Source organism: Lytechinus variegatus, chromosome 4 (genome assembly GCF_018143015.1).
Source record: "Lytechinus variegatus isolate NC3 chromosome 4, Lvar_3.0, whole genome shotgun sequence".
Lineage (NCBI taxonomy): Eukaryota > Metazoa > Echinodermata > Echinoidea > Temnopleuroida > Toxopneustidae > Lytechinus > Lytechinus variegatus.
In genome coordinates, this window is record NC_054743.1 from 23,989,771 (window position 1) to 24,117,433 (window position 127,663).

The window sequence follows — 127,663 nt, forward strand, 5'->3', positions numbered from 1 at the left end:
ATTAAGACCTTTAAAAGTTCATCGAAAGACCGATGAAAGACTGCTGAAAGACCAACCGTTGTAAGACTGCTTTGAAACCGTTTCAAAAAATTTTGGAGCCCATGAAGACCACAAAGACCACTGAAAGATTGGTCAGGACTCATGTAAGACCTCAAAGACCATTGTAGGTTCATTGAGAGACCTCTGAAAGATCAACCAAAATTCATGGTCTTTCAAAGGTATTTCAGCAGTCTGATCTCTGTAGAATGGGGGTTTAATAAAAAGAAAAAAACTGATAATCTATTCAATAAAACCATGACTACAATTATAACATCACAAAGTCTTTGATATTGCAAAATGTTATACATTGAGTTTCAAACCAATTTTTAACAAGAAAAGGTTTAAACATTTTTAAAATCAGTTCAATAATTTGCAGAACTTTGCACTACAAGAATTTTTTGTTTAAAATTATATTTATTAAAGTGATACTGGGCAGTGTATTTTCTTTATTCTGATCAATTTGATCTGAAAGATTTCAATTTTGTTTTTATATTTTCAAAGTTATATTAAGATTGTTGAGTGATGGAAATGTGCATGTTGATGTAAAGATCACATGCTTCACTGCAACCTCCATTAATTTGCATACCCGGTTTGCATACTCAGACCTGCCAACCTCTTGAAATGAAATATGGTATTCTGTGATGAAAAACTGTATTTTCCCCCAAAAAAAAAGTGTATTTCATAATGAAATGCGTTGTGCACTCGCTCATTGCGGCGTTCAAGCTGGATGCAAGCTAAAATGCGCATTGCTCTTGCAGATATTAACAAAATCATTGAAACATGTGTATATCTCACCCAGTTTTAAACAAAATGATTGAAAAAAAATTGAATACCTGAAATTACATTGATCTAGTAACCATATTTGTGTAAGTTTTGTGAAATAGAGACAAATAGAGATGATTTTTCTCAATATTCTATTTTATTTATTTTTTACAAAAACATATTTTTTAAAGAAAAAAACGTACTGCCGTATTTTGGTTGCAAAAATGTACTAACTACGCCGAAAACGTACTCGTTGGCAAGTCTGATACATGTATGATGAAGTATATAATGTGAATTTTTGAAACCTTTATTCTATGTAAACAGAAATTCCCAGCACCTGATGATTTTGAAATAATGATAACCATACGTGTACAAGGAAATATACAGGTCTTGAACACAATAAAGAAAATATTTTGAAGGATGGAGGAAGGAAGATACTTATAAAAACAAAGCCTCCAAAAATAACTGTGTCTCTATAACCATATCTACAAAATGAAAATGAAAGAATTTGAATGCCAGTTGGTTTAAAGTCTTGTGGTTCAATTGGGAAACCGAACACTAGATCTGATGAAACAAGAATAACACCAAGGTTCATACAATGGCGATTGTTTTGTTAGTGTTTTCTTCTTCTTCTTTTGTTTAGAAAATGATCATTCTGATACCTGAAAAAGTATAAACATAAAAGTATTATCATGTAGTCGTACTGTTATGTTCCTCTTGTCAGGAGAGTGAATTTGATTTTGAAAATCTATGTTTACAAACTACAGGTACATGTAGTAAGTACACTGTTTGCTTTTTTCAATTTAAAAGATCAATGAAATGTCATTTTCTCAGATAAATTTAAAATAGTTTTTACTTTACATTAAGTACCAATACACAAATCATTTCACACGTGCTCCCAAAAAGAAAAAGATACATCGTAAGTCATCACAAACCATTAAGATTTTAAATGCATTTTATATTACATAACACGGGACAGCTACTCGTTTATGAAATAACAAATCCCAACTTCAAATTCTAATAACTTTCTTAATATCTAATTAAATTTTCCTCAAACCTTCACCAATATTTTTATTATTTTTTCTGCTACATGTATATTTACAACAAACTTGTCTTCAAGGTGAACGTCCCCTTTAATGCTCACTACAGTACATCTACCAATTTATAATTTTCTGTTAGAAAGTTTGGGTTTAATTTTTTTTCATCCATTCTTCTCTCAATTTCATATTTGTATAGAACCTATAAAACCAACAATTTTCAAGGTTCTTTTAAGTCTTCAGCAACTTTGGGATGTTAAAAGCCAAATATAGACCCCCAAAAGGAATTGATAAGGAAATTGTACTACTTCTGGATGCTCTCTATGATAAAAAAAAATCACTTATTTTTTTACAAGCAGTGTACAGTGTACCATGGACCTATGAAAGCTGGACATTCATCGGTTAGTTAATGAATTCACTAACATCTGACTGTTATTGTCATGTGAATAACATTCTCTTCATATTTTATCTCCTGTGATACCATCATGGTCGCCATCAATTAAACCATGAGTTACAGAAGCTTTCGGTGATTAGACAATTAATATTAGACAAATTGTATGCGCAGAAGGTAATAGATTACCTATTTAATTCTCTGAAATTAATGTGCAGTTCTGGTTTAGAAATACATACATGTACATGTATCTTAGTTCCATGGTTTTTATTTGGGAAAATGTATGAATATTTCGAGATAGAGGCTGAAATGAAATTGATTGATTGTAATTTATAATCATATTTTAAAGATTTCCTCATGACATTCCAGAGAAACATGGTGGGTTTCTTGTAGGGGTCGTCCCCCTCTCATTGTTAGTAAGGTCATTATGAGTGTGCAGAAGTGTGCAAATTGATAATAATATATTTGATATCACAAAAATCGTCTGCTTCTCGATTTGCTGTTCCAAAACTGAACCATCTTATACCCTTTTCATAAACCTATCCTCCAATTAGCCGCCTAAGAGTAATGCGGATAATTCAATAAAAATTGCGTTCATAAACTCCGAAAATAAGCCGCATTATTTTTACGAGCGCCCGTCCTGAAAAAGGGGGATAATCGCCATGACAACTGGACACGCCCCCTCCGATGCGGTTGTGTTGGAAAAGGGTGACCTTGTGACCGCACCATGGCAATTATCCGCATAATTTGGAAATGCGTTCATAAACTCAAAATCTTGTCCCGATGCTGCTATTATGCGGATAATAGCAGCATCAGAGTAATGCGGATAACTCTTGTCCTCCTCCAATTTTACGACCAAATTATGCTGCTATTAGCCGCCTAATTCATTTTAATGGGGTTTATGAAAGGGGTATTAATTGAAAGGTATACATGTAATCTGTTACAGGACTTCAGCCAACAAGCGCCAAGAAGAGGAAAAAGATTCCTTTGTAAAGATCAGATTCGCCTCGGTAGCCACTATTGTTAAAACACCTGTATGTTCTCATTAATATGCACATAATCAGGATACGGCGACTATGATTGCATCAAATGAATGCTTGTGTTAATCGTCCATTTCTTTTAGGTCCATGATTTTTGTACACACATCCTGGTCATGATGAAGGAGATGATGTCACAGGTGCTCTCTATTTTGCAACTTATAATAAATAAACTATTTGCATGGAAGATTTTTGTCACAAAATAAAGAATGCTCTCATCCGAGCATGACTCAACCTCACAATTGATGGAAAACGTTACCAATTTCAAAAGAAACACTAAGTTGTTTTTTTCTTCTTGATAAGTGGTTAGATGGGCCTAGAAAACATGTATGCACCAAGGACAAAAAAATACACAAAAGCTGTATTATGAAGACCAGTGCCCAGTCATGTGAAATGGTGTAGTTCAGCCCCATGCCATGCAAATATATTGGCGAGGCAGAAATAGAAGGGGTATTCGGAAGGGGGGTGTTTCATACAGCTGTCCGTAAAGTTATACATGTCTAGGATATGAGGTGCTAACGTAACAGATCAATGATCAAGGCTTATTAGCAAAATTCATATAATTTTCATTCAGTTTAAGGAAAAAGACCTACCGTTTGCCTTCAAAATGTATTACATAAGTTTTTTGTAAAAAATATATATATTTTTTTTAAAGAGCTCTAGAGAGAGAAAAAAAACATTTGTGGATATTACATTACATGTACATGTAGATGAATTTGTACAAAAATATATGTACAAATACTAAAAGCAGTCATTCTACATGTATCTTGGCATCTGTTAGATCTTGAAGCTATTAATAGCTCCATGGTTTAGACTTAGATTTTTTGATATTATGAATTTAATATGAAAACTGATAAAAAATGAATAAATCAGCTTCTTCCAAATGATTGTGCATATAATTTCAAAGATTTTTAAGTCTACTCAAAGTAGAATTTAACTTTATAAATATCAAATTTGTTTGCCTCTGGGATATAACTCAAGAAAGGCTTGTTTTCTCTCTTTTTAGTGTTATTAAATTGGTACATAAGCATAGTCTCTTGGTCACTAATTCTAGATCTGCTCAGGACTTACAAAGATGATTACAATATGATCTTTATAAAAAAAATACACTCTGTGCCAAAATTGTATTTCATTGTAGATATAAAAAAACCTGTGTTATGGTAACTTTAATTGAGGAAGAAAAGAACATAGCTTCTACATTTGTTCTATTTGTTGTGAGTTTGGGATTTCAACTAATGGGACAAACTATGAAAATACAAAACAGGAAGTTACCATTGCCAAATTCAATAGTTTAAATTCCATTCAAAAGAATTAGGTTAATCATGTTTTCTAGGCTATCTAATCACAGAACGTGTCATAGTTGAAAAGAATATCACAGAAGTTTAGTCAACAATGTACTTTACAAATACAGTCAACTACCCCCCTCCCCCCCCAAAAAAAAAAACGAGGAAAGAAGAGAGACTGTGAAGAGAATTATAATTACTGTATTAAAGATCAATCCAATCCTCACAGATCATTAAATGACATACTGTCTCAATCAAATAAGCAATATCACATCAAATGGTACGATCCCGTTCATACATAAAATATACATTTTACAGGCGTTAATTTGCATTGGAGGTTTAGGGCAAGGTCTCTTGTTACTAAAAGGCACTTTTTTATATATAAGTACAGCAGAAATGGGAAAAATAGAAAGGGCACTAAAAATATCCACCACCAATAAGAGAAACCTTGAGTCTAATTAATGAGTCATATTGGGCTGTGACATGGGTGGGCAATAAAAGGCCTAAGAGGGTGTTTTCAAGAAAGAATTTATGATCAATTGTAAATTTCTGATGCAAATTTACAATGACATTATCCTGAAGAACTTCCCTTGCATTTGTTTCTTTATAATGCAATTTTTTAATTGTGATATACATGTACACGTATGTACTGTTTTATTATAAATATTTATAATGTGAGCAAAACAAATTTCCATGTGGACAATAAAATGAAATTGAATTGAATTGATAAATACAAAAAAAAAATTATAATTTATCTATAGAGCAAGTTACAATCATGTACAAATTTAAAATTAATTGCCAGGCTTACATGAATGATTGGTCTTGTGACCAAAAATTCACTTGCAAATTGACTGCAATTTCCTTGACACACCCATTAAGGCTCTGCAAGATTTAAAGCTTGCCCTACCTACCGACCTGTAGGTGATGAAGTGATGTTCCTGCGCACATGATACATACATACATGTAATGTTACTAATATTATACAATATACTACAGTCAAACATTCAGTCTTGATCGTGGTACAAAAAAGTCCTGATTGATACACTCTTGACTTAGATTCCTTTGAAGATAAAAATCTGTAGGCCTACATGAGACAGACTGGATGCTAAGTTACTGGATGCAGATTTTTTTTCATGAACTTGGAATCAAGAATTCATAGATCATACTTTGAAGATGATGAGGACCTTACAAGTCAATGTAAGTCCAAAATTGACATTTTTAAGTGAAAAATGATCATGGACAGGTCAGTACTGTGGGTCTTTGCCATAATTTTGATCTTGAGATCATTGATCTCCTTGGGTCGGGGGCATGTCATTGTGATGCCCATATCCATTACTACGGGTCGACTCGCAGAACGGTTTTGAGAGTTGAGGGGGCCAAGTGAAAAGTGGGGTACAACGTGCTGGCCATGCAAGAAAATCAGATGGTCATTTTTTACATTTTGTACACAGTTTATATTCAAAAATTGGTCCACGGTGTTGCAGCCCCAGTATACTATCCTTGGCTTTTGACTATACTACAGTCATAGTCTAGGGGGGGGCTATGAAATTGTGGTCTTGGGAACAACTCGTCTATTATTACATTCACGAAATGAGTTCATGGTAGGAGGCAGGCCTACACATAAAGTGTAACTGAATTACTAAACTTATTATTAAAGTGAACTATAGCTCCCAATTTCACAGTAACACATTGCTCGGATCCAGGGGTGGGGGAAGGAAGGTACGGGTGCACATCACCAATCAAAATGAAGATCCATTCATCTTGCATCTTGGGAGTGATTAGGCCTACTTTTTTTTAAGTTGTCAATTGCTTCTGAGGATCAAATCCCGGGGGCGGGGCACTCAGTGTGTGCCGCAGAGGGTACCGCTATTTTTACACTCAAATTTCCGTTCCAAGGCATAGCATTTTTGTCTTACTGAGAAAAGGAACAAAGAAAGCCGCTCCAAAGCTTCGTATATTTTCTGTTACGCTGTTCCGGCCGCATTGCATTGGCTACAATGAGCCGTAATTTTGGTGAAAAGCGGCCGCAGAGGGCTGTCCGACTATATCGCCTCTGCGCTAGCGCACCCAGCGCCCGTGCTGCCGGGCTAGCTGCATGCACGTATGCCCTTTCATTAGTGATGCATATACACTCTTACGCAGGCGACCCGTTCCAAGGACCCCCGTTTTCACAAACATTTGTAGTTCCACCCCCCCCCCTGATCAAATGCTCTTCATTTTTTTATTTTGAGCAACATTCTCATTTCAAAGCAGCCCTGGCCTGGTCCCTGCAGATGACAATCCAGCTAAGTTACTCCAACAATCCAGGCCATAACCTTTTTTGCTTTGTTTTTTACCAGAGCTCAACATACATAAAAAAAATTCTGTCTCGGGGGTGGGGCGAAAAGCTAACTAGCTAGAGAGGATTACCACATTGCCTATACATCGAGTCAACACCACACTGTATACAAACGCATTGCACAGGCACAGCTCAGCTCAGTCACTGCGCTCAATTGAATTGAAATCTCATCATATGAGTTGCGAGTATACTGAGCCTGCATAAATCTTCCAATACTCACCGTCGTACATGGATGAACATGTTGAACTTGGAAAAACTGTCGTATAACCTCCTCCACCAAGGCTTCCATGCCTGGCCATTGTCCCGCAAGTCCAAGCAAATGTAAATCAGAAATAAAATAGCATTACTGGATCCTTTCTCATCTGAAATCATCCGCAGTAGTTACTGCTTTGTTAAAAGGTCCATGTCCGTTTCCTTATTTTCGTCGCAAACCACACAACTTTGTATTCGCGCTGTCGCTGTATGGTCTGATTACTTCCGGGTATATAAAAAAAGTAGATTATATATGTTCCGTGCATTATTCACGATCGCATGTGTACAAAATATCAGATACACACGTGCCGTGATTTGTTTACCCACAACAATATAACCCAGTTATTGTATTGATAAATTTATATTGCCGTCAAACTTTGTAAATAGAGGCGGATCCAGAATTTTAATTTTAATAGGGGGCACTTTGGCTCAGAAAAAAGCTGACAAAGAAGAAGAAAGATATTATGTGAACATATTTGTAACGGGATTTGTAATGAGCCCGTATCCATCATAAAAGATGTTCATATGGCGCGATATAGAAAAGAAAAGGAAACCTAAGAAGATTGAGGTCTTCACTTGCTTGGGAGTGCCCTATAAAAATAAATTAACAATGGGCGCAAGGTCGGGTGTGCCCCCCCCCCTCCACTCTGTCCGCCAAGTCACTATTTGTGATTTTGTTAGTAAAAATTAAAGCAATCAATTTACGATTATATTGCAAAAATTATGCTCTAGGTCAGGGATTCTCAAATGGTGGCGCGCGCGCCACTTGTGGCGCACCGAGCCTTGCAGAGTGGCGCTTGGGAGCCGGTATAAAAAGTAAAAAATAAATAAGGAAAAATTGGGGAGAAAAGATGTATCTAGCTACCAGTAACATAGAAATAAGGATTTGGTGATCATTTTAGTACAAAGAGAAAACAAAAACTCTTTATCTGACACTTTCTTTGTCATTAATGGAGGATCGATGGTGTTCTCCTTTTTATTTATTCTATGCTGTACAAGGTTTTTATGCCACACAAGTGATTTGAAAACCCCGTTTGTAGGATTTCTATTTCAACGGCAAGAAATTTTGCATTTCCAGAGTATACGTTTTGGTTAAGAGTTTAACATCAAATAATATGATATTAAAGAACATCCTGATCATAAAATATTACGAATTTGGGACATAACAAGCAGAAACTTTGTTTCTGGAGCCGATTAAAATCCGAAGTTGTAAAAGTGAAATACATGTAGGTCTATGCTCAGATGTATTGCTTGTCGTGATTGCCTGCATGCACTCTTGCTTAAAGGTCAAATCCACCCCAGAAAATTGTTGATTTAAATCGATATAGAAAGAACAAACAAACATAACGCTGCAAATTTCATGGAAATCGGATATAAATTAGTAAAGTTATAACATTTTTAAGTTTCGCTTATTTTTCACAAAACAGTGATATGCACAACTCGGCGATATGCAAATGAGAGGGTTGATGATGTCCATCACTCACTATTTCTTTGTTTTTAATTGTTTGAATAATACAATATTTCAATTTTTACAAATATGACAATAAGGATCAACTTCACTTAACCTTAAACTGTTAAAATAATGGTAATTCCACATGTTCAGGGAGAAATAAAACTTTGTTTCAATTAACAAGGAGGAGAAAATTAGTATATTTCATATTTCATATAATAAAACACAAAAGAAATAGTGAGTGGGTGACGTCATCAGTCTGTCAATTTGCATACCGACCAGGATGTGCTTTGTGAAATCAAGCGAAACTTTAAAGTGCCATAACTTTCTTATTTTACATCCGATTTTGATGAAATTTTCAGTGATTTGCTTGTTGGAGTTTTCTGGATAATTTTTTTTGGGGGGTGGACTTGTCCTTTAACACGAACTGAATAAATGATACCGCACGTGAGTTGTAGAGACTGAGGGGGGCTGTTTGGGACGTTAGTGCAGTGCAACGCCTAATTTTCAGCCCTTGCAAAATCGGGGAACGTATAACTTCAGCCACTGGCGTAGAGATGGGGGTGGGGATTAATGCCCCCCAAGTGTTTCACGGCCAAGAAAAAAAAAGGAGAAAAGAAAAGGGAAAGAGTGAAACATTGTGTTATTTTCTTAATATTATGTCAAAATATAGATTTTTGTATTGAAAAGTTAAATATTTTTGCTTCAGCTGCCATATTTAGCCCCCTCATTTTTTGTACTCATTACGTCACTTGCTTCAGCCAATAGATCTGGTGCAGAACAGTCTGAACTAGTGGTATCATTGGTATGTTGTGAAAAAGTCACTGGTCACTTTTCTATTAATATTTAATATTAATATTGTGTAGTTTGTTAGAGCCCCTCTGGGCAATTTAAAAGGCCTCATATTCCAAAACTTCTGGAGACTCTGCCCCCTCAATCCCCACCAGGAGCCTCTGGACCCCTCCGCTGATATATTGCTGATTTGCGTAATGGATAGTGGAGCATTAGAGATTCTCAACAAGAAATGTGGCGCTTCAAAAAAAGTAATTGAGAATGGCTGCTCTAGGTTGAAAGGGGTGTCACGACTGCATTGGACTCTGGAACCGAGCTCGAGAAGCGTATAAGATCGGAATTTGTTGGAATCCTCCACTATGATTCAGGTACGGGTCTAGGATTTTTCTGAAGCGGTGCACTTTGTTTTCAAAATTTGACACCCCCCCCCAAGAAAAAAAGGTCACAATTGTTTGTTAACACATTCACTGTGTTAATTTCTGTATTTGTTATGTAAATCATGTATGTACACTTTGACAGGGCTCCCTTGTAAAGCAGGCCTTTTGGCTTGAATGGGACTACCCTGTCTTTTAAAGAAAACGTGAATAAATAAATAAATAAATAAAGGCCTATGCTCCCACTTTCCACCCCCCCCCCCTGGATCTGGTTTCTGTATAATTGGGGGACCTTCATGGAATTGTTACTTTCGTTTTTAGACTTCGTTCATTACTTCATTACCAACATTCTCAGACACAGCTCGTCTTCTTCGATCTTCTTTTTCTTCTTCGATCTTCTTCTTCTTAGATACTTCTTCACTCTTCTTCTAGCTTCTTCTTCTTAATTACTTCTTCATCTTCTTCTTCCTCTTATCATTCTCACTCTCAGATTCTTCTAGCTTCTTCATCTTCGTCGACGTCTTCTTCTTCTTTTTCTTCTTCCACTTTACCTTCTGCCATGTCTGCTGACGGTGTTAGTGATGTTGAGGTTTGCCTGTGACTGGCATTTCTTCGGTTCAGTCATCATGAAGTCCACGGTCCCTATACATGTATATTTCCAAAATATCAATGATTTTGATGTCAATTTACTGGTATGCCTTATAAATATGCTTTTTCATAATCTGCCGCATGCTGACATGGTCTAACCTGCATGAGATGTTAAAGTAAGCAGGAGCCCAGAAAGCTTAGCAATGATCGTACAATATTTTTCTACGATTGATTGCATTGACTACAATGTAAAATCAATCGTGAAAATCACGATTGGTCGCTTACCTTTGTGCTACAGGACCTAGATTTTGCCCAATTTTTCTTGCAAACCATTATGATACAGGGGCAGCGGAACGGTTTTCAAAGTGAGGGGGGCTGAGCCAAAAGTGGGGGCTAACCATACTAAAAATCACAATCACTATGGTAATTTTTACGTTTTTGTACACGGTTTTGGAAAGTGAGTGGGGGCTGAAGCCCCCCCCCCCCCCCCGTTCCGCAGCTCCCGGTGGTAATAGATGATTAAATTAGTTATTATGTATCAGTGGATTTTCCCTTGATCTGCATTTCAATGGCATATCATAATCATAATTATGAAACGTATATATTAGCTGAAAATAATCCATGGAACCATTTTTTGATAGCTCTATACAATTTCTTAATATTTTACTCTGCATTGGGATTATTGCAAAGAATGACGAATATCATCGGTAGATGCGAAACATTTTATTGGCGCAACATAAGTGTTGATAGTTTAAAAACAATATAGCTTAATGGTTACACCTCGTAAGTATACTTCCTCTACAACTTTGCAAATTTTGGTAAAAAAAATACATGCCGGGGGTTTGAAAAAATGCAGCATTTATTGCATGTACTTCGCAAATTTGTTACAGAAATTTCAAATTGTGAGATAGCTATTGTGGATTGAAGGTGCTGCTAGCATTAAAAGGGCAATCAAATAGCAATGTGAATGGGTTATCCATCTTAAGTATACAATTTGAATTAATTGTACTGTGAAATTTGATAAAATTTACAGGGATTTTGACTGAGTTATTAATGTTTAAACTCAACGTAGTAATATCCCATGAAGTCTGAAAATGTCCAAACCCTTAATGCGAACTTCAAATTGGGTGAACTGATAGCAAAAAGACACATGCATGAACCCATTTTATTATTATGTTTTTGTTTTTTTTTGCATATTTGGAATAATTAGGTGATGAATACTCTGCGCAAAACTTGGTGAAAATGACATGGTTTTCATTTCAGAGGTCAAGTCCGATCCAGAAAAAGGGTTGATTTTAATAAATAGGCCTAGACAAAAATCAAACATAAAACGCCGAAAACTTCATCAAAATCGGATGTAAAATAAGAAAGTTGTGACATTTTAAAATTTGGCTTATTTTTCACAAAACAGTTCTTTGCTCAACTCTGACATGTCTGATATGCAAATGAGAGAGTCGATGATGTCACTCACTATTTCTTTTGATTTTTATTGTTTGAATTATACAATATTTCAATTTTCACGAATTTGACAATTAGGATCCCCTTGCTTGAACCACAAAATGTTAAAATAATGGAATTCCACGTGTTCAGGGAAGAATGAAATTTTGTTTCACATGGCAATGACGAGAAAATAAAAATATTTCATAGATCATATAATAGAATACAAAAGAAATAGTGAGTGGGTGATGTCATCGGTCCACTCATTTGCATACCGAACAGGTTGTGCATTTCAGAAATAAGGCTAAGCTTTAAAATTTATAACTTTCTTATTTTACATCCGATTTTGATGAAATTTTCAGTGTTATACTTGTTTGATTTTTCTCTTTCTATTCAAATCAGCTTTTTGGTTGAGTGGACTTGTCCTTTAACTGTGGAATGTCCTTAAGGACTATTTTTAGAAAAGGAATTCATGAAGAGCATACATATCGATATCTCGCCATCGTCATTTAATTTGAGCGTCAAGCGCTCACTTCTATTTTTTCAGAATCACACCTATAAACTCATAAGGACTTTTTGTAGTCATCAAGCGCGTATCCAGTATTAGATCCTGTATCATGGACCCAATTATTGTCTAGGACAATAGTGCACTCTACCATGCTTTTGCACGGGCCCATATATTCCTTTGTCGTAGGTGATTCTGGATACGTAATCATGAAGATCATACGTATTTAACTAATCAAATATTGTGAGCGCGAAGCGCGTGGGCGTGCTGATACCTGAACCCCAGGGCATTTTAAGACTTGTTTGTAGGAATTCACTATACGTATTGCACTAACAAAAATAATGAGAGGAAATATATTTGGTGAATATTTACTTGAAAACGAGCCCGCCCCCCTCCTTATGGCGGAGCAAAAAAAAGGAAAAAAGGGTGAAAGAAAGAAAGAAAGAAAAAAGAGGAAAAAAGAAGGTGAAACGTAAGAGGAAGAAGACGAATAAATAAAAAAAAGATGAGGGGAAGACTTGGAAAATCCTACACAATTTTCACTTTTTGGTGATTTACATATCTTGCTCAATATGGAGCGCTCGGAAATCGAACTTTCATTACTTTGATTGATTGACAAATTGCTTTTAAAAAGTGTAATGTTTAATGGTCTGAATGTTAACATTTTATGCTCGCGCTGCGCGCTCTCAAAATTTGATTTGTCAGGTACCTTTTATTTTCCTGTATTCCATAAAGTTCTTAAATATCCATGTTAAGGTCAGATTGTCAAAACGTAACAGCTAGCGCAGCAAGTTCAGATTTTGATTGGAGAGTTATAATTATGTATATCTCAATATTAATTCAATAGCAAACTATTAAAAATCCCCATTCATGACAGTTTAAGTAAAATGCGGCTCGCGATTTGCGCTCGCATCGATTATTTTAAATATATCATGCATCTTATTCATAATTACAAAAGTGCTTTAAATGTCCAATTTTCAGGTCATAATATTAACAGATTTCGCTCTCTTGTAATAAATATGATATTAATCTACAAATCAATTGTCCCTTTTTCAGAAAGTAATATCGACAGGTTTCATCTCGCTCTTAGGAAGAGAAATAGGAAGACAGTCATCATTTTCATATGATGACATAATGTTCTTAGAATGGCCCGGGTCCTATGTAAAAATTTAAAATAAAAATGATGAAACATATCAGCTCTATCAGCTCGGCAATGCGACAAGGATTCGTGATGTCACATGTGAACAGCTTTCCCTTTGATGGTCTATAAAATACCCTCAAAATGTTTCTTTCTGTTTTTTCTTATTGTGATACAAACTCTTTAGCCATGGTGTATTCTTTAAAAATCTGTATTACATGCCCTCCTCTAGAAAGAATGATGATCTACTGCGACAGATGTGATAAAAGAGGTAATTTAAGTGAAATATATACTAATGTATTTGGGGAGAGTAAGTTGTTCACAAGTGACATCACACATCTTTGTCGCATTGCCAATTTGAGGATCTCCATAGCATTAGTGATTGCAATATTCAAATGCTCATAATTTTCTCATGATTTGTCCGATTTTTCTCAAACTGTCGTTGATCTGTTTTTTTATTTTTCTGTTTTCACACAAGCTATCTTGTTCCAAAGGTTTCATTCTCCTTTAAAAACCCTATCGACCCTCTCTAGTTTAAAAAAAAAGGAACTCAAATCAAATATTATGTCAAGTAAATGTTAAAATGCCGATAGTTTCGGTGTTACAAATATTTCAATGACTCCGACTTTGCATGCCTTTCTGTATTCTAATATGTATGATTCATATAATGTTTTTACTTTTTATATTTTTATCACTTGTATATACGTGTTTTGTTTTTAAGGCTTTTAGAGCCCCTTATGATACCAGCTTTTACTGAAAGGGCACCCTATGTAAATATTATTCAAATAAATAAATAATTAGGTGAATGGATAATTGATTTTCATGATAAAAAGGGTATTTAGAATGTCCAGATTCTATAGGCCAAAATCTGAAACACGTGCGCGTATATGTATGTTCGGATACGCAGCTTGTTCTCTATTTAAATTATTATGTAGTTTCAGATCACAATACAAAAAATAATTATGCTCATGCCTTGCCCTCGCATTATTAATGCAGGAAGATTTCCAATTACTCATCCTTTTCAAGATATACAAAACATAAGTAGAGTAGTGTCCCATTTTAAGGTGTAAATCTCGAATTTTCATTTATAATTGTTTAGTTATATACTTATCCTTTTCACGATTACAAAAAAAGTGCTTAGAATGTCAATTCTTCAGGTAGAAATGTCAATTTTTTTTAGCTCGAGCTTCGCACTCGCATTATTTTATTGTTGAAGCAACATCTTCATGGCTAAATGCAAGCAGCCGTTAAAAGATTCTTTTTTGATCAGATCAAAACGTATATTAAAAATTACGCTGCTCGCGCTTGCAGTAATTATTTAGTTGGATACACACCTCGTTTAGATTTTGAAATTGAAATTGAAACTTTATTTACCACAATCTTCATAAAAAACATACAAATCAAGAAGTATAAATATTTCAATAAAATACATTATAACAAAAGTGAGTATATTTAAGAATAGTGGAAGGATCACTGAGAAGTTAAAAGGAACTTATAGTGATCCTGAAATTAACACAAAACAACACAATAAAAAAAAAAATGCAATCAGGAAATACAGAACAACAAACATAACAAAAGTATACAATTTTATCTTTATCAGTATTACTATTAGACTTTCTGCATTTTAAATGTCTTTTAAAGCTTTGAAGGGTTTTGCACTGCTTGATATTTTGAGGGATCTTATTCCAAATAATGGGTCCCCTACATAAAAATATGCTGTTTGAGAAAGAATAATGGCCATATATTGCACTAGTATCAGCTGAGTTTCTAGTATTATATGTATGCATATCTCTATTGGTTTGAAAAATGTTGTCAAAATCATTAGGCAAAAGGTTATTATAATAGGAATACATAAAAACAGATAACTGAAAATCATGTAGTAAAGAAATTGGGAGTACTTAATTTCACGAAAAGAGGTATGCTATGACTTAGAAAGGGTTTATGGCATATAATACGAACTGCTCTCTTTTGAAGAAGAAAGATGCGGTTCAGTAAGTATTGCTTGCAGGATCCCCAAACAATATTGCAATAAGATATGTAAGGTAAAATCAATGAATTATACAATAAGAAGATTATTTTGTGGTAAAATGTCTTTAAGTTTACTCATTATTCCTATTGTTTTGGAAACTTTCCTTAAAACCTCATAAACATGAGTCTTCCATTTTAAATCCTTATCTATACTAATTCCTAAAATTGTGTAGTATTTACATGTTGAATTAAGTTGCCATTAATATATATATTTACTTCTTTTGCACTATTTTTTGGAGCATTGAACAGCATTACATGGGTCTTTTCATAATTAAGTTGTAATTTATTTGCTTCAACCCATTTGCTAACCTTTGAAAGTTCAGAGTTAAAGTTTTGAGTAAGACATTCCACATCACTATGTTTATAAAATATATTGGTGTCGTCTGCAAATAACAAACAATTTAATAGTGGAGATACTGAATTTAAATCATTAATGTAAATCAAAAAAAGTATGGGACCGAGGATTGATCCTTGTGGAATTCCGCAAGAAACAGTTTGATAATTAGAGTTTATAGAATTGAATACTGTAAATTGTTTACGGTTACGGTTAAATAACTGTGAAATAAATTTAAAGTAACACCACGGATTCCATAATGAGAAAGTTTTTTTAAAAGTATTTTGTGATTAATGGAGTCAAATGCTTTTTTAAAGTCTAAGAACAGTCCAATAATAATATCTTTGTTTTCAATTGCTTTAGACACACTCATTAAAAAATCTAAGATAGCATGATGAGTGGAATGTCCAGCTCTGAAACCAAACTGTTTATTACAAAGAATTTTGTTTTTATCAAGAAATTTTTGAAGTCGTGTATAGATGCATCTTTCAAAAATTTTCGAAAATAGTGGTAGTAAGGAAATAGGTCTATAATTTTTAAATAAATCTTTTGGTCCTTTTTTATGTATAGGAATAACATTAGCAACTTTCAGACCTTGAGGTACAATACCCTTTTCAATACATAAATTAAAAATACTGCAAAGTGGTTTAGAAATAATATGTATAACTCTTTTGACAACAGTGCAATCAATAGAGTCAAAACCAGGAGCTTTTCCATTTTTGAAAGATAAAACAATATTAACTATTTCTTTTTCTGTAATAGGTAAAAAATAAGCTGTATAGGGACCACTTTTACCCAAGAATGATTCAAAGTTGTTGCAAGTGTTACTATTATTCATTCCAGCTATTTCATGACCAATATTCTTAAAATAATCATTGAAACCTTCAGCAATATTCTTAGATTCACTAATAAGTGAACCGTTACATTGGAATACAGAGGTGTTTTTATGGAGTCTTTTCCTTTGTAACAGATCATTAATTGTTTTCCATGTTTTATTAATGTTTCCTTTAAACATATATGAAACTTAGAAAAGTAGTAATCTCTTTTTGCATCACGTATTTGTTTTGTATAAGAATTTCGAAATTTAGTATAACATTCTTTTCTGTGTGACGTAGGATTTTTAATATACCTTTTATATAAATTATTTTTTTTAGAACATATCTGTTTAAGGTTTTTGTTAAACCATGGTTTATGATTTTTCTTTATTTTTAATCTTCTGAGAGGAAAACATTTATTATAAGTCTCAGAAAAAACTCCATAAATATTGTTTATACATGTAATTTGGCTCTTCCTGATATCTGCAAAGCAGATTATCAAAATCAGTTGAATATAATACATTCAGAAAACAGTAAATATTGATATCATTAATTTGATGTTTATATGTAACAGGTTCATCTTCATATATACCTTTAAAATCAAACATGGCAAATATTGGCAAATGATCAGATATGTCACAGGTTAGTATTCCTGTGGAAATATTGCACATACTATTTGTAAATAAATTGTCAATCAATGAAGCTTTGGTGTTAGTTACAAACAATGCCCAGAATGTTTAAACAAGTTAAATTTTAGGACAAAATGCATGAAATAAATAAATACAAAAATAGCTCATACTTCGCGCTTTCACTATTAGAATAATTAAGGTATTATGATATAAGCTTTATAAGTGACTAGTACCCCTAGCTTCAAAGACACAAACAAATATGAACTTCGAGCAGCCGATTGGGGAAAACGTGGCTGAAAAAAAATCCGGCCTCCTCCCCCCTTGGCGAAGGCTGGATCCGCCCCTGATCAGAAATAATTTTTTCATCAGGGCATTTCAAGTTCGAACTCTGGTTCCACTCTTAGCAGACGATTTTTCCGGAATAGCTTAGCGCGCGCTTCAAAAATTTCACGTGTTCGCGTTCTTTTTTTTTTTTTTTTTTTGTAATAGTATTTATTAATCATTCAGTTCAATACAAATGATCGTACAAATACTCATGGTATTAACATAATCATATACAATGGATAAATTCAGTAACAAAAATTAACCACTTATAACCAATATAAATTCACAAAATCATACAATAGTTATGTAGAAAATTTATTACTCAACATTGATTAAACTGAATGAAATTTACAATAAAAAAAAAAAATAAAAAAATGGAAAAAAGGTTTGAGTGAACCCCCCCCCCCCCCACAGACACACACAGAAGAGACATTAAACAATTAGACAGTACAATAACAAAAAATACAAAAACAAATTAAGAAAAGCAGAAGGAAGGAAAATAAAGAGAGATCGCCGCGTTAGCGATCGATCGATCACCACCGATATCAATTTAACGACAAGTTCGTGTGGCCGGCCGTGGTGATTGCGTGCATTGCCAAACGGCGATATAATTTGTTTTGTCACTTTTATGTGATTTACAAGTCAAGATTTCAACGTGTCATTCAATCAAAGATGGACCAGTTCCTTATATCAGTCAAGCTCATACAGTCTCCAAGGCCAAGGTTGGGTAAATTTTCCGAAAATGTAGGCCTAGCAGAAATGAGGATGCCTGTTCACGCGACGCAAAGTGGGGCCGAGATACGAGACGAGGTTGCTCGCATATCGGGACAGTCCCCCGCAGACATTCGTCTGATATTCGCTGGAAAGTTGATCACTGATGTGCAAACAATGGAGGTAGGCATGGTACTTGGTAGGCCTTAAACGTTAGCCCTATTACGTTGCGCCTGAATGAATGGATGAATGAATGAATGAACTTGACAAACGCATGATGATGCCATGTCGACGCAAATCCGCACAACTGCTTGCAGGGGCGTCGATCCATTTTTCAGATTGGGGGGGGCAAAATCATGAATCAATTTTCCAAAGGTGCTTGATCACATAAACACACACATATGCCTAATACACACACACACACATATATATATATATATATCTCACCAGCAGATTAATGCGAGCGCGAAGCGCGAGCTGAAAATTTTGATATTTCGATCTGAAAAAAAAAATTGAGTTTAATGGACGTTTTAATAAAGAACAACAAAAGATTATTGCAAATCGAAGTGGGAGTTATTTTGAGGTTTAGAACTAACAACGGGACCATATTCACCTATTTAATCATGGAAAGTATGGGTTTTTGTTACAAAAATGATGCGAGCGCGAAGCGCGAGCTGAAATTTTTTTGATATTCCAATCTGAAAAGTGGACATTTTGAGCACGATTTTAGACGAAGGACGAGTTGTGTATCTCAATCTCGCTTGCTGATTTCTGTGTAACATTACAATCTTATTTTATTTTTAGCACATGCGGAATTATTGGGGGGGCAAAATGATATGTTTGCCCCCCAATATTTTCATTGGTGGGGCGATCGCCCCCCCTGCCCCCCCATAATCGACGCCTCTGACTGCTTGCCTCGAAAAGGGGGCTCTGCCTCTGATCTGGTCAGGGACAGGCCACTGCACTGGCACAGGGTGACCAGATTTCACAAACTTCCACAAACTAAGTGAAAAACGGCATAATCGACAAAGCATGCTGCACAGTAGAGGCGCACGGCCAATATTGGAGACTCTCTCCAATACTAGAGACAATCTCCCACATTGGAGACTTGCTTTGCAAAAGGACAAAAGAAACAACACCAACAAAAGCATGATTTTTTCTACCCAAAATTTTGTCTCACTGAGGTCAGAAGCCCATTTTGTTTTGTGTGTGATTGACAACAAAAATGCTTATCAAAACAAAAGTAGACGGTGAATTTGTAAAGTAGACGGTGAAAAGAGGTAATTCGTCATGAGGAATCTGCTTATCACATTTTTATTTGCCGCCAAGGTAATCCTTTTGCCGCAAATGTAAACAAAGGAAATTAGTCTCCAAAACTGAAGACTGTCTCTGAAATTGGAAACCCAAATTCTTTACAAAAGTCGCTGATATTGGAGATAATTTCCCACATTGGAGACAGTCTCCAATATTGGCCATGCGCCTCTACTGCTGCACAAGCAGATTGACGGAGCCAGGTCATATAAAAATATCTTATCAACAAAGAAGGCTACACAGTGTTTTTACTGATTAGACCTAGACCCTAGTTAAGTTAGGCATAGACTGGTAAAAAAAATTGTAATTGGGAGGATGAACGAAAGAATGAAGGAAAGAAAAGAGATGAATTGTGGAGAAAGAATGAAGAAATAAAAATGAAGGGGAAAGTGAAGGATAAAAGGAAAAAAATAAAACAAAGAAGAAAAGCAGTATGAAAGAAAGAATAATCAATAAAAGAGATTGAGAAAAAAGGTTTCCGTCATTCTTTGAAAGAAGGGAAGATGAACACAGGGCTGCCAACCTTTGAGAAGAGTTTGGAGTGAGACATTGCGAGGGAGCGGAGCGCCCGAGGGGGGATGGTGTGGAAGGGGGGTGTCCCCCCTTGCACGGTAGGGAGCTTTTACAATTTTGCAATTTAAATGGTGCAATCTGGCCACAACGAACAATTGTCCATAGACTGTGTACAACGGATAGATCGTCTCCGCACAGCGATTCGAAGACCGCTGATTGGTCAATCGCGCAGATCACGTCATGACCACGTGGTCCCAAAAATAATTCCTTTGGACTGCAGGTGGAAGTATTGATAGCGATAACGATATCCGGTCACGTTGTGTACGTGGTAAATGGTCTTGGTTCGTGATCGGATTGCTCCGGTATCGATCGAAAATTATCGAAACTCTGCAATTTCATGCATATTCACGCGACGCTCCGAAACCCGGAAGCCAATTGACTTTGTGCACGTTGCGATAGACTCTACAAATTCCAAGGAACACGATGACATATAGACGCTAATTCGTAAGATTTTGACGGAAAAGCAAGAAGTATTCGAAATTCGCTTACCTGTGCGGTATCGGTGAGAAAATAGATCCTCCGAGAATACCTTTCATAATTCATATAAAATATAGGAAAAGTGAAATTCTAGGTCGATTTTGGTACGAGGTGATAGGGAATTGCACACTTGTTTTGGTGGAATTCTGTGTGGGGAAACAAAAGGCTTGCACTGCGCATGCTTACTATATTTTCATTCATAAATTGGTTCTCGGCAGTGGCTGGATGACGTCATGTAATAAGCAAAAATGTACACGACCGCTACGTTCACGCTCCGCTATCCGTTGTACACAATTGTTCACTGTGCTGGCACATACTTTTAACTCTGATTCCATAAATACATAAGGCAGGATTCAAATAGGTTAATTGATTATTTTTAATGAAGAATTAGGCAAAATAGGCAACAATCAGGAGCGATAACCTTTTTTTTGGCTTGTCAATTTTTTCTCTGTGCCCCCCCCCAAAAAAAATCAGGTGGACTACCCCCCCCCTAAATCTCAGATGGACCACCCCCTAAAATTTTGTTTGATAACCTTTTTTTTTCTGCTTGTAATTTTTTTTGCTGCATCCCTCCCTAAATTTCAAGACCCTCTAAACATTTTGTTAGATGACACAAATATATGGAACAATCGGTACAATGACCTTTTAATTGTTTCCTGCACCCCCCCTAAATTTTGTTGCTTCCGCTGCCACTACTATTCATCATCTGGTCATTATTATTATTGTCAATTATTCACTAGAATTGAGTTTAAGATACCAATTTACGAAAATATAGGTTCTTGAATTATACAGAATACACCCAACATGCACAGTCACACAGACTAAATAAAAATTAAAATACTTTAACATCTAACGCAGATCGTCAGCCACACCGTCGATCTAAGTTAGGTCGGCGCTCGTGTAGTGGTACAGAGACAGTCAGTGTCACCCTCAATTACACTCGTTTTAGAGAAAAATTTAATCAAAATTTCGTTCTCAATAGAATACACACAACATAGTTCATAGCACTATATCAATTTATACAAGCATCCTTCCAAAGTCATTCTTACTATCATAATAATGGCATATAAAGGATCCGATCAAAACATATTTTCAAGACAAGACAAGTAACAACTTACCTACCGGCTGAAATCTGAAGTAGAAGTATAATGAGTTGCGCGGGCGCCGGCACGGCATCTCAGCGCGGTGCCGGCTGGGCCGGCGGGCTATCGCATGGCATGGCTGCTGGCATTGCATTGACACTCGATCGCTCGTTGTGCCTCGTGCGCACAAAACCCCCGCTTCATAGTAAAATTTTAGTATGAGTAAGTGTACCAGATATCTCTTAAAAATTTGAAAGAAATATAGGATTTTCTTGGAAAATCCTTGGGCAGTCATTTTCAGATTGCAAAAAAAATAACTGCAATCAATAACAAACTAGATGTTGATCAATTAGACCTAATTCATCAATTCAACAGGCATTTATTATTCCACACAAATAAAAAGAGCAAAATATTATTGTGTATATTTTGAGGAATTGTCTATTGTTAAGGCTCACACTTGCTCACTTCTTTTTCCATACAAGAGGGTGGTAATTATTTGAGTAATCGCATAGGATTTTCTATACAGATCTAGAATCTGCAGAGCTGAATGTGGAGATCTGCAACTTTGGCCCCATCATATGCAGAGATGCCAATTGCCAACCAGTACGATTTTATCGTATTTAGTACGATAAAACAAGTAAAATACGACAGTACGATTTTGGCCATCAAAAATACGATTTCCCGACTTTCTGTCATAGTCCTGTTTTTGTCCCATATATGTGTGTTGTGTATGTATGCGCCCGCCCGTGAGTGAGCAGTGAAGCCATATCATACATGTAATTTAAATATCTGAAAAGCCAAAATCAAGTAACTTTCAATTTACGATAAGCACAGTTTCAAATTGCCAAGTGCGTGTTTTTTTCAGTACCATAAAAAGTGAGCTACGTCCGTCTTTTTTTCCCTGTAATACATGTACGCGCGTGCTTCCAATAGCGGTAACAGTTTTTCCCTACTTCACCATGTGCAATTTCTAATGCACACATTTCCAGTCAGGATATCACAATTCTGTGATATAGTAATTTGAATTGCACAGGAGATAAATCCCTGTTCTTAACACAGGATATGCTGTTATATATATGAATAATTGTAAAAGAATTTTAAAAGCAATTACATTCATCTATTAGTTATTTCCCTTTAAGGATAGCCAAGAATTGTAAAGAACATTCAGGAATGTCTTTTTATTATGCAGGCCTTGCCTATTTAAAAGGCCAAGGAGTTGTATTGTTATTTCTGAATAGAGATTAGGAACAATAGGCTTAGCTATGTTATTGACACACTGTTGATTTCAATGAGGTCATTCAAGAGTGTTCTGGATTTTGACTGCTCCTGAAAGGAGTTTTTTTAAAGAAAATGCTAGAACCTTCCTTAATAGTGAGTTCTAGAAGAATAGCTGCAAACTATATAAAGCTGGTGGATTCTTCAAGATTATCATCACATCATATTAGATCACACCATCACATCATATGAGATCACTTCACCAGATCAGATCAGAGCAGTTTATGCATCAAAGAACTGTTTGCAGTTATTTTGAGAGAGAAATTATCAGTTCTCATCGAGATCATCAACATCATCAACCTGTTCAATGAACACGCTTCAACCCATGGATTGCTGAAATTGACTGTTAATCATCATCAACATCGTCTTCACGGACATTTCAACTCGTTGCAGTGACTCTTATTATTCATCGGACTTCAACATCAGTTTCATCATCGCCATCATTGTGAATTTTCGCCAGTCAACTGGGATTTTATCATTTGGATTATTACTTGGATATAGCATCATCACTTCGGGATTTTACATCGGACACTTCAAGAGATTTATGTAAGATCATTATTTGTTTTATTTATGTATAATTATTTCCTGTAATAAAAAAGAGGAAATAAAAAAAAAATCAAATTTACTTGTTATTTGTTGCAGTATCGTAACAATGCGAGTCTGGTATCCTCACAGTCGCCGACTTTGCTTGTCAAAACGGAGCCTTATTAATCCAAAGTCAATAGTTGTGAATTATAGCTTTTTAATTTCTTTCTTGGTGAGGGGTAAATATCAGACAATAAATCATCAAACAAGGCTCCATCTAAAAAAAAAATAGGACGCCGTGCACGTGAGTGTGGTACTTGTATGCTGTTAGCTAGCCAGTTTGAGCTCACGTTCTCTGCCAGAGCTCTGGGTGAGAATTCTATCAGTAATGGCCTAAGTGATGGTGATTTTCTGTTTCAGATAGAGTTTAGATTTCATGTTAATTTTTGAAAACTGTAAAAAAAACTTCATGATTTCTTCATTGTGATGAATATTTAAGTTATTAATGAATACATTTTTACAGAATTTAGACTCTCCCAGAATGAAAGGCATTTTCTGTGAAGATCTGCGTTTTCAAATAACTTGTGAAAAACTTAAGGTACATGAACCTACAATACATGTACATTTAAAAATTTACATGTAGCCTGTGGCTATGTGCTGGAATTTGAATAGACTGAGTTAGATATTGATTTAATTTCTTCATTTCTTTAACATAATTTATACAGTATGCAATCCAAGTGCACCTCACAGTCACAATCATACACAAACACTCACCCACACCCGTGATTCTACATGTAACCATGAAAAAAACCTTAAAATTTTTTTTTGTAAATTTATTATTTGATTTGAATTCTCTCTTTTTTATATGTTTATTTTATTCATTTATTTAGATTTTTTTGGGGGGGTTCATTGTTTGTGGTTCATTGAAGATGAAAAGTTAATAAGCCCATGTAAAGGGGATGTGGAGTGAGGGTGTCAAAACACACTTACAGTACATGTAAACATTTAAATCTGATTTCTTAGTTGTTTGAATAAGCCTACAATGTATTACTTAGCATGCTATTTCTGTACTAATTGAAAATTGCAGGAGCTGCGCTTACTATAAACAAATTTGGAGTGTGGTTCAGTTATGTATTTTTTTTTTAATTGCCCCTTGTTCCAGAAAATTGCCCCCCGGTTCCTGTAAAAACCTCGCGAGCCGGGGCAATTAAAAAAATAAAAATTGCCCCCGGCCTGCAGCTGCTTAATTCAAGGCTTGCACTGGTCATATTGAGTTTTTGTGAAAATCTGATTTTTCACTAAAAAATATGATTTTTGAGGATATTCAGTCTGATTTTTTGTGTCAAGAGGTTGGCATCTCTGCATATGAGACTTGACTAGAGTTACCTGTATCTGTACAAATGTATATTATGGAAAATTGAGACATGAAATTGTCATGTAGATTTGAGAATAATGTAATATGGTAATTTTGCTATTTTGTTTATTTCCTTTATTCTTCAGCTGTTGTACATTTCTGTTCTGTCTAGACTTAGTTCATTTGCATTTCTTTTCAGCAATGCCCTTGCAGTCTGAACTTAGGTTATTTGAGTTTAATGATATTCAGTTGTCATTCATTCTACTCTGAATGCCTTTCCCTGATTCTCTTTTGTCATTTTCATTCCTTCTCTATTCTCTCTTCAGGTGTTCCACTCATTCCATCCCTCACCTGACTCCTTAGTTTCTACTTCCGTTATTACATAATCACCAGACATCTTTGTCATCTCATCTCATTCCTTATTGGTTTATCTTATGAATTGGGTTCTTACATTTTAGTTCGATCCTTCCATTTTATTGTCTCACCTGCGAAGCAGAGTGAGACTATAGGCGCCGCTTTTCCGGCGGCGGCGTCAATATCAACATCAAATCTTAACCTGAGGTTAAGTTTTTGAAATGACGTCATAACTTAGAACGTATATGGACCTAGTTAATAAAACTTGGCCATAAGGTTAATCAAGTATTACTGAACATCCTATTAGAGTTTCATGTCACATGACCAAGGTCAAAGGTCATTTAGGGTCAATGAACTTAGACCATGTTGGAGGGATCAACATCGAAATCTTAACCTGAGGTTAAGTTTTTGAAATGTCATCATAACTTAGAAAATATATGGACCTAGTTATTGAAACTTGGACATAAGGTTAATCAAGTATCACTGAACATCCTGCACGAGTTTCACGTCACATGACCAAGGTCAAAGGTCATTTAGGGTCAATGAACTTTGGCCGAATTGGGGATATCTGTTGAATTCCCATCATAACTTTGAAAGTTTATGGATCTGATTCATGAAATTTGGACATAATAGTAATCAAGCATCACTGAACATTTTGTGCAAGTTTCAGGTCTCATGATTAAGGTCAAAGGTCATTTAGGGTCAATGAACTTTGGCCGAATCGGGGGTATCTGTTGAATTACCATCATAACTTTGAAAGTTTATTGGTCTAGTACATTAAACTTGGACATTAGAGTAATCAAGTATCTCTGAACATCCTGTGCGCGTTTCAGGTCACATGACCAAGGTCAAAGGTCAATGAACTTTGGTCGAATTGGGTGTATCTGTTGAATTACCATCATAACTTTGAAAGTTTATGGATCTGATTCATGAAACTTGTACATAAGAGTAATCAAGTATCACTGAACATCCTGTGCGAGTTTCAGGTCACATGATCAAGGTCAAAGGTCATGTAAGGTCAATGAACTTTGGCCATGTTGGGGTTTTTTTGTTGAATAACCATCATATCTCTGTAAGTTTATTGGTCTAGTTCATAAAAAGTGGACATAAGAGTAACCATGTATCACTGAACATCTTGTGCGAGTTAGAGTAGTATTCAAAGTCAGCACTGCTGCTATATTGAACCGCGTGATGCAGGTGAGACGGCCAGAGGCATTCCACTTGTTTAGTTTAATTGGTTGTTATTTCTAATTTAAATATTTATGTAAATTATAGAATGATTTGATTTTAGCTGAGGCAAAGCAGCCCAGATATTAAACAGTGCACTACCAGACTTCTTCGGTTTAAGTTCTCTTTATTTTGCGTCTGTTTCACTTTTCATCTGTTTCTGTTTCCCTCTTCAGTTTGATAATTGAGTTTGCTGACTTCGAACTTTATTTTCTACCTCCAAACATATAATTTTCTCAACCTTACAATAACATTCCCAGTCCTTCTTTTTTTGTGTAGGATCTTAGGATATGTGAGAACACTGTGATCCATGCTGTACCTTCTCAGAGAATTCAACATTGCGAGACCATTCATGACACTGACGTGGAACAACCACCGGTGCTTGGTCTCTTAGAATCAAGAATTGTGGACAAAGGTCTGTTTATACTAATTTTTGTTTTTAGGTTTATGATAAAATGCTGCATGGTTTTAAACGATGATTGCCCTGAAGTTTTATGTTTGTCAAAATAGTGACCCGATTTAGTTGAATTAAGCTAATTTGAAGTTATATTTTGACACGGTTTTGAGGTATAATTTCTTTCTTCTTTTGCAAAGTAGTGGTATGTTATGTTTTTGAATTCTGAAAAATGAAGATCATGCTGAAAAATGAAGATCATGAATATATATCAATTTTTTTAGGTCATTGTTGAATTGTTTGGGATTAAAGACGAAATGAGTTCAGTAGGGATGTTCTTTACATTTACCCGGTATGTCTTTTTTTAATAGAGGGAATACATCTCTCTTTTTTGGTAGTAGGAGTAGAAGTATGTGAGAAAAGACAGAATGAGAGGGAGTTTACAAAAAAATAGTGAAATACTTGATAAATAGCATAAAATTCTAGTATGCATACTTTAACATAAAATAATTGATATAAATTCATGTACATCAGTCCTTCACGTTTATAATTTCGTGGAGCTCAATAAATCGCTCTCCTTATTTTTTTGAGGAGCTCAATTGAGCTCCTCAGAATCGCTCTCCGTGAGGAGCTCAAATCAATTCATTACAATACATGTATGATAAATAGTAGATTTTTCTTAACATTGTATATATGCAATAGCTGTGTTAGCTATTAATTAATCTGTGGTGAAACTAGGCCTGGGTCACGTCAATACGTTTACAAGATGTCGTACGCGCTCCTAAAAAAAAAAATTGAAAAAAAAATTGCTAAAATAAATTGCTAAAATTTCACATTTCACATCTTTAAATCCATGAAATGGCCTTTTTTCCATAATTCTTGAAATTACTTTGATTTAGTTGAAAAATATCAGAAAAATGAAGAATATTTACCTCTTTCCCGACTCTGATTTGAACTTACCTCGGTAAATATTGTAGTCCCACATGTAGACTTCCATGGTGTTGCCATGAAAATCTACATATGGGACTACATGGGACTGCAATATTTACTGAGTTTAAATTAAAATCAGAGTCGGGAAAGAGATGAATATTCTTCATTTTTCTGATAGTTTTCAACTATTAAATCAAAGTAATTTCAAGGAATTATGGAAAAAAGAAGGCCATTTCATGGATTTAAAGATGTGAAATGTGACATTTTAGCAATTTTTTTTTCCATTTTTTTTTTGAGCGCGATTTTTTGCTCTCCTTATTTTTTTTTAGGATCGCTCCTCAAAAATGAAGGTCTGGTACTTGTACCTTTGTTCTTGTAGATGTCTAACAGATAATATGCATACTTTTGTTATTGTAGAAGTATAACAATGATATGCATGCATTTACCTTTTGTTCTAGTAGAAGTCAACAGATAATTTGCATACCTTTTTACTTGTAGAAGGAAGTCTAACATATTTCTTTTACACACCTTTGTTCTTGTAGATGGCAATATACCTGATCTTGACCCTGGGTCATCTCTTCGACCTGGCTTCTATGTTTATTGCAAGAGTCATTGTGTCTCAATACAACCTGGCAAGCTGAGGGTGTGCTGTCAAACCTGTAAGGATCCTGCTTTCATTGTCAGAGAGGTATGTATATTTATAAATAATATACGTGGAAATGCTCCAAAGGGAGTGGAGAAAGGGGGGAAATGCTTGAAATGGTTAGATACAGTGTTCAAGTATATTAGGCATTACATTAAAAGCAGAATGATATCATTACTTCAGGAAGGTTGTTTCTTACCCCTCCAAAATGAATTGAGCTATGAAAGTTAACAGTATATGTTGTGATCTTTTATGTTTTGATGGTACTTGACGAGGATAATGCTGGCTATTATGATGTTGATGATGATGATCTTGGTGATGATGATGATGATGGTGATGATGAGGATGATGATGGTGATGATGATGATGATGATGGTGAGGGGGATAATGATAAGGATGAGAGTGATGATGATGATGATGAGGGTGATAATGATTAGGATGAGAGTGATGATGATTAGGGTAGTGTGATGATGATGATGAGGGTGATCATGATTAGGATGAAAATGTCGCTGCTGCTGATGGTGATATTAACCTGTTCATTATGTCATATTTATGTAGGATCCTGTATGCTGGGATGATGTCATTCTGTCCGATAGGATATCAGGAAGTTGCCTTACTCCAGGTTGCCAAGGTGATAAAGCTGTAAGTTCAGATTTCAATTTAGTTTGAAATAGGAGTATCGCTTTTCTCAGAGCAGTTTGTGGAAAATTGTGAATGTCATTTTCATATTTCGGATATATATATTGGCATCTATCAAAGATGCCTCTAACCCCATTAATGTAGCAATTTTACTTTTGTTCTCCCTGGCAAGTGCCCTCCTATTCATAGTCATCTTTATATTGGATCATATATTAATATTTGAGTGCCCCCACCCCCATCATTTAACATATCTTTGGATTTGATGAAATATGATTAATGCATTAACAGAAATACTTTTCTTTAATTGGATATCTCATAATATTTTTCATTTATTTCATCATCATCATCATCGTTAGTTCATAACGATGATGACAATTGGAAACTTGTCTGAAAAAATATCTGATCAGAAAATTTATATGAATTAGCACCCATCTGATGGTAAAATTGTAAATATAAATAAATGTACTTAAGTAAAAATGCAAACAAGAAAAAAAAATGTTCAGTGAAATTGTAATTATCATGTGAGTTGAATGGCTCAGTGAGGGATAATTTACCTTGAGGAAAAAAAACGGGCAGTAGCTAATTTGCCTATTATTAGTAGTATTAAGTGAAGATTTCTAATAATAATAATAATAATAATGGGTATTTAGAGGCGCTAAAAACAAAAAGTACCATAGCGCGTACAAAAGTAGGAAACATTTAATATTTGCAATGATTACTATACAATATTCAAGATAAAAAGGAAAATATTAATTATTGAGGAAAAAGGTATGTCTTAAGGGATGATTTGAAGCCAAGAACACTGGAAACATTTCTTATTGAAAGAGGGATAGCATTCCAAGTCTTGGCAGCTGCTACGGCAAACCGTTTTTCGGCAGAGGAGAGTTTTGACAAGGGAATGCAAAGTCTGCATGTGTCAGTGATTGAACGAAGATTACGAGTGGGTGTGTATACCGTAAGTAACGGTGTATTAACCGCACCCGTGTATTAACCGCACCCCCAACTTTGGACTAAAAAAAAAAAAAAAAAAAAAAAAATCTTACATTTACATGCATATTTGAGGTACGAAGAAACAAAATCTAAGATTTTAAGATTTCAAAGTATCCAAAGAGATTACCGGTATGCGGAAATCTGCTGTTCTTTATCAATTCATCTACAAATGTTAGAAAGAAAGAACAATCCCGACAATATTGGCAACTTACACACTCACCTCACAGTCACAGTGTACACGCACACACACAGCACTGCTATTACATTGCAAACTACGATACAGTACCAGTCATGCCAGTACATCAAATTATGATGTGTCTTTCCCAGCGTAGGAGGAAGAAACATTCACATTTCTTGCATCACAACCTCACTACCATTTTCAGAAATTTAATGTCTTAGCATGAATTTTGGATATGGGAATACAGGAAGGTTCAAGAAACAAAGAAATTGACATTTTTTCCAGTTGTTTTTTACGGCTTCATGCCGTCTCCCTCGTGCGTGGTTTACATGGTATCTTATGAAAAGCAAACAGGAAGGAAAAAAAAAAGCTGGCGCGAAACGGGACTTTGAATAGCGCCAGCTTAAGTCGCACTATAACCACATTACAACGCAATCTCTAAGCTCATTCAACTCTCGCTCATCGGTGACAAAATATTACCGAGTATGCTTGGCGTCTCTTTTAAATTAGCCAGGGAACTTCACTACTTTGAATCGAGAATAAAGTCAAAATTAGTGTCATGAAGGTGGGTGCGTTTGTTATGGACAACATTTAATTAAGATCGTAATAGTCGCTTCCCATTACCCGCGGCTCATACCCCTCTAAACGACATTGCCTGGGCGGCTACGCCCGGCCACTCGATGTGTTGTGAACTGGCAGACATCGTACATGTACGGGAAGGGTTACGGCGGGCCGGCTCAGACCCGTCACCGTGTATAAACCGCACCCCCGACTTTTGCTTCTATCCCGCCGAGAAAAAGGTGCGGTTAATACACCGTTACTTACGGTAATTTGATGGTATTATTAAGATATTCAGGTGCTAATTGATTTAGAGTTTTGTATACGTATAAACAGACTTTAAACTGAATGCGTTGGAATAGAGGTAACCAGTGGAGTTCCTTAAGTAGGGGTGTAGTATGAGTTCGGGATCCAAAGCCAAAATTAAACGAGCGGCACGATTCTGTATAACTTCAAGTTTTCTTCTATCTCTAGCTGACAAAACAGTATATAAACTATTACAGTAATCTAACCGAGAAAGGGTAAGTGCTCGCACAGCATGGTGACATGTCTTAAGATCAATAAATCTACAAATCCTCCACAAATTGCTGAGATGATAATTACAATTACGGACAACCTGATTTACTTGAGCAGACAGTGTGAACATGTTATCAATGCATACTCCAAGAACAGTAGTTTTAGTGGAGATGGGGATGCATTGACCATTAACATTAAGCTGAATATGTGATATTGATTGCAGATGGCGGGTAGAAGAACAAAGAGCTATGAATTCAGTTTTGCTATTATTCAGCTGGAGATGATTAGATGACATCCACCTACTAATTTCTGAAATACAAAGAGAGGTTTTCGCAAGTGTTTCATTTATATTTTCAAAAGAGCGCGGGTCAAAGGAACATTACCTTTAAACAAATTTCTGGTATTTTTTATGTCAATATCCATGATAACGAAATGTATTTTAGGTGGTTATTCATTAAAACTTTACATTTACGATTATTATAAATACTTCTTCATCCAGTGAGATACAAATTATTATGTTTACTTATCCTTTTGTTTGTATGATTCTATTGTGAAAAGGAATTTTTCTTCAAGTGTTCATCACACATAGCATCAGGGAATGATCAACTCACAGTACTTCCTCTCATACGGACCAACACCAGAAGGGTTATGTGCATCACATGTGCAGATGTCTTGTAAGTGTGATAAAGAATAAAAATTTCTTCACAAAACAAAAGTTTTGTGACGTAAACGTTCATATATCAAGCAGGCATTAGGAGGCTGCTTCACAAAGAGAAGAGAATGACTGCAAATTGAACTTATGTCCACCCTGGTAACAACTTTTCATGTTTTAATGAAGCAGCAAGCTGAGAAAAACCTAATTTGGAATTTTTGTTCTTCAATCCATAAAGAAATAAAAGTTGTGGATTTTAAAGTTTTAATTTTGAGATGTCACATGTGAGCAGAGGTTCCATGACATTTGCTCCGGTGACAATTGCTCCGATGGAAGTTCTGCACGCTAAGCCAAATGTAAATCCTAACCTCCAAAACTAAAAATTCTAATCCTATCACTTACATCATTCTGAACCATAAATTCTATTACAATCTTAATTCTAACCAGGCTATATCTTTTCAGATATTAAGACTGGAGCAAATGTTGTAGGAGCATACACCCTTACATGGACATCTAGGCCTTCTGAGATGAAATCCATAAGATGGCATATTTTACATGATTTATATATAGAGTAATGTGCCTTATCAATTACGATTTTTTGCCTCAGCCATGCTATTACTTTGACCATTCTTTTATGTTTTTTTATTTTACAGAATATCTGTTTTGGTCTTTCCATGTTCAGCTGCTCATGTGATGTGTTTGGATTGTTTTAGCCAATACTGTAGGTTGTGTTTAAATGAGAGGAGATTTATTCAGAGTCCTCAGCTAGGATACACATTACCATGCCCAGGTGAGTCAACTCTCTCTGACACCCGCTACACTGGATTTCCTACCCCAGTCTCAGGGTGCCCTGAGACAGCTTTCTGTGCGTATACACAGGATTACCAAAGTTGTCTGACTTCAAGCGAACCTGTCTTGGACCACTCTTGGGCAGGTGTGCGTTAAACTGAATCCAAAGCAGTCTTGGGGCACTCCGAGACCAGTCTTGGAACACATCGCGAGGTGGTCCGAGATAGGTAGGTGTGTGCATTTACACTGGATTAGAAACCTGCCCAAGACTGGTGTAGAGGTGCCCCAAGACTACTTAGGAAATGTGGTATAAGAGGGGTCTATATTTCATGGTGGCATTTTACTCCAGATGCATCATTTCCAATTACACAAAATGTGTGTTCCGTGCCTGTACTATGAAATATCTTTTAGAAGTTACTGTGAATCCCATCAGATGTAATGGTGGGAAATCTCATGAAAGAATGCACAAAATTGCACGATGTTGACCTCTGAATTGAAAAAGTGACAAGTTCACACTGTGTAAGGGGATTTCCCCACTAAAATATAAATTATTCATAAATTTATTGGCAGCTTTATGAAATGCCCATCTGGTTTAACGTCCCCTTTATAGTTTCAAACTTTTAATTCCATCATAGAATGTAAAGATGTTTTCTTTCCCTTGATTGTTTCTTCCTTTTCAGCTGGATGTGAGGATTCTCTCATCAAGGACTCACATCATTTCTTGGTGCTGGGAAAGGAACAGGTACAGGTTACATTGATTTGAGTTTTGCAGATATGAAACTGGAGAAATATTTTATTGAAACCAGTGCCCTTTTCATGCTGCAGTTCTAGTTTAGGGTGCCCCTAGATGATCTTTTAAGAGATTTACATGTCTGTATGCCAATAAATCAAGACTGGTCTCTATTTGAAGGCATCAACGAAAGTAAGGGCTATGTAGTTGGTGTTTATCGAAAAACTTTTTGTAAGTTGCACATAATTTTACCCGCAACTCTTAACCATTACCGGGGACCTGCTCTCCATTGCGAATTCAACAAAGCAGATTCTCATTCGTTTTATTTGCATCAGCTAAAGTTGAAATCATTCTTTATTCCTGTCGTTAATCGCATCCAAATGCAGAGTTTCGTATTTGTTAGAATTTGCCAAAGATTTTGATAAATCCCCCCCCCCCCTTTGTGAAAAAAAAGAAAATTGGGGGTAACAAGAATGGATAATTAATTGTACATGAAAACGCATATAAATCACAAACAACTTTATGAAGCACCTATCAGGACTGGTTCCCTGCATTATATGTTGCTTAACAATAATAATAATTGCTGGACTTATAATTTATATAGCACTTTTTCCGTGAGGATACAAAGCACTGCTGTGTACATGTATATTTGCCTCTGGCTTGTATACCTGATACAAGAGATTTGGTACCGAGGAGTATCTTCTAAGTGAAGGCAGGGTCTTGTGCTCCTCCCCAGGGTGTGGTGCTGATAATCAGAGGAGTTGAGAGTGGAGAAAGTGTGCCATGTTTTCATGCTCTGCTCACCAAGTTTTATTCACATGATTCATATTCATTCCTTCGTTATATTTCATAGCATATGATGGTGAAATTTATTATTACTCATGCAAGCCGATAATATTTGTTTCTTATGATAGTATGCCCGATACAAGAGATTTGGTACCGAGGAGTATCTTCTAAGTGAGGGCGGGGTCCTGTGCCCCTCCCCAGGGTGTGGTGCTGGTATACTACTAGAATCAGGAGAGGAGAGGAGAGTGGAATGCCTGCAGGAGGAAGGCTTTGGATGTGGGGTAAGGATATCGTAATTCACACAATCTGTTTTAACAAACTTTGATACTGTTAATTGTTATTATCAGCTGATTATTGCCAAATATGATGTGCAAATGTCAGATTATTAGGAGAATAATTTTCACAGCATGCCTTACATTTACATGTGGGCTTAAGAGCTATTACAGTGAGTGCATTGTCCATGGTAATTGTTTGCATTTTGATCATCTTGTGTTTTATCTTTTAATTTTTGTCTCACCTGCGAAGCAAAGTGAGACTATAGGCGCCGCTTTTCCGACGGCGGCGGCGGCGTCAACATCAAATCTTAACCTGAGGTTAAGTTTTTGAAATGACGTCATAACTTAGAAAGTATATGGACCTAGTTAATAAAACTTGGCCATAAGGTTAATCAAGTATTACTGAACATCCTGCATGAGTTTCACGTCACATGACCAAGGTCAAAGGTCATTTAGGGTCAATGAACTTTGGCCGAATTGGGGATATCTGTTGAATTCCCATCATAACTTTGAAAGTTTATGGATCTGATTCATGAAACTTGGACATAATAGTAATCAAGCATCACTGGAAATTTTGTGCAAGTTTCAGGTCTCATGATTAAGGTCAAAGGTCATTTAGGGTCAATGAACTTAGACCATGTTGGAGGAATCAACATCGAAATCTTAACCTGAGGTTAAGTTTTTGAAATGTCATCATAACTTAGAAAATATATGGACCTAGTTCATGAAACTTGGACATAAGGTTAATCAAGTATCACTGAACATCCTGCATGAGTTTCACGTCACATGACCAAGGTCAAAGGTCATTTAGGGTCAATGAACTTTGGCCGAATTGGGGATATCTGTTGAATTCCCATCATAACTTTGAAAGTTTATGGATCTGATTCATGAAACTTAGACATAATAGTAATCAAGCATCACTGAAAATTTTGTGCAAGTTTCAGGTCTCATGATTAAGGTCAAAGGTCATTTAGGGTCAATGAACTTTGGCCGAATCGGGGGTATCTGTTGAATTACCATCATAACTTTGAAAGTTTATTGGTCTAGTTCATTAAACTTGGACATTAGAGTAATCAAGTATCACTGAACATCCTGTGCGCGTTTCAGGTCACATGACCAAGGTCAAAGGTCAATGAACTTTGGCCGAATTGGGTGTATCTGTTGAATTACCATCATAACTTTGAAAGTTTATGGATCTGATTCATGAAACTTGTACATAAGAGTAATCAAGTATCACTGAACATCTTTTTCGAGTTTCAGGTCACATGATCAAGGTCAAAGGTCATGTAAGGTCAATGAACTTTGGCCATGTTGGGTTTTTTTGTTGAATAACCATCATACATGTATCTCTGTAAGTTTATTGGTCTAGTTCATAAAAAAGGGAAATAGAGTAACCATGTATCACTGAACATCTTGTGCGAGTTAGAGTAGTATTCAAAGTGAGCACTGCTGCTATATTGAACCGCGTGATGCAGGTGAGACGGCCAGAGGCATTCCACTTGTTAGGTTTACACAATAAAGTAATAAAAAACAATTTACCTCAGACTGTTGTCTCACTACTAGATTGGCCGAGATATGAGATTTACAGCACTTGGACTGTTAGTCTCCTACTGCCAGAAGGGTGGGCAATTTATGTGACAGATTGTGCATTCTTCAGATTCAAACTATGAAGAACAAACATATGTAAGGATTATAATCATCCTTTTCATTTCATAGTTTGTCTTCTGCCGGAACTGCCATGAAGCCTACCACGATGGGGAGTGTGGACAGAGGATAGAAGAGCCTCAGAGTCCGACAGCATTGGGGTCAGAGGTCAACAGTGAGAGGGAGCGACAAGCAAGACGGGAGAATGAAGAGAGTAGAAGAATCATAGCAGAGACCAGTAAACCTTGCCCTAACTGCAAAGTGCCTGTAGAAAGAAATGGTGAGTGTGTTTTAAGTAGACATGCTCTTGTTGAATCTTCCTTTTGTTATGCCACAGTCACAATGGCGCATTGGACTCTAGACCAACCAGAGCTATTGGCCCGATTTCACAAACGTGGTTTTTAAAGCCATCGGTTGAACCCATGGTTTATGCAGATTTACTGTATATATTATGCTTATTAACCGCATATATTTAAAAATGTCCAGTGCTGATACATACTTTTGTCACAGTTCAACGCATTGGTGCCTGTTGCCGTGGTTAAGTATGCTATTTTATTCATGAGTCCAGTTTGAAAAATGGACTCATTAATTAAGAATAGTGGATTCATTAATAAAACTATGGCAACAGGCGTCACTTTGGTTCATTGTGACAAAAGCGCGCATCAGCATTGGAATTCTTTACTATACGCGGTAAATAAGCATAATTTATACAGGAAATCTGCATAAACCATGGGTTCAACTGATGATTTAAAAACCACCTTCGTGAATTTGGGCCATTATGTTATCTCCATTGGCAAACCATTAGTCGGTTTGGAGTCGGTTACGTTGCTGTGACTGTAGCATCATTGGTTGGCGGCAAAACGATGCATACAAGATTTCAATCTCCAGTAATTTCACACAGCCTACCTCAGATACACTCAATCAAATGAAGTGCATTAGATTATAGGTGTCTCTCGAGGAATAATTTTCCCGGTATCGCATTGCAATTTGCTCCACATTTTTTAAAGACTGCTACAGAAAAAGTCTTGTATAGTAGTTTTGTTTTATATAGGACTGTTCAGAACATAATTCAGAGCTTTTCACTTATGACCAATTATACTAATCAATTTGGTAAGTACATTTATTCTCTGTTCTTGTGTAAAAATTGTATAATGTAATATTTATATTTTGCCCTACACTATGAATCCAGTATTTGGACAACTACTGAACCAGTGGTCACAAGGATTTGTACTCTTGTTCAATAAGATATAAACTTACAATTAAATGATGCAAATTTACAGTTAGAGTTTCTATATAAGTTTGCCTGTCAATTTTGTAAATGCAAATTTGACTGGGCCAGTTATTTTGTATATTTCTTGATTCAATAGTTAAATACAAGTAGTGCTTTGCAAAGCATCTGTTGTTATTTGCTTGTAACATTATGTATTTGATGCTGGTTGATACTGACACATTTTATTGCTGTTTATCAGACTATAATTTTCTGAACTCGATATTTTACCTGAGGGTATTAACTTGTTTGGTCTTTGTTTTTCTTGTCCCCCCCTCCCTCCCCTCCCAGGTGGATGCATGCACATGGTCTGCAGTCAAGCCCAATGCAAGTATGAGTGGTGTTGGATATGCGGAATTGGCTGGAACATGGACTGCCTAGAAGATCATTGGTTTGGTACAGGGTTTCTTTTGTGACATCACAATATGAAAGCAAATCCCTAAAACTTGTTTCGACATATGTTGTGATAAAGAAGATGATAACTCTAAGACTCGTTTGTGAGTGTTTGACTTTTCGACTTTTTCTCTTCATGAGCTGATTTAAGAAATCAGAATAAATTATATATATAAGGTGAACTGATTATATCTACTGATGGCAATGTGACAGCATTTTTGTCTCACCTGCTTCGCAAGTGAGACTATAGGCGCCGCTTTTCCGACGGCGGCGGCGGCGGCGGCGGCGGCGTCAACATCAAATCTTAACCTGAGGTTAAGTTTTTGAAATGACGTCATAACTTAGAAAGTATATGGACCTAGTTAATAAAACTTGGCCATAAGGTTAATCAAGTATTACTGAACATCCTATTAGAGTTTCATGTCACATGACCACGGTCAAAGGTCATGTAGGGTCAATGAACTTAGACCATGTTGGAGGAATCAACATCGAAATCTTAACCTGAGCTTAAGTTTTTGAAATTTCATCATAACTTAGAAAATATATGGACCTAGTTCATGAAACTTGGACATAAGGTTAATAAAGTATCACTGAACATCCTGCATGAGTTTCACGTCACATGACCAAGGTCAAAGGTCATTTAGGGTCAATGAACTTTGGCCGAATTGGGGATATCTGTTGAATTCCCATCATAACTTTGAAAGTTTATGGATCTGATTTATGAAACTTGGACATAATAGTAATCAAGCATCACTGAACATTTTGTGCAAGTTTCAGGTCTCATGATTAAGGTCAAAGGTCATTTTGGGTCAATGAACTTTGGCCGAATCGGGGGTATCTGTTGAATTACCATCATAACTTTGAAAGTTTATTGGTCTAGTTCATTAAACTTGGACATTAGAGTAATTAAGTATCACTGAACATCCTGTGCGCGTTTCAGGTCACATGACCAAGGTCAAAGGTCAATGAACTTTGGCCGAATTGGGTGTATCTGTTGAATTACCATCATAACTTTGAAAGTTTATGGATCTGATTCATGAAACTTGTACATAAGAGTAATCAAGTATCACTGAACATCCTGTGCGAGTTTCAGGTCACATGATCAAGGTCAAAGGTCATGTAAGGTCAATGAACTTTGACCATGTTGGGTTTTTTGTTGAATAACCATCATATCTCTGTAAGTTTATTGGTCTAGTTCATAAAAAGTGGACATAAGAGTAACTATGTATCACTGAACATCTTGTGCAAGTTAGAGTAGTATTCAAAGTCAGCACTGCTGCTATATTGAACCGCGTGATGCAGGTGAGACGGCCAGAGGCATTCCACTTGTTGATTCTTTGTGGATGCAATAATAGTGTATATTTTTTATCATAGTATATATTCCATAACTGAAATATGGACATTTGTCCGTGTACATGTATATATGTATCAGCCTCCCTTAAAAAACAAAAATTATCACAATATTCCACTATTTTGATAATACTTAAAACATACATCATAATAAGATCTCTAAGCACTTTTCAGTGCTTGTTGAATAAATGTTGGCATGTCATTGTATTAGTAATCAAGACCATTCTCAGTCTTACAGTATGTATCAGCCATGTTGTATATCTCTTTGCACATCCGTCTTCAACTATGATTTTCACAACTCCTTTATTTTATGCTGGTGGTGAGTGGATTTTTTTGCCCCAATCCAGTGGAATAAATTACCATCTTATATCCATAATGCCGACTCTCTCAATCAATTTAAGGCCTTGCTAAAGACCCACTCTTTTAATGTCTAGATATCAGTTGTGGGTTGGTCTATATGAAGGTGCACATCTTAGTTGCATTTAATTTGTTGGTTTCTTTAAATTTTGTTTTGAATTCATTCAGACTATTTTATTTTCCTCAGAAATTTAGTATATAGGCAGAAAACTCAGCGCTTAGAGCGCCCTACAAATATTTTTTCAAAACTATTATTATTATTACACCGTATGTAGATGTTGTTAGCACAGTTGATTCTTTCTGTCTTTTAAAAATGCTACACTTTGTGTGAGGTGTTGATTATTTCCTTGTATCGATTAAAGATTTCTGCTGAGTAGGCTTGTTGCTCTCCTAACTTTATTTTCCATTCCCACAAAGGTGAGAGTTAATACCGCTTCATTTCTTTCTGTGAATTCGACATCGTCGTATTTGTTTTTGATTTGCTGAAACCCACAGGAGAGCATCTGATGAATGATCTCGGTTAGGGGAGACACCATCACTACCTAACCTCCCCCTGTCCTTCAAATTTCAGATTTGTGCACACTCCATTCTCTCTTGGCAGATAACTTCATACCTTTCCATTGAGTTGAACCAGAAGATTCTCCTCATCACAGGACCAGTTGGCTGTTCTTTTTTTCCACTTATTTTACGAGTTTAATACCTTGTCTTTATCTGCAGATAGAGATCTCAAGCCATGTTTGCACAGCTGCTTTGAACAGCACCAACTCAAGATCGAAACTGTGACATAGAATCAGGTTGGGCAATTTCACTCATTTAACTTACCAGACATATCCCATTCCTAGGAAGGGGAGAGTTGATACCACTTTTTCTTCTTAGAATCACTTTGATTTACAGAATTCCAAATCACCCATTCTAACAATCCTAGTAAACAAAACATGTTCTTTTAATGATAAATAGGACATGACAAATTGAATAAACTCAATGTCCAAATAATGACTGCAAAAATAAGTAAATAGGAAATGCCCACCTACCCATGGGGAATGCTTCCCAAATGAGACACTGGTGACAGTTTTATGTATTTCAGGCCCAAAGTCTCCTCTTTCAAAACTTATCCTTCCTATAGTATAGGAAGGATACTTGATACTGGAACTGATCTGAGATGATAACAATATAATCCACACATTCTTATAACTTCGCCAAATGGGAAGTCATGCATTATTTCCAAAAGTCACAGAAGTAATTCTGGAAAGGGTTAGACGACAACACAGCTGCATTTGAGACTGTTTGTCAGTCTGCTCAATAACCTGAACCACATCTCATTTGATATTATTTTCATCCACTTCTAAAGCAAAGTCAGGATATTGTTGATAATATTGCACATGAATCAAAGAAAAAGAAGAGGAACTATTTTTTTTAATTCTGATTTGAAAAAAGTGAGGTAAAAGAAGGAATTTAATTTTAGTTTAATAACTACACTTCGATTTCATTAATTTTAAATAAAAAAAGATACAGGTAAACACTGTCTTTTTAATAACACCAATTTCAACATTCTCCTTTCAAATGGACTTGGAGATTATCCTTCCAGCTTAATTTAATCTCCTCCCAATACAACAAAATCTCTCATCAATTTCATCATAGTTTTGTAGTTGTGTCTTCACACCTGTTGTTGCCTTTCTTTTTGTGTACCCCATTCTCTTGAGAAGAGATCTTGCCAAAGCTTTATCAATCATGATGGAGCCACCACAAAAAACATGCTCTGCTGCGATGGGTGCCTTTGGAGGCTGAAGCAATCCAGAGGCACCTATCAACACTAACTTAGTCACTTCTTCTCACTACAGGGATAAAGTTCTTGACTTTGCTATTCCACTCTTCCACTAAAAAAATAGTAATTAGTGAATACCGAGCAATTTATAAAGCCATGCATTGATAGTTAAACAGAAATTGTGATTCTGCACCCAAAACGATTGGACAATCTTGGTAGGGAAAGCAGTGTCTGCTACATCATCACTTTCCCTGTTCACTAGTCCTTCCTCATTGTCCTTGATTCCTCTACATGTACTTCATGGAACTCTTTGCTAATGTTGAATAAGATACAACAGGCTGTGATGATATTACAGGCCCTGTCTGGTCTTATCTGCAGTCCATGTACCAGCAGACATCAAAATTTGTTTTTGAGTTGGCCATTCAGTTATTCTATGATGGCTCTTGTCTTGCAATGTGCACAATTGAATAGTAGATTTACTACTATATGATAGACTTGAGCTTGCCAGAGAATTTTTTTATTTCACTTGCTTTTGCGACACCGTTTACTGCGTCTTTTATTTCTTTTTGTGCTAGCTATTTGCATGGTTTACGTGACCCTTAAGTCTTGCCAGAGGATATCATATTTCATTTTATTATGTGGCACTTACTATTTCTGCATCTTCCTCACTCTTTATGCTTTTTCAGACTTTTAAATATCAGGGCTAGGCTTGCTTGCCAATCTTGCGATTCTGTTGTTCTTCCTCATGAGCTGCCCCTATTTGGTCCTTGTTCAGATCCAGCCAAGCCTTTGCCTATGCCTCCTGGTTCCCTGCCTAAAGTCTGTGCAACTCGGAATTTAAAAGATTGCACAATTTTTGTCGAGTTGAGCTTGTTGGTATTGAGTGCTTTATTAAAATAAACCTTGTGTTACTCTCGAAACCTCCTCCTCCCACACTTCGGCCAATTGTTATAGCTTCCAGACTCCCAAGAAACATATTAATTTTTGCATTGTAAATTCATTTAATTTCAATTTCATATTTTCAATTATGATACAATTGACATAGTAACATATAATCAAATTTGAATTATATACAAACTTTGATAACATTACAATAGACAATTATCGAATAACGTCCGGGTATATCTCAGCAACCAAAAGTTTGAACTCATCCACATCCATTTAAAGACAAACAATGAGTTAAGTAGCTGGATGTGCATGAGAATGAATTTTTCAATTTAAATGCTTTTGTTTACCATTTCTTGTAAAATTTAGCTATAAAACATTTAAGTCGGAGCTTGCCTTCTTGCACTACAATTTGTTTTATTGAATATCCTCTTCAGTTCAGCATCAATCAATCAACAGGAGCATTGACATTTTAATAGAATTTGAAAACTCCTTTATTTGGGTGTCTGGAACACAAAGACCGAAGACTCGTATTACACTCTTTGTGATAGCATCCTTCAGTCACGCCCCAAGTATGTACTGGGGGTAATTATTTTTTAAATCTGAGCCTATAACTTAGGATCCGTAATCTTTCTAAATATGAAAAACTATATAAAATAACTCTTAAAAATGAATTGAAATTAAAAAAGAAATAAAACTAACAAAGGAATGGTGACATTTCAAAATTGAACTTAAGTAACAAAAGCCCTCAGCCTTCTCCTCCACACGTTCATGGTTGCTTTTGTTTTCTTCTGTTCAGCCAACAATAATCAGTCTTAAAACAACGATAGAATGTCTTAGATCAATGACAGCCATCCTTTTCGCTATTGTAAATTTCAGAAGTTATCAATGTGCGCATTTCAATAATAAAAAATTTGCTCGCTTCATAATGAATTTTAATAGCAAATTGCACTGTGCAAACCAGGGTCTTCCCTTAGATGATACATCTTTGGTAAATTACGTAATAAGCGTCATTATACGTCCAAAAGACAATCACATAAATGGAAATCCTGAATTCTTCACAGTATTCTCAATTCTCTCAACAGAAGTTCCTTGTGTGAATGTGTTAGACAAATCATACACTTTTGTTTGGACTTCTACATAGCTGTAAATTGAGTACGGAAACCTTTATTTTATTCATTTTCTTTCTGTGTGGTAATATTTTGTGCCTTTTTGTTTGCCCAATTTCCATCAACAGGATAGTACAACTTTTCTTTATGTGACAACACTAAGTCATAAGGCTGTATTTTGAAGCGATGACAAGATTTGCAAGTATTGGCCTTTTCAGGCAAAAAACATATTGTCATTATGTGTATAGAATCCATGTTCAGGAGAGCTTGAGGCTCTTTCTACATTGTTTTGTCCCCTATATGCTCTGTAGCTTTTGTTTCTACCACGTGTCTTTTCTGCAGTAACGTTGTTCACTCTCCTTCTGTTAGTGGAGTGTGTAAACCCATTCCAACCTTTTTTCTTGATAAAAGATAGATGGGTTTCAAGGACTGATGCCTTTGCAGCCACAGCCAAAGAGTGTTTGCATAGTTTGTCATGCCTGTACCTACGTGGAAGGACACCTCAACTACTCCATTCTTGGAATGATAACTAGCCACTTCAAACTTGGTTGATCCATTGCTATTTAGAGAAGCTTTCTGCTGTATAGCGTGAGGCAATTATGCAAGATTTGCAAGTTTTGGCCTTTTTAGGCAAAAACATGACAAAGAAACTAAATTGTCATTACAGAACACTTGTGTATAGACTCCATGTTCAGGAGAGCTTGAGGCTCTTTCTGCATTGTTTTGTCCCCTATATGCTCTAGCTGTTTCTACCACCTGTCTTTTCTGCAGTAACGTTGTTCACGTTTCCTTCTGTCAGTGGAGTGTGTAAACCCGTTCCAACCTTTTTTCTTGATTAGAGATAGATGGGTTTCAAGGACTGATGCCTTTGCAGCTAAAGCCAAAGAGTTCCTCCACAAACTTCTTTAGAAATGATTTCTTCTACTCCTTTTATATAGTTGCTCTTCCAGATGACCGAGAAACATGTTTTAATACTAGGAATACATCTTAAATTTTTATCTGTGTTCTGGATCAACACTATTAGAAGACTGATCAAAGTTGTTAGTTGATCTTGAACTGTTACTATTTTCTTTTCAACAAATATGCTTTTTACTTCAGTAAATAATGAAAAGTTCTATTCTCGGGAATCTCGGCTATGTCAAGCCTGTTTACCACTTTCTAAACTAGGCCCTTGGCCATCCACTATACTCCTGTTTCTCTATTCTGAGCTTAAACACTCAAATAATCTAACTTTCAGCTTCAATTCAACAAAGTCTCCACTCAACGGGTTAATTTTCCAACCCGGCCTATCCACCCCATGGACAAATGAATGCCGTGTATTATGCTTGTGTTACTGAGCATTGATCTGGTTGCAAAATACCGTGGTGTTATGAATACTTGCAGGCAAAGCAAAATTCCTTCTTGTTGGATGCTCGATATGGGGAGCAAGTCTGTTGATGATATGAACGTATCCCTGTCTGGAAAATCTACACAACTTCAGCATCTCGCTGTCGTCATAGATATCCAAGGGATGCATTCGATCTCTTTCTTGATCCCGTCTCAATTTGACTAAATACCAGACAAAAGGAAATTAGCAGAACATGTTGAGTTAAATTTCAAAATAATGCCTCAAAAAATGGAAACTTATTATTATGTAAAAATTTGCAACAATCTGGTTCTATATACAGCTGAATTATCTATATTTCATAACTACGGATATAAATCTATATCTAGGCTCAAATCAAGTACATGTAATTTCTCGAATGTAATATTCAATAATCCCAGCAATGGATGATTACTCATCCAGAAAAAATATAAACCAATTTATAAAATTGGCCAAAAAGTTGACCAACTAAATTGGTATCTTTTGAAGAAAATAGGCCAAAGAATTGGCACATAAAAACTGACCAAATAAATTGGTATCTTTTCATAATATAACTCAATTCTAAAGTTCTCACGTCAATAAACAAGTCTATTTTAAACACTCCTGAAATTATCTAGTTCACTCTGTTCTAACTGCCTGCAGTATTCAATATACCTAGCCCCAGCTCCGTCATCAGACACCCTCATCAACTGGCCTTGTTGCTCTTTCTCCAAAAAATACAGTGAAATACTGTCAATACAAATTCCACCCCACAGGTAATTTCACTCTCTACCTTTACTAAGCTCTGTTGAAGTCACTCACTTTGTCAGTGCAAATTTTTTACTTTTAACTTTATTTCTTTATGACAACTCAGCCGCAAGGCTATACAGCCTCCTGAATGCCACTGTCAAAGAGATAAACTAATAAAAATCACAACCTATGAATGAGAATACTCGACTTACTCCATTCCTATTTCACAATACAAAATTCAACAAAGACAAAGACTATTCCTGAAATACATATTCAAGCAAAATAATATGAAATTGTTTCCTTATTCTTTTCAAAATCTGAGCCTGTAACATCAAATTCGTTATCTAACTAAATATGAAAAACTATATGAAATATCTCTTTAAAAATGTATTAGAAATAATTAAAATTAACAAAGGAACGGTGACATTTCAAAATTGAACTTATGTCACAAAGGCCCTCAGCCTTCTCCTCCACACATTCATGGTTGCTTTTCTTCTTTCTGATTAACCAATAATAATCAGTCTTGAACAACGATAGAATGTCTTAGATCAATGACAGCCGTCCTTTCCGCTAATGTAAATTTCAGAAGTTATCAATATGTGCATTTCAATAATTTTTTTTGTAAAAAAAAAGCGTAAGTAAATAAAACATAACAAATTTGCTCGCTTCATAATGAATTTTAATAACAAATTGCACTGTGCAAACCAGGGTCTTCCCTTAGATGACGCATCTTTGGTAAATTACGTAATAAGCATCATTATACGTCCAAAAGACAATCGCATAAATGGAAATCCTGAATTCTTCACAGTATGCTCAATTCTCTCGTCAGAAGTTCCTTGTGTGAATGTGTTAGACAAATCATACACTTATGGTTGGACTTCTACATAGCTGGAATTGGAGTACGGAAATCTTTATTAGTTATACACTTTCTTTCTATGTGGTAATATTTTGTGCCTTTTTCTTTGCCCAATTTCCATCAACAGGATAGTACCAATTTTCTTTAATATGTGACAACACTAAAGTTATAAGGCTGTATTTTGAAGCGATGACAAAATGCAATTTTGCAAGATTTGCAAGTTATGGCCTTTTCAGGCAAAAACATGACAAAGAAACTTATTGTCATTATGGAACACTTATGTATAGACTCCATGTTAAGGAGAGCTTGAGGCTCTTTCTGCATTGTTTTGTCCCCTATATGCTCTGTAGCTGTTGTTTTTACCACCTGTCTTTACCACCAGTAACATTGTTTCCTTCTTTCAGTGGAGTGTTGTAAACCCGTTCCAACCTTTTTTCTTGATAAAAGATAGATGGGTTTCAAGGACTAATGCCTTTGCAGCCACAGCCAAAGAGTGTTTACATAGTTTATCATGCCTGTACCTACATAAAAGGACACCTCAAGTACTCCATTCTTGGAATGATAACTAGCCACTTCGATCTTGGTTGATCCGTTGCTATTCAGAGAAGCTTTCTGCTGTATAACATGAGGCAATTATGCAAGATTTGCAAGTTTTGGCCTTTTCAGGCAAAAACATGACAAAAAAACTTATTGTTGTTATGGAACACTTGTGTATAGACTCCATGTTCAGGAGAGCTTGAGGCTCTTTCTGCATTGTTTTGTCCCCTATATGCTCTAGCTGTTTCTACCACCTGTCTTTTCTGCAGTAACGTTGTTCACGTTTCCTTTTGTCAGTGGAATGAGTAAACCCGTTCCAACATTTTTTCTTGATAAAAGATAGATGGGTTTCAAGGACTGATGCCTTTGCAGCTAAAGCCAAAGAGTTCCTCCACAAACTTCTTTAGAAATGATTTCTTCTACTCCTTTTATATAGTTGCTTTTCCAGATGACCGAGAAACATGTTTGAATACTAGGAATACATCTTAAATTTTTATCTGTGTTCTGGATCAACACTATTAGAAGACTGATCAAAGTTGTTAGTTGATCTTGAACTGTTACTATTTTCTTTCCAACAAATATGCTTTTTACTCCAGTAAATAATGAAAAGTTCTATTCTCGGGAATCTCGGCTATGTCAAGCCTTTTTACCACTTTCTAAACTAGGCCCTTGGCCATCCAATATACTCCATTTTCTCTATTCTGAGCTTAAACGCTCAAATAATCTACTTTCAGCTTAAATTCAACAAAGTCTCCACTCAACGGGTTAATTTTCCAACCCGGCCTATCCACCCCAAGGACAAATGTATGCCGTGTATTACGCTTGTGTTACTGAGCATTGATCCGGTTGCAAAATACCGTAGTGTTATGAACACTCGCAAGCATGCAGGCAATGCACAATTCCTTCTTGTTGGATGCTCGATATGGGGAGCAAGTCTGTTGATGATATGAACGTATCCCTGTCTGGAAAATCTATACAACTTCAGCATCTCGCTGTCGTCATAGATATCCAAGGGATGCATTCGATCTCTTTCTTGATCCCGTCTCAATTTGACTAAATACCAGACAAAAGGAAATTAGCAGAACATGTTGAGTTAAATTTCAAAATAATGCCTCCAAAATGGAAACTTATTATTATGTAAAAATTTGAAACAATCTGGTTTTATATACAGCTGAATTATCTATATCATAACTACGGATATAAATCTATATCTAGGCTCAAATCAAGTACATGTAATTTCTTGAATATAATATTCAATAATCCCAGCAATGGATGATTACTCATCCAGAAAAAATAATGAATTTTAATAACAAATTGCACTGTGCAAACCAGGGTCTTCCCTTAGATGACGCATCTTTGGTAAATTACGTAATAAGCATCATTATACGTCCAAAAGACAATCGCATAAATGGAAATCCTGCATTTTTCACAGTATTCTCAATTCTCTCGACAGAAGTTCCTTGTGTGAATGTGTTAGACAAATCATACACTTATGGTTGGACTTCTACATAGCTGGAATTGGAGTACGGAAATCTTTGTTAGTTATACACTTTCTTTCTGTGTGGTAATATTTTGTGCCTTTTTGTTTGCCCAATTTCCATCAACAGGATAGTACCACTTTTCTTTAATATGTGACAACACGAAAGTCATAAGGCTGTATTTTGAAGCGATGACAAAATGCAATTTTGCAAGATTTGCAAGTTATGGCCTTTTCAGGCAAAAACATGACGAAACTTGTTGTCATTATGGAACACTTATGTATAGACTCTATGTTAAGGAGAGCTTGAGGCTCTTTCTGCATTGTTTTGTCCCCTATATGCTCTGTAGCTGTTGTTTTTACCACCTGTCTTTACCACCAGTAACATTGTTTCCTTCTTTCAGTGGAGTGTTGTAAACCCGTTCCAACCTTTTTTCTTGATAAAAGATAGATGGGTTTCAAGGACTAATGCCTTTGCAGCCACAGCCAAAGAGTGTTTACATAGTTTATCATGCCTGTACCTACATAGAAGGACACCTCAAGTACTCCATTCTTGGAATGATAACTAGCCACTTCGATCTTGGTTGATCCGTTGCTATTCAGAGAAGCTTTCTGCTGTATAACATGAGGCAATTATGCAAGATTTGCAAGTTTTGGCATTTTCAGGCGAAAACATGACAAAAAAACTTATTGTTGTTATGGAACACTTGTGTATAGACTCCATGTTCAGGAGAGCTTGAGGCTCTTTCTGCATTCTTATATCCCCTATATGCTCTGTAGCTGCTGTTTCTACCACCTCTCTTTTCTGCAGTAACGTTGTTCACGTTTCCTTTTGTCAGTAGAATGAGTAAACCCGTTCCAACCTTTTTTCTTGATTAAAGATAGATGGGTTTCAAGGACTGATGCCTTTGCAGCCACAGCCAAAGAGTGTTTTCCTCCACAAACTTCTTTAGAAATGATTTCTTCTACTCCTTTTATATAGTTGCTTTTCCAGATGACCGAGAAACATGTTTGAATACGAGTAATCTTAAATTTTTATGTGTTCTGGATCAACACTATTAGAAGACTGATCAAAGTTGTTAGTTGATCTTGAACTGTTACTATTTTCTTTCCAACAAATATGCTTTTTACTCCAGTAAATAATGAAAAGTTCTATTCTCGGGAATCTCGGCTATGTCAAGCCTTTTTACCACTTTCTAAACTAGGCCCTTGGCCATCCACTATACTCCTGTTTCTCTATTCTGAGCTTAAACACTCAAATAATCTAACTTTCAGCTTAAATTCAACAAAGTCTCCACTCAACGGGTTAATTTTCCAACCCGGCCTATCCACCCCATGGACAAATGTATGCCGTGTATTATGCTTGTGTTACTGAGCATTGATCCGGTTGCAAAATACCGTAGTGTTATGAACACTCGCAAGCATGCAGGCAATGCACAATTCCTTCTTGTTGGATGCTCGATATGGGGAGCAAGTCTGTTGATGATATGAACTCATCCCTGTCTGGAAAATTTGTACAACTTCTGCATCTCGCTGTCGTCATAGATATCCAAGGGATGCATTCGATCTCTTTCTCATTCCTGTCTCAATGTAGCTGCCTGTTGTATGGCATACAGTAGAGTAGCCATCTTGAAACTATTTTGCCGGAGTTTTTAGGACTTTGCCCTTGGTACAGAAGCTACAGCAAAAAAACACTCAATTTGCCTGAAGTTTTTTTAAAGTTTTGCCGTAAAAAAACTCAAAATTTTATGCAACGGCTCCCTTAAGTATCCAATGATAGCTCACTCTGTCGGCTTATTCAACTTCTCTAACCAAAGTCTTTAGTTAGGACAAGTCTCAAATTATCACATTCCTTCCTATTACAACTATCAGAACTTGCTTTACCTTTTTGAAAAATCAGCTTAAATCCCAGGAAACTTGGATCATCCAAGGATTCTTTCCTTATTGTTTTTCAAAGAAAACTATCCAGTAATGTAATTGTCTCGACTAATCATGGAAAGATTGTATCGAAAAATCAATACATCACTTTAAATACTAAAAGTCCACTTCCTTTTTTATATATTTACAAAAATAAAAAAAGAGGCTTTGATCATTTAAAACAAGAAAATGAATGCCTTTAACCTAGGAGACATCCTAGACAATCATTGGCGGCAAAAGCCAAAAAATTTTGGGGGAGTCCACCTGAAATGACAAGCAACCCCCCTCACCTCCCCCCTCGCATCTGCCGCCTATGTAGACAATATAGTGATTTACATATTTACAGCTCTGTCCTAACCATCAGGAACTCTAACTTTCCCAATTCCACACAACAAAATGACCTTTAACTTTCTAAGGTCAAACAATATTTTTCATGATATTAAAAAAAAAAATCCTAATCCTATTCTGACCTTAATAAAGATCAAGAATCTGTGATTACGTTAGATCCAAGAATAGCTGCATAATATATCATTAAATCCTCCTCCTCCCAACTATGATCTTCATAATAAGATCAAGGATCTGAGATGAGATAAGATCCAAGAATAACTGTACCACAAAGTCTTATTCCTATCTGATCTTCATAAAAAGCTCAAGGATGCCTCGTATAGAGACCCTTGGTGACATATCTATGTTATACCAAGGTTCTTAGCCTCTTGCTGCCAAAATTTGTCTAAAGAGTTACCTTCAAACACTTTCCAAAGATGTTGGAAAATATAAGATGTCAAATATAAGATGTCAAAAATCTATATCTAGATTAATGAAAATTGTAAGTGTGGTAATTAATTTTTATCAAATGCGCAATTTTTTTGCATTGCTAATGGTTTCTGACTAGAAAAGCCATGACCATTAATAATCATAATTGCAATTTCTTTAACTTATCGGCACTGCAAAAATTAAGCATTATGACATCACAATTTATACTAATGACATAGATTTTGCTTGCTATCATTTTGTGATTCCGTCACAATATGACAAAAAATTGAAGGAAATTGTGTGGTCGGTAATGATATATCATGCTCCCATGAATCAAGGATAGAAGGAAATTAAGAAAATTCTGATGATATTAAGAAGTGATCTATCAAAGTGGCAGACCAACAAATTAGAATATAAAAGACCTATTATTCTTGTTTTGCATGCATTTGTCAAATTCATGCTTATTTCCCTCAATAGCTTCCAATCTAGAATAGATTAAGTGGTGGAACTTGAACACATTCAACAACATAATCATCCAGACAACCAACAGACGACAAAACTCTGTTATCTTTGGCCTCTCATTGCTTTGTTTCTCAACATGTTCCTGATGCTGTGCCATCAAATTCCTTCCTATGAATTTGCTCTTTGTCTCCAAAGGTTTTTCTTCAATTCCATGCACAAGTCTCATTTGGAGAAGGTTGAAATTAGGGATTTTGATGTGCTTCTGATCTTATCCATACTGTGTTGGAGTGTGTTTCTGAGCATGCATACATTGGCATTTAAGTCTGTAATTGTTCTGTATACTTCTCTCTTGGAGAATCCAGGGGGAAGATGAATTGATTCTTTGGAATTTTGTTTCCACATGTTGTTGCAATGGTATTTTGTTGCATTTTCACATTCATTGTTTTTTTCTTTATCTTTTGTCCTTTTTTTCATGCAGTTTCGGCAATAGGTATAGGAGTCTATCTTTATTTTATTTTATTTACTTGATCTTTTTTTTTGGGGGGGGGGGGCAGTAGTAGAACCTCAATCTCACTATCCAATAACTGAATACCATCATGTTGCTCAAATCTGAACCAATCCAATGTTGTATGAAAAATGTACACTTCTCTGCGCACAATGAGAAGAATGGGGACTGAAATTCTTTCACATTTTTCATCTCTTCACCCAAAGATTTCTTCTAGTGTGCTTTCCATGGTTTTGAGTGATGGATTGATCCTATTATCCAGTTCCCTGACGCTGTGCGGCCAGCCGTGACAGGAAATTAACAAACGCCACCAAGCAGTAGCTAAGCATCCTTGCGATTGCATGAACATAATACTGTGCATGTACATACACATGTATGCACAACACAAATGACGGAAATAAGAGAGCGAATACTGTAACAGTTAGGTATTTTGTATTTTATTAAATGAAATAGATAACTCCTCCTTTGGTAACATTCGCCATGTCACCAAGTTGGTATTCGCCAAGATCAACGAGCTCGTCATATTTTGGTGTACATTTATACTAGATACTATGAAAATGTATCTCTTCTCTGGAAATGCTAATGGGTTGAACTCTTTGCTGTTGATCGAAGGGCAAAACCCAGTGTCTCACACAATCTGCACCAACATGAAGACATTGGTAGGGATAGGAATAGAAATGTCAGAATAGTCTCCTCCCTCATCTGTGCCTCCCCCGATAACATACATTTACATATTGTTTTAGTTGCAATTAGATTAGACTCTCTCTGCTGTAGGCCCTATTTTATGGGACAAGACAAAGTTGTCATGGTTAATTTTGCTTCAATTCTACAATTAAAAAGAAATACTTACTTGGCATATGTCTCAATCTCAGGCAGTTGAGGTGGAAGATTTTTCCGTAGGTACAGTCAGTGTTGCTACATACCACTTTTGGACGGCCTTTTTTGTTCACTCCACAAATGCACAGGGGCGATCCGTTTGTATCTTCGCACTCTGCTTAGGAGTACCAGTCGTCTTTATCCGGGACAGTTGCTGGTGTTAGTCCCACTTCACTTAGATGAAAAAAATTGTCCCTCTTTGCATGTGTCATTAGAACATGCTACCATAGGCTCATCTATTTCTAACAGATGTCAGAAATGGGAAAAGAAAATTAACATACCAATTTAGAAAGGTCCTTCGATTATATCATATCCGTATATCTTCTGTGTCAAAATAGTTTACCCTCAATCTCGGGCAGTTGGTACAGACTTTCGGATGTCCTTTTTTGTTAATTCCACAAATGCACAGGGGCGATCTGTTTGTATCTTCACACTCTGCTGAGCAGTACCAGTCATCTTTATCTGGGACAGATTCTGGTGTTAGTCCCACTTCACTTAGGTGAAAAAATTGTCCCTGTTCATATCATATCCATAAATCTTCTGTGTCAAAATAGTTTACCCTCAATCTCAGGCAGTTGAGGTGGAAGATTTTTCTGTAGGTACAGTCAGTGTTGCTACATACCACTTTTGGATGGCCCTTTTTGTTAATTCCACAAATGCACAGGGGCAATCTGTTTGTATCTTTGCTCTCTGCTGAGCAGTACCAGTCTTTATCCAGGACAGTTGCTAGTGTTAGTCCCACTTCGCCGAGGTGAAAAAATTGTCCCAGTGTGCAGACGTCATTGGAACACGCAACCATAGGCTCATCTGTCTTTGACAGATGTCAGAAATGGGGAAAAGAAAATACTTTTTCCAATTGATAAAGGTCCTTTGATTATAGCATATCCATATATTTTCTGTGTCAAAATAGTTTAACCTGATGTCAAGTTTGTTCCATAAATAGACAAACTTATTATTGAAGGTTTGTTGAATGAAAATTAAGTAATAGTATATGTATATTACTGACTTTGTTTCATGTGATATAAACAAGCTAGAAATAGCTCTTGTATCTTTCCAAGGATTTCTATTTTACACTATTATCATGTTTTTATGATTTTTTTCTGCATAATTTAATAGAACCATTTTGACATCGAAACTTATCATTTGTCTGAATTGGGATTCATCTGATTGGCACATATGAACTAGTACTAGTAGAACATTTGCATATATAAAGAACAATTCTAACGGGAAAGACTAACCCAACAAAAAGAGTTGAATTGTTAAAAAGAGACAATCAAACAAGCATAAAGCTGAAAATTCTACCAATTACAAAATAGTTATGTACATGTATGTACAACACAAATGACAGGGAAATAATGTAAGAGACCCAATACTGTCATTTTTTTTTGTATTTTATTAAATGAAATAGATAATTCCTCCTTCGGTAGTATTCATCATGTCACCAAGTTGGTTTTTTCTTCACCAAGATAAGCGAGCCTTGTCATATTTTGGTGTACATTAATACTTGATACTATCACAATGTATCTCTTCTCTGGAAATGCCAACGGATTGAACTCTTTGCTGTTGATCAAAGGGCAAAACCCAGTGTCTCACACAATCTGCACCAACATGAAGACATTGGTAGGGATAGGAATAGAAATGTCAGAATAGTCTCCTCCCTCATCTGTGCCTCCTGCGATTACTCTGGCGTCTGTCCACTTCCCAAGCTCATCAATTGCTTGTACCTTTGTCCTAGAACCTTCCTGCTCCATCCTAAAATTACATGTATATCAAAAATTCCTGCCACTATGTAAAATGAAATGACCCAATAACTCATCTTTGTCACAATTTGATTACACGAGGTCGAAAGTTAGTTGTGATTTTAGTCAAAAATATAAATCAATGTTGTATTTGTATCTGATAAATTTCAATCAGTTATTTATTTCAGGGGACTCACATAAACAAGCAAAGCTTTCCATCGAGTTCCCTTTTTTCATTTCTGCTATTCATATTCTGTTTCATTCCTACTTACTTTGTCAATTTGTTTAAAATGAAGAATACATTCAATCAATCAATAGAAGCATGTAAAATTTTGATTTTTTTTGTCATTAACAGAAAATGGTCCACTTTTTAAATTTTGGATCAAAATCCATGTCAATGTATTTGATTGCTTATTTGTTCTTTCATATGTGCATTTAGAAAACATAGCATGAAAAGCAAAGAATTTGTTTTAATTCAAAATATAACTGTATTTCAACCAGTCAATGATTCGTGCCAACAAGCTGTAGTCCTATAAATGAGATGAATCGTTACTTTATCATGTTATTGATTATCTTTTTGCCAAAAGTCAATTATGCTGAAACTTGTTATAATTTTGAAATATGATACAGAATGTAAATCTAAAATGTCTCCACTGATATTCTGTTCAGTCTGGGTGGATGTTTTGTTGGAATGGTTATGTTAAAGTGCGTCCCAGAAAAAATGAAACCGGAATTAAGTGTGATTTTTACCATCATAATTATAAATTTGCTTCATGAGATGTACATCAATTAAAAGATGCATTTTCCCTCTTTCATTTGAAGCCCATCTCAACGTTCATAATACACGAATGACTGAGTTAACAGTTGAAAGTGGTGCTAGCAAATTTCCATTTGCACGAGCAAATTACAAATTTTAGTGAGTTTTTCTGGCTTTTATTGCTATGTATTCTGAATACAAAGTTCATAACTTTAATATTAATTTTTTCATCTTTCAGATGAGACTTCGTTCATAAAATGTGATTGACGCATTGGTGAGAAAAAGTTGCATGAAAACATGCTTGATTTCCACCTCTTAGACAGATCATTGTAAAAGAGTATTTCCAACAAAGCAGCAGACAATGGGCTACCGGTGAATGCGCGATGAGTGTGTTATTGGCTTGAATGTTATGTTTGAATTCTTTTTTTGTAAAACTTGTAAAAAAAACTTTCAAACATGTTCTGCCGCCCCTGCGAAACGCAGCAAGATAAAACTTTTAATATCAAAATTATTACCGTTGTAACATTGCACTCTCATAGCCATAGACTCCATGCAGGCCTCAACAATAAAGGTCTCTCCTTCCTGGCCTGAACAGCATTCACCATCAACCTATTGTCTGCTGCTGTGTTTGGGAAAATGAAGTGGTTGCTTTTCAAAAATCTGTCGAATAGTTAGAAATCAAGCATGTTTTCATGCAACTTTGTCTTGACCATGCGTCATTCATATTTTATGCATAAGTTCTCATATAAAAAAAGAAAAGATGGATATCCAAGTTATAAACTTTGTTTTCCGAATAGATAGCAGTATATTATACAAACCAGCAAAACTCACACAAAATCATAATTTGCTCTTGCAAATGGAAATTTGGTACCACCGCTTTATTCTTTCTAACACAGTCATGCGTGCATTATGAATGTTGAGATGGGTCCCAAAATGAAAGAAGAGAAGTATATCTTTCCATTCATGTACATTTTGTGAAGCAAATTTGTGATCATGATAGGAAAAATTTAAACTGAATTTCCCTTTTTTCTGGGACACACTGTATAGAGAGAGGACAAGACAGAGAAGGACGGGGGAGAGGAGGGACGTAGAGAGGGAGAGAGTATGATGAAATTGGAAAGAAAGAAAGAAAAAAATAATTTGGTGACAGAGAGAAAGAAAGAGAATGAGGGATGTGAAGGGTGAGAAGTCACTTTAATTGATGATAGAAAATAAATGTGCAATGATTTTGAAATGAAATACCAGACACCAGTAAACTTATCAAAAGGGGAGGGCATATTAAAATTGATTGGAAATTGTATGACTTTGCATACCCATACAGATCTTTAAGTTGGCTATATTATAGATTTTCTTCGGAAAGGTTTACTTCAGATTCAAATAGTGTTTGAGATCATTTTGACCCATCAAGAATTAAGCATTTTGACATTGAACCAATTAGTTTAGTATAATCATCCCGCTAATTTGCTCTAGACTGAGGTTATGTATCACCTCCGCCTCTTCTTTATCCTCCTCTTCCTCCTCCTTTTCCTCTTCTTCCTCTTCCTCCTATTCTTCAACCTACTCTTTCCTATCTTCTTCCTCCTCTTCCTTTTCCCCCTCTTCCTGTTCTTCCTCCTCTTATTCATCCTCTTCTTCTTTCTCTTCTTCCTCCTCATCTCCCTCTTCTTCCTTCCCATCTTCCTCTTCTTCCTCCTATCCCTCCATCTCTTCCTCCTCTTCTATTCCTCCACCTCTTCCTCCTCCTCTTCTTCCTCCTATCCCTCTTCCTCGTCCTCTTCTTCCTCTTCTTCCTCCTCTTCCTCCTGTTCTTCCTCCTATCCCTCCTCCTCTTCCTCCTCTTCTTCCTATTCCTCTTCTTCTTCCTCATATCCCTCCTCTTCTTCCTCCTATCCCTCCTCTTCTTCCTCCTCCTCTTCTTCCTCTTCCTAGCTTCTCTTTCTCCTCTTCTTGTTCTTCTTTCTCCTCTTCCTCCCCTCTTCCTCTTATTCCTCATATCTCTTGGCTCGTCCTCTTCTTCCTCCTCCTCTTCCTTCTCCTCTTCTTCATCCTTCTATTTTGAATTTTAATACACTTTTTGTTGGGGTGGACTTGCCATTTAAACACCTCAAAACTAACTGCTATCTTATTGTTGATCATGGTATAAGTAGGCTTAATCGACCGACCGAATCGATTCATTGAGCAAAAAATAGTGAAAATCTAGCATAAAATGACTTGTGACAAATGTTGTTTTACTTTCAATATTTATTGAATATATAAATCAACATCACCAGTTATTACATAAATTATCATGATATGCTTTTTCTTTTATAGGCTTAATATCCATAACTTAATTCCATATTTTAATTTTCTGTTTCATTTCCTTTCTATTTGTTTTCTCTCCCCACCCCCTCAGTTGTAAAATATTAATTTTTACTTTTTTGTTGGGGGCACACTTATGAATTTGTTGCTTTAATTACATTTTGTGCCCATATCTTTATCACATCAGGTACAGAAATGAAGGACTTATCCTGTAGATTTTCCGGTCTCCTGTTTGGGTATTGATCTGAACAGTTCGAATCTATGAAGCTATAATATTTACCCCGGTAATTTGCACAGATATTTCAGATATTCTAGAAAAATATTTTCTAAAGTACACTTTACTGTCAAGTTGAGTGGAATAGCGCCATCTCGTGACCGATGATCACGTGAAAATAAAAGCGAAAGGAAACGGATCGCGAGCAACAATCTAATGGCAGTGTTGTGACAGTTTAGTGAAACAATTAACTAGTCTAGAGGTAATACGATGTTTGCGTGATTATTATTGTGTGAATGAGTTACTTAAAAAATGGATATATCTGGAACTGTCCTGACCGTGATTTATAAAGTAGATTAGTGTGAGTTGAGTGAGCACGGTCCTGGCTTCAGCCAGGCTTCACCCCCAATCAAAACAGAGACTCCCCCCGGAACTTCTCGGGTAGAGAGCAATTAGCAGGCGCAGGCTGATCGTGATCCCGTTAGTGAGACTAAGTAAGAGTAAGACTAAGATAACCCAGGGAACTCTACGCGGGCGGGATCCCAGGAGCTTGCCGTGTAATTGACCATACTCAAGGGACAAGGGTAGATTATGGTCAAAATATCTAGCAAGAGAAGTTATGAAAACAGAAATTATGCACTTAGGCCTACTACTACGATTATCATATGGATGATGGTCTAACGAGTGGCAGTTTTTCTGACATCTGGGCACAGACTGGAACCTCAAAAAACGAAAGTTCTCTCCTTCTTCTACCTCCGTCTCGAACGGCCATTTTTGTTATGAATTGTAACAAAATGGCCGATCGAAACGGGTAGAAGGAGAGAACTTTTCGCTTTTTGAGGTTCCAGTCTGTGCCCAGATGTCAGGAAAACTGCCACTCGTTAGACCTTCATCCATACTGGTAGGCTAAGTGCATAATTTATCTAAATCTTGCTAGATATTTTGACCATAATCTACCCTTGTCCCGTGGGTATGGGTAAATACATGGTGAGCTCCTGGGCGCCGGCCCGCTATGCGGGCCAGCACTCCCTGGGTTAAGACTAAGGGTGTGTTTATGCTTCCATTGCGAGGACAGAATCAGCGATTTCAAACGTCGATTCAAAACGCCGATCGTAAACGTGGTTCTGGGAGTGCTGTTTATGCTTAACTTTTCAGAGCAAATCATGATCTCCAGCTGGCTTCTCATCGTAAAGCGAGGTCAAATTGGGCGCGCCTTTTTTCGAAAGTTTTTTTTCCCATTGTTGTTATTACGTAGAGATAACATGGAGCAATACGACTGTATTTGCCCGCGGATTTTCATCTCACCGGAAGCAGGTACCAAATGACGTCATTTAAACACGTTTACGATCGCGGTTGTGTTTATGCTTCCCCAGAAAGCCTGATTCTGGTCAAACGACGTTTACAAACGCACCTTTTTGTGAGTTTACTATCGGCGTTTTGAAACAGCGTTTATATGAAAGTAAGCATGGACGCAACCGTGTTAAGCACTAATATTGTGACTTGCTCTACCATGTTTACGTTACGAAGTACTCAAGGGTTCATTTGATTTAGAATACCATCTAACTTTAAGTTTAGACAGGAATAACCGTCGTTTCTGGGGATTCATTTAACCATTTCTGACATTTTACTATCGTCCCCATTTACCGACGGTATTGTTAGTGCGAGTCTGCATATGTAATCGGGTCCACCAATTCAGGCGACCGGGTTTTGTCTATATATTTTTTTTATTCTAAATGACATGTCTATCTTGAATGAAGGCCCACTATTTTCATTAGATTCTAATCTTTCTTTTGATACTATACATATTCCAAGAAAATATCTAAAATATACGTTACCAATTATTTATTCCTTATTTTTTAATTTTTCCGACGGAGAGGAGAAAATGGATTTACTTATAATATGATATATGAAGAAAAAAAATCACACCAATTCTTTCTTACATCATTATAATTAAGAATATCTTTACCCGTCCGGTGCACATCCAGAATCATGATGTAATTTGTCATGCACGAAAATCATTGTTTTTCATGGAGGGGTATGCAGCAAGTGCAATGCAAAGAAAAAAGTGGGTAAATATAAAATAATATATTCATATTTTTCATAATATGTGGAATAGCAAGTGCAATTTTTCCTGATTGTACTTCTAGTTGTCATTTATAAAGCACTGAAGTAAAGATGTCGAGCAATAGGATACACTGCCGTTGATCTAGATCATGTCTACAGATTTAAATCCTACACACTAAGTTAACAGATCGAGAGCTTGATTTCTAGATCTAGATCCAAGTCTTAATTTGTAGATCCAGAATAATGCACCCTAAATTGGACATGGGCCGAGATTCGACATGGCAAACCAATTTCACAAGCCAGCCGCTGCTGCAGCACAGCTGAGGTCAAACACCAAAACACACACCAAACACATTTTTATATACAGAGGCACTGCACACTATCACTTACCTCCACAAAGTCCTCATTTAACTAAAAAATCCCCTTTAAAAGAATGAAATTTTCCCTCAAAAAAGCAGAAATGGCAGAAATCGTTTTCACGCGGAAACCAAGTTTTAAGTTTAATAAATTGTCATGGAAGTTAGTATACGGTACTGTATAGGCCTATTAATCATCCTCTAGATATATATATCTCTCTGTCTTTCTGTGTTTCTTGCCCTCTATTTAATCACATGCGTTAGTGCATGCACATTGTTTTGATACGATTGCAGCGCTAGTTAATATATTTTTTACAGTGCTGATTCATTTGCTGAAGTATTGATGACGATGACGAAGGAGGGAATAATGTGGACGTTCGCTGACTACTAATTCTCCCTGTCCCAAATGGTAGCGCGTATTATCTGACAATGTTGAAGCCTTCATACATAATTTTTATATGGTGATTTTTCAAAAATCGTCCCTATTCCACAAATTGCTTCTTTTTTGTGGGGGGGGGGGAAGGGGAACAGTAGTAACTCTGCTTGTCCTTCATGATTACTATGGTTAATTGCCAATTTGTCCATGTTCCAACTCGTCCACTCACCACGTGATCTACCTTCATTTAGTCTAATGCCATTCCGTCCAACTTTTCATCTAACAACTATTTGGTTCTATCATCACTTCGTATAATCACCAGTTCGTCTGACCATTTTGTCTCTTAAGCAGTTCTAATATTCGTTTAATTTTCATTCATTTTGCCCAATCAACACTTAGTCTAGTTAGACCAAATATGGACTAAATGGCTATTGGACCAACTTGCTATTAGACAAAATGGTGAGTGGATGAAATGGCAATTAGACCATGTGGATATTGGACGAACTGGTGGTAGACCAAATACGAGTTGGCAATTGGATGAATTGGCATTAGACCAAATGAAAATAAACCGATTACCTTCAGCAAATAATTTGTCAACCCGTATAAAGTTAGCATTTTTTATCTTTCAGTAGTGATGGACGCTCTTAGTACCAACTTGGGAATAGTAGAAGAAAGTAGCCTTGAGAGATGGTCCAATACAGATGTCCCGGGTTACAGCATCTCTGGCGATGAAAGAGAATCCAAATTCCCTTGCAGACGGGACCTCAACAAGAAACTTGTTCTGTGGTAAGTAAAAAAAGGAGCAGAATGAAACTATTTAAACCAGTGGATTGTATAAAGAGCAGGAAAATAAAAAAGAAACATAATTGAACGTTTGAGTAAAATAAATGTTTTCAGGAGCTAGAATGTGTTTTGCAGGTGACAATGAGTCGGTGGTTCCACTTATGCTTTATATTTCAAATATTTCCATTTTTCTGGCTGTTTAAATGTTCCTTATCAATTGTCACTTCAGAGAATTATGATTCCCCACATTTGCTTGTAAGTCTATAGGGGCATTTGCAAGAAAATATTTGCAATATTTCTGTTGCAAATTTACAAGTGATGAGAACAATTTTAACTAGAGCAAATTAATTTGTGGTTAGTGATACAACAAGCAAACCTGCAATCAATTACGAATTTGCAATTAATAGCAAAGAGTTCTGATTGATTGTGAAACCTGAAATTGACTTGCTATCGATTGCAAGTTTCTTGCAACACTCCTAGGCTCGTATTCTGAACTCGGGTTTAAATTAAACCCTGGTTTAAAGTATAGAGAGCCAATTGGGGCACAAATCTTAATTAGTATGCTCAGTTTATTAACTCTTATGACACTCAAATCATTTGTAACTGTCTCAGAATGATAACTGAAATATTTTCTTCATTATGAAAGCAAAGGGAAACAAAATGGTAAATATAAGAAGTATGCAATGTACGCCAATGTTTTTTTTAGTTTTTGGCTTCCCATAATTTTAGCACAGAGTTAGACCATAGTCTAATTTAAACCTGACTTCACAATTCGAGCCCTTATGTCTAACGTACCCTGCCTGCCATACCAGTGAAGTTTTCTTTCTCAATTTTAATCATGAAATATCCAGGGACGGAGACATTTGCGATTTGGACTCCATGGCTATCATACACCCAACCAATGAATCGCTAACAGAACCTTGCCCACTCACCAACAAGATCTTCTCAAGGGCTGGAAATGACCTTGTGCAAGAAATCCAGACATCGTTTAGAAGTAAGTAAATACTGATCTTGAAGGTAGAGTAGGATATCATGGCGTAATTTCCTTCAGCAAGAAATTTATCCACATTGTGCTGCACTCGACCCAGGTGAGGTGAATGGGTACCCGGCAGGATTAATTCCTTGAATGCATGAGTGCTGAGAGGCAGCTCGAGCTAAAGCCGGGGTAATAATAATAACAACGCGCCTCGGAATAGAATATTTCTAGATAGATGGCGCTATATAAATGCCTATTATTATTATTATTATTATCATTTGTATTCTTCAGGGTCTCTATTTTTTCCCCACATTTTCAGAGCTATTTCATTTTCAAGGCTACATTTTAGTGGAAGCAAGGAATTATGCAGTAATTATCCAAATATGATTATTCTGCCATAGTTAAAATATTGATTTTCTGAATAATTATATGATATTGCCTGGCCTTGAGGGAACATCAAATGTGTTGCCCGCAGCAGAATCATATTGCCCTAGTCTTTAGATGAGGGCAATGGGATTCTTTTAAGGTCAACATATATATTTGATTTTTCCCGAAAGAAGAGCCAGTCGATATTATTATTATTACATAGGCTAAGGCTGTATTATGCGCGGGACAATGTGTAATTCAAGCTATTATTTGGAACAATTTATATGCCTGTTTGCTTATCACTACTCCGGCTGATTTCAAGCGTAAGCTGACTGTGTTACGTTTTGAAATTTAAAAAAGCCATAGAAATCATAATATATTCATGGGACATGTATATGATTGACTTCTGAAATGTGTAATGTTGAAAAAGTTTTTGCATCTGTTCATTGTTATTATCGGTATTTAAAGAAAAAGAGAGAGATGAGAGGACCTTTCTAAAATGTGAATTCTGTTTTCTACATTGCTTTCTACATTGTTTTAAAGATTTTGATAAAGCAATGCCAAATAGTGAAAATCAAAGAAATATGTTTCTATCGAGATTAAAGGGCTTATGAAGTTATTCCAACTCACAAAGTGTTTTTTTGTTGTACCCGTGGCTGTATGTGTTGTTTGTATGATCCTATGAAAAACAAATTTCTGCATTGCTGATGATTCTGATATACTCCTTGTTTTCTTACTCATTTTCCCTCTCTCTGTAGTTTGTAGGACTGGTGATGCCAAGCTTACCAAAGGCTACCATTTGCCCTGTAGGTTTATCATACACACAGTCGGACCACGTTACAACATCCGCTACAGGACAGCTGCAGAGAGCGCCCTCTATAACTGCTATAGAAATGCTCTGCTTCTTGCAAAGTAAGTCTTATCGATGGTTCAAATTCTTTGTCCATGAAAGGAACACCTGGGTCCTGTCTTAAGGCCTGGTCACACCGCCCGAGCGTTGTTGGAGCGGTCCTGGTGCGGAGAGAAAAAATCATCACTGCTCGCTACCATTCGCTATTTTCGAATATGATTGTTTTTATTTTCTTTTCAATTTTTTCCCCAATTTTGTGAGCGAAATTCGACCCTCTCTCCCTACCGTTCCACGACCGCTCCAACAACGCTCGGGCGGTGTGACCAGGCCTTTACAAAGAGTGATGATTGATCCAATCAACCTCAAATATATGGAAATCCATCAGCGTCAGAATTTTTCTCCAGGAACTCTGCACAATGTCCTACAAAAAGAAGCACACTAAATTTTCAAGAAACAATGAATTTAAGAATATTCAACCTATCTAGAAAATATTTTGAACAAAACATTCATTTTAGATGTTGACATTGCTGGCATTCCATAGGTGTGGTTGATTAGATCAATCTCACTCTTCATAAGACAGAGTCCTGATCTATGGATGGACTTGGTAAAGTTAGAATTTGTTAGTGAAGTAATGGGAGAGTTGCACAATTGTACAGGCAAAAAGAATTTTTTTTTTTTTTGGGGGGGGGCTGCTTTCACAAATGACATTCTAAAACTGCAACATTGGATAAGTTTTGCATTGTAATGAATGGGGATATTCCAGGGCTCTTTATTCAAGTTTCCAGGACTACTTTGAGCATTTTAGGGGCATTAAAACTGCCTCTCGCCCCCGTGTATATTTTCCCCTGCAATTGTGATATCACACATCTTGATTACGCTGTGCGATATAGTGATGATGTAGTGATCTCATCCTCCATGTTTACCGGTATATCATTCCTGTTGTGTTTTCAAATTGTTCTCAAAACTTTCATGGATCATATGCCATGATTTTTCAGTATTCACACATGTATCTAACTAGTTCATAGGGTTTCACTCTCGCTGAATCTTATTGAGAAAATTTTTTTTTTTAAATCCGCTCCAAAGCTTCGCATATTTTTCGTTACGCCGTTCCGGTCGCATTGATCTGCTGCAATTTTGGTGAAAAGCAGCCACCGAGCGCTGTCCGACCATCGTCTCTGCGCGAGCGCACCCGGCGGAGGCTGCGCTAGCTGCATCATGCACACATGCCCGTTCCATAGGGGTGCATACGCACGTACTCACACGCTGGCGATCCGTTCCAGGGACCCCCGTTTTCACAAAATTGTAGTTCCGAAGCCCGTTCCGAGGACCCTCCTTTTTACAATAAGCCCGCTCCAAGGCCCCCCGTTTTTTGTCTCGCCCGCGGCACACCCCTACCACTTTTTTGGTCAAGTGCCCCCCCCCCCCCCCCCAAGTTTATGCACTGCAGTGCAATGATGACTTTACTGTAAATGTAATTACTAGTGTCAGGCAAGGAAAGGGGCATGCAAAGGAAATCATGTTATGCCGTAACAGGATGGAGTAGCCTTTAATTATTCTACGTACGTCCACATTCTTAGAAATAATTCATGTGACCACTGGGATTGATTGCTCTTTTTTGTTTAGCAGGAAGTAACGTTGTGTAATATAGATGTCACAATTCCAAAGTTCATTATTGGCTTTTTTATAGATATTCAACTGTTCATTGTGAATTCTTGTACTTGACTGTTCTACTGCATCATTGAGTCAGAACCCAGGGGGTGCTTGGTGATCACTGGACCCCCCCCCCCTTTTTCATTGATAATAATTAACCTTGAATAAAATACTTCTCAGATTTTCATTGACACAAATATTTACGGTACCCATTTTACTTCATGTTTTTGTGGACATGAATCTACTACTAATCAACTACTTCTACCAGTATTAAAAATAATTAATAATTTGCTATTTATGATGTTTGTTTAATAACTAGTATCTACTTTGGACTTTACTCTGTGGCAAAGCACATCTAATTTCAATTATGCTATCTGTTTCCAAATGAGTTGACAATGAAGCTTTGGCGAATGGAAACCAACTGTTTTCCATTTCCAGAGGGATATATTAAAGGGACCGATTGCCTTAAAGGGGAAATTGAATTGCTACCCATTTTGCATTAAGAATTCATAATCAAGCAAACATGTCATTTGGCCTTTATAATTTCTCAATTTGTTGAACTGTACCTGTAGTGTAGGGATTTTGAACAGATTTTGAGCAGTAAACCTGCAGCTCTGGTTTCCCCCCTCTGGAATATACAGTAATGTAGATTATAGTGAAGTGAAGCAGATTGTTTGGTTAATTTCGACAAAAGGCTGGCAGACCGGCCAGGTGCATTCATTGAACATGTGTGGGCTGTGTAGGAAACTGAAAGTAAATTTAATAGCCATAATGGACCATCAGCCTTGTGATATCATACTGAACTTATAATGCTTGTAAATTAATATTATGATTATTATACTGTACATTGTATTTGTGGTTTCATTTTTTTTTACTTGTCAAAAAATTATGGGATTTCAAATCTGCCTATATGTACATTGTTGTTACATGCACATGTATGTGTGTTTTGTAATTCCAATTAATTCAATAGATACTGCAAGTGCAATTATCTAACAGGCACATATCTGTATATGGTGTACAAAGAATGTGTCATCATCACTCTACATATGGTGCCATGATAATCATATATTGTAGTGCTCATGTGCAGCTCCTGCTTAGGGAAATGCATCTTGGATTTGAGATAATAAGTCTGCTCAAAACAGTTGACACTTCATGATATAATGAGGATTGAGAGCAGCTCTGTGTTTGTGGCCAGGATCGATTTTGCCCCAAAAATGCTCAAAAGAGCACTGGAAACTTGAATAAAAACAAGAGCCCTGGAAAATCCCCATTTATTGCTATGTAGAGCTTATCCAGTCTATTTATTTGTGAAAAGTAGCCTTCAAAAATAACATTTTTTTGCTTGGTTCTTGCATACCCAAATCAATATGTTTTCCCAAATAAGCAAATTATCGATATTGATGTGAAATGAATGGTAGTGAGCATTCAAGCTTCTTCAAATAATAAGAAAGAAATGTGATAGTAAAAACGTCCATTGCAAAAGAATCAGGTTAAAGAATGCTCATCGGGTGTCCTAACATTCTAAATAGGACATAAAGAACTGAGAATGTTTTGTCTGCACAATTGTACATGTATGTAGTCCCATCCATGCGTACATTTACTTGACAGGCGACTGGCAACAAAGTTAAATTAGGACCATATTGGTTATTATAAATTCTTACAGGATTTGATCATTCTTTAATTTACAAGTATGACATGTACATGTATGTTTTCAAAGTTACGTTTAAGGCAATTGCTATCACATTTCAATCTTATGACCAGAGGAGTGTTTCATTAACTCTTTGCATGCTGAATTTTTTTGGGGAAAATAATGAGCAATGACAATTGTTTCCATGTTATTTTCTTTAATTCAAGATTTCCATATTGTACCATTGATACATAATTATGTTATCCAAGAAGTGTGGCCTTTTATTAACTTATCTAATGTGAAGGTAGGGGAAAAACTGATTATTACAATTGTTGAATTTAGATGTACGAAAGTGCAAGATTGCAACATGAGCGAACAAAGGGTTAAACAAGTCATATTGATTTTCACGGACAATTTATCTTGGAGCCAATGAGATATAATGATTTCAGGAGCTTATAACAAATAGTCGATAAAATCACTGACTATTTAATTCATGAAACGCTCCCTAAAACTATCAGTAACATTGATTCCCATTCTCTTTTAATACAGGGAGCAGAAGATTACATCACTGGCTTTTTGTGCAATTCACACCGTAAGACGGAATTACCCCCCTGAGGACGGGACACACATAGCTCTCAGTAAGTATCCGGGGGGAGGAGTTTCACAAATTTTGTGATTTTGTATTATGATGTACTTGTACATAATTATGGGGGGGGGGGTGTTGGGATGATCTATGAGACATATAATTCGGCAAGGGAATAGATAATTGTTTCAGCTGAAAGATTTATGGGCAAGTTTTAAGTATTACTGTGGTGCAAAATAAATGCCAGTTCTAATGAATTCAAAGTGAGCTCATACAGAATCCAATAAAATATATATTTTGTGTGACTGAGAATACTGGAAGAAATTGACAAAATTAGCATGGCATTCCAGCCAGATGCCAGTGTCCCGTAACACAAAAGTAATAGCGATTGATAGTATGCTTGATTTTCACGATTGATTGTACATAGTAGTCAATGCAATCAATCGTAGAAAAAAAGTTCAACGACCATTGATAAGCTTTGTGTTCCCTTTCAAAGCAATAATAATACACTGTCCCATATGTGCTTGTCTGTGTTGGCGTTCTTCAGTGTGATTATGTTTAAGCTGACGGAGGATTCCATGATTTCACCAAGTCCAGTTTATGTGATGTACCAGCTCGGGATCTATGAAAATATAGTGACTTTGTAAATTAACCTTGGTTTTGATGATTTTCTCATGAATTTGATGAAATCAGTGTTTACTGCACCTTCATTATGTTATGTTTAATACCATGAAGTTTGGTTCTTTTTGTATCCCCCACCCCTTCAGGAACAATTAGAAGATTCCTAGAAAAGCATGGAGATTCTTTTGAAACCATCGTGCTGACAATGATGGGTGTTGATGAGGTAAGAACCTGGCTGTGTTACATTTAGATCCCATGGCCCCCGGGCCCTGTCTTACAAAGAGTTGCAATTGATCTGATCAACCTCAACTATTGAAACCCAGCAATATTCACATCTAAACTGCATGTTCAAAATATTTTACAGATATGATGTATATTGCATAAAATCATTTTCCGAACAATTTTATGGGTTCAACTTTGTTTACAAAGTACATTTTGCAAATTTCTTGTCGAAAAACTGATGACTTTGATGGATTTCCACAAAGTTATGATTGATTGATTGGATCTACGTAACTCTTTTTTTAAGATGGGGCCCTGTTCTCTGATAGTATTAAAAAATAATCATAATATTCCGCTTTTATGTAATATTAGATATATTGGAAGAACATCTCGATAAAAACGCTTTCCAGATGTATTATCTCGATCATTAGATCCTGGCATGACCACACCTTATGTATGCATTTCTCCTCTCCTTTGGGAGAGTTCCAACAAGAATTTTAAGACTTAAGTGCCATACATACTACATAGGCTTTCACATTCTACAGCATATATGTAGGGGAGGCCAGGGTTAGTTGGAACATGGGGTAAGTTGAAACATTGTAATTTTCTTTAAAGCCTGTAAATTAATTTTTGCAATACTGCCCTCAATTTATTGCTATTGATAATACAACAGTGTTATATTATTATTGCAATAATTTGAGGGCAGTATTGCATAAATTTATTTTACAGGCATTGAAGAAAATTACAATGTTTCAACTTACCCCATGTTCCAACTATCCCCGGTCTCCCCTACCTATTGAACACCATGGTAGAGAGTGGCAATTGCGACACAGTGTGATTTCTACACATGACGCTCTGATTGAAAGACGAGAGTCAGAACTACTAACCCACGACACCTCCATTATTCATTCAATTTTCAAAGTAAATCTCCATTTCTTTGGGTCGTTCTTCCTTTTTTAACATAATATTGCTGCTTTTACCAGTATTGAGTTTCATAATACACAGGACAGTGTAAACTTGGTCATCTTGGTCATCATATATTTTTACTGTTAACTGTTGCAGCAACTATACAGCGAGTTGCTGCCACTTTACTTTCCACGAACAGAGCTTGAGGAGCAGTGGGCTATCGATCTTGTCCCAGAGAACGTCGGCAACGAGGATGGAGAGCCAGTTATTGCTGAGAGAAAAATACGCATCATGGGCGGTCCTACGAGAAAAGAATCTGGTAAGGGATCTCTAGTTAATATTTGGATCTCATTACACAAAGTTATCAATAGCATAAATTGGGGCTGAGTCAAAGCATTTAAATGCTATTCAAATGACAATTAAAAGCATAAATGTTTAACTTGTTCGACGATCATTTAAACCGTATATAGATCCAGTGCCAGGGAGGACCTTTTCCAAAAAAGTTGCTGAAATTTCACATTTTACATCTTTATATTAATGAAATTGACATCTATTTTCCATATTTCTTTGTAATTGTTTTTATTAAGAATATTCACCTCTAGCTTGACTCAGAAAGATTGTTTTATGATGTACTTGGTAAATATTGTAGTCATTTTCAGTTAATATTGCAGCACCATGAAAGTCTATATGTGGGACTACATTATAAACTGAGAGCAGTGCTCTATCGAACTTGTCCCTGAGAATGTCGGCTATGAGGACGGAGAGCCTATTATTGCAGACAGTAGGCGGTTTCAAACCGCCTCGATCACAAGAATCCCCGTTAAATTACGAGAACTTTTTAAGGCTAAAAAATACCCGTTATTTATTCCTGCATTCAGACCGCCCCGAAACACATCCTTTGGGGTAAGTTCCCGAAGTTACGAGCATGCGCAGTGTGGTCTGATAAGCAGGCAAGGCGGGAGATTCAAAATCACTAGCCCAGCAGCCACCCACGCCGCTGCGCCCAACGACACGCTGGGCTAAAAGTTCCCGTAATTTGCTTTCACATCGCCAAAATACCTACGACCTTGGAAAAATCCCCACGAAAGTTCTCGTAATTTCGCCAAGTACCTACTATTTAGCGGGTATTTTCTTTCGGGGAAATTACGCGTAGTTTGCTTTCACATTACCAAAATACCTGGTATTTTCTGATCGGGGTAAATTTCCCGATCAGAGAATACCTGGAACTGGCGAACTTCGAGGCGGTCTGAAACCACCTAATGTACATCATGGGCGGTCCTACTGAGGGGGAGCAGGATCTCAAAAAGAGCTCCATGTGAGGTGAAGCCAGAGCTGGATGAGGAACTGGGGCTTGTTTCATAAAGCCGCTTGTCAGTTAAGAGCCACATTAAGAACGACTGGTGATCCTTTCTTGTGTAAATGATATTCCCCCTTAAAAGTTCATTGGTGATTGTTTAGCTTGTAAGAAAGGTTCACCAGTCGTTCTTAAAGTCGCTCTTAACTTACGAACAACTTTATGAAACACCCACCTGGAGATTAGGAAATTTAGTTTGTGGTAAAATCAGTTCCTTTTTTTTTATTAGAATTAGAAGGCTGCCTATGAAGAAGCCATTGCAGAAGAGCTGAAGGGGAGCAGGATCTCCAACGGAGCTCCATATGACATGGAGATGGAAAGGAGCTGGTGATTCTGAAGATTAGTTTGTATTAAATTGACTTCTCTCTTTTTTTGTTCGTTCAGAGGAGGAGGCAGCCTATGAAGAAGCCCTTGCAGAGGAGCTGAAGGGGAGCAGGATCTCCAACGGAGCTCCATATGATGTGGAGCCGGAGCTGGAAGAGGAGCTGGAGATTGGGAAGCACGCGTTCACAGCCATGGAGAAAAACCCAGACTCTGTGAAGAGGCAGAACCAGAGGGCAAAGAGGTCGGTTATCCCTGCAGAAGCAGAACAGAAGCACAGGTAGGTTTCCCCCCTGGGGAACTTTTCATCGACATTTATCATCCGACAAGTTGTCAGATTGGTTAGCTTTCATCGATTTTCATTGACTGGGAAACGCTGTTACTTTGGCATCTGTTTTTGGCATTTTTTTTTCCTTATATGATTTTTTGTGTAACTATAGGTTTAAATATTCATGTTTAGTTCTCTTTCGTAAGTTGTTTCTTTGTTAGGGTTTAGCTTAGGCCTGGTGTTTTTAGAGCCCTTGTGAGTTATGTACCTGCTGGATTGCCTTCTTGGCAAGTTCCTTAAACTGCGCGTGAACAGGGCATTAAGATCAGGCACCAGTCCCGTAGATATATTTTAAGTGTTGTGTAATGTAATTATTATTATCAGTTATTTATTGTAAAGCGCTTTGATCATATTTTTGGGTAAAGCGCTATATAAGTACCTGTTATGTATGTATGTATCTGTTCGATAAAAAGGAATTTGTTAGATAAAACCTGTGACAAGTCCATTTACGAAATGCTAGCCTAGTTTGAGTGTGTCTCCAGGACAACTTGCGATTATACATGTCTTCTTCAGGCAATAATCACTTCTTCCTGATCGTCTCTAAAATGGTACTCCATCGCATTTTTCTCACCAACAATGCTTAGATATTTAGCATCCATTGTCTGGTTACGGTTCTGTTATATATTGTTTTACTCTAGCGTTTTAGTCATTCATGCGATTTTACTCCAATGAGTGCATTTCGAAAAGCTTCAGTGTGTCCATTTTTAAGGCTATTTTAGATATTATTAATACATGAACCATTGCTTTCATGATATCAAAGTTTGTATTCATATGTTCCAAGTTATTTTTGTCGGGTAGCCTTGTCAGTGATTTGGACAAGTTTTCCCAAGGGCCTTGCACGCAATAATGGTAAGGTCCCACAAGTCTGCGCACATGCGTGTCTGCATATCTGCTTGATTCTATTAAGAGAAGATAATGCAACAATCACAAACTTTACACATATAATACATAAAAAGATAGTCATAAAAAATCTAACTCAAAATGGTGGAAAATAAATGTATTTTGGGACTTTCATGTGAAGGCCTAAAAGTGCAGCCTTTCTCAACAAAATCCCAAATTCTGTGAAAAGTGAATGGGTGCACAGACATGAGGCTTGCATTTTTTTGTTTGATTTGAAAATGACTGGCCAAGGTTTTTTCCAAGAAATATTTTTCTTTCAAATTTTTATGAGATTTTTACAATAAAAATAATAATATTAAAGCTGGATTTATAAAGCCCTTTTTGCCACAGGATACTCCAGCTGGTACACCTCATAAGAATGTAAGGGACATTGTCAACTGAAAATTTGTGTGAAATGAATTAAATTCACATTAAATCTTAACTGAAATAATCAAGTGCTCAGACATAGGACCCTCCATCATTCACATAATTAATGCATGAGTGTACATTACGGAACAACCAAAGTAACAAATTTCAAATGATAACACGAAAAGACATAGCACAAGTAAATGAACCAATGGAATATTGATAAAATGAAAGAACTTGAATACCAAAATATCTTCTCGAACCTGTTTACAGATACGAGAGGTTATTAAGGAAAGCTCGGCAGGAAGATTTGTCAGACATCGCGGCTCATCGGTGTATCTATGCTACAGGACATGACATCCATGGCCGTCCAATCATTGCCTTTGTGGCAAGAAATTTCCCTGCACATTCTATTGACTTGAACAAGGTAAGAAGCAGGGGCAAACTTACATGGGGACGGGCCTTGGGACTAACTAGCCCCCCCTACCAAAAAAAAAAATAACAAACAAAAACAATAGCCTTTGAAAACTAAAAAGAGCACCAGAAATTGTAGAGTCTAATGTTAATTGGAATGCAATCATGCATATTTAGTGTGGTGAGCTTAAAAGAAGCCCTCAAGAAAAGAAAAGTGATCTCCTATACTATTTTACAATTACCTGTAGATTCTGCAGAAAACCGTTCCTGGTGACATATTGTGGGTTTCCAGCTCCTAATTCACATATGTGCTGACCTTCTGTGTAAAGCATGAACTCTTATGTATGCATGTTTTTTTAAATAAAAGAGAGTAATTTGAATAAACATCCAGTCTAGATGGTGGTGTCCCTGGCATTCCATAGTTTGGTTGATGAGTTTAATAACAATTCTCAAAAGACCCATCATAATCATTCTTTTCAGAGCTAACAAACAATCAAGAAAGAATAACAAACAGTCCTTTTCAGGACTACATACATGGTGTTTACTGTAAAAACCTCTATTATTCTCTCCACCATGGAAACCTTCAATGATCATCTTAATTATTGTTGTTGTACACTTCATGGTTCGGGTCACATGGTGTCGAATTGAAATTCTTTCTAGATTGAGAAGAAATTTATGAAGGCAGGAGGATAAATAGTATATTTGATTGCATTGTCCCATTTTCAGGTAAATCATGTGGTATCTATTAAAAATCTAATGTGATTTTAAAAATATCTCATGAATACACAAGGAAAATGTAGTAATCTTGGTTGCATTGCACCATGTTTTAGGTCAGATGGTATTACTTATAAATCTTACATGATTTTAAAAAAATAGCAATGTGATATTAAAAATATCTCATGAATACACAAGAAAAATGTAGTAATCTTGGTTGCATTGCACCATGTTTTAGGTCAGATGGTATTACTTATAAATCTTACATGATTTTAAAAAAATAGCTCCTAAATACAGGAGGATAAAAATAGTAAACTTGTTTGCGTTGTTCCTTGTTTCAGGTCAAAGGTAGCGACTAAAAATTTTTTTTTTGAATACTGGAGGATAGAATTGTTGTACACATAGATTTCAAAATTTGCAGATTGTGAGAGTCAGCTATTTTTGCTTTTGATTTTCAGCTTAATGTCAACTTATTTGAGCTTTTCTCTCTACACAACTAAGGGAGTCCATTCAATTTCAGCTTTTTTGTTTGTGAACACTCCATTGATTCTTTATCTCTAGGTACTACTCTACGTCATCCACCTCCTGGACTCCGTGGTCAACCAGGACTACGTCGTCGTCTACTTCCACACGATGAGCTCTGCTGACAACCAGCCAGAGCTGAGCTGGTTGAAGGATGTCTATCATATGGTGGATAATAGGTATAGGAAGAACCTCAGAGCCATGTATATTGTCCATCCAACTTTTTGGTCCAAGGTGAGAGAGTGGGAATAGTCTTAATGGTTTAATAGGATACCAGATATGTTGCATGAGGAAGGTCCAATATTGCATTGATTGTACATGAGTGTGATAATGGCCCACAGCCTGAACAAGGGGAATATATTTGGGCCCTGTCTTACAAAGAGTTACGATCGATCCAATCAACCATAACTCTATGGAAATCCATCAGTGTCATAATTTTTCTACAGGAAATTTGCAGAATGTCCTCTGTAAACAAAAGAGAACACACCAAATTGTCAAGAAATCAATGAATTTATGGATATACATTCATATCTAGCGTTTTTTTAAACAAACTTGCATTAAATATATAATGACTTTGCTGGCTTTCCATATTTGTGATTGATTGGATCAATCGCAACTCTTTGACAGGGCCCCTAGTATCCCTATTTAGGATTAGTGACCCCAAATCAACAAGTCCCCCAACATGAATTTTGAGACTTATTGATCTTGAACAAGCACATCCTAAGCTTATTAAAAAACGATATATTACTTGTCAGAATTGATCAACAGTAACTCACACAAGTACTTGATAGAATGTAGAAGAAACTCAGAGTTTATAAAAAAATGAGAAAACAAAATTGATAATTTGTGGGTCACTGTGCTCTCACTATGCACTATATGCAAACAATGCAATCTCAGTGAAACTTTCAAGCTGTATAGAAAAAATAGTGCAATAGAAAGTCTTTTTGTTAAATTTAACTTAACAACTTCAAATTCTGACAGTATGGAGAGGAAGAACTACTTCAGGGCCCCGTCTAATAAAGAGTTACGATTGATCTAATCAATCGCAATTCTATGGGAAATCCATCAGTGTCATCATTTTTCCTCCAGGAAATTTGCAAAATGTCCTTTGTAAATAAAGGGGAAAACTCCAAATTGTCAAGAAAACAATGAATTTTGAAGAAACATGCATTTATAAGATGCTGACATAGCTGGCTTTCCATAGTTATGATTGATCGGATCAATTGTAACCCTTTGTAAGGTGGCAGGTGACATTAATGAAAATTGGATTCATAAGTAGTTCATTCAATCAAAAACTTTCTTTCTCCCTACCTCTCCATTCCTTCTCGCCCATTTTAATACCCATTCCTTTTTCTTCATCTCTGCCCCCAGTTAGTGACCTGGTATTTCACGACGTTCACGGCATCTAGCATCAAAAGCAAAGTCCACTCCATAGGAGCCGTCCATTACCTCTACAAAACCATACACCCAGACCAATTAGACATCCCTCCCTTTGTAATTGAACACGATATGAAGGTAAGGTAGCATATTGCAGTGGAGCAGTATATATATACAGTGTATATGTAATGAGAAGGGACGCAGCCGTGTAAATTCCTTCTGCGTGCTTTGAAATCAACTAAGTATGTACATTATGGCGCAATACTTAACGGTTTCAGAGCAGTGAATGATGGATACGTATCATAAATGAATGTTTTTGTAAGAAAGGGGAAATGTGCATTTGCCCCTCCAGCATTAGAATTTTGATAGTCTATTTCCATCACATTAATCTTTGGGGCCAATGGGCAAATAGTAAATCTGTAAAAAATAGTGAAAATCAAGATCTTGGGGGATTACCTCCATCCGTCCACCAAGGATGGCCACCTATATATGGGAGTGAGACGTGGCCCAGACTGTGCTTAAATTATGGGAAACGAGTGTAAAAAAAACCTCTTCATTGTTAATTTCCTGTAATTACTGCATTCTGTTTTCATGCTTCAATATGTTGTGGTTATTATTGTCAAGCATATGTTTTTTCGGTTTTATTTTCCATCTTGTTGATTTCAATCATTTCAGTAATACTTAACTAAGGTTGATTAAATACAGGTAACTTCGCTAAAGCAAAATATTTTCGGACCAGTTGAAATTGACTGGGATATTATAATGTTTGCATAATGTGGTTTGAAACATTTCTCTGACTTGGGGGAATTGTATTATCCTTCCTATTATTTTAAAACCAGTGTTTTAAAGGACAAGTCCACCCCAACAAAAACTTGATTTGAATAAAAAGAGAAAAAATCAACAAGCATAACACTGAAAATTTCGTCAAAATCGGATGTAAAATAAGAAAGTTGTGGCATTTTAAAGTTTCGCTTATTTTCAACAAAATAGTTATATAAACGAGCCAGTTACATCCAAATGAGAGAGTCGATGATGTCACTCACTATTTCTTTTGTTTTTTATTGTTTGAATTATACAATATTTTTATTTTCTCGTCATTGTCATGTGAAATGAAGTTTCATTCCTCCTTGAACACGTGGAATTCCATTATTTTAACATATTGTGCTTCAGGCAAGGAGGTCCTAATCGTCAAATTCGTAAAAATTGAAATATTGTATAATTCAAACAATAAAAAACAAAAGAAATAGTGAGTGAGTGACATCATTGACTCTCTCATTTGGATGTAACTGGCTCGTTCATATAGCTATTTTGTTGAAAATAAGCGAAACTTTAAAATGTCAACTTTTTTATTTTGCATCCGATTTTGATGAAATTTTCAGCATTGTGCTTGTCTGATTTCTCTCTATTGATTCAAATCAACATTTTTCTGAGGTGGACTTGACCTTTAAACATTGGGGGGTGTATGAATTTTTTTAATCTATGCAGACAGAAACGTGCTCTTTTATCCTGTATTCTAATAAATGAAAATGCTATATACAATGAAAAATTGTGATGTGGCACCCAAGGAGGGTCACCAGTCATTTTATGTAACTTACCAACAGCATTATGCCCCCCCTCCCTATATTCCATTGAGCTTTTATTCTGACTGGTGGGTGTTTGTAAGTTACAATCGACTTTACGAACAACTGGTGATCCTTTCTTTGAAACTAACCCAACACAAATAGAAATCTGGTGAGTATCATTCACCACAAGTAAGGGTTCCTCTTGTTTGTAAAGTTCTCTTAATTTACTAACCGCTTTATGACCCCCCCCCCCCCCCCCCCGATTTCATTGAGCTTTTATTCTGAATGGTGGATGTTCCATTAGGCTATGTAAGTTACAAGCCACTTGAAGAGCGAAGGATATCAGTCGTTTGTAAAGTCACTCATAGATTACCAACAACTTTATGAAACACCCACCCAAATTCCAAATCCTGTCTGTAGACATTATCAGTGTGAAAATTTCAATTTCTCTTTACAGGTGAATGGCCCGAACTACAGAGATATGGACGAAACAGATGCAAGCGGTAGTCTCTGATTGGACAAAGAAAAAACAAAACTCAAAGAGAAATCAGTACTGTTCCACTTTAGTGCCCTGATGAGGGTGCATTTAGATTCACTTGTGTTTTAAATAAGTGAATTGACTGAATTAAGGTATTTCCATGTATATTTGAATGTGGTGAAGTTACTTAATAAGGGTTTGACCACAGTGATCCACCCATGCAGGTGAAATGAAGTGACTTGACAAGGGTCTGTTCACTCATGTTCCCATCTTTGTCCCGTAACACAAAGGTTAGCGATTGATTGTGCGCTTGATTTTCACGATTGATTGTATATTGTAGTCATTGGAATCAATTGCAGAAAAATGTTCTATGATCATTGCTTTCTTAGACCATTGTTTTTTGTTACAGGCCCCTGGTTTTTTGTGACTTGACCTTAGTCTGTCAGTCAAATTTTGTATCAGTCTGGTCACGTGACCTACAGAGGGTCTGGTAAAGCTTGTTCCGACGAACTTGTGAAGTTTGTTGACAGGAGTCGATTCATATCATTAAGTTCCAATGTGGAACTTCTTTCAACATGTGTGCCATGTAGATGAAAGGACTTTACAAGGGTCTATTCACAGATACCCCAACCTATCAACCAAGGTCTGTTCATATGATTCCACAGTGGTGAAGTGGCTTTTTTGGAGCAGTTCACATATGGCAGAAAAGCATGGTAGATCACAACAGATGGTTATAATGAAAACCAACTCTACACCCTCCCCCACTCTTAAAAGAAAGAATCAACTGTCTTCCTATGTACCTTTAAGTTAATGTGAATTGCCCTCAGATTAAGACGCAGCTTCATGACAGAGGTTTGATTCCCCTCCAGGTTTAAGCCCCCACCTAGATTTTGGTCAAGCATGCACACACTGAATCTTAGAAAACTAAGTACCAGTATTCTTTTCAGGTAAACAGATACTGAATGTGTGCCTTTGGAAGTGAATATTTGAATGGTATGTTATATGTGCTATTCCATAACAGAATGTTATTATTTTGGAGTGATTTAAAAATCTAGGTGAGGGTTAATCCCCTTGGTAATCAAACTTTGTGAATTTGAGCCTATAAGCTTGTCAGATTCTATTTTTATATCAAGAGTGATAGGTATGTGAATATTGTGTTCTTTTATTTTTTATATTAAATGATGTTTTATTTCATTTAGTAGCAGTGACAAAAAAAAATAATGTGAGCAATTGGATTGTAAGATGAAATAATAAGAGATCCATGAAAAATTCATGTGCTGTCTTAAAACTGTTAAATTAAAGACAATTTTTGAGGGGCCTGTTCCTAAAGAGTTACAACTAATGTAACTTTGCCATTATGGCAATTACCATGGCAACAGGGAGACTCAACAGCCAATCAAAATCAAGATTACCATGGAACCTACAACAACGTCAAAGTTACAATAGTTATAACACTTTATGAAACAGGCCTCATGTATGGGCTCTTGTCCAGGATCCTGTAAACGATCGTTTGAATCTGTGGCGTAGCAATGATGCATGTTCTTGTTTGGTTTATTGGCTGTCCTTCTAAGGGTGATTTAACAGGACTCTTAAAGCCTGTCTAAAGATTTGGTAATGGGTCAGTAATGTGAATTATAGTGACATGTCTTTTAACATTCCAGTTTAAAAGTGAGTGGCTGGATATTTTCATCAGCCGTTGATTCTCTGAAAATTAGAATGTTGAATTTATTAGATATCTATCACCCTCTCTTAGTACTGTATTTGTTTGTCTTCTAAACAGACCTTTTGAATACTTATCTTACAAACTTTGATATTAGCTTATAGAAAACTATATGCAAAGGTCATATCCTGAAATTCTAGTTCATTCCATACTTCAGAAGATGTTTTATGTAGAATAATACGTACATATGAAATTGTTTTGAGTGAGCACTCTATCAAAATAAATGAATACTTAGCTTACAAATTTTTTTTTGTATATCAGAAAACTATGTACAAAGGTCATATCCTGCTGTTAGCTCAATCGAAACTTGATGAATTGTTGTATGTGAAAAAAATACATAGCTTGTTTAACCTAGCAATACATGAAGCATACAATGGAGATGAGCATTTTATATATTAACAAACATGACTGTACAACTGACAAATTTGTCAGTGTAGCCTGAACCAAAAAAAAATCTATGAGATGGTTGAGGGCATTTCTTTAAGAATGAGCTTGATGTATTTTCATTTACGCCCAGTAAGTAAATCCATGCCTGCCGACTGACCCCAATAAACAGGGGAACAGTCCAGGGGGATGTTTCATCAAGCTGTTTGTAAGTTGCAAGTGACTTTATGAACAACTGGTGATCCTTTCCTGAGGTACATTATGCGCACCAAACTTTCATTGGTGTGGATTTAGCTCCTAAGGAAGAATCAACAGTCGCTCGTAAAGCCACTCGTACCTTACAAACAGCTTTATGAAACACGCACCTGAGCTCCGTAACACAAAGCACAACGGTTGATCGTACGCTTGATTTTTACGATTGATTGTACATTGTAGTCTATGCAATCAATCATGAAAATTTGTTCTAAGATCATTGCTAAGCTTTGTGTTACGGGCTCCAGGTTTTTGGTGAAAGAGGGAGCCACTCCAACCACTCTGTCTCTAATCTACTTGGATATTTGTGAAAAATCTGTTTTTGTGTGAAACTTGAAAATGTCCCTTTTGTCAGCATCATGTCTCCCCAAATGTCCCACTCTTTGGGATTTAAGGTTTGCAGGTACCTACTTGTAAATGTATGTAAATATAGATGATTATATTTTAGTACTGTGCAATCTTTCGTGCTTGAGCGCGAATCATGTTTTCATGGAGCCATGTGTGTACAGGTCCTGGCGGGTGTTTCATATAGCTGTTCATGAGTGACAACTATTTTAGGAACGACCGGTGATCCTTTCTTAGAAACTATATTAACACAAATATGGTGTGTATCATTTACCACAAGAAAGGACCTCTAGTTGTTTGTAAAGTTGCGTGTAACTTATGGTCATTTTTATGAAACATCCAGCAGTTGGGCCCTTGTTTAAGAAAAGCTTACTTTCCAAAAGTCAAATTCCCTAACCCTGCACCATTTCACTCACTACTCAGTGTTGTGTGGATTTGGCACTTGGTTAGGGATGTTGTGAGTATCCCTCTATTGTCGGTTTTGGGGAAGTTAGCTTTCCTCTTCTATTGCTCCATCTACTGGTACATGTAGGTCCATTCTTTATATTTTCCCCCATTTTAGATAAGTCAACATCTCCCCCCCCCCTTTTTTTTTGGGGGGGATGGGTGGTGAAACAACTAGAGGCCAAAGTAGATTCAGTTTCCTGTATTCTGAATTTGAGTTTAATTTAAACTCTTGTCTAAACCTGTGTTTGAACTATGGATAGCCAACTATGGCAAAAATCTTTACAACAGCATGTAGCTGTACTGTAGTGCCATCACTCTGTACACCAAGGCATTGCAGATCATCTTGCTATTGATAGTTTTTGTCTCACCTGCGAAGCAAAGTGAGACTATAGGCGCCGCTTTTCCGGCGGCGGCGGCGGCGTCAACATCAAATCTTAACCTGAGGTTAAGTTTTTGAAATGATGTCATAACTTAGAAAGTATATGGACCTAGTTAATAAAACTTGGCCATAAGGTTAATCAAGTATTACTTAACATCCTATTAGAGTTTCATGTCACATGACCAAGGTCAAAGGTCATTTAGGGTCAATGAACTTTGGCCGAATCGGGGATATCTGTTGAATTCCCATCATAACTTTGAAAGTTTATGGATCTGATTCATGAAACTTGGACATAATAGTAATCAAGCATCACTGAAAATTTTGTGCAAGTTTCAGGTCTCATGATTAAGGTCAAAGGTCATTTCGGGTCAATGAACTTTGGCCAAATCGGGGGTATCTGTTGAATTACCATCATAACTTTGAAAGTTTATTGGTCTAGTTCATTAAACTTGGACATTAGAGTAATCAAGTATCACTGAACATCCTGTGCGCATTTCAGGTCACATGACCAATGTCAAAGGTCAATGAACTTTGGCCGAATGGGGTGTATCTGTTGAATTACCATCATAACTTTGAAAGTTTATGGATCTGATTCATGAAACTTGTACATCAGAGTAATCAAGTATCACTGAACATCCTGTTCGAGTTTCAGGTCACATGATCAAGGTCAAAGGTCATGTAAGGTCAATGAACTTTGGCCATGTTGGGGTTTTTTGTTGAATAACCATCATATCTCTGTAAGTTTATTGGTCTAGTTCATAAAAAAGGGAAATAAGAGTAACCATGTATCACTGAACATCTTGTGCGAGTTAGAGTAGTATTCAAAGTGAGCACTGCTGCTATATTGAACCGCGTGATGCAGGTGAGACTGCCAGAGGCATTCCACTTGTCTTCATCATGAAATCGTGGAAGGAGCCCATTAAACCCACAAGAATCAAGCAGAGTAAACATGTTAAACACAAATAGCTTTCCATAGTTTTAGCCCAGACTTAGACCATGCTCTAAACCGGAGTTCAGGAATCTGGCCATTTTACCACATGTACATTAGCTCTATATCAGATACATTATTCTCACACATCTTTGTATAAATAAAACTAATGGCAGTAGATAAAGTGGTCGTAGGCCAATCAGCAATTTATTTGTAGAATTTAGATGCTTGGTAAATTTTTTGGAAAAGTTATTCCTTATGAGAGTTCACTGCATATTCTCCTTCAATGAGTATACAAGGGCCAGGGGGGCCGTTTCATAAAGCTGTTCGTAAAGGTGGTGTCACACCTTGGCGTTTTAGACAGCGTATGCCCGACGTATCAAAATTTCTCTAAAACGTCGGCATACGCTGAACTTTGATTTTTTTTTAACTCTGGGCGTATTCATAACGAGTTGGACGTATACATAACGTATTAGTAACTTATATCGAACGCTTCGTTAACTTATAAGTAACGTATTCCAACGAATGCTTAGCGTATTGCTGGCGTACACAACTTATGCCCTACGATAGCCTAACTTACGCATAGCGCGCGGCAGCGTATCGCTGACGAACACGTGTCGTAGCCTATAAAAAGGCTGCCCTCGACTATTCAAATCATAACCGCACGATACATCACCGTATCAACACCACCGCCATGCCGAAGAAATCTCCTGTGAACCCCACCTTTATATACCAATTCATATAAACGTTGTCAATACGCCATTATACGGTAGCTATAAATTATAAACATGTTCAGTAAGTTTTGTGGTCGTCCGGAGCACGTCTTCATACGTCAATATACGTTGGAGTTAAGTTACACATACGTTCAAAGCACGTTACTCATAGGTTAGAAAAGTAAGTTTTAGGGTACGCTGGACATTATCTCGACGTACATCGACTTATGAGTAACTTACGAGTAACGTGTATCAACGATCGCGTAACTTGCCTACAACTTATGGCCCGCGTATGCGGGACGTATGAGCCATACGCTGGCATACGTCGAAAAATTTTGTGCTTGCACAAAATTTTTCGACGACCTCGCCGTATGACGACGTATACCAGCGTGTTTTAGCGTACTCTTAACGTATGCAAAACTTACCCGTAACGTATTCGACGTACGCCAGCGTATTCGCCAAATTCCTCATACGTCGGGCATACGCTGTCTAAAACGCCAAGGTGTGACAGCGCCTTAAGTTAAGAGTGACTTGAACGACTGGTGATCCTTACGCGCTAAACCATCGCCTATTCAATATACCACTTACCGCAAGAAGAGATCACCAGTCATTCTTAAAGTTGCTCTTATTTTACAAACGGCTTTATGAAACACCCACCGGGGTTAACACTGCATGTGTTCAGGGCCAATGACTTGAGATCCAGCATTAACAACCTCCCATTTTAAAAAACGTATTCTTTTACATGCCTGCACGGGGTTTGATAATTGTGTGAACATGGGTTTCAGAATCAAACGTAATACTTTGCTTAAATTGTGCATTTCATCATGTATGGCTTAGTAGACATTGGAAGGTGTTCTTCATAAATCTATTTTTTTGTATGTTGGCATGTTTAAAAAAAAACAACAATGTATCTTGAAGGTCACATGTTATAAATCAGTACATTATTCAAATTGAGAAAATAATTTATTATGAAATATTTGCGTTATTATATTACATGTATATCATGATTTATTGATGTTTTGTATCATAATTTGATGGTATCTCTGAAAGCTACTTTGTGCTGTATGTTTATGAAATTTATAAAGATATCTAATAAAAGAGATAAACTCACATTAAAGCAGAGTCTATGAATAATGAAAAAATCAATGAATTTGTATTTTTAGTCAGTGCAGGCAACTCTGTTAGGTGACTTTCCATAAGTCATATTCACCCAAGTCAAAACAATTTTGTTAACCAAACTATTCAAAACCTTGTTTATACCTCATCTAAGTTGATTTTCATCGTAAGTCGGAACAGATTTCTCTGGTCCAAAAAGATTCAACTTCGGCAGAGCTACCTATATTTCTTTGTAGTGTAGAGGAGTATGTGTGTTAATGAAAGGGGTTTTGCTTTTGAAGTTCTATCAGCCAGAAAGATAAATCGGCTCCAGCTCTTAAAGCACTGTAGTTAGGTCCTGAGCAACAATCATGTATGATTGCAGTATACACATATAGATACATGTATGATGGGGGGGGGGGGCAAAGATACCGTAATGCACCGTTTCCAAATGATAAAAAAATAACAATTTTGATAATTTAACAGATTGACCTACTATAATTTGTGTTAAATATTTCAAGATCATCAACCAAGGAGAAAATATCACAAAACTCACTAAAATGATAATCCTGCCTAATTTTGTAAACTCCTCTCGATTTCACAGCAGGAATTGGAAGGGGTCCCAAAGCTACGCATTGGATTTCTCATCCTGTGACTCAATTTTTTTTCAAGAAGTTGTAGATTTTCTCTGCATTATAGAATTAATTGCAGCTTCTGTAGGAAATATGAATAGGAATCGTTCGCACTGCAATCACAGTTTCTGAAGAGAGTGCACATTTTGTCATTGAAATTGCATGTGCGTACGCCGTAGCTTTAGGAGCCCTTGCCATACATGTGTATTACCCAAAGACCCTCATTTCATGCCTTGTCATGTTTCAAAGCCCGAGTGCATTCTCAGACTGATGTGGTACCAATGCATGTCCAACAAAGTAGAATAAGGGCTTGATTTCTGACCCAAGGCATCAACATTTTGGGGAAAATGTGGGTATATTTCAGTCCTACATTTTGACATTTTAGGGGTACATTCTACCCAATTTATTGCCATTTAATATTCTATTTTAAGGATAGAATTTGACACTAATTACCGGTACATCATTTAGGGTCCAATTTTGAGATGCTTGGATAACATGGGTACTCCTATGTGTGAAAATTGTGAGGAAGGTGCTACCAGCTAGGGGTGACTCCCCCTCCCCCCCCCTCATAATTTTTAAAGTAGTGGGAAAAAAGAAGGAACAGTACAGTATTAATAAGAAATCTGAATCATGCACGCAATACTATACTACATTGTACCCGTTATCCAATTGAAAACATTACGTCAAACTTCCCTTTGAAACAATACCGCAGTACCCCATTTTCCATTTGGATCTCCTAAAACTCATTTCCAAGCCCTTATCAACCGCGCTTGGCCAAGTAATCCAGGGGTAATCCCCGCTGTCTCAATTTCACCCCCACAGGCCAGTATATGAGCGTTGAGCAAAGGACAAAAAGATAAACAACAGCTGCGCTATTACGTAAGACTTCTCTGCCTGTAGTAGGACCTTCGGAATGAAATTATTGTATTCCATATTTAATCACGTTTTCAAAGGCATATTGTATTCAGTATCCCAATGTTAGTCCATTTTCAATTTCGAACAAAGAAAATCGACCTCGGAATAAGGAAAGTAAGCGAATAAAAATGACGGTTACTCACAGGGACCGCACTCAGCGATGCGCATGCATCCCATTGTGTGTGGCCCCTGCTGTGACTGTATATGCCGGGCTGTTGTTTTATCTTCGGACCAACGTCAAGAAACAGGTGTTTTGATACTTAAATTGCTTTCTTGAGGCAGTTACGGCTGGAGAAGAGAATTGATGAGAAGGGGAACTGGGGTATAGTGTTCTCAAATGGAAGTTTTTCGATCATAGAAGGAGCAAGTCTTCTCAAAGTTACATCTAGGGCGTCTTTCTCCCACCCCATCCCTCACCCTTACACACACACACCCACCCACACCAATACTATCGAAAACCCTGACAATGCCTCTAGAAGATTATGTCCTAAAAATTTTGTCTCATTCCAAGCCTGGGAATTTGTTATATACTATATAATAGAGAGAAAATTGTTACAAAAAATGTTCACATCAATTGACTTTACCAATAGCTTGTATATGTACATTGTAATAGTTCAGATCAGCTATTTTTCACACATGTGCATCATGTGATATACCAATTCATCATATGTGCAGTATATCTGGCAATTAACTAACACTTTGCACAATGAATAATCAATTAATTAGAAACTGAATACAGGCTTTAAAAGGTTTAGATGGAATGCAAGGGTAACAAAATCTGGCAGCTGGTTGTTTTTAGCACTTTATTCACTGTACATATTCACAATTATCAAATGACAAAATCATTCAGATTTAAACCACATAGTTTTTCATGATGTAAAAGAATACTCAATATGATGATTATTGAAAATTTGGGAGGTATGTGACCCACCAATTAAGTAAGCTGGGTCCTGTAACATAAAGTTAGTGATTAATCAAACGCTTCATTTTTACGAATGATTGTACATTGTAGTCAATAGAATCAATCATAGAAAAATGTTCTACAATCATCGCTTAGTTTTGTGTTAAGGGCCCTGGTTTCCATTCCTCAAATTGGCAACAATCTTTTTTTTAATAAAAAAAAATGCACTCGTTTGAAATTTCCATACATGTACATGTGATAGATTATTGAACTAAAACATACTGTAGCACATGTATAATACATTAAAAAACAAACTAGAAAAAATATACACTTGTAAAATACACTTCCTGAGATAGGCCATAGTAAATACTGTCACACACATGAAGTTCACAAGAGGAGGCAATTCAGATTAACATTCACTTCCTTACATGATTGGAGAAAGGTAAGTCCATGTGATTAATAGAGATTTAATATTCCTCTTTATTGTGCTGTCTTATAGCAGCTCAATTTACTAAATCATTGATTATAGTAAAGCAGATATGCCAACTGTTCTATTTCTTAAGTATTGTTCCATTTATTTATGCAAATACTGAAGGTTTTATGAAAAAATTCTTTCCAAAATTGTATTATACACTTGTCTAATGGAGAAGTGGAATACCATCTTTTTGCACCGAAAATTGTTTTCTTGCATCCCTCAAAATACCGCTATCCATTTTTGTTACAGGGTTGGCATTCCTGGAATAGAGGATATCCTTCCTGCCCAAATACTTCATTTCAATTATTTTACGGATATTACAGTACTTATTGTATTTTTTATCACACCCACGAGGGCCTACTGTAGCTTCAGCCTCATAATAGGTCACAAAGGCTTGTGATAATAACGCATTTGAATCAATTTCTATAAAAAAGTTACTGTCAGCCAATTAAATCATTTGATTTCAGTTGCTCTATTAGCAGACAATATAATAAGAAATATTGGTGAAGGTATGAGGAAACTCGATCAGAGCAGCTGCCCTATTTGTTATGTAATATAAAATACCTAAATTTCCATCTTTTATTGGTTCATGACTTTCTTTTTTTCTCTTTCTAGTAGTGTGAAATTACTTTTCTATTGATTACAAAAGGTACCATCAAAAACATTTTCAATTTTCTGAGAAAATGACATCTCATTGATTTTTTACCATATGATATGTACAAAAGCTGCTGGCATATGACGTCACAAATCCAATAATTAAATTCTAATAAATTTCTTATCCTTCAATGGCTTTTTCTCAAACCTTCACCAATATTTCTAAATATTTTCTGCTATTTTTAAAATAAACATTTTCTCATGGTGAACTTCCCCTTTAAAATTTTATTGCAAATCTATTATCAGTACAAATCTTCTGACACAGGCCCCAGAGTATCAGTCTTATCATGACACTACATGGTATAGCATAGAGTTTTTTTTTACAAAAAACATAAAAATTCACAGAATTTCATAGAAAATGCAATTTTCATGCCCCCTCGAAGTTGTACTGTGAAAAGCAGTGACAAAATTGGAAATCATGACAAAATCCAATTAAACAAAAGCATGCTTCAGTGTAAAACCTGCAAATTATTAATTTTTTTACATTGGCAGTGTACCTGTGTTTGTCAAGAGTTCCTCTACCATTACCAACTATACATCCCAGAAATATGACAGCTAAAATGTACTGGATAGTTTACAGACAGAGAGTGAAATCAAAATCATGACATGAAAAAGCATTCTTGTCTGAGGAAAGTCTTAATTGATTTTGAATGAATGATGTTGATTTCATAGCGGTAGTGTGATTGTTTTGAAACTTATTTGGGCTTTATTCTTAAAGCTAACCTCTCAAAGAATTCATCAACAGAGTATGTGTAACAGGATTTAGAATCTGAATAAAGGTCAATGCATAAAGATGCCCATAAGTTACGCATGACTGGTGGCCTGTTCTTGGTTCAAATCTTGTTGATTTCAACCACTTTAAAATAAAATCTGATATATAAAATATATTGTAATAACAAGCATATGAATAGAAGTTAATAATTTGTCAAAATTAGAGATATATAGGAAATTCACTCTCACTCACCCCCCCCCCAAAAAAAGGAAAAGGGCTTTCTTATTTAGCAGCACAGGTGGCCAGACATTTGTTCATAACTTACAGAGAGATATATACACTGTACTTAATCCCCTCGAAGACACACCAATAGATTAGTTATAGTCACGGTTTGGGGAAAAAAGTGGGGGAGGCTTCAGCCCCCCCCCCCACTTTTTCCAAAACCATGTACAAAAACGTAAATTTCACCATATGATTGTGATCTTTAGCATGGTCAGCCCCCCCCCCAATTTGAAAACCGTTCCGCGGCCCCTGATGGTCACTTGATCTACAAGCAGTTGGTCTACTTTTTACAGTCTTATACCACATGGGCTAAACCCATTTGGTCTACTAACAATTGGTCTAATTGCTGTTTGGTCTGCTCTACACTTTGTCTTTTAATACGCACTTGGTCTACTCCAATTCTCACTTAGTCTCATGCACAGTTGGTCTCATTTCCACTTCCATTAAATTATCATTTTTACTTTGTCAGATGAAAATAATTTGGTTCATAAACAATACAGTTCTACTTGAGTGATGTTAGACCGAGAAGCAAGTGGTTATTAGGTGGGATGGGTTCAGCCTAACTGGAAATTAGACAAAATGGTAAAATGGGCTTCATAGCAATTGGACCAACTAGGATTACAACATGTGGAATGATGATGAACCTAGACAGATTGGATGTGTGCTTTATCGCCAACATGGTACAACAATGCATGAGGCAGCAGTGATGCACAGTTCATTGGATACATATAAGTTCAGTAGAATCCTTTCCATATATGCCAATCTCATGAACATGACAAATTCGAGCAATGGTTGCTAAAAGCAGGAATGCCAGTCAATTGTACTCCCTGAGGCCTGAAAAGGAGCCAGAACATGTTAAAGCCAAATAACTGCTGTACAAAATGCTTGAAACCTGGCAAAGACTAGTATCTCTGGAAAAGGCAACTATTAGCCCCATGATACAAATACAAGTTCTTCCACTGAAGTCACCCTTCCGCAATCGGAGAGAGGCAAGTTCGATGATATGCATGACACAAAGAGGTCTCTACTTGAATCTCTTAGCTGCTTTTTCAAAGTCTTCTTTGGTTAGACGGTATCCCCAATGCTGCAGGGTCTGTCGCACAACCGGGGAGACTGCAAAGTTATCGTAAGCGCAACCACTTCTGGCACATTTCGCAATAAGGTTGTTTCGCCATCTTCCCTTCACGCCGGCGCATTTCTTCCAGCGTCCGACCTGTCGCTCATCGTCAGCTGTTCTCCGCCCCAAGTAGAACCTGTCGGATGAAGAAAGGAATGATAAGATGAATTTGTAAAGAATTGGACTTGCACATAATGCACAGTCGAGTTTTGTGTGATTATGTATGCAACTGGATTCCAAGTATGTAGTTTAATTATTACTCAAGACTAAAGTTAAATCCTATCTACATTTTTTAATAAGATTAGAAATAGAATTCTCAAACTTATTTGAAATGGAGTTTAAAGTTTTAGCTCCCGGTATTTAGGGGGCATTCTAATAGAGCAGACACTCCTGGGGCCCGTTGCATAAACTTTTTACCTGAGAAAACTCAGGTTGATTTTACCGGAGTTTTTGCCGTGTTAAAGTCAATGGCAGAAATCAGACTAACCTTAGTTATCATTTTTTACCAGAGTTTTCTCAGGTAAAAAGTTTTATGCAACAGGCCCCTGAAGTCATGTGAACATGTAACTTTATGCATCATGGAACAAATACCATGAAAAGAAGGAGAAAGATGAGGGCAGCAGACAACCGATTTTACCTGCAATACCACATGAACCAGCCATACGGATCCTGCTTGTCGATCCAGCCAGAGCTTTCCCACATCTCAAGGCTTCCTCCGCACTTGACCTTGTACGTGTTGACCTCTGCTCGGTAAGGACTCGATGCGACCTGTGGCAACGGAAACAAAGTTGAATTTGTACATTACTGGTTTAAAGCCAATTTCAAGATGCTACTTAATCTGTGATTGGTTATTGTCCTTGCATTGAGGGGTATGTATTCCTGTGGGTAATTTTCCTGGTCGTGATCACCCAGGGGGTATAAAATGGAAGTCCAGATTGAACATTGATGTGTGGAAGCTCTCTTTCCTAAAACTAGAGGGTCTCCTGATTTCTAATCCCTAGCGCAGTGCCAATCCACTCATCTCCCCTCCTTATGAGAGGATTGGCACTGGGTTAGGAAATTGGAGTCAGGAGGCCCTCTATGTTAGTTTGTTGGAAAGAGAGCTTCCACACATCAACATCCCATCTAAACTAGGTAAATGGTAAAAATTTGGTTAAAAAATTAACAAAGTTATTGTAAAATAACATTCTCCATTTGAGGCAGGGCCTGTGTCGATGAAAGATGATTAAGACCATTACAGGTACCTTGGGAGCCAACCTCTACTGCCTTGCTGTATTTGAAGTTCCTTTATACCAAAGTTCCTTTGAAGTTCCTTTATACCATTATGGTTCTAAGGTGATTGAAAAGAGGTTGCCATGCACTCCTGAGGGCCTCCTACAAGAGCAGATTCGTTTTCTAATTTGAAAATACCATAACAAAACCTAGACCAAGTCGGTGGGCCCCAAGTCTTTATTTTGTTGTGTCGGCGCAAGAACACACTTAACTCTAAATCACCCTTAGCAGAAGCTGTGAGGTAAGTACATTGCGTGCAGTGTAAGGATGTTTCTGCACCGATGCGGTGTGCAAAAATGTTTTGCTAAGGGTGTTCTTGCACCGACACAACAATTTCAGCCCTTTTAAATAACTGTGGCAGTTTAATTCAAGGTGTTTGCAATCAATTAGCAAATGGCTTGTAAAGAAATTCAAGTCGGGTCAGGCCTCTCCTGCAATTGGTAACCATGTATGTCAGTACTGCCTGATCGTTGTCGGGTGGACACCAAACCCGAGGTTACTCAGGTGAGGAAGGTGTGTGGACCCTAGCAGGACGCGCGTTTCCGTTTTAAACCCTGGCGAAGGCATTTTCCGGAAAAGTAGCCAAAAAGCGACTAGTGAAGAGTCTACACACGTCGCTGGTTGCATGCAGCGTGCGACACAGGCGAGTCCACCACCGCATGCAATTTGCACAGTTACTGATCAGAGCAGAGTTCCTCGGCACTTCATGTACAGAGAGAGCGGCAGTCAGGAGTGAAATCCCCGGGGGGGGCCACTTACATTGACGAGTGGATACCATGCGCGACCAAAAAAACACGTAAAAAGGATGTCTTTTTCACGATAGGGCACGTTACGTACGTAACGTGATAAGGGTGTCAAAAACACAAAAATAATGAAAAAAGGGTATCTATTTCGCTAGGAAAATTACGTGTTTAGGGTCGAATTTGCGGGGATGATAAAACAAAATTAAAATGTTTTATAGAGGATGTCCTTTTTGCCCCAACACTTCGTGTTTAGAGTCTGATTTGCGCGAGGTGTAGAAGGTGGGGTTGTTCTAAACCAGTAAGGTAAAGCCGATGACCGAAGGACCCGTAACAATAAAACATTCCTGTACTTGTTTAGGGGTTCATTTCAGGAAATATTTGCCAAGATAATCGTTTTGTTTCCAATACTTGTTAAGGGTAGGGTTTGACACCCCAATACTTGTTAAGGGGTGCATTTTCAGAATATGGAAATTACGTGTTTAGGGTGCTTTTCGAGACCCCATGGTCGCGCATGGTATCCACTCGTGAATGGAAGTGGCCCCCCGGGGTGAAATCCGAACATGCTTTTGCAGTCGCGTTGTTTATGATGGTTTTTTTTTCTAAAAATAAATTATTAACTAAATGAATAGAATGACAGACAAAATCAAAATAAACAGATACTTATAATGGAAAGACAAATTGAAGTTTGATGGATTGATACACTTAGAAGCTGCCGAAAGATAGATATAGAAGACTGATAAATAGATAGAGACAAGATAGACAACAAGATAGACAGATAGATAGATAGATAGATAGATAGAAATAGAGAGAGAGAGGATAGAAAGAGAGAGAATGAGGGAGAGATGGATGGATAGATAGATAAATAGAGAGAGGGGGAGAGACAGAGAGGTCGATATATAGAGGGAGAGGGGGAGAGAAAGAGAGAGAGAAGGATAGATAGATAGAGAGAGAGAGAGATGTTGTAGATAGAAATATGGACGGACAAAGAGAGAGAGAGAAAAAAGACAGACATATGCTAGAGAAGGAGAGAGATAGAGAATTTGAGAGACAGATAGATAGATGTTAGATAGATAGAAAGATAAAGAATGAGAGAGACAGAGAAGATAGACAAATTAACAGATAGATAGATACATAGATAGATATATAGATAGAGAGAAATAGAGAAAGACAGACAGATGGATAGATAGAGATAGATAGATGTTAGATAGATAAAGAGGGAGAGAGACAAAGAATATTAACAAATTAACAGATAGATTTAATATAAGTTAAAAAATAGATAGAGAAAATAAGAGAAAGACAGACAGATGGATAGATAGATGGATAGAGAGATAGATAGAGAATTAGAGAGATAGATAGATGTCAGATAGATCAAGAATGAGAGAGAAGAGCGACAAATTAACAGATAGATACTGTAGTTACATAGGTAGGTAGAGAGAGAGAGAAATAGAGAAAGACAGACAGATGGATAGATAGATGGATAGAGAGATAGATAGAGAATTTGAGAGATAGATAGATGTCAGATAGATCAAGAATGAGAGAGAAGAGCGAAAAAATAACAGATAGATACTGTAGTTACATAGGTAGGTAGAGAGAGAGAAATAGAGAAAGACAGACAGATGGATGGATAGAGAGAGATAGATAGATGTTAGATAAAGAATGAGAGAGACAGAGAAGATTATTAGATAGATACTGCAGTTACATAGATAGATAGATAGATAGAGATAGAATTTGAGAGATAGATATATAGACAGATAGAAAGACAGACATCAGCAAATCGGCAAGGCAAATGATCAAGGCAAACATTCGTATTGAACCTGGAAAGTATAAGCTCAGCTGCATTTGCAAGTACGGTATGTTCTGCGGATAACTTCGGTTTGGACTTTGGATCGCGCGCCCAGCTGATAATGTAAACAAACGTAGACGTAGACTCTTCACTAGTCGCTTTTTGGCTACCTTTCCGGAAAATGCCTTCGCCAGGGTGTAAAACGGAAACGCGCTAGCAGGACAGAATCAAAAGTGGCTCAGAAACCGGGAAGATGAAGAAGGTAACTAGAGGAGAACAGAAAGAGCCATGATACAAAAATGTAAGGTGTTAAAATATGTAACAGTGAGAACCAATGTGACCTTCCGGTATGGCTGGACTTGGTAGAAACATATCATCATGGTGTGAGAGTCCGTAACTGTTTGCGAGAGGGTAAAATTCTGACTGAAAAGAATGATGATGGGAAAATGATAAATTCAGATGGATTATGACGTAATGGCCAATAGTCCAAATACCGTACTACATATATACTCACCTGCTTAGAGATATCTAAGCCTTCAAGCCAATTCTTTGGTAGTTCTTTCCATACGCCAGAGTATTTCTCACCTGGATGGAAGAAACAGACATTTAATAGCAGAAACTATGAATATGCTAATTTCCTACATATTACTGTAAATTGTAAAGTATATGTATTATGCATTCCTTATGCCTCACAGACTCGACTCAATTTTCTGGTAACCAAATCCTCCTCCATATTGAAAGCATGCCTTTTGTGGACCCAACTCCCCCCCCCCCACCTTTCAATTATTTATATGCTCTAACTGATACTGCTGGTTTAATATAAATCTTTAGACTGTCTTGAAATCACCAATTACATATTTGTAATAACTTTTATCTCTTAATTCTGATATTAATTTGTATTATGTTTGAATGGAAATAACAGAAAGGGCAAGCACTTTTTATCTGTTTTTTTTATACATGTATTTGTATGACATTTAATTGATCTTGGACATTGACACTTTACCAGTGACGGATGATTTTATTGGTCTGAAGTATGTGCCCCCAAAGCTGCCGGCCTGGAGGACTTCCTTGGGGGTCATGTTCGGCCTCATCTCAGGGTAATCCTGGAAGACTAATTCGCCTTTAGCGTTCCTCTTAGGGAGGGATTCCGTGTACCCCTGCTCCTTGCGAATCGCCTCCTCCTGGGAAGTGCTATCTCCTTTCTTGTTGCTTCCTTTTGCAATTGCTGTGAGAAATATCAAGGAATGAGCATTGGTCAGCCAATACATGCAGCTACACATATTATATCTCAATAATTTCAGTTTATTTCTTATAATAGTTCTATTTCGATTGCCATTCGAGCACTTACTTCACCTATTAAAAAAAAATAATTTGATCTGGCACCCAATCAAATTAAATTTGTATTTAAAATCAGTAAATTTATCCAATAAAACACACTTTTAGTTTATACCCTTCAAACCACAATAATTTTGGGGCACAAGCATCGCTTCTGTCCCGACTCTCTTTTGTTTAACACCCCTGACCCTACGTGCTCCCGGGGTGGGCCTCTCCGTCCTTCTCCTTTTTTCCTTTTATACCAAGGCTAGACTCGAAAAGCTCTGCTTTTTCTAGACCCGGTCATTTACCATCGTATCTTAATTTTGTTGTATGTTTTTTTTTCTCTCTCTATATATATATACACATGAAGTAATTTCCTTTTCTTTCTTTTGTAATTGTGTATATTGGATTTTAATGTGAAATAAATTAATGAAATATGAGCTCATACTGAAAAGAGAAGTGAGAGACATCTTTGTGGGGATGTAGGCTTTAAAGGGATGCTCCGGGCTGAAAATATTTATATCTGAATCGAGTAAAATTCACAGACCTAAATGCTGAATATTTCAACAAATTTGGATAACAAATAACAAAGTTACTGAATTTCAAAATTAAGCAACATTTTGTGAAAACAGTGATATGCACATCATCATGGATATTCAATAGGTGTACTAAGGGGCGGATTCAGGATTTTCCAAAAGGGGGTAGGCACATTTTTCTGAGGAAAAAATAAACCAAACAGAAAAAGTTTTCAACCCAAGAGTAAGGATATTTTGTCCCAGAAAAAAATTGACAAGCAAATGAAAAAAAAAATCTTCAGTTTCAAATGGGGGGGGTGGTACACTTCTGTTTTAACTGAATTTTTAATTTGGCTTCTACCCCACCATCCATTCCCCCATTGAAAACGCAACTTTCTGTAAAGGCCTGGTCACACTGCCCGAGCGTTGTTGGAGTGGTCGTGGAGTGGTAGGGAGACTCTCTCGAATTTCGCTCGCAAAATTGGGGAAAAAATGAAAACAAAAATCTAGTAAAAAAAAAACAATCGAAATCGAAAATGGTGAACAGCAGTGAGCCAGCGAGCGGTGATCTCTCTGCTCCATGACCGCTCCAACAACGCTCGGGCAGTGTGACCAGGCCTTTAGGTCAATTGTGCAAAAACTTCAAAATAAAATACCTTTGGCTTTCGCTTCGGTATTATTGGTATTCTTGTTTGACCCTTTGCCGGCAGGTAGAACCTTCTTCTTCGTGACCTTGCCTGCTTTGGTCTTGGATTCCTTGGCTGCAGCTTTACTTACAGCAGAAGGAGCAACCCTCGCAACAGTTTTACCCATGATGAAGAATAAGGAGGTTGTACTACCAAATCTGTCATTAAGAAAAACAGTAAAAAAAATATTGTTCGATCATCAGACATTAAAGATAAATTCCAGTTTTGGTAACGATCCCAAAATGACTTTTGACAGAATCTAATATAATGACCACCTAAGTGTCTGTTTGTATGAATAAAAAATATGTGCCAAAGGATTCTGGAAGAAATTGTGTAATTGCTGAGAAATAAGCAAAATAAGCGTGGATTCGGTCACTTCCGTCAGGTTTTTATTCCAGCAATATTAATACACTGTCCCACGTGTGCCTATCTGTGTTGGTGATCTTCAGTGTGAACATTTTTTAGCGTAGATTTCAAGATTTCAGTTTATGTAAATGTACCAGATCTAGATCCTCGATGATATTCTGACAATTAAGCCTGGTTTTACAGACTTTCTCATGAGACCAGTGTTTACTGCAACTACTGGAATTTCTCTTTAAATCGTACCTGACTCTCATTTCCTGTACACAATGTTTTGCCAATATTTTCATGAATACTGCACTAATCCTAAAGAAACTTTCAACGAAGGGTAATTTTAGGTCGCTTTTCAATTTCACATTGATGATGTCAGATTTTAAGGATATTGGCTAGTTTTGGAGATAATGACTGTCCGCGAAGTTTGGACATGCGCGAAGTTTGGACTCGCTGCCATACATGATTTAGGGCTAGATCTTTTAGAGAGAAAGTAGAAATCTCGGGAGCGAAATTTTCAGGTTTTTTGGTGGTACACACAAATGTATAGAAAGGAAGACCTGGCTTCCGATAGTAGTATGAGTATGAGAGTAAACCTTACGTTAGTCACTTAGTGAATGATTTTTACTCTCTAGAAGTAGAACTAGAAGCCTCCTGGCCTGGCTAGTGGCTACCTCTGCCATTATAATTACCTCTCCTCGGCCTCTGGCTCTGCTATTTTTACCTCTGCCATTATTACCTGGCACCAAAAAAACTAGACAGCTGGCAGCCGTCTGTTTCGAGGAGTTTTTTAACATATTTTTTTAATTTCTCCTCCGTCATGTCCGTATTAATTTGGTGAGTGAAGCTTGAAGCCAACGGAGTAACTTCAGCTGAACACAGACATGACAGAACAGAGACCGAAGCTTTCAATTTGGTCTACAAAAAACAAACACATGAAACAAACAAAAACACTTACAAAACTAGAGCCTCAGACTAGACAGAGCAGACTCTCAAGAAAATGTCGTTCCTCCGATTGCTCTGCTTTCAGCTGTAGTAAGCCCGGGTGAAAAGCGGGTGTAGCAGCAGGGACGCGACTCTGAATTACCCTCTGAATCTAAAAAAGCGGGGGTTATGCAATCATAATTTCGCTGCGGTGTTCAGCGTACAACGATAACTTTATTCAGAAACATATCAATACGAGAACCAGCGGAAACTCGCGGGACTTCCCCTCTTCTAACGAGCTGAACCAGACCAAGAGCTCTGTGCCTGGGGGGTCCGGACAGCCCGACCACCAGACAACCCGACCCTGGACAGCCCGACCCGCTGCCCTGGACAACTCGTCCCGGTCGAGTTGTCCAGGGTTGGCTCTGAATCGGACAACTCGACCACTTGAAGAATTCTTCAAAATTTCATGAAATAAAATTTCAAACTTTACTTCAAAAGTATTTTCCCGCATAATCCATGTTTCTTAAATACATTCTCGACAGAAAAATTGACATTTCAGTCCATTTTGAGCTATTTTGAAAGAAAATAAAGCGAGTTCCCTTGCAACGAGAATAATCCGATACCGCCGGCGAGCCGTGTTCATTCAACTTACAACTTGCAAATTTGAGTTGATTTTTCCGTCACTTTACATATTTTGATGGTGAGTGTGTGCTATTTTGTATTTTCATATTCCGTTTTCACATTTCCTGTACTTATTTAAAGTTATTGCATTTCACAAAACTGATACTTAATGCAAACTTTTTGAGATAGTTCACCTGGAAAGGACACCGATGCGGTGCTTCGCCGGCCGGCCAGCTCGGCGACCGGCTGTGCTGTGATTGTGACTGAGTGAGGCAGTCAGCTCAACTAGCTATGCGAGGTCAACTTACTTATTTTGGTTAATTTTCCGTCTCTAGACATATTGCTCATTTTCCAGTGGCGAGAGTGTGCTATTTTTGTATTTTTACGCTTCTTCCACATATTAAATTTTGTTTTTTTTATGTCACTAACTAAAAGGAAATAGATTTGAAAATGTCTCGGTAGCCGGCCGGCCAGCTGGGCGACCGGCTGTGCTGTGACTGAGTGAGGCAGTCAGCTCAACTAGCTATGCGAGGTCAACTTACTTATTTTAGTTAATTTTTCAGTCTCTTGACATATTTCCCATTTTCCAATGGCGAGAGTGTGCTATTTTTGCATTTCTACACTTCTACTTATTAAAAAGTTTTTTTAATGTCACTATTAAGCTGATTTTAGGAAATTGATTGACTGCGTGGTCGGAATGCCCTTCCCAAATTTTAAAGTAACCATCCTTGACGCCCCTTTTTGGAGGCCTTCAGGTGGGGGGGGGGGGGGGGGGGTGCTTCCAACCAACATCTAAACCAATTAAGGAAATAGATTTGAAAATGTCTCAGTTTGTAAGTTATGAAGTTTACAATATGGAATAGTTTATTGAAAAAATGTATTATACTGAAATTGAAAAACTTTACATGTTTTTATCAAAATCTAAATTTTAAAACTTGCTTTTCGTTATCGAAAAACATGTCTCTTATTTTTTTACCTGTCAGTATCTGTCACAGCTTTTTTTAATGCAAATTCCACTGGAAACAACGGGTCATCTGGAGGATACAAGCACTTGGGCCGGTCCCAACCACCTACACCCGGGATGAGGAGAAGAGGTTTCATACTCGACAAGCGATGGCCTTGGCTTTCCATTTCTTTCACGAGCAGAAATGATACCGAGTTCCAATGACTTGGGCATCAGAGCAGCAGTCCCTTGATCGATGAGGTAAGTACAGCTTCTTATATAGTATCAAATTTGTGAACTTCATGCAGGCACATCAAATTTCAATTTTTATTTTTTGGTATTTTCAAATTCTTTGAATGAAAGAAAGAACAATTGAATTGAACATTTACTTATTTCTTTTATACATTGTTTGAATTGAACAAAAATTTAACTTATTTTTTTATATACATTGTATTCATAAAAATTTAAAATTGCTTCTTAAAAATGTGAGTAACTACTACTTGTTTAGGTGAAGTAGAAGTTGTAACATTCTGAATTAATTTTGGGTATGTAGGGGTTATGCTTAATTCATGAGGAACATTTATGTCATACACATCTAGATGATACCAAGTATCGTTCAAGTGAGCTTGAAGGGGAAGTTCACCCTGACAAAAAGTTAATTGTAAAAAACAGCAGAAAAAATAAAAAATATTGCCAAAGGTTTGAGGAAAATCCATCAAAGAATTGAAAAGTTATTAGAATTTCAATTATTGGATTTGTGATGTCATGTGCGAGCAGCATTTCTGCATAATAAATGGTAAAAAGTCAAGAAATTGTAATTTTGTAAGAAAATTGAAACTGGTTTTACTATGCCTTTTGTATATATTCAAAAGACAAAACACTTCACACACAAACCTGAAAAGAAAAATAAGTCATCAGGAACTATTGAAAAAAATTGAATTCATGAATTTTATATGACAAAACATATGGGGCAGCTGCTCGTTTATGACGCCACAAATCTAAAACTTAAAATTCTAATAACGTTTTGAAACTTTTCCTCATACATTCACCAATATTTTTTTGGTATTACTTTTCTGCTATTTTTACGACCAACTTTTTTTCAGAGTGAACTTTCCTTTATTATTGAATTAGTTGCAATTAATTTAACTTTAATATATTTGAAAAATGTATTTGCTTCTAAACTGAAGGTTGAAATGGTTTGATTTGTTTCAGTAGCAAAAGAGGTGCAGAGCTTCAAATAGTTGAAATTACTTTATTTTATTTCTATCTTTTCAGCTCTTTGAGACCACCTGAATTGCAAGCTCTGTATGGCCAGTTTATGTGTGACAAAATAAAAGATGAGGAAGGGTTGAAAATCCCTCCAGCTAAGTTAGGGATCATGTAATTGCCATGGAAACCAAATATAGTAACGTATAACAGGTTGTATATTCCTGAAAGTGCAATTGTTGGATAAATGTTAATTTATATTGGCACTAATTTAATTTTGAGATCGTCCTTAGCTTTACATAAACCCCAAGAGCAGAGGATATTGTTCCCAGTTGGAATTGTGTCATATTTATTATCATAAGAGTATTATCATAATTGTGGTAATGTAATCCTATTTGAAATTTTGAACCAGTATAAATGTGGGATATAATATGTTTTATATACACTGAAGTTCAATATGTGTTACTATGTAATTTTAGATCTGATCAAGTTTACCTTAATGTTACTTAATAAAAGCCACTTAACTCCAAAGAAGTATTTTGAATATTTGGTTCTTGCACTATTTTGTATCTCTTTTCTCGCTGAATATTTACCTTTTATTGAGAGCTGCGGTGACGGGTTCCATGACATTTGCTCTGGCAAATTCCACACCATAATCTTATGAACGGCTTCAACCAGCAAGGTCTAAACCTAACTTAAAACCATATTGCAACCCTGAACCTCTATCTTAAGGGGCTTTCAATTGCTCGTGCGATTGTTTGCGATCACTTGGTCACAATATATGTTGCACAGAATTGCAACTGTGAAGGGTCGTAAGTAGTTGCGCAGCCAATTGTGAAAAGGGCTTTAGACAAAATTAAGCCTGGGGCAATTGTCGCAGGAGCAAATGTTGTGTCACATGGTAATCAGATAGAGATGATTGGAGAGATGAAGATGGGGGGGGGGGGAGGATGGAGATGAAAGGTGGGATGGTCATGACGAGGAGTGATGGAGTTGAGAGGGGTGTGGATGATGAGTGGATGGAGATGATGAGAGGAGGGATGGGATGATGCAAGGATGGATGGAGATGATGTGGAAGGGTTGACAGGAGTAGGGGGTGGAGATGAGAGATTGAAATGAAATAGGGATGGAGATGCGAAAATGGTTGGAGAAGACGGGAATGGAGATAATGGGGGTGGAGATGTCAGGCGGCGTGTTGATAATGAGAGAAGAAAGATAAAAGGGCAGGGGGGGTGATCATCATCACAAACATTACCTCCACCAACTTCATCATCAATATCATTACCATCATCGTCATTATGACATCATCACCACAAACTTCATCATTATCATTGGCGTAATGAGTGAAAGATTTTGAGGGGTAAGATATGGCCCATCATGCCAAAGTAATTTTTTTTAATTGTGAATGAGTAAAATTTTTGACATTTTTATTACACAAACTCATTTTTTTATTATGACATCATACTAAAACTCTTCTCTCTTTTCGTTTCTCTTTCATTCTTTTTTTGGTATTTTATCTTCTTTTTTGAGGGGGGGGGGGGTGATCTTGCCCCCAAGACCATGATCCCCCACCACCTGTATTCCACTGTTCATTACCAACACCATCTACTATCATCATAATCATCAACACCACTAGCTTCATTACCATCATTGTCATCACTAACGTCACCACCACCATCATCGACATCATTACCATCACTATCATCACCACCTCCCATCTCATAACAATCACCAGTCCATAATTATCTTTATCACATCATCATTATCCTCATCACCACAACAGCTTGATCGTCATCATAATTATTTTATCAGTGATTTCATACACAGATACTAGTACTTATGTCACATTATTCATCTCTTACTGTAAGATGGACTTTACATATCACCCAAAAATGACATTTCAATCATTGTTAGTAAAAATGAAGATCTCCCTTATCAAATCAGCGCGTGTTGAAAACGCTTTGAAAAGGGAACCAGATAAATAATAATGTATTTCATAACTTTTAATGAGAATTAATGAAAAGTAAAATGTCAAGATTCAAAGTCGCAGCTAGGGTATTTGCGATTGACAAAAGGAATATTTCAAGCTAAAGCTGTTTGTTGGAATTCTTGTAGAGAGTTGGTATGATTATCATTAAAGGGGTGGTCCAGGCTGAAAATATATCTTAATACACAGAGTAGAATTCACTGTGCAAAACACTGAAAATTTCATCAAAATCGGATAACAAATAATAAAGTTATTGAAGTTTAAAGTTTAGCAATATTTTGTGAAAACAGTCGTCATGAATATTCATTAGGCGAGCTGATGATGTCACATCTCCACTTTATGTTTTCTTATATTATTACATAAAATCATATTTTTTTCATTTTTTCATACTTGTGAGAATAATATGTCTCCCTTATGATTAAATAAGTTGCAGCAATAAATATCTAATGTACTAAATCAGTAATTGTTGTCAATACAGTTTTTCTGTTTCTTGGAGGAAAAAAATGTGAATAAACCTAATTTCATATAATAAAATACAAAAGAACAAGTGGAGATGTGACATCATCAGCCCACCTAATGAATATTCATGACGACTATTTTTACAAAATATTACTAAACTTTAAAATTCGATAACTTTGCTATCTGTTGTCCGTTTTTGATGAAATTGGCAGTGAATTCTACTCTATTTATTAAGCTATAAATACCTTCAGCCTGGACCGCCCCTTTAATCAAAAAGTGGCACGAATATTCATCTTTTGATAAAGACATGCAAGATTCATTTTCTAATTGTGTTGGAAACGGCATTACCATGGGAATAACAAGACAGGGTATTAATTTCCTTCAGTTCAGTGGTATCCCTTTTCTGCACTTTTATTCCTTTGCATTATTTTTTCCTTTTTTCATTTCTTTTTTTGCGCCCCCTGAATGTGCCCCCTAGATACGACCCTGACTGCCCTGGGTACAATACTAGTTTTATCTACTTGATGGTAGCTCCCCAAAATCTATCAACTTTTGACATGGCTGCCGAATAAAAAATATATTACTTGGGGGGGAACCTACATATATAATAAAGCCAACTTTCAAATGACACCAAAATGTGTTGAGCGAGCACTTCCCACTTAAACAAAGGGTATGAAAATTGGGCCGGACAGGAAATAGCCTTCCAATTTCAGTCAGTTTTTGAAAGGCAAATCCGTTAGAACCTGTGATAAATTAATGATCAATCGTGGCCAGTTTTGGTTGTTAAAGCAAATTTCATAAATTATTAAATTGAACTTTAATGCATGAGTGAAGTTCAACACACATTGCATTTTTGGGGGCAGCATTTTAACTTTATTTTGTGGATTTATTTTTTATTTATTTCACATCTTTATACAGGGTGACCAATTCAGCTATACACGATAAAAACATTAACAAAGATAAAAAGCTGGTATGCAAAAGCTGGATCTCAGCAATGTGTTCATGGGAGTCGGGAGAATAGAGGGTGAGATGGAACTTAAGTGGGAAAAGTAGGTTGATGGAATAAGGTTCAACAGAACATTTAGCCCCCCCCCCAAAAAAAAAAAACAACCTCCCTCTCACCCGCCTCCCCTTCTGTTGGGAGACTGATTGCTCTTACATGTACGTATGAAGTCCAGAGCAGAATTTTCGGAATTTAATGATAAGTTCCGAAAATTGGGGCAACAACTTTTACCTATCAATCCTTCTGTCAAAAATTTATCAATAAATCAATTCAATCAATGTGCAATATGCTTGATCAAACATTCATTTTTTCAATGAATTATTCAATAATCATCAGCCTAATCAGTCAATTTCTTGGTAATCATTTTGCACCCCCTAGTTCAATCATCAACCCCCCCCCCCTTAGTTCAAACATCAATTTTGCACTCCTACATGGATAGAACATGGCAGCGGATAAGGTTTTAAAGCCTGTGTATAGCTTTGGTAAAGGGTCAGTAATGTGATTGATAATCGAATATCATCTAATATGACAGTCTTACTGAAGCGTAGGGACCGTTAGATATTTTTCCAACTGCACTTCTCTGAGAAAATTTCAAATATTCAAATCTTGGATATATAGCGCCCTCTCTCGGCGATGCTTGTTTTAAAAATGGGCATTCAAGCACTTATAAATTTAGTGATTAGATATCCAAAAGTTACAAAGAACATATCTTGAAAGTTTCAGCCCATTCCATGATTTGGAATAGGATTTAATTGAAAGACAAAAACACACAGATATTTTAATTTGATCGGGTGACCCGATCAAGTTAAATTTCCATGTAAAATCGCAAAATTCATCCTGTAAAACACATTTTCATTTTATATCCTCCACATCATAACTGTTATAGGGCATATCCATTCATATTAGCTAGCAATGAATTGGAATAGTGATAGGTGCATTTTGGTGGATTTACCAAAACTATACAGCTTTAATATCAATGACACCCTTAAAAATGTTATGAGGGAATGTGGTGACCGGGGAGAAAATCTTTGAAGAATTTGAAAAGTAAAAACTTGATTGATGACATGAATGGAATAGTACATATAGCGATTATTTTTCTTTGTGGTCGAAAAATCTTGGTAGGGATTGAGCGAAGAAGAGAAAAGGGAGGGAAAGAAGTAGAGAAAAAGTGGAAAGACAGAGCGAATGAAACAGTGGAATGGGGGAGAAAGGAAAAAGAAGGGGAAAAAAGAAAAAAAGCGAAAGAGGGAAAGAGAGTAACGGTCCTACTTTAGGCCTTTTGAGATAACCTAATCGTGTTTTTGAGAATGAAATTATGATTTTCTTAAACTTTGGTCTGCAGGACTATCCCCACAACATATTTATCTTGGTGCCCCCTACAAAAGTTCAAGGCCCCCAGTGCACCCAAAGCTGAATAAACCCAGCTACTTCATGCACTGATGAGATCGAGTCAATGGATTGCATCATTTCCAAGAGGTTCTCAATAACATTCCTGAGATGATGAAAAGGATGTTGGTGGCGATGGTGATAATGATGAACATTGGTGGTGACGATGGTGGTGATGATGATATTGGTGATCATGATGATGATGCTGATGATTATGATGGCGATTATACTGGTGATACGATGACAATAATGATGGATGATGTTGTGATGATGGTGGCGATGATGGTGATGTGATGAAAATTATGGTGATAATAATGATGGCGATGATGATAGTGGTGATGGCGATGATTATGATGATGATGGATGAGAATGATGTTGGTGGTGATGATGATGATGGTGGTGATGGCAATGATTGTGGCGATCGTGATGGTGGCGATGATAGAGATGTTGGTGGTGAACTGGTGATGATGTTCCATTCCTCCTCTACATCCCCTCATCTACATCGCCTCCTCATTTCTGCTCTCAGCTTCATCTCCCATCGTCATCCCCTCCATCCTTTCCCTCATAATTTCAATCCCTCCTCTCATCATCTATCCCTCTCATCTCCATTCTTCCTTTCATCTCCATGCCTCCTCTCATCATCTCTATCCCTCTCATCCCCATCCCTCCTCTCATCATCTCCATCCTTCTTCTCATCTCCAACCCACTTTTCATTACCATCCTTTTCACATCACCGTCTCCATCCCTCCAATTTCAACTTCATCTCTCCCAAAATGTCCACCTGATCACCACAGCACTTAACAGTGAAATGTTCAGCAGAAAAAAATACATGGGAGTAATAGAACCCAATATTCACAATACTTTTTAGTAGACTCTTTATTTTCTATATAACAATGTGATAAACTTGATCACAACTAAAATTACTAAGTAACACATAATTTTCTGTTATATCTTACAAAACATGGTCTTGTTATGCTGTTGAAAAAAAAAACATACTTAAAGAAAATCAAATAGTGCACCATTCCTGGTATATCTGTTTACTATTTATATATTCACAAATTCATGTGTGCCCAGTCATACTTTTGCCTCTTAGTATAAAAAGCAATTGCCAGTCCAACTTCAGACAAATAATTCCTGCTATACTTCCTTAAAGCCTGCTATATTTGTATACTATTTGTACATATTCACATATTCATGTATGCCCATACTATATTTGTTGATTTGTAACTCTGATTGAGAACAATATCATCTGCTTTGGGTGCGAATGTAACAATATAGACAATCTTAAAACTACAATAGTAACCATACAAATTAACATGTAATAATTAATTGCCCCTTTTGGTTTAAGAATATACATTTCGAAATTTATTGCATATATATTTGATTACCATGACAACTAACTTAACCCTAACTTACGTAGAGGGCTCTTTCAAGGTTAAGTCCACCAAAGAAAAATGCTAACTTGAATACATAGATCAAATCAAACTAGTATAGTGCTAAAAATTTCATCAAAATCGGATTTAAAATAAGAAACTTATGACATTTTCAATTTTCGCTTATTTTTCACAAAACAGTGATATGCACAAATAGGTAAGTCGATGATGCCCATCACTCACTATTTTTTTTTATTGTTTGAATAATAAATATTTCATTTTTTAAATAGATTTGATTTGACAATAAGGACTAACTTGACTGAACCATATTAGCGTTAAACAATGATAATTTCACATGTTCAGGGAGAAATTAATTGTATCACTTGACAATGAGGAGAAAATTAGAATATTTCATATAATAAAATACAAAAGAAATAGTGAGTGGATAATGTCATAGTCTCCTCATTTGCATACCAGCCAGGATTTGCAGATAACTGTTTTGTGAAATTAAGCGAAACTTTAAAATGTCAAGACTTTCTAATTTTACATCCGACTTTGATGAAATTTTCAGTGTTATGCTTGTTGGATTTCTCTCTTTTTATTCAAATCAACTTTTTGTTAGAGTGGACTTGTCCTTTCAGCACTTCCTTACAATTTTGTTTTATAAATAAAAACAAGCTAAGTACGGTTTGAAATCCATGTTGTCTCAACTAAGTCAAACAGCTGGAAAGATGAAGGGGTATGAAATGAATTATTGACAAAGTCATTGTAATTTCAAATATTTGAAGATCTGCAGTCTGCACCTCTTAATAAAAGAAATTAGACCATTTTCAATCTTCACCTTGTCTTGAACAATTTAGAAGCAAATACAATTTTAATATATCACAGTTACGTTAATTTGCTAAACACACTAGATGACTAGAACCATACCTGGTATCTTCTGGAAGATTTACATAACATAAAGGATCCACATAAATTTCGCATTACCATACCCAAAAATTAATTTGAAATGTTACAACTTCTTCGAAACCTATAAGTAAATTTTTTGTTCAATTCAAACAATGTATAAAGAAAAAAAAGTAAATTCATTATTCAATTCAATTGTCCTTTCTTTCTTTTAAAGAATTTGACAATACAAAAAATTAAATTTCACTTTGATATGCCTGCATGAAGTGCGAAAAAATTGATTTATTGTATCTATAAAGCTGTATTTACCTCATCGATCAGGGGACTGCTGCTCTGATGCCCAAGTCATTGGAACTCAGTATTTCTGCTTGTGAAAGAAATGGAAAGGCCTTCGCTTGTCGAGTATGAAACCTCTTCTCCTCATCCCTGGTACAGCCCAAGTGCTTGTATCCTCCAGAAGACCCACTGTTACCAATGGATGTTGCATTAAAAAAGCTGCGACAGTAATCGATAATGAAAAGCAAGTTCTTAGATTTTGATAAAAAGTTAAGTTTTTCAATTTCGGCAGAATACATTTCATTTTTCAATAAACTATTCAAGTTTGATAATTATAAATACCCAATCTATTGTCAGTTGTTAACCCCCCCCCCCCCCCCACTGCCTTCAAGTTCAAAACTTCGAAAACAATAAACAAAAAATTAAAGTTATTCAAGAACAAAAATAAACAATGACACTTTCCTACAAAAATTGTAAACTTCATAACTAGTTACATGTACATATGCCGGCTACTGAGACATTTTCAAATCTATTTCCTTTTAGTTAGTGACATAAAAAACAAAATTTTAATATGTGGAAGAAGCGTAAAAATACAAAAATAGCACACTCTCGCCACTGGAAAATGAGCAATATGTCTAGAGACGGAAAATTAACCAAAATAAGTAAGTTGACCTCGCATAGCTAGTTGAGCTGACTGCCTCACTCAATCACAGCACAGCCGGTCGCCCAGATGGCCGGCCGGCGAGGCGAAGCACCGCATCGGTGTCCTTTCCAGGTGAACTATCTCAAAAAGTTTGCATTAAGTATCAGTTTTGTGAAATGCAATAGCTTTAAATAAGTACAGGAAATGTGAAAACGGAATATGAAAATACAAAATAGCACACACTCACCATCAAAATATGTAAAGTGACGGAAAAATCAACTCAAATTTGCAAGTTGTAAGTTAAATGAACACGGCTCGCCGGCGGTATCGGATTATTCTCGTTGCAAGGGAACTCGCTTTATTTTCTTTCAAAATAGCTCAAAATGGACTGAAATGTCAATTTTTCTGTCGAGAATGTATTTAAGAAACATGGATTATGCGGGAAAATACTTTTGAAGTAAAGTTTGAAATTTTATTTCATGAAATTTTGAAGAATTCTTCAAGTGGTCGAGTTGTCCGATTCAGAGCCAACCCTGGACAACTCGACCGGGACGAGTTGTCCAGGGCAGCGGGTCGGGCTGTCCAGGGTCGGGCTGTCCGGTGGTCGGGCTGTCCGGAAGCGTATTTTTTTTTTACACCACTGCTCCGCCAAAATCCCCAGAAATACGACAGAAACGACTCGTGGGCAAGTCTAATCTGTGCGCTCTAGAATTATCCAAAACCACCTGAAATCATCCCGTTAATTACCACATTATTTTCTTAGGGTTATTGTTGATATTACGGAAAAAGGTTCTAAAAACCATTTTAGTTTGTAGCTGAGCTGATTTTGTATTGAAAATGAAGATGCAAAAGATATTGTCTATTTAAAGTCTAGTGGCGAATTGAATTTGCTGAAAGAAAGTGTGAGGGCATTTTATAGTATTTTCCTACAGTAGGCCTAGGCCTCACTAGCGTGCCCCCCCCCCTGACGAGTCACAACCCATGCAAGATCCCTGCCCCCCCCCCCCTGACGAGCTTAATTGAAGCCCTTTTTTTTTGCTTGTCAATTTTTTTTCTGGTACGAAATCCTGTATTTGTGGTTGAAGAGCTTTTTATTTTTTATTCTTGCTTGTCAAATTTTGGGGCGGACGAATTTGCCCCCCCCCCCTGTGAAAAATCCTAGGTACGCCACTGATATAGACCTTCTAGTATTGACTTGTTCTGAGGTTTTCCAAACTGCCTTAAATACTTTTCAGAATCACGTACAGAGTATACATTTGCAGCAATTTATACGGAGTGCACCTGTTGGACAAAGTTCAGTATAGTAGCTGTGAGCTGAGAAAGATGAAGAGCCTGAAAAGGGAGATGAAGCTATTATAGGGGTGGGGAGTGCGAAGGAATAGAGATAAAGGGTGAGAGCTAGCTCTAGGAGATACAAGGAGATTGATTTGGAAAAAATTATATTGTGAAAAAAAAGTCAAAAGAAATGGGCCTTAAGCAAGAGGGGTGGGGGAATAAAAGAAGAGTCTACCCGCAAGCAGAAAAATCAGATGAACAAAACTATAAAAAACGTTCATTGGACAACTAAATAATTTATGAAATTTAATCACATGAAAATATGGGGAAATCACAAGACAAATTGCTGATTTCATGAAGTCATGGATGCACCACTAACCATTCATTTTGTTTACAAATGTATTTATACTGCAAAAAATCATTATTTGACCAATCACATGATTTTTTTCAGAATTCGAATCAAGCCTTACATAAATTGTTATGTAGGCCTTCTTAAAATATAATGAACTCAAAATATTGAGCTTGCATACCTTTAATCACTCAATTATTATAAATATTGAATCATAAATCCATATTTTCAAGGTTGTTAAATAGAACTACAAAGTCTGTAATAATGGAAACATCGGAAAAGCATAAAGGTTTTTTGTATTGGGCAAAAGGGCAAAGCAGAGACCACTGTCGCCCAAATACAGAACGGAGAATGCTGGAGAGAGAGAGGGTGAGTGCTGAAGATCAGAGAGGCGAAAATTTTAGTCGACGAAGAAAAGAAATCTAGTCTATCAGCAGCTAAGAACCCTCGCTAGTTCTTTGTTTCATGCATCTGAATGTCTGGAACTGCGATTAGGTCCCTACAAGCTAAACGCTTTTAAAAAGCTATATATCTATATTGAAATCATAAGGTTTGTTTTATTGAACGAAATCAAGATGTGCACGATCGACGAAACGTGTGGTCAACATGTTAGACTCTAGCGCGAGCCGTTTCTGTGGGGTTTTTCAATATTTTGGCGGAGCAGTGGTGTAAAAAAAAAATACGCGTCCCGGAACCGTGCCTTTGGTTAATGCGACCATGGGAGATCTGGTTTCCACTATGATCAAGGCACTGCAGCCTGTCATCGAGCAGGCTGTGTCTGTTGCCGTGTCTGCTGCGCTGGATAGTGTGACCTCAGCTGTAATGGTGGCGAAGGAGAAACGCTTCCAGATGGTGGAGAAGGTGAAGACAGAGGTGGTGAAGACGAAGTTTGCGCTGGACAAGCTTGAACAGTACGGCATCCACGGTCTCCCCATGGAAGAAGGTGATTCAACAAACACAGCAGTAGTCAAGCTGGCTGGTGCCGTAGGTGTTCCAATTACCCAGGCTGACATTAGTGTTAGTCATGTGCTACCGAGCAAGAAGAAGGGCGACGGTGCAGGGACGACTGTAATCGCCAAGTTTGTAAGACGTGACGTCAAGACCGCGATCATCAAGAACAAGAAGAAGCTGAAATTGATTGAAAGTTATAAATCAACCTTTATAAACGAGGACCTCACTCCCATGCGGAGCGCTATGCTGAGAGCACTACGAAATGACGAGACTATCAAGTCCTGTTGGAGCTCAGAGGGGAGGATTCTTTGCAAGCTAGTTGTTGAGGGGGATGAGGTGATCAAGACCTTGGAGTCGCCAGACGACCTTTGGAAAGTCGGCTGGGACGAAGACAGGGTCTTGAAATCTGGTCTTTTCCCAAAATTTTAGGACAGGCACGGCCCCAGAAATACTGATACATGTAGTAGGCTTGTTCTTAATTTTCTGTGTTTGAATGTATGTGGCCTGAGAACCAAATCCCGTCTTGGCATCCTTGATAAATTTGTGAGCGACTTTGATGTAATTGGTCTCTGTGAAACTAAATGCAATTCTAGTGATATTTGTGTCATTCCCGATTTTCATCCTCTTGTCATGCCTTCCAAAACTCCTAAGCACAAATTCGGCGCAGCTCATGGCATCTCTGTTTACATAAGGGATGGCATTAATGTTCGTTTTGATGCGATCGAAAATACCAATTCTGAGTTTGTATTTTGGCTCAAGGCAAGTTCGATTTCTAGACCTTTTATTCTAGGAATGGTATATTTACCTTGTGAACGATCTCCTTATCATCATAGTGATGTTTTCTGTCATATCTCTGAGGATTTGGCTAATTTTAGATGCGACTTTAATAATATACCGATATTGTTGTTTGGAGATTTCAATTCTAGAACAGGCATTTTGAGTGATTTCATTGAGCCTAGTGACCTTGTTACTATTGAAGGTGGTTTTGAGTTGTCATCTGAATCTTTTGTTAATAGTAAAGCTGAAATTGACAAGGCTGGGATAGGGTCAGAACGCTATAGTAAAGACCACAACGTTAATGATAATGGTCTTAATCTCATTGAGCTATGTAAGAACTTTGACATTAAAATAGTTAATGGTAGGTTTGGTAGTGACATGGGAATAGGTGAATTTACATGCCAAAATGCAATAGGCTCTAGTGTGGTGGATTATGTGCTTGTTTCCACACAATTCATGTCGAAGATTACAGATTTTCATGTTTACCCCTTAGATAAGTGCTTGTCTGATGCTCATGGAGCCATTTCTGTCCAACTCACTTTTGATGTTGCTCAGCTAAGTGATACATGCCACGACGTGCCTCCGACTACAGAAAATTATTGTTTTATCGATGAAGATTGTATATATGAACCTTTGAAAATATCTTGGAAAAAGGAAGTTGAAACTTCCTATCTTAATGCTTTCGATACTGAGGCAATTAATGATGTGAATAATAAGATTGACTCTTTTTATAGTGAATCAATTTCTCAGTGCATTATGGACGATATGGTTAAAGACTTGAATAGATTGTTAATCGATCCTGCTAAGTCGATAGGAATTTGTAAGAAAGCACATTCGGTGACGAATGCTTATAGACGTAATAATCATTTTGGTAAAACTGATAAGCCCTGGTTTGATAAAGCTTGTGAAACCCGTAGAAAAGAGTACTTTAAAGAAAAACATAGGTTGCAGAAGTTGAACTCTGTTGATGCAAAGTTAGAACTTAAGAAATTAGCAAAAACTTACAAACGTTTTATTAGGACAAAATTAAGGGCATATAATAAAGAGTTTCACACTTCTCTGCGAAAATTGAAAAATTCTAATCCCAAGAAATACTGGAAACTGTTAGATGATGCTTGTAAATCGCCAGAAAAAGGAAATGACATTCCGTTAAATGCATTTATGACACATTTCAAGAATTTAAGTATGAAGCCAGAAGATTTGAGTTCAAACGAAATTGATTTTGATCCTTCTGTTGTAGATCATTCAATAAATGAGGCTATAAATAAAGACTTTACCTATGAAGAAGTCATTCTTGTTATAAGAAAATTAAGGAATAATAAGGCTAGTGGGATCGATAATATTATTAATGAACAACTGAAAAACTGTCCTGATTCTTTCGTGAATTTGTTGGTTAGAGTTTTCAATGTTGTACTTTACACAGGTGTTGTACCTTCTGTTTGGTGTCTAGGTATGATTAAGCCATTATTCAAAAAGAAAGGTTCCACTGATGATCCAGACAATTATAGAGGAATCACTCTTCTGAGCTGTGTTGGTAAATTGTTTACAGCATGTATTAATGCCCGGCTTTCGCTTTACCTAGAGTGTGCTGGTATTTTAGGAAGTGAGCAGGCTGGTTTTAGAGATGGGCATAGTACCCTGGATCACATTTTTACTTTGCATGGTCTAATTGATTTGTATTTAAACCGTGGGAAAAGAATTTACTGTGCTTTTGTTGACTATAAGAAGGCCTTTGACCTTGTAGATAGGTCCAGTCTTTGGTCAAAATTGATATCATCAGGGATTAATGGAAAAATCATCAATGTTGTTTATAATATGTATAAGAATGCAAAATCCTGTGTAAAACTCGGTAATAATTTGTCTGATTTTTTTGTTTGTAACATTGGTGTACGCCAAGGAGAAAATTTATCCCCCCTTTTGTTTGCACTTTATCTCAATGATTTTGAACTTTTTGTTAGTAGACATTATAAAGGTCTTGATATGTGCTCCTCTGCAATAAGAGAGTATTTAAGTGATGAGGATGTTGAGGTATTTTTGCGTCTGTATGTATTATTATATGCTGATGACACTAATATTTGCTGAGTCTGCTGAGGAGCTACAGTGTGCTTTATCAGCTGTTTATCAATACTGTGATTTATGGAAGCTCACTGTAAACACCAGTAAAACCAAAGTTGTTATTTTTTCCAGAGGACGTGTCCGTCGGTTTCCTCAGTTTATGTTTGGTGAAAATTCCCTTGAGGTTGTTTATGATTACACTTATCTTGGGGTTATTTTTAATTATAACGGTTCTTTCAAGAAAGCAATGAAAAAACAAATTAATCAAGCTCGTAGAGCTATGTTCCATTTGAAAAGCAAAGCCAGGAAACTATCCTTACCAATTGATGTTCAATGTGAACTGTTTGATGTACTTATTGCACCAATTTTATTGTATGGAAGTGAAGTTTGGGGTTTTGAAAATTTAGAATGTATTGAAATGTTTTATAAGAAATTTCTTAAGAGTCTTTTAGGTTTGAAGCGTGGAACAGCTAACTGCATGGCATTTGGTGAGCTCGGGAGGACAAGCCTGTCTTACAATATCGAGAAGCGTATGGTTAACTTTTGGCTTAGATTAAATGGAAATGTACATGGGAGATCGAAACTGTCTTGTATTTTCTATAACCTTTTACGTCAATTGCATGATAAAGAAATCTTTAGTCCCAGGTGGATAGTTAAGGTGAAAGATATTCTCGACAAATGTGGTATGTCTAATATTTGGTCCGACCGAGCCATCTTCGTCAATGTAAATTGGGTGAAATCCGCTGTCAACCTTCGTTTAAATGATATTGGTCAGCAGAATTGGAGTTCGGAAGTAAATAGAAACCGCCTTTGCACTAACTATAGGATATTTAAAGAAAGTTACATTTTTGAGGATTATTTGATCAAACTTGATTATTCGGATCGGTTAGCATTATGTAAATTTAGATGTGGAAACCATAGACTACCTGTAAGCGAGGGACGATATCTTCCTGATCAAGAAGTAAAATTGTGCACCTTGTGTAAAATGAATGATCCAGGTGACGAGTTTCATTTTCTTTTTAAATGTCCGTTTTTTGAAACAGATCGGAAAGCTCTGATTAATTCCTTTTATGCTCGTCGACCGAATGTTTTGAAAATGAAGCAGCTTTTTAATTCTAGAAACAAAAATGTATTAAAGAAATTATCACGATTCTGTCAAATCATTATGTCCAGATTTTGATGTCTTCATACTATTTTCCTTTTACATTGTATACATATTTTGAAAGATACTACTGCCACTGTTTGCCATTAAGAACCTATTTAACTATTATTTAGTAATAGTATTTGATCATTAGTTAGTTAATTGAAGTTGTCTGCCTTATGAAGTTCATGATTTGTAAATAGTATATATATGCTTTCTGTGTTATCTTTATATCTTACTTGTTTGTTATTCTTCCATGCCCCCTGGCGGGGCCGTTCAAGAATAAAATTCATTGTCATTGTCATTGTCATTGTCATTCTAGACTATGTCCCAGGCCCAGCCGCTGTGAGCCTTTGGATCAGATCAATGTTGTCAAATTTGATTGATTGGAGGACGGAAAGCAAATTATGAGACTTGAAATGCGATGGGTGACAATGATTTGACTAAATCTGCGCTGTACGTCCAATTTGTCCCCCAGGAGAGGGGGGGGGGCAAGGCGGATCGGGGGAACGCAGGGGGGGGGGGGTGGGGGCTCCTTGACATGAGCACCCCCATGACGAAGCCCGCACCCGCGAGCACTGATCTGAATCTGGGCCTCTATGATCTGGGCCCGACTATACTAGTCTAAGGCAGGTCTGTGAGGCGCCTGACACAGAAAAGTCCGGGGTTCTATCCCCGCGGCCATGGCGAGTTCCTATATCCTTGAGCGAGTATCTCAAAAAAGTATAAATCTGAGTTTGTATGGCCATTATAATTTCTCCAGTTCCCAATTATACACAATGCATATTTGATATCAATCAAAAAGTTATTTAATTCTCTTTAAAATGCTTGTTATGATCATGCATGCCATCAGGAAAAGAAAGGAAACGGGGACTTCAGCAGGTGTCATTTTGCAACTTTTGGATTTTGACCTTGTATATATATATATATTTGTTGAATATAAGAATATAAATTGCACACATAGTTTTATCCATGTTTTTCTGGGAAAGAAATAGGCTTGCAAGATATTTTCTTGACACGTACCGTTTTCAAGCGAAAATTTTATGAGACTATATGAAAGTCTATAATATATTCCTATTCACTCGTCTTCCTCGATCCTCCTGTTATGTTTCCCCTTCCTTTTTTCTCCTCTCTTTTCAATTCTTTTTTCTTTCTTTTTTCTTCCCCCCTTGTTCTCTTTTTTTTTGCTCAGCCAATTAGGCCCGGGCCCTCGCCCCCCCCCTGGATCTGCCTATATGCATTATATGGGATTACTTGTTTTTCATAACATCATGAACATATATCTCTCTGATGAAGCAATATTCTATCTCTTTTTTACATCACATTGGGCTAAAACTTATAATGTTTAATTTGATTTGTTTGATTTTCTCTCTTTATTTGATAGTATTTCGTAACTTTGGCTTAAAATAAGCGTTCTATAACCTTTTTTTATTATTAATATCATTACTATTACATTATGGGACGCTGAACTATCATATCCAGCACGCGCGCACGTTGGAGGCAAAGTCAAGAGAAGTGTAGGGCGCGGCAAAGCCAAAGGTAGCGATGCCACATCATTTTTAAATATCTACTGTATACATATATTGTGACCATTCATTTTGAAGCTTGTGACCTGCTCTTCACAATAAGACTACGGTTTTTTCTTAATATATGCAAATTAGGCAAATATCTAATTAAATATGCACGCATATCATTAAAAATGTCTGCCGCTCATGCGGAATGTGTATTTGCCTTTGTAGTTTCACCCATGCTAGTGATTTTGAGATAATTAACCACCAAAATATGTCAATTGGCCCATTCTTTGATTAAACCAATATATAATATTAAAAAAAGAGTGTTTCATATAATTAAATATGCAAATTTAAAATACCATATATCTTTATGTAAATGAGGTTAGGATGCAAAGCCAATGATACGCATATTGTAAACATGTATGTTAAAAATATTTCTTTTCAAACTACATGTATGAGGAAATTAACCACCAACTATATTTCAAGTGGCCTATTCCTTGATTAAACTATTATATATATTAAAAATTCAAACAGAATACATGTATTTAAATATGCATATGCAAATGAGATTATGATGCAATATAGTACAATATATGTTACAATGATGTTTGTTCTTGTGTATGGCATTTCATTACAAATAAATTGGATAATAGTATCATCATCAGTGATATGATGTTCAATTGCAAAAGAACAAATTCATAGAATATTATCTTCTACATGTACAAAAAGTGGTAAATATGCAAATGAGACGATTATGTAATGAACAATTCAAGTGCAGAAGTACTTGTCCAGCTGCATTCATTACCAAATTTATGCTTCTTCATGCTTTGTATACTGTATATTTGTATAATACAACTTGATATTATTTTTTATTAAGTACTAAAATGCAGTTTACATTTTCTTTTGTTTACATGTAAAAGCTCTGTACAATTCAGTTTATGCTTCTAACATTCTTGAAATGAAATACCATTATACTGATTATTATCATTATGCATGAAACTTGCCTGATCCTGATCAATGAATTGGTCAGTGGTAAAGTATTCCACACACGTATCATCTGCATTTCAAAGATGATCGAATGTTCACTTGTGAAAAGATGTATTCTGTTATACTATTTTTCCCCAAAACAAGTATATTCAACATCGAGAATATTACAAGATCGCCTTTCTGGCCTTCCAAAGTGATTTGGTAAGGTTGGACAAGTAGAGAAGGCTAAAAAAAAAAAAAAATTGGGTTGGGGGCCACGGGCCGGAATGGGGGGAGGGGGGCCAGGGGCCGGTAAGGTTGGACAAGTTAAAGAAAGCTCTCCAAAAAAAAAATTGGGTCAGGGGCCATGGACCGGTATGGGGGCCAGGGACCAGTAAGGTTGGACAAGTTAAAGAAAGCTAAAAAAAAAAATTAGGTCGGGCCACTGGCCGGGATGGGGGAGGGGGGCCAGGGACCAGTAAGGTTGGACAAGTTAAAGAAAAATAAATAAAAAAAAAAAAAATTGGGTCAGGGGCCACGGGCCATGAGGGGGGAGGGGGACCAGGGGCCAGTAAGATTGGACAAGTTAAAGAAAGCTAAAAAAAAAAAAAAAAAAAAAAAAAAAATGGGTCAGGGGCCCTGGGCCGGGATGGGGCCAGGGACCAGTAAGGTTGGACAAGTTCAAGAAAACTAAAAAAAAAAAAAAAAAAAAAATATTTGGTCAGGGGCCACGGGCCGTGATGGGGGAGGGGGGCCAGGGGCCGGTAAGGTCGGACATATTAAAGAAAGCTAAAAATAAAAAAGAAATAAAAAATTGGGTCGGGGCCAAGGGGCCGGGATGGGGTGCCAGGGGCTGGTAAGGTTGGACAAGTTAAAGAAAGCTAAAAAAAAATTGGGCTGGTGGGGGGGCAGGGGCCGGGATGGGGGGAGGGGCGGGGGCCAGTAACATTTGACGGCTTAAAGGTAGCTAAAAAAATGGGCCGGGATAGGTAGGGGCCGCCGGGCCGGTGACGTTGGACAAGTACCGATAATGGGTAGCCCCCCCCAAAAAAATGGGGTCAGGGGGCAAGGGCCAATAAAGTTTGGGGTCCGTGTTACAGGCCCCCCCCAAAAAAAAAAAGAAATAGGGTTGGGACGAGTAATAATGGCAATTATGGGTGAGGGGCGGGTTGCATACATATAGGCCACGCAGGGGCCTGGGGCAAATTATGGAAGGGGTAAACATAGATCTAGACATAATAAATCAGGCAAAAAAAAAATGGGGCCTTGGACCATAATCAGGGTTTAAAAGGGCAAGAAAGGTACATCACCATCTGTTACATAATCACCAAAAACCAAACAACCCTACTCAACAGACTATACAGTCTCTGTATTGACCCTGAATTTTCCAGATTGGGGACAGTGCAAGCCCTTATCTTTCCCGCTGGCGGTAATTCGCGGTTTGCTAATTGGTAACAAGTTTGGTATCATTACAAAGCTTAGAATTCAAAGAATCTCATGATGCTGGGAGTTTTTTGGTTTTTCATGTGTAGGGGTAAGATAAAGGGGTCAAAACATTCATGTCATCATCAAATCACCATATCAACAAAATCTCAACAAATCATGATATCAAAATGCAAAAAAAATCGGATTTTTTAGACATAATTTCAGAGCAAAAGTACTAAACTAACGATTCAAATTGCCACAAACACTGGTGGAAGTCAAAATCTTGTGTGTCACATGATTATGACATGAGCAGTACTTTCCACTTTTGGCTTCTGAGAGTCAAAATGGCCGCGCGCATCGTACGATCAGGCAGTTTTCAAGACACATTTCAAGTGCAAAATATCTGGCGATTCTAACCTCAAATCAGAATGTAAAGTGAAAATTTCCTATTTTAATTTAATAATCTTCGGATTTTTGTGGGTCAGAGTGTTACTGAATTAATATTTAAAGACTGGAAAAGAGTTTTCTGAGACCATGTTTTACACAGGGGCAGAGCATACCTATGCGAAGGGGACGGGACAACTCGGACCACGGGACATCGCGGGCCGAGTTGTCCCACCCAGTACGAGATTTTTTTCCACAAGTTTGCGTCTATTTTTCCGTCATTTCGCAATTTCTTGTAAAGATTTTCTAGAGATATGGTCTGATGGTAATGTTCTTCACTTTCTATTACTTTTTTTTCGCTGAAATAAAAAAAAGTGTAATTTTAGGCGTTTTTTCGACAGCTCGCGATTCCCATAGGCGCGCGTGTATTAACTGTGTCGGTGCTCGGCTCGGCCCCGCTCAATAACTGACTTGATTTTGTGATCATTTCTCCTCAAAGTACTACTTTTATCGCAGAAGATGGACTTTGTTGTATTCCATTACCTCCATTTTCTCATCACAAGGATAAAATTTGGTGTATTTGCACGATTTTGTTCAAGTTTTTCATCTTTTTCTCTCTGGTCGCAAGAAGTGAACAACCGATGAACGGTCCGCTGCTCTTCATCGTAATTCTCCGTAGCTCGGCCGCCTCAGCTGGCGGGGTGGGATTCAGCACGAATCCACAATGGAAGTGGGCGTGCACAGTCAAAGAGCTGAGCTTGACTGAGTGAGAGAGAGTGAAATAGAGTTTGAGTTTTTTTTTTTGTAAATATGTATTTTTCAATTTTTTTCTATATTGATTTTCCCTGGTTTCGAGCTCTAAGATTGTAATGATATAATATGCTAGTTTCAATTTCTTTGACTGAGTGTGACTGGTGTGGATGTTTGAGTCGCTCAAAAATATTTTTACGTGGGTGGGGCTCGGGGCGATTTCACTCTTGCCCCCGAAATGCGAAAAAAAATATATTCTGGGGTGTAGCTGTGTGGGCATGCTGGGTTGAGGCTAGCCGCCAATAAAAAAATTTTTTTTTTTTTTTTTTGGGGGGGGCTTAATTTTTCACTTTAAATTTATTATTTTTAGGCCTATTTTTTTTACATTTTATTTTTTATATTGAATTTCCGTGGTGTAGAGTTGAGTTTTAAGTTGCAATAATCAATATGCTTCAATTTCTTTGACTTTGAGTGTGACCGTGTTGTGGATGTTTGAGTCGAACAAAAAATACTTTTACGAGGGTGGTGGCTAGGGGCGATTTCACTCTGCCTCTGAAATGTGAAAATGTTCTAGGTGTATCTGTGTGGGCATGTCAGGCTGAGTGTAGCCATCAATAAAACAATTGTTTTATTTGGGGGCTTGATTTTTAATTAAATTATTAATTATTTTTATTTTTTACAGGATTTAAAATAAAATGATGTAATTCATTGTGCCCCTTTCCATTCCTTGTTTTTCCCTGATTTACTTTCTTTAATTTCATTTCTTGGTCTCAAGGGTGGATGTCAGGCTGCCGGGATACAATTCAGCCAGAATTGCCAATGGAAGTGGACGTACTTGTACAGTCGTGAGCTTGGAGACTGAAGCCTTGCCCTACAGCTTAGAATATTTTTTAATCAAGTTTTAGGCCACTCAGTCTTATTCCCATTTGAAATATTATCAGGGGCGGATCCAAAATTTCCTTACAGGGCCGGGGGGCATTTTGTCTAGGAATTTTTGACAAAAGGTCTTTACTGCCAAATCACAGTAATTTTTTCTCAGGAAAAATTTGACAAGCAAAGAAAAAAAAAGGTTCTAAGTTGCCTTTTGAGTACTTTTTAAGGGGGGCGAATGTGCCCCCTCCCTCGATTTGCCACTAGAACTTATGTCCATTTTTTTAGTTTTAATTTTTACAGGAGGAAAGAATACTGAATAAAATATGTTTTATGTTTTGCATTTTTACCAATTATTGTTTATTCAAGTAAAATGTATTTAATTTAGTATTGTTCCAAAATGCATCACTTAATTAACTTGTTTGAATTTAAAATGCAAACCTGAATAAAAATGAATTATGAACTTTGAATAAATAGAAATATTTTTATATATGTTATATTATGTAAATTGTATTTTCAAATCATATTTTATCTCCATTCTTATCTTATCATTGTCTCCCTTTCTCATTATGTTCATCACTCTCATTTCAATTAAATTTATATTCTATTACTGGAATAAAAAAGTCAATACTCAACACTGAAACATCGATCAATAGAAAAAAACAAAGAAAGAGGGAAAATACAAAAAAAATGACAGGATGGAGGGGGGGGGGGGGGGGGTAACAACAAGTCATTCTTGTCTGGGTTTTAAAAACAGAAGAGTCGTCAATATGATATTGCAAATAGCAACTATGAAGAGGTTTGTTTTTATCAAATAATTTTTGCAGTTCCTTTGGAGTGATGTTGTTTTTGTTTCACCCATTCTAGAAAACTGAACTTTGTATCTAACACTAAGTTTCCCTAGTGTCGTTTTCCAATCTACATTTTCTAGTTCCTTAGTAGGGTGGACATTTGATATTGTGTCCCCCTATTTTGGTAGGGGGACACGCCCCCCCCCCCCCCGATTTCCTCCCATAATCATCCCTCACATCCTCGTCCTTCTCACCATCTCCATGCACCCCTCTTATCAAGAGTCATCTTCTCTCTTATTTATATCCCTCAATGACCTCTCGAGTCAAGGCCACCCCTTATCATCGCCATCCCTCACATCGTCATCCCTTTTACCCTATCCAAAACTCGGCTCTCTGCACAAGGGAAACTCAATATAAAAATTAAAAATGAAATTGGCATGCCCACACAGATACACCTAGAACATTTTCACATTTCGGTGGCAGGAGTGAAATCGCCCCGAGCCCCCACCCACATAAAAGTATTCTTTGTTCGACTCAAACATCCACACCACGGTCACACTCAAAGTCAAAGAAATTAAAGTATATTGATTATTGCAACTTAAAACTCAACTTTACACCACGGAAATTCAATATAAAAAATAAAATGTAAAAAAAAATAGGCCTAAAAATAATAATTTTAAGTGAAAAATTAAGCCCCCCCCCAAAAAAAAAAACATTTTTTTATCGATGGCTAGCCTCAGCCCGGCATGCCCACGGCCCACACAGCTACACCCCAATATTTTTTTTTTTTCGCATTTCGGGGGCAAGAGTGAAATCGCCCCGAGCCCCCACCCACGTAAAGATATTTTTGAGCGACTCAAACATCCACACCAGTCACACTCAGTCAAAGAAATTGAAACTAGCATATTAGCCTATATCATTACAATCTTAGAGCTCGAAACCAGGGAAAATCAATATAGAAGAAAACTGAAAAATACATATTTATAAAAAAAAAAAAACTCAAACTCTAGTTCACTCTCTCTCACCATCCATGCTCACTCAGTCAAGCTCAGCTCTTTGACTGTGCACGCCCACTTCCATTGTGGATTCGGGCTGAATCCCACCCCGCCAGTTTAGGCGGCCGAGCTACGGAGAATTACGATGAAGAGCAGCGGACCGTTCATCGGTTGTTCACTTCTTGCGACCAGAGAGAAAAAGATGAAAAACTTGAACAAAATCGTGCAAATACACCAAATTTTATCCTTGTGATGAGAAAATGGAGGGAATGGAATACAACAAAGTCCATCTTCTGCGATAAAAGTAGTACTTTGAGGAGAAATGATCACAAAATCAAGTCAGTTATTGAGCGGGGCCGAGCCGAGCACCGACACAGTTAATACACGCGCGCCTATGGGAATCGCGAGCTGTCGAAAAAACGCCTAAAATTACACTTTTTTTTATTTCAGCGAAAAAAAAGTAATAGAAAGTGAAGAACATTACCATCAGACCATATCTCTAGAAAATCTTTACAAGAAATTTTGAAATGACGGAAAAATAGACGCAAACTTGTGAAAAAAAAATCTCGTAATGGGTGGGACAACTCGGCCCGCGGTCCGAGATGTCCCGTGGTCCGAGTTGTCCCTGATTCGATGTGAACGCGCGGCTGGTTTGGCATCGCTACCAAAGGTGAGTGAATTTCTAACTTTTCACTTTGATTACATTGTTGATTCCATTAATATTTGTCACAAGTCGATTTTCCGGCCACTTATTTGCGGTAATCCTGGGTTTTAGGGGCGTAAAATATCTGTATACATTACCGGCCTCTAACTTCAGCCACAGCATCCCAGCATAGTATGGACGGCTAAAAGGGCAAATATTCAAATATGATTGAGCTGTTTTCATCAATTTTGTCTCGCAGGTTTATAGCTGGATGAGTGGATCTTTTCTTGAAACTTTGGCATTAGGGCAATCAAGTTTCACTGACCGAGTTGAAAGTCACATGATCAAGGTCAAAGGTCATTTGGGGTGAAAATTTTAACAAAATTATTGTATTTTCCCCAAGAAATTTGACTACCTTTAATATCAGCTTATTGCTGGTAGCTGCCTGAACAAGGTTAAAGGTCATCTTAATTCGAAGGGAATTGGCTTGAAGGGGGGGGGGTACTTCCAAAAACCCTACATTTGAGTGGAGAGAGGATCAATTGGCATATATATACTACCGAATTGTACCTACTGGGTTTTAGGGATATAAACTATGTTTTTGGCTGGGGGTGGGTATAACCCTATGATTTAATTGGAGAGGGGGTGAAATTGGACTATATATATATATACTACCGTATCGTACCTACTGGGTTTTAGGGGTATAAATCATGTTTTAGCTTGAAGGGCGGGGGGGGGTGTACTTCCAATAAACCCTACATTTAATTGGAGAGGGAATGAATTGGCCTATATATATTCCTATATTGTACCTACTGGGTTTTAGGGGTATAAACTATTTGTTGGCTTGAAGGGGGGGGGGTACTTCCACGAACCCTACATTTGAGTGGAAAGGGGATCAAATTAGCATATATATACTACTGTATTGTACCTACTGGGTTTTAGGGGTATAAACTACTTTTTGGCGGGGGGGGGGGTATAAATCCTATATTTAATTGGAGAGGGGATGAAAGGTCTATATATATACTACCGTATCGTACCTACTGGGTTTTAGGGGTATAAATCATGTTTTAGCTTGAAGGGGGGGGGTTGTACTTCCAATAAACCCTACATTTAATTGGAGAGGGAATGAATTGGCCTATATATATTCCTATATTGTACCTACTGGGTTTTAGGGGTATAAACTATTTGTTGGCTTGAAGGGGGGGGGGTACTTCCACGAACCCTACATTTGAGTGGAAAGGGGATCAAAATTAGCATATATATACTGTATTGTACCTACTGGGTTTTAGGGGTATAAACTACTTTTTGGCGGGGGGGGGGGTATAAATCCTATATTTAATTGGAGAGGGGATGAAATTGGTCTATATATATACTACCGTATCGTACCTACTGGGTTTTAGGGGTATAAATTATGTTTTGGCTTGAATGGGGGGGGGGGGGTGTACTTCCAAGAACCTTACATTTATTTGGAGAGGGAATGAAATTGGCCTATATATATTCCTATATTGTACCTACTGGGCTTTAGGGGTATAAACTATTTTTGTGCTTCAGGGGGGAGGTATACTTCCAAGAACCCTACATTTGAGTGGAAAGGAGATCAAATTGGCCTATATATATTGCACCTACTGGGTTTGAGGGGTATAAATTATGTTTTGGCTTGAGGGGGGGGTGTTCCAATAAACACTACATTTAATTGGAGAGGGAATGAAATTGGCCTATATAATATATATCTATATACTACCGTATTGTACCTACTGGGTTTTAGGGGTATAAACTATGTTTTTGGCTGGGGGTGGGTATAAAACCTATATTTAATTGGAAAGGGGATCAAATTGGCCTATATATATTGCACCTACTGGGTTTGAGGGGTATAAATTATGTTTTGGCTTGAAGGGGGGGGGGGGGGGGTATCCAATAAACCTTACATTTAATTGGAGAGGGGCTGAAATTGGCCTATATATATTCCTGTATCTTACCTACTGGGTTTTAGGGGTATAAACTATTTTTTGGCTTGAGGAGGGGGGGGGGTACTTTCAAGAACCCTACATTTGAGTGGAGAGGGGATAAAAATGGCGTAATATATATACTACCGTATTGTACCTACTTGGTTTTAGGGGTATAAACTATTTTTTGGCTTGCGGGGGGGGGGGGGGGGGGTACTTCCAAGAACCTTACATTTAATTGGAGAGGGAATGAAATTGGCCTATATATATTCCTATATTGTGCCTACTGGGTTTTAGGGGTATAAACTATTTTGTGCTTCAGGGGGGAGGTATACTTCCAAAAACCCTACATTTAATTGGAAAGGAGATCAAATTGGCCTATATATATTGCCACTACTGGGTTTTAGGGGTATATAAACTATTTGTTGGGTGGGAGGGGGGGGGGGGGGTACTTCCACGAACCCTACATTTGAGTGGAAAGGGGATCAAATTGGCATATATATACTACCGTATTGTACCTACTGGGTTTTAGGGGTATAAACTACTTTTTGGCGGGGGGGGGGGGGGGTATAAATCCTATATTTAATTGGAGAGGGGATGAAATTGGTCTATGTATATACTACCGTATCGTACCTACTGGGGTTTTAGGGGTATAAATCATGTTTTGGCTTGAAGGGGGGGGGGTGTACTTCCAAGAACCTTACATTTATTTGGAGAGGGAATGAAATTGGCCTATATATATTCCTATATTGCACCTACTGGGTTTTAGGGGTATAAACTATTTGTTGGCTTGAAGGGGGGGTACTTTCAAGAACCCTACAGTTGAGTGGAGAGGGGATAAAATGGCATAATATATATACTACCATATTGTACCTACTGGTTTTTAAAGGGGTATAAACATATTCTTTTTTTTGGGGGGGCAAGGGGGTGATTACAGTCCCTTACATGTTAGATGAGAGGGGATCAAATTGGCCCATACAGTATGGTATATCACCGTATTGTACCTACTGATAATTTCTGTCTTTTACCTTCAAAGAAAAAGCAGCACTTTTCGCCTGGTAGGGGAGAAAGAGTGATTTTAAGGGTTAAAATTTTAATTTAAAAAATACATTTTTCAGTTCCTTACCGTCCTGTTGGCGAAAGCTGGTTCTGCTCTTTTTGTAAAGATGTTTTATTGTTTTTCTCTCAAATCAAATTTCATACAATGCAGTTTACAAAGTTAGAATTGTAAATAATAATTCTAACAAATTTCTTAAACTCGTATACATTGTGCACATCATGAAATAATATTCTAAGACACTGCATCGTACCACTACCAGATGAGTTTAACAAACAAATATCAGATAAAAACTTACAAACTTACACCATAATGAACAAACATAATCTCATGAGCTCTGTCGCCTCTTTTGTAAGGAAATGTTCCCATTTCCTAATATGGTTTGATAAATTTACCCGTGTTACTGCTAAAATTTTCTCTTCACGTTCATTTTCTTAATATCTTTCTCTAATTTCGTTGGGACTTGCTGGTCTTTTTAGTCCTGCTGTAAACAAAGATCAGATATAATTATCTGTTCCTTCCTATATTAGTATGCTTAACACCAATGTGTATATCCACCCACCTGGCATTTTTTTTATTTCATACATAGTGAATAAGTTACCACAATCTATCCATATGTCTCTCGTCTTTTCACATGAAAAAAACAGTTGCTCATTAGTTTCTTCAGTATTCCCACAAAACGAACATTCACTATCTGAGAAAATTTTGAATAAATGTAAATATTTCTTCGTGTATATTAATCCATAAAGCATTTTAAATTAAAAAAACTCTTTAAGCCTACTGCTTATAGTACATTTTTCTGGGTCTTGAAAATATAACACAGATATCTTTTTCGGAGAAATTATATGTCTTCTCTTTATTATTAAACGCATACAATTTTTACAATTTAATACTTAAAAGTGCCTTGTATATTTTCTTGGATGTTACGTTTGGTTAACTGTTAATCTTACAAGTAAATATAAATTCTAGATTTAGACCAGTGTCTTCACAGTTGTCGTTTTTCTTCAAAAGGTGTTTCCGTGTTGCTGGAATATTTTCAAAAACTTTGTAAACTTTATCTATTTCATTTCCATCTAACCCCATCTTCAGAAAGTTTCTAGGAGATTTGATGATACCTTCCTTGTCAACAATATGATGCAATATGTTTTTAAGAAATAACTTTTCATCACATAGCATTTGCCCGTTCAGTCCAATAATTTTGCCGTTAAAAAATATCTAATTTCTTTTAGATGTTTCTTTTTCAAGAAGTACTTCTTTGATAGCTGCCCAAATTTCCAACATATCCATATACAATTTTGGCAATGATATTTTACAGATATTCAGTTAAGTATTAGTGAATAATAACAAAAGTCCTCCTACATCACGGGTTCCATATATAAAAAATACGTTTCCATCCTATTCTGAATCTCATGTCAAAAGCCTTTTCAACCACACGACTCTTTGTGCATATACAATAAATGAAAATCTTGATAACTAAATCATTACATAAAAAGATGGGTTTGATCGCACGCTTGTCTTTTAGAAGAATACTTGAGTCCACGATTTTTTTATGATTGTTTATGATTCATGCAAAATGAGAGAATTAGCTGCAAACTCATAACTGACACTACGACGGGGACGTTTCTCACACGGTGTCATAAAGGTATTGCTCTGAAAAGAGCTGTTGGGTTCATTAGGTTCGTCGTTGTGGAACCAGAGTTTATTGAAGAAATGAAAAAGTGTTGGTCTCTTTTAAATTCAGGTCCTCATCTCCAAACTTCGACAAAACTGCATGGTGTTCTTTGATTGTCATTGCAAATTCTTGTTCATTCGTGACTGACTGTGTGATTGGTTCCTCCTCTTCATAGGTCTCCTCGTCTGTTGTGTAAGGCCACGTCTTGATCCACTGCTATACAGATCGGGGGGGGGGGAGTAAGACCCCCTCCCCCCAAAGAAATCCATGTCCAATGAAAAAAATAAATGGGAAAT

The 127,663-nt window shown here is 36.8% G+C and overlaps 3 protein-coding genes and 1 long non-coding RNA gene across 4 annotated transcripts; 3 read left to right on the forward strand and 1 right to left on the reverse strand.

Moving 5' to 3' along the window:
- Positions 1-17,233: 17,233 nt before the first annotated feature.
- Positions 17,234-37,912, forward strand: LOC121412900 (E3 ubiquitin-protein ligase parkin-like). The gene is made up of 11 exons (XM_041605662.1): positions 17,234-17,242; positions 18,115-18,447; positions 26,722-26,857; positions 28,309-28,454; positions 28,968-29,051; positions 31,849-31,964; positions 32,596-32,732; positions 33,412-33,473; positions 34,376-34,528; positions 36,239-36,446; positions 37,725-37,912. Exons 1-11 carry the CDS (start codon positions 17,234-17,236, stop codon positions 37,847-37,849), a joined length of 1,509 nt encoding a protein of 502 aa, XP_041461596.1. The 3' UTR covers positions 37,850-37,912.
- A 23,258-nt stretch (positions 37,913-61,170) lies between these two features.
- LOC121413663 (protein GDAP2 homolog) lies at positions 61,171-79,615 on the forward strand. The gene is made up of 11 exons (XM_041606576.1): positions 61,171-61,354; positions 62,203-62,345; positions 63,452-63,605; positions 67,370-67,458; positions 68,171-68,247; positions 69,306-69,468; positions 70,888-71,104; positions 72,671-72,824; positions 74,087-74,281; positions 75,419-75,562; positions 77,444-79,615. Exons 1-11 carry the CDS (start codon positions 61,203-61,205, stop codon positions 77,498-77,500), a joined length of 1,545 nt encoding a protein of 514 aa, XP_041462510.1. The 5' UTR covers positions 61,171-61,202; the 3' UTR covers positions 77,501-79,615.
- An 8,888-nt stretch (positions 79,616-88,503) lies between these two features.
- On the reverse strand, positions 88,504-97,130 carry LOC121413664. The gene is made up of 6 exons (XM_041606577.1): positions 97,041-97,130; positions 95,702-95,889; positions 94,217-94,438; positions 93,728-93,798; positions 90,053-90,183; positions 88,504-89,551 (listed from the first exon to the last, which is right to left on the reverse strand). Exons 2-6 carry the CDS (start codon positions 95,856-95,858, stop codon positions 89,323-89,325), a joined length of 810 nt encoding a protein of 269 aa, XP_041462511.1. The 5' UTR covers positions 95,859-95,889; positions 97,041-97,130; the 3' UTR covers positions 88,504-89,322.
- Positions 97,131-97,370: 240 nt separating this feature from the next.
- On the forward strand, positions 97,371-100,316 carry LOC121412611. Its single transcript, XR_005969642.1, has 3 exons — positions 97,371-97,709; positions 98,614-98,834; positions 99,849-100,316. It is a non-coding gene; the product is annotated as an uncharacterized LOC121412611 (long non-coding RNA).
- The last annotated feature ends 27,347 nt before the right edge of the window (positions 100,317-127,663 follow it).

Excerpts from the sequence above, each read along its gene's own strand:
- LOC121412900 (XM_041605662.1), top strand. Across the intron at positions 33,474-34,375 it reads TGGTGCTGGGAAAGGAACAG|TATGCCCGATACAAGAGATT; the intron begins GTACAGGTTACA and ends TTCTTATGATAG. Across the intron at positions 34,529-36,238 it reads AGGAAGGCTTTGGATGTGGG|TTTGTCTTCTGCCGGAACTG; the intron begins GTAAGGATATCG and ends TTCATTTCATAG.
- LOC121413663 (XM_041606576.1), top strand. The coding sequence starts at position 61,203 with ATGGACGCTCTTAGTACCAACTTGGGAATAGTAGAAGAAAGTAGCCTT. Across the intron at positions 67,459-68,170 it reads CGGGACACACATAGCTCTCA|GAACAATTAGAAGATTCCTA; the intron begins GTAAGTATCCGG and ends CCACCCCTTCAG. Across the intron at positions 71,105-72,670 it reads GAAGCAGAACAGAAGCACAG|ATACGAGAGGTTATTAAGGA; the intron begins GTAGGTTTCCCC and ends ACCTGTTTACAG.
- LOC121413664 (XM_041606577.1), bottom strand. The coding sequence starts at position 95,858 with ATGGGTAAAACTGTTGCGAGGGTTGCTCCTTCTGCTGTAAGTAAAGCT. Across the intron at positions 93,799-94,216 it reads AATAAAATCATCCGTCACTG|GTGAGAAATACTCTGGCGTA; the intron begins GTAAAGTGTCAA and ends TCTTCCATCCAG. Across the intron at positions 89,552-90,052 it reads TGGTTCATGTGGTATTGCAG|GTTCTACTTGGGGCGGAGAA; the intron begins GTAAAATCGGTT and ends TTCATCCGACAG.